The 137,243-nt window shown below is 47.3% G+C and overlaps 10 protein-coding genes and 1 long non-coding RNA gene across 22 annotated transcripts in view; 3 read left to right on the plus strand and 8 right to left on the minus strand.

The window, feature by feature from the left end:
* Positions 1-16,894: 16,894 nt before the first annotated feature.
* RPP25L (ribonuclease P/MRP subunit p25 like) lies at positions 16,895-19,470 on the minus strand. 4 transcript variants are annotated; one of them, XM_030293905.1, is made up of 3 exons: positions 19,388-19,404; positions 18,993-19,061; positions 16,895-17,722 (listed from the first exon to the last, which is right to left on the minus strand). In XM_030293905.1, the coding sequence occupies exon 3, from the start codon at positions 17,686-17,688 to the stop codon at positions 17,197-17,199; it is 492 nt and encodes a 163-aa protein (XP_030149765.1). In that variant the 5' UTR covers positions 17,689-17,722; positions 18,993-19,061; positions 19,388-19,404; the 3' UTR covers positions 16,895-17,196. The 4 variants fall into 4 exon arrangements, with proteins under 4 accessions (XP_030149765.1, XP_030149764.1, XP_030149763.1 ...); XM_030293904.1 differs by lacking the exon at positions 19,388-19,404 and adding an exon at positions 19,158-19,375; XM_030293903.1 differs by lacking the exon at positions 18,993-19,061 and having other exon boundaries at positions 19,388-19,470.
* A 1,465-nt stretch (positions 19,471-20,935) lies between these two features.
* DCTN3 (dynactin subunit 3) lies at positions 20,936-26,718 on the minus strand. Of its 4 annotated transcripts, none has more exons than XM_030293882.1 (8): positions 26,586-26,718; positions 25,030-25,114; positions 24,245-24,331; positions 23,170-23,253; positions 22,954-23,006; positions 22,125-22,183; positions 21,445-21,504; positions 20,936-21,255 (listed from the first exon to the last, which is right to left on the minus strand). In XM_030293882.1, exons 1-8 carry the CDS (start codon positions 26,679-26,681, stop codon positions 21,201-21,203), a joined length of 579 nt encoding a protein of 192 aa, XP_030149742.1. In that variant the 5' UTR covers positions 26,682-26,718; the 3' UTR covers positions 20,936-21,200. The 4 variants fall into 4 exon arrangements, with proteins under 4 accessions (XP_030149742.1, XP_030149741.1, XP_030149743.1 ...); XM_030293881.1 differs by having other exon boundaries at positions 23,158-23,253; XM_030293883.1 differs by lacking the exon at positions 22,954-23,006 and having other exon boundaries at positions 23,158-23,253; positions 26,586-26,717.
* A 600-nt stretch (positions 26,719-27,318) lies between these two features.
* On the minus strand, positions 27,319-34,059 carry ARID3C (AT-rich interaction domain 3C). 2 transcript variants are annotated; one of them, XM_030293948.1, is made up of 7 exons: positions 33,745-34,059; positions 31,815-31,887; positions 29,782-29,965; positions 29,353-29,636; positions 28,603-28,785; positions 28,282-28,371; positions 27,319-27,822 (listed from the first exon to the last, which is right to left on the minus strand). In XM_030293948.1, exons 1-7 carry the CDS (start codon positions 34,057-34,059, stop codon positions 27,722-27,724), a joined length of 1,230 nt encoding a protein of 409 aa, XP_030149808.1. In that variant the 3' UTR covers positions 27,319-27,721. The 2 variants fall into 2 exon arrangements, with proteins under 2 accessions (XP_030149808.1, XP_030149809.1); XM_030293949.1 differs by lacking the exon at positions 28,603-28,785.
* Positions 34,060-41,951: 7,892 nt separating this feature from the next.
* Positions 41,952-44,986, minus strand: SIGMAR1 (sigma non-opioid intracellular receptor 1). The gene is made up of 5 exons (XM_030294001.1): positions 44,868-44,986; positions 44,405-44,568; positions 44,060-44,260; positions 43,834-43,926; positions 41,952-43,017 (listed from the first exon to the last, which is right to left on the minus strand). Exons 2-5 carry the CDS (start codon positions 44,553-44,555, stop codon positions 42,791-42,793), a joined length of 672 nt encoding a protein of 223 aa, XP_030149861.1. The 5' UTR covers positions 44,556-44,568; positions 44,868-44,986; the 3' UTR covers positions 41,952-42,790.
* Positions 44,987-49,938: 4,952 nt separating this feature from the next.
* Positions 49,939-53,260, plus strand: GALT (galactose-1-phosphate uridylyltransferase). Of its 2 annotated transcripts, none has more exons than XM_030293811.1 (11): positions 49,939-50,059; positions 50,364-50,533; positions 50,764-50,839; positions 50,926-50,974; positions 51,095-51,224; positions 51,378-51,434; positions 51,593-51,715; positions 51,994-52,126; positions 52,230-52,313; positions 52,632-52,786; positions 53,082-53,260. In XM_030293811.1, the coding sequence occupies exons 1-11, from the start codon at positions 49,978-49,980 to the stop codon at positions 53,160-53,162; spliced, it is 1,140 nt and encodes a 379-aa protein (XP_030149671.1). In that variant the 5' UTR covers positions 49,939-49,977; the 3' UTR covers positions 53,163-53,260. The 2 variants fall into 2 exon arrangements, with proteins under 2 accessions (XP_030149671.1, XP_030149672.1); XM_030293812.1 differs by lacking the exon at positions 49,939-50,059 and adding an exon at positions 50,071-50,203.
* Positions 53,261-54,845: 1,585 nt separating this feature from the next.
* Positions 54,846-70,707, plus strand: IL11RA (interleukin 11 receptor subunit alpha). Of its 4 annotated transcripts, none has more exons than XM_030292986.1 (13): positions 54,847-54,923; positions 57,872-57,971; positions 58,276-58,336; positions 59,062-59,231; positions 59,368-59,482; positions 59,863-59,895; positions 59,980-60,146; positions 60,821-60,984; positions 61,780-61,921; positions 62,188-62,307; positions 62,420-62,516; positions 62,769-62,851; positions 70,599-70,707. In XM_030292986.1, the coding sequence occupies exons 2-13, from the start codon at positions 57,872-57,874 to the stop codon at positions 70,622-70,624; spliced, it is 1,278 nt and encodes a 425-aa protein (XP_030148846.1). In that variant the 5' UTR covers positions 54,847-54,923; the 3' UTR covers positions 70,625-70,707. The 4 variants fall into 4 exon arrangements, with proteins under 4 accessions (XP_030148849.1, XP_030148846.1, XP_030148848.1 ...); XM_030292988.1 differs by lacking the exon at positions 70,599-70,707 and adding an exon at positions 63,353-63,778; XM_030292987.1 differs by lacking the exon at positions 54,847-54,923 and adding an exon at positions 56,595-56,661.
* Positions 63,798-67,409, minus strand: CCL27 (C-C motif chemokine ligand 27). Its single transcript, XM_030292993.1, has 3 exons — positions 64,512-67,409; positions 64,237-64,369; positions 63,798-64,038 (listed from the first exon to the last, which is right to left on the minus strand). Exons 1-3 carry the CDS (start codon positions 64,588-64,590, stop codon positions 63,927-63,929), a joined length of 324 nt encoding a protein of 107 aa, XP_030148853.1. The 5' UTR covers positions 64,591-67,409; the 3' UTR covers positions 63,798-63,926.
* On the minus strand, positions 67,431-68,432 carry LOC115499230. Its single transcript, XM_030292996.1, has 4 exons — positions 68,369-68,432; positions 68,003-68,070; positions 67,714-67,773; positions 67,431-67,593 (listed from the first exon to the last, which is right to left on the minus strand). Exons 2-4 carry the CDS (start codon positions 68,047-68,049, stop codon positions 67,437-67,439), a joined length of 264 nt encoding a protein of 87 aa, XP_030148856.1. The 5' UTR covers positions 68,050-68,070; positions 68,369-68,432; the 3' UTR covers positions 67,431-67,436.
* A 21,354-nt stretch (positions 70,708-92,061) lies between the features above and the next one.
* On the minus strand, positions 92,062-93,354 carry CCL19 (C-C motif chemokine ligand 19). Its single transcript, XM_032595518.1, has 3 exons — positions 93,294-93,354; positions 92,455-92,581; positions 92,062-92,221 (listed from the first exon to the last, which is right to left on the minus strand). Exons 1-3 carry the CDS (start codon positions 93,352-93,354, stop codon positions 92,062-92,064), a joined length of 348 nt encoding a protein of 115 aa, XP_032451409.1.
* Positions 93,355-110,687: 17,333 nt separating this feature from the next.
* On the minus strand, positions 110,688-111,885 carry CCL21 (C-C motif chemokine ligand 21). Its single transcript, XM_030292992.1, has 4 exons — positions 111,685-111,885; positions 111,470-111,590; positions 111,199-111,381; positions 110,688-111,117 (listed from the first exon to the last, which is right to left on the minus strand). Exons 1-4 carry the CDS (start codon positions 111,749-111,751, stop codon positions 111,084-111,086), a joined length of 405 nt encoding a protein of 134 aa, XP_030148852.1. The 5' UTR covers positions 111,752-111,885; the 3' UTR covers positions 110,688-111,083.
* A 23,330-nt stretch (positions 111,886-135,215) lies between these two features.
* The window catches only part of LOC115499231, a 15,595-nt gene continuing 13,567 nt past the window's right edge, over positions 135,216-137,243 (plus strand). Inside the window, exon 1 of the long non-coding RNA XR_003964083.1 lies at positions 135,216-135,238. This is a non-coding gene — a long non-coding RNA (uncharacterized LOC115499231). The remainder of the gene's footprint in view (positions 135,239-137,243) is intronic.

Here is a 137,243-nt window from a genome sequence, read left to right on the forward strand (position 1 = left end):
AGGCTGCCCAAGCGCCGGGCCCTTTCCCAAGAAGTGCTTCAGGGACTCCCTTGTTCCCGCCATTGCCTGGGCTTTTCACTTTCACTTCCGTGGCTTCGGAATCCCCTCAGAGCAACCGGCAGGGGTCAGCCGGGGCTGAGGCTCAGAGAGGGCCAGCTGGGGCTTAAAGATACACAGCGAAATAGTGGCACTCAGCTGAGATCCCGCCCATCCCTACCCACAGTAAGGGTCCCTTATCCAGCCTTTCGGGCCCGCAGCCTCCAGATTCCCAGGCCACGGACGGGGACGGAATGGTGGACCCTGGGAAGGAGCGGGGCCGGCGGGACGAAATGGGGGGTGAGGGAGTCAGGAATTGCCCCTCACCCTGCGCAGCAACTAGGCCTGGATGAGGTTGGGTGCTCAGGGGGCCCCATACCCCTCGAGGGGCCGACTGGCGCCGAGATCGGCAGGTCATTGCTGGATTGACTTGACTTCCAGATCCTTCAGTGTCTTAGCTACTGCCTCCTGCCAGGTTGAGGGCAGTGGGGGGTTCCTCCCCGAACAACGTCCCCTTTCCACCTGGGGACTCGGGGGCTGTAGTCAGCAGTACCGAAGTCCGCGGGTGCCGGGGCAGAGTCTGCGCCAGGCAATCAGGAGCCGGGAGCCGGACATGTCGGTGTGTCCGAGGCTTAGCAAGGACAAGAGGCGCACGTCGGACTGGATCCCGGCGTCGGTAGATCCTCAGCAACTTCCAGGCGCAACACCCTGGCCGCGCCCTCTTCTCCGGTGTCGCAGCGACACCTGGCGGGCGATGAGGGACGCGCGTACCCCGCTAAGGCTGCGGCTCCAGCTCAGAGGCGGCGCCCACCTATGGAACAGACTGGGTGGGGCGCCTTCCCTTTGGCCGCCATAAGAACTGATTCTGCTCCCATCTGGATTGGGGCAACAGATTACTCGTGGGTTTCCGCTCCCACAGCTTTCAATGCCCTATCTGCCACGAGCTTCTGGGCTTCCTAAATCTTCGTGTTGAACCCTCCCATACCCCGGCGTGGGGGCAAAGCCAGGCTTCTTAGGTGGGGTTTCAAAGCCTTTGCAGGATCTGGCCCTGTGTCCTCTCAAGCTTTTAAAATTTAATTTTATTATTATTTTTTTAAAGAAATCTCTACTCCCAACGTGGGGCTGGAACTCCCAACCCTGAGATCAAGAGTCACATGCTCTAGGGACTGAGCCAGCTAGGCACCCCTATCTCCCATGGCCCCAGCTCCGCGCCAGCTCCCTTCTCTGTCATGCACTTACTCTTAAGCTAAACCAACTTCATGGACACTCTCCTCCCAGTCCCACCCTATCTTCACCGATCTCCAACATCTGCTTCTCCAGTGAGGGGCAGCAGGAAATAATGCCCTTAGTTCAGAGCCCTCTTGCCCTGCAAGTGATGTAGATTTCAGATTTGATAACCCCAGAAAGACTTGGGAAATTGAGGGAAATTCTTCTTGACTCTTGAGTCCTTGGAGTTTTACACTTGCCATGAAAGAGGGCTCTGTGGCAGGACTTTTGGCTCAACCCTCCTCCATCATGGATAGCAAGGACCCTTCTCCATTCCTACTGATGTGCCCTCAGGGAAGGAGGCTTCTATCCCACCTCCTATGGTCTACCTTTTCTAGTGCTCCTTTGGGAAATGATGCTCTTCTAACGTGCTGGTCCATCAGAAAGTTCCACTAGGGTCACACACTTGGCTATCCGAAGTTACAAACACACATAGGCTCTCTGTCTTGCCTACAAATGCCAAACACACAGTCATGTAAAGTAACATAGTTTCAAAGAGTCAAAAGTTTATATTCAACCTCGCCATGGCACACTGGGAGTCAGGGTCCTCTGCTTAGGACTGGCAGCTAGAGGTCCCAGAAGGGCAGGACCCCCCCGAATCGCACACTTATACACCATCTCCACACACAGACACGGTCACACACAGCCATGTACTCAGTCACACCGCATGTCACATAGGCACACACACTCAATCACACAAAGTCCCACACTGGGGTTTGGCAGTAGGGGCGGGCTCTGGGAGGCAGTTACGTAAAAGCCCTCATAGCTCCCCCCACTCCCCCCCCCTTGCTCCCCCTCACCGCGCCCCCCCCCCCCTGCTTCCTCTCCCAGTGCCAGCGCCCGGGGCGGCTTGGCCGGGGACCGGGAACAGCTCGGCCTCGCGGAGGCTCCAGGCGCCGAGAAACCCGATCCCCACACAGCCCCAGGACGAGCCAGGCAGGGGGGCCCCTTCAGCACCCACACACACACTCAGGGTCCAGCCTAGCACCCCAGGGAGGACTCACTTCTATCCTGGGACAGCACCTAGGACCCACTTACAACACCCCTATGCTGCAGAGCCTCTTCTGGAATCTTGTCATTTGGACCACTGCCTAAGAGTGCCCTGACCCTTCTAACCTTGGCACCAGGAAAGGGCAAAGATTCCCTAAAGGTAAAGAACAGGAAAGAGCTGAAACTATAATAGGGAAACCTAAATATTCAGCCTGGAATTGTCCTCAGCTCTCTGGAGCTATCTATGTACTTCCCTCCTCACTGGGGCCCTCTAAATCCACTCAGATAGAAAGAGGTGGTTTCATTCCTGCTCCTGGCCCCCCTCAGATTTGCTACCTACTGATCCCAACATATTCTACCAGAATTCTGAATTATTTGGATAGGTCCAAGGCCTCCCCTCCCTCTCTTTGATATCCTCCCTTCCTCCTTAGTTGGAAGTTCTAAGGCCAGTCTAACCCCAGTTCCTCCCGTTTTGCTATGAAGGAAGTTTTGTGGGCAACCTGAGACATTGGGAATGAAATCCCCGAAAGAAGGAAGGATTAAGGCTCAGGAAACCCCTGAAAGCCCGGAGTCTAAGAGAAGGGGAATAAACGTCTGTGTCCCCCCCCCCCACCCTGCTCTGCAGCCCAGACTCTATTTTTGACAATAGGTTTTGGGTATTCGCCTGGGCTGCCCAGGCCCAGGCAAAAAGGGAATTTCCCCCTATGTTTTCTGCTAATGAACAAAACATTTCATGCTGAAATTCCTCCTCTGCCCCCAGCCCAGTGTCTCTAGGGCCCCCCAGCCTGACCAAGCAGAGGGACCACTAGGAATGGAGTAACAGTAGGGGGAAGCCTCCAGGGGAAGCATAATTTACATTGGGTGGGGGGAACTTTTTTCATAAATAATTAGAGTGGCTTTTTTTTTTTCACTTTTGGCTAAAATTACCCACTCTGTGGCAGCTTCCCAGAAAGGGCGGCGGGAGGGCAGCCGGAGCTGTCCCAAGGCCCAGGACATGGCCCCCCTCCCCTGGGCGAGGAGCTTTCCCCAAGTTGTTTTCCTGGTCTCTTCCTTTTGGATGTTTTTTTGATCATTAATCACATTTTCCATCCACAGGCTCAGTCCAGACCCCCTCCCCCTGGGGTCAGGGCTGGACAGAGGAAGGAAGAACAGACTCCAGAAGGATGAGTTGGGGACAAGATGGGCAATGACCCCTGGTCTTGGCTGACCTGAAAGAGGCTGTCAGTGGTATGTCACAGATCACACCCTCACCATCCTGGTACATAGTAGGACCTTATAGACCCAAGTGGACTGAATGAATGAACAGGTGTCCAGCTCTCAGAGCATCTAGCTGGCACTGGAAGGTAAAGCCTCTACTGTCACTCCCCTTATGCTACAGACAAGGAAACAACTCAGAGAGGGGGAGTCACCTGCCCAGAGTCACACAGCAAGTTAGTGCCTGGGCCAGAGCAGGACCCCAGGAATGCAGATAGCTCCCCCATTCATAAGGCAATCAATAAGTATATATTGAGCATCTACTATGTACCAGACATTGATGTAAGTGATAGAATATAGCAATGAAGCAAACAGACAAAAAGCTCTGCCCTCTCAAGGACGTGGAGCAATTAGAACTCCACACACTACTGGTACGTGTATAAGTTAGTACAGCCACTTTGGAACGTTGTTTGGCAGGATCTACTAAGTTGAACATCTATGTACCTTATTACCTCACAAAGAATGTTCATAGCAGTTTTATTCATAATAGTCTCAAGCTGGAAACAACCCAAATAAATGAATAGATTATGATACAGTTACAGAAAAAAAAACAAAAACAAAACAACAGCTATAGCTACATACAACAAAAATGGATAAAGCTCACAGACAAAATGTCAATTGAAAAAAAAAAGAAACAGAAAAGAGTACAGCATATTGAATGATTTCATTTATGCAAAGCTCAAGAACAGGCAAAACTCATTTATGGTGATAGAAGTCGGAATTGTACTTACCTTTGTTGGGGGGGGGGGATGTTGGGTTCAAAAAGTGTAAACACATATGTCAAAATCTGATCCGAACCCTTAAGGTTTGTGTACTTTACTGTTTACTTTTTGTCTAAAAAAGTTTAAAAATCCCTTGTCCTCATGGGATTCCCATTCTAGTTAAGGAAGATGGATACTAAGCAAAATAGGCAAGTATACAATTTGTCCATGTGAGAGTGCTGTGTCTGAATCCATGGTCCTCTTAGGCGAGAGGTGACAGCCTAAATATCACCTAAAAGAAGCCTAGACTAAGCCCCTTTTTCTTCTCCCATAGTGCCATAGTCTTTTTCCTTATAGTAATTTGTGTGACGTTAAACTACCTAGTTACTTGTGTGGTGCCTGTGAGCTCTGTGAGGGCAGCCCTGTGACAACTAGAGCTGGGTCTGGCATAGAACAGGTACTCCTAACATTTGAACTAGATTTAAATAAATGTTGAATGAATGAATGAATGAATGTGGTAAGCAAGCAGGACAACATTGGCCCAGAGAAGAAAAGTCCCAGGGCACAGGAGAGGGAGGCTATCTGAATGGGTTACATCCTCAAGGGATGGCAAAGAGGACTTGGTGTCCAGTAAGGGATTAAGCAGTGACCCAGAAGGCAAAAGGCAGACTGAGATAGACTGAGTGGCTCAGAGACCACATCCTGAAGTGCTTTTAGTGCCAAGGCCATGCAAGTCTGGAAAGGCATAAAGTAGGTGAGGAACATAACCAGATCTACATTTTAGTGAGATCACTGAGGCTGCTGTACAGAGTAGTGAGAAAGGCTAAGGCTGAAGGTGGGGCAGCCAGGGAAGAGGTGTCTGCAGTTACCCATGGGAGGGAGACCTCCAATCTAACCCGGGGCAGGGCCCTGGGGCTGAAGAGAGAACAGGGCTTTGTCAGGGGAGGTGGGGGAGGGGAGGGCTCAGATTCATCTCCATCTGCTCCCTTCACAGAGGAACCCCTGTGTTGCCCTATACACAGAGAACAGACCCCTGGACACTTAGTCTAGAGTCTGCTCTTCCAAGGACCCTCCCCCAGTGATCCCAAGGTCTGGGATACGTTTGGAAAGAGTAGTAGATGGTCAGGGAAGGAATAGGGGAATCAGAGTGGATGGTGGGGAGAGAGACAAAAGAGGACAGAGAAGTCAGGATTAGGACACCAAGTGTGTTTGAAGGCTGGAGCAAGGACACAGACTTGCAAAATCACAGATGCCGTTTTTCTTCATGTTGTGTTGCAAAATTTTGCATGAAACTAATTCCCTGCTCAAAAACACAAAGAACTTACCCTTCCTCCCACTCCAGTGGGTCTTGATCCTTTTCTCCCCAATTCTTCATAGAAGGCATATGTCTTCAAAGGATTGTCTCCTTCCAGTGCCAGCCCAGAGTCTGACCTTGATCCTTGCTGCTGTAGAGCTGCTTCCCTATTTCCAAATAGAACTGAGGGCCACATGGCCCCAAGATTGGTTTCCTCCCTTCATCTCCCACAGCTCCATTTCCAGCGAGCCTGTGATTCCCTGGGGCAGGGACAGAGGGAAAAAAAGAAGCCCCAGCTTCTCCCTCAGAAACTCAATTGTAGTGATTGAAAAGACAGAGAAAAATTAGAGATTTAAAGATTGAATGCCAGAGACACCAAGTCCCAGGGAAACAGACAGAGGCAGATGGGAGTCCAAGAGAGAAAACTGAATTAAGCTCAGTTCAAGAGACATTTATTAGCACCTACTGTGTGCCAGGCCCAGAGGGAACATTGTGTATAAAAGCATAGATGACTCCCAGGTTTTTGGCATGAGTAACTGGGAGATGATGGTGCCATTCACTGAGCTGGAGAGAGTTGGGGCTTGACATATCCATGGAGTTGAAGGTCTGTGGGATGGTGACCAGCAGCGACAAGGATGGGAAGAACACAGAAGGTGAGAAAGAGCCACCTGGTTGGAAGTGTGCAGTCCCTGTTTGGCTTCTAATGCCCCCTGTAACTGGCTCTTGCTGGTTGTACGGGCATCCATCAAAGTCTTGGACTGATCTGGGCACTCTGAACGTGCTAGAAGATAACAAGATAGATCACAGGAGCAGGGAGAAAAAATGATGAGAGGCAGGAGGAGGGGAGGAGAGGATTGAAGCTGAAGCCCTAGGAACCATGATTAATAAACAGAGTGGGCAGAGGGGTACCTGGGTGGCTCAGTTGGGTAAGCAACTGACTTCAGTTCAGGTCATGATCTCCTGGTTTGTGAGTTCGGGCCCTTCGTCAGGCTCTTTGCTGACAGCTCAGAGCCTGGAGCCTGCTTCCGACTCTGTGTGTGTGTATGTGTGTGTGTGTGTCTCTCTCTGTCTCTCTGCCCCTCCCCTGCTTGCACTCTGTCTCTCAAAAAATAAAAAAATAAAAATAAAAACATAATTTTAAAAAACAGAGTGAGCAGGGAAGGTGTGGTTGCCCCAGAGGCAGAAGGAAAGCCAGGAGTCAGGGTTGTCACAAGACCAAAAAGGAGCCTGATGAGGCCAAGAAAGAGCTCTGGGCGTTAGCAGCCAGGATTGGGCTGAGGCCAATGGGACCAAACTGGTGCTAAGGAGCTGGCTGATGTAGACCCTCCATAGAAGCCTGTGAGCAGAGTGTAGGCCCCTCCTTCCCCAGCCTCCCTGCTGTCCCCAGAGTCCTGCTTGGTCTGGCGGCCTCTCTCAGCCAGACACATGGAAGAAGAGGATGGAAATTCTCCTCTGCCCCCAGACTCCTATCCCTGAGCCTCTAGTTTCTGGCATTCCCAGGAGAGTCCTGAGCCTCCCTCAAGCTTGGGAGCCCACAACCATCAGGGAAGCCTGGGGACCCCGGGGGTAATTGAAACCAGGGTTAAAACATTAGAAACCATAAAGCCAACTCCCTGGCTCCCTCAGGATAGTTTCTGGTTTTTTTTCTCAACCCTATCCTCCCTACTGCTGACAGCTCAGCTCTCTAGGCCCCACCAGCTGGGCCATGAGCCTCTTCTCCAAACCAACTAGAAGGGACCTCCAACCAGAAGGCACCCAAAGCCAGCCCTCAGGGGCCTCTTCTCTGTACTTGGTTAGAATAAGCCTCCATATCAAAGTGTCCCCAAATTCTAATCTTGATCCCTTATTGCAGAACCTATCCTAGGGGACTGAAGTTAGACAATGGGAAAGATTTCTCAATAGTGAAAGAGAAAGAGGTAGGAGATGTGGAGCAGGAGTGCCTCTCTACTAGTAGGTGCTCAATAAATTTGTGTGTGGGGAGGTGCCTGGGTGGCTCAGTTGGTTAAGCATCTGACTCTTGATCTTGGCTCAGATCATGATCTCATGGTTCATGAGTTCAAGCCCTGAGTTGGGCTTTGTGCTGACAGTGTAGAACCTGCTAGGGATTCAATCTCTCTTTCTCTCTCCACCCCCTCCCATGTGCTCTCTCTCAAAATAAATACATTAAATTTAAAATAAATAAATAAATTTGTAGGGAAGAAAAAGTGGATCTCAAAGCCTAGGCCCCACCAAAGCAAGGTGTCTGCTGGGCTAGATCTGACTCAGGGGCAGGACAGGCTGCACACCTGGCAGGAAGGAGGAAAGTCAGATAAGGAATTCTGTGGCACAGAGTTCCCCTTCCATCTCTCTCCCTGCTTTGATGTCTTTGTCTCTCTCTCTCTCTATGTCTCTCTCTGTCACAGTCCTGGACTCTGATAGAAAGGATAGGAAGCTGCATGTTCTTCGGCCTGTGGGAAGGCTTTCCCCTGAACAGCTGCCTGATGATTCCAGGAGTCCCAGATTTGCCATGAGTGGTGGTGTGAGAATTTGTCCCAACCTCTGTCTCTATGTCTGTCTGTCTTCTTGGTTCTTCAGTGAGACTGAAACGTTCAAATACCTACTCACCATTTAATGGCTTTGTGACCTCAGGGAAATGACTGAATGTCTCTATGCCTCAATTAACTCAGGAATAAAATGGGATCATAATAGTGCCTATTGCCTATGACTGTTGTGAAGATTCAATTAAATGAGATAATCCAGTCAAGTGTTCAGTGCCAGCCTGGTGGATACCAGAGCCCCCTTCATCTGCTGGCTTTGGTTTTCTACCCATCAATGTTTATGTCTCCTGTATCTTTCAGTCTTTCTCACTCTCCATCTTTCCCCTAATCCCTTTTTTTCTCTCCATGTGTGGCCTTGCCTAAAGCCCTCCAGACAGCCTTGTTTGACCCTGCTCCAACACCCATTGGCACAACTGGCCCAGGTGGGGTGGGGTAGGGTGTCCAGGGAGGTTTTTAATTCAAACATGGAATTCCTGACAGCATAATCACGCCTGGGCCTGAACATGGGTGAATCACAGTCAATGGGAAGAGTGATTATGTCTGTGTCCTTTCTGGCGAGACAGGAGAGCTGGGGGCTTAGCTTGGCAGTCTCTTGGAGGAGGGGGGCTTGCCCTGACTGCTCTGACTGCCCCCACACCTGGGCCCCAGCCAGATCCCCCATGTCTAGTGCTTCCCTAGAGGTTAAGGCATCCTGCCCAGGGCTGAAAGGGGAAGCTTCCACCTCTACATAGGGTGGCTTACCTGCCCTCAAAATACTCTGGCCCACCCTCACCCTCAGTCCTGCCCTAAATTTCCTATACCCCATCCCAAACCCTGTATGGAGACATATTGCCTCCATAGATCCAGTTACTCTTGTCTCTATCTCTGTGTCTCTGTTTCTCCTAACCTTGATCCATGACTTTTGCAGCTGCATATGCTTTATACCCACAAATGAGCCCACCAGGGATAGGAAGCTATGGGAGTTGAAGGGTTGTGTTCTTCCTTCCACCTGGACCAAAGAGACCCTTCTTGGGGGGGAGGGGGAAGATGCAAAAAGCCCAGATGACATTTCTCTATCACTGTGGACCTGTGAAGGCAGAAGCATGGCGTAGAATAGGTGTTCTATAAATGTAAGCCCAATCAATGGCAGAGGGGCAAACAAAGGACCCTGAACAGGTAATTGGATGTAAGTCTGCAACAGGCAGAAGCATGGATAGACTGTGGATAGGCTGCTGCTTGATTTTGTGGATCAGCAAGAAGTCTTCTCTGGGGGCCAGGATTGGTCTCAACTAGCCCTAGACACCCTCATACCTGGGCCCCAGCCAGACCCTTCACGTCAGCCCTTGGGCAGAGGGCCAGATGGGTGAACCACTAAGACTCACCTCTCACTTCTCTATTCTCTATACCTCATTGCCTCAAGATGCCCACCAGCTTCGAGAGGGATGGGACTACAGATCCAGAGAGAGAAACACTAGGCAGGGTCACACAGTAGGCAAAGGCTAGAACAGGAGCCCTGGTGTACTGGCAGCCAGCATAGGCCTGTCACAGGGGTCCAATGGCAACACTGACAGGGGCCAGACCTGCAACAGGATTTTATGTGGGGAGAGCACCTAGGAATCTTTGAACATGCGGGTGGCTGGGCCATCAGTCAAGAACAGATGTGCAGCTTCCTGTCCTTCCCATCAGAGACAAGCATTGGAATAAGAAGTTCAGAGAGACAGAATCAGAGTGAAAAGAGAAGGGAAAGAACTTGGAAGAAAGACCAAGAAATAGACACAATTAGAGAGAGTCAGACACAAAAATAGAGATGCAGAGAAAAAAAGATGTGAGTCAGAGACATGGAGACAGGGAAATGCAGGAGGGAGAGCCATGGAATTTAAGACACAAAGATAGGGGGAGACATGAAGTCACAGAGAAACATTGTCTCAGAGTCATAGAGCAACAGTGACATGCAGTCAAAGATATATACACATGGACAGACAGAAGCTCAGAGACTGACAGACAGAAACAAAAAAAACAGGAGGGATAAATAGAGATAGAGACAGAAAGATCAAGAGGGGCAAAGAGATGGAAAGAGAGAGTCCGGAGACAAAGAGTGAGGCAAAGAAAAAGATTAAAACAGAAGGAAAGGGAAAAGCAGGCAACAGAGGAGATCCTCCTGGTCTCCAGTCTCTCCAGTCTGGTCTCCCCAGGGTTTGGGCCCCCTTTTGCTCTTCTTTGGTTTCCATAGCAACAAGAAGGGCAGCAGAAAATTTGCATATACATTTACATCCTTTCAGTCTGCATAATTCAACAGGTTCTGTGCATATTCATGAGACTGAAGGAAGGTGACTCTCCCAATCTCTGCTCAAAACCTGGCTGTGGTGCCCCTTGCTTGCAGTACTTGGTCATGGCTCAGGGCCCAACCTTGAAGGCCCTGACCAGTCCCTTCCAGACCCTACTAACAACATTCCCCTCTGCTCCCCAAACACTCCCTTGTACTTTCCTACCTCCAGACATTTCCTCAGGTGACGCTCCTCTGCCTGCCAGGGATGCCCTTCCTTCAGCATCAGTCCTGTCAATGATACACGCATATGTGTATGCACACACATATGTTTGTATGAATGCTGTCTGGGGGCGGCGGGGGCGGCAATGGCAGAGAGTGACAGCCCTAGTGGAGGAGGCCCCTCAGTCACATATCTATCTGGTGTTTCTGTCAAAGAAGGATGTGCATGAAAGGATCACACTGAGGGAGGCTGGGATGTAGGTGTGCTGAAGGTTGACAGATCTCCCAAGAGAGTGGGACCTAAGGAAGTTGAGGGCCCCACATGGAAACTGACAGAAACACTGGTTCCAACCAGGATAACCAGGGGAACTAAGGTAGAGCCAAAAGAAACCTCAGAAACAGAAGGGCTGAGGTGGCTTAAATGGCAGGGAAGTGGGTGCCAAGGGCCAAGAACTCTTTCAAAGTGCCAGGCCATGAAAGCTCCTGTGAGCTAGGAGAGCTTCTCTAAGGCCTGCTCCAGCCATAATTTTGGCTTCACCATCTCCCCCTGGATCCCTACAGCAACCTCCTCACTGACTTTTCTGCCTGTGCTCCCAACCCATTTTCTACACTGTAGCAGCCAGAGCTCTCCCTAAAATACCAATCTGATAATGCCACATCATTTCCTCCTTAAAGGTTTCAGTGACTCTCCATCACCCTCAAGAAAAAGCCCAAGCTCCTTGGCCACTCAGGCCCTTCCAGTCTGGCTCCCACCCACCTTGGAGCTTGATTCCTCACACTCCCCACCTTGAACTTCATGCTCCAGTGATGATCTCTGTGCTTTTCTCACCTCTATACCTTAGTTCATGCCTGCCCTTTACCAAGAATATCCTTTTCACTTCTTGTGCTTCTTCAAGATTCTACACAAGCATAATGTCTTCTTCTTTGAAGCTTTGACTCTTCCTAAAGACTGGACGGAGGGCTCTGAACTCCTGAAGTCTAATGAACTTCCCTAATCTCTGTACTTATACCAATAGTGAAAATCCCTATATACGTGGCTATAGCTGGGGCTAGAGGTTCTGAAGCCAGTGACTATATTTGTCACATTATGGGTAATCACTAGCTGTTTGTGGAACAAATGAGAGATCTCTGAGCCCAGTGAGGCCAAATTTCAAGCCTAGACTAGTACCTTGGTCTTGAATCTCCTGGCAACCTCTGTACAAACCCTGCAAGAGGATGGGCTAGCCCTTTGTAAATGCTGCCACCTTGTGCCCATATTCAGAAGTGCAACCATACACCACCTTCCTAGTGCAATGACCAAAGTGGTAGCTGGAGGTACCTTACAGACTCAGGCCTTATCCCAAATTGAGAGGGGTTTGGGAGTGGAGAGATAGGTCCTCAGGAGCAAGCCCTCAGAGCTTATTACTAGTGTCCTTTGAACACTCTTGATGGGTGGCAAGCAGACAAATGGCAAGAGCAAAGGTTCAGAGGCAGAAATCTCATGCATGTCAGAAGAGTAAGATGTTAGTATGCCCAGAGCCCAGGTCCAAAGGGATTAGGCCAAAGATAGACTAAGCCATGGCAGTGACCAAGCAAGGAGGTCCTTTAAGACCATCCAACGAATTAATTTGGATTTTGTCCTCTAATCTGGACATGGGAAGGCTGAGGGAGAATGACAGGATCTGGGTATGGCCACACACTTGGAGGCTCAATAGCCATTCGTTCTTATATTAACCAGTCATCAATTCATCAAACACCTACTATATGCCAATAAGTGTTCAAGATCCTTAGGTTACATTAGTCAACAAAACAAAGATTCCTCACAGTTCTTTCTGCCTATGGGTTCTGTCCCCATGCTTTAATAAAATCACTTTTTTTTTGCACCAAAAAAAAAAAAAAAAAAAAAGATTCCTACCCTTTCCAAGCTTACGTTCTCATCAGGAGGAGACAGACAATAAACAAAACACTATTTTAAAAAAGTAAATTATATTTAGAAGGGGAAAAAAAGTGCTTGACTGCAGTCTTAAATGGATTGGGTCAGAATAGGCCTTTGCTGAGGTGACATTTGAGTGATGGCTTAAAGGAGGAAGGGAGATGGCCATGCAGGTATCTGTCAGAAGAGCATTCTAAACAAAGGAAAAAGTTAGTGGCTTGGTTTGAAGGAGAGCTCAGAAGGGAGTGAAGCAGGGAAACCAGTAAGGAGAATGTTACAAGATGCTGAGAGGCACAAAACAACAGAAGCTGTGGGAATGGAGACACCTAGGAAGTAAAATTGGCAGGATTTGGTGCCTGCTTGCATGTGGCAGGTATATAACCCCTCCAGTCATACTGTGGTCTTAAGTCCCCATTTCAAGGGGAACAAACTCACTATACACACCACCTCTAAGGCAAGCAGTGAGAATGCTCAGCACATTCCATCCTGGAGGACCCCATTGCCCACCTTGAAGCCCCCCTCCTGCCCCCAACACACACATCACCACCCTCCCTAGCCTCTTAATTCCTCAACCTTGTCTTCAGTGACTCTCTCTCCAGGCCACTCAGCTATCCACTCCCAGGCCCATAACCAAAACTCTCAAATCCACAACTCCTCCATCTCATCCTTTAACTACTATTGAATTATCTCTTTCCATAAAAGATATGTTTAAGTTCTAACCCCTAGTACCCCAAAAGGTGACTTTGTTTGTAAATGAGATCTTTACAGATGTAATCAAGTTAAAATGAGGTTATTAGGGTGGGCCCTAATCCAATATGACTGGTGTCCTTATTTATTTATTTGAGTTTTATTTTGAGAGAGAGCACTTGTGCACACGTGCGGAGGGGGAAGCAGAGAGAGGAAGAGAATCCCAGGCAGGCTCAGTTAGCCCAGGGCCTGATGTGGGGTGTGAGATCATGACCTGAGCCAAAACCAAGAGTCACTTAACTGACTGAGCCACCCAGGTGCCCTGACTGGTGTCCTTATAAAAAGAAAATTGGACATAGAAACAGACATAAGGGAAGGAAATGTGAAGATGAATGACGGGAGTGATACATCTAAAAGCCAAGAAAGCCAAAGACTGACAGCAAACTAGAAATTAGGACAAGTCAAGGAAGGATTCTCCTACAAGTTTCAGAAAGGGAAATGGCCCTGCTGACACCTTGACTTCAGACTTCTAGTCTCCCAACACCGTGAGACAGTAAATTTCTGTTGTTCTGAGCCACTCAATCTGTGATACTTTGGTACAACAGCCCTAGAAATGCGTAGTGACAATGCCTGTCCTAGTTCACTCAACTACTCCATTTCATCCCATCCCACCCCAGACATTTTCATGGGGATGTCCAGGACAGTGACCCCTACCCCTATCTTTACTTCTCTCCTGACCCACTTTGGATTCCTTGATTCTTCACTACATCTTGCTAGTCTCCTCACTATTCTTCTATCGTTTCTGCCTGTCTTAACCTTAGTCTGGAAGGATGCAACAGTGATTCCTGAGTCCTCACCTGTCCTATGGATGCTTCTGAAGCTCAAACACCCTGACTGATAACACTACAAGTTCATGGTCACCAGCCTTACCTGGGCTTTTAGCCCTGCCTGGTCATCCTCCTGTGACCCCCTGGTTATCTCTCCTGCAACAACGATCCCATACTTCCTTCCCACCAGCCTCCTCATTCCACTCTCAGCAGCAGAGCTGGATTCCCACATCAATAGGAACCTTCTGAACTTCCTCATGTCCCACCTTTGCCTCCACACCCACTCGTATGCACACCCATCTTCAACTTCTTCCCTGGGAATTTACAGGGAATCATCTCTCCTCTTCCCTTTGGAAGGCCCATACCTCCATGCTTCTGGATCCCATTCCCTTTTACCCCTTGCAGAGTCTCATTCTATGAGTTATCCAGAGTCTCTTGCCTCTTCAATCTCTTTTACTATTAGCTTCTTCCATTAACCTACAAATATGTTCAAATCTCTAACTCATTAAAATAGAAAACTCTGCATCCACATTCCTCTACAACTATTTATCACCTCTCTCCTCCCATTCACAATGCCACTTCTTGAAAGAGCTGTCTCCACTTCCTTACCTTTCATGCCAAGGCATAACCTTTTCCAACAAATTATGGAGGTAGAAGCCATACTGGAGTGAATTAAGGAGGAGATATTGAATGGGAAGACACTGAATCAGCAATTATATACAACTCTTATGCTCCCTCCTAAATTGGGTCAAGCTTTCTGACTCTAAAGGACTATCTTCTCTCGGGTTCCCTTCCTAAAATTCTTCCTGTGGCCTATTTCCTGATTCTCTGAGCTATCAAGAGATTTTGACCCCCTCCTCAGTTTCTTTCACACAAGCCCTGCCATCATCCTGGAGTTACTAGGTGGTGCCTTAATGAACTGCCCAAATGGGAACCCTTCCTAGGACCCCCAGAGCTTGTAATACCACCTTACTGAATCATCCCCTGAGCACAGGTCAGCATGCTTATTCCATGTGATTATTCCACCCTGGCCACAGCAGGGTGGATCAGGATGGGATGCTGAGCCACACATCAACAGTCTGCAAGTGGCCTAGCCCCAAAGCTCTGGGAAACAATGACGCTCAGACAGCTCTTTATGGTAGAAAACACACAAGTGGAGATACTTAGAGAAAAAGCAATACACAGAAGCTGGGAGGGAGCAAAAACCTGAGTTAGCCACAAAGAGAATGGGGAGAAGTCAGGAGTTGCTGGTAGCAAGACACCAGAATCCCTGCCACAGCCTCTAGGGGTGTATTTGATGCTCCTTGACCCTCTGTATTTGAGAGGCCTGACTGGGCAACAGTTCAGAGGGTTCCTGTCTCTAATATCCCCTGAATCTGCATCACCTGCCCTTCCCTCAAGGTCTTTCACATCACTCTGGTCAACCTATCTTGAAAAGCACAGAACATAGTGTTCAAGTTTTGACCATAGCCTTCTGGCCTTCTGGTCCCCTCATCCCTGCCCTAAGCCCTTATTGAGGCCTCCAATTGTTGGATTTCTCCCAACAATCCATCCCCTCCTGCCTAGACTCAGCCAAACATCAGTTCAACACTCTCAAATTGACGGGCTCATCCTGCCACAGTGTGAACCCAGAACAGCCCCAAGTTTATGCTTTCCTAGTGACTGGACACTCAGTCACTGGAAATATTGGGGAAGACATCAAAATCCAGTGGGAGACCCAACTGATTCAACTCTTCACTGAGTCTACCACTGCCCACAATCCTGCTCTGATCCCTGCAGATCCCTGGCTACCATTGCAATCTTTACCTCTCTTCTCATGCCCCTGACCTTACCAATGTAAGTCTGAGAGTCTAAGGCCAAGTTGAGACAGAAAAGGAGTAGCTAGGGGTAAAAAAGAAAGGATGAGGCCCGGAAGGGAGATATGAGACTGAGCTGGGGTTTTTTTGTTTGTTTGTTTTTTAGTTTATTTATTTAAGTAATCTCTACACACATGGGGCTCAAACTCACAACCCTGAGATCAAGAGCCATATGCTCTTCCAGCTGCACCAGCCAGATGCCCCATGAGCTATGTTTTTAAGATAGGAAAATACATGTTTGTAAATGGAGTCATTAATAATGATAGCAATTAACATTTATATAGTACTATATGCCCAGGTGGTATCTAAGAGTCATATGTGCATATTTCTACATCTAACCCTCATAGGGGCCCTCTGTCCTGATTGAGGGAGCTCAATCCTCTGGGTGGGTCTGTTAGTTAAGTGTCTGACTCTTGGTTTTGGCTCAGGTCATGATCTCACAGTATGTGAGATCGAGCCCTGCATCAGGGTCTGCGATGACAGTATGGAGCCTGCTTGGGATTCTCTCTCCCTGCCCCTCCCCTGCTCGTGCGCGCTCTCGCTCTCTCTCTCTCTAAATAAATAAATAAATAAATTTTTAAAAATCGTTGGGACGCCTGGGTGGCTAAGTCAGTTGAGCATGACTCTTGATTTCAGCTCAGGTCATGATCCCAGGGTCATGGGGTTCAGACCTGCAATGGGCTCTGAGCTGACTGCATGGAGCCTGCTTGGGATTCTTTCTCCCCCTCTCTGCCCCTTCCCCACTTGCTCTCTCAAAATAAATAAACATTAAAAAAAAAATCCTCATTAACAACCCTATGAGGTAAGCACTATATATATCCTGTTTTATGGATGGGAATACTAAGGCTCAGAGCAGTAACTTGCCCAAGGTCACAAAGCAGTAACTTACTAGCAAATGGCAGAGCCAGATTCAAATTCAGGCAGTCTGTTACCTGAGACCATGACCTTAACCACTATACTATAATAAATGCTGCAGAGAAAGAAAAATGTCCCTAAACCAGGGGCAGGGGGGTGCAGGGACTCCCCCTCCCTTAATCCCACTTCTACACAGGTCAAGCAGAGGCTCATCAGACAATTAGGCAGAACCTTTATTTCCTAACCACTCCCTGGATTTCTGTCAGAAGGACAGAAGCACAGTAGGGAGAAGGCTGAGTAAGCCCTTCTTAAGCAATCCAGAAGCCATCTAAGACTGCACACCTGTCACTGTAGCAGTCCCTTTTCACACACCAGAGAGAAGGGGAAGCAGGACAGGGAGGCTCCTTTCTGTAGATTCAAGTCTTGTTGGGGATGTTGAACAGTTACAGAGACTTCTCAGAGAAGGCAAAGCCATCATAGACATTCATGCCTGGGGAACAGCTTGCTCAGCAGATCTTCAGGACCAAGTGTCTCGAACCCTTCTTCGGGGTCGTGGGCCACAGCTGGAGCTTGATGTGGGGCCCAAGCCAGGGGGTGCTCCTGGAGGCTGGTAGCCACATTCATTAGGGTCCAGGGGGTCCCGGCTGAGCAGTACCCACACTGCAGGTACATGGCGGCGCACCGTGAGGGGATCTAGGCCTGTGTCAGGTGAGACTGGCACCCAGCTGTCCTCGGTCTGCAGGAAGCGCAATTTGGTAAGCTGATGGAGGCCTGGTACCCGCCGCTTGACAATCTCAGCACAGCTGACCGCCTTTCCTGCAGCCCTGCCAGAACCTGAGAACACCACATGCCGTGCACTACCACCCTCCAATCGACCCAGTGCCAGCCCCAGCAGGTTGCGGATTTTGCTGCCATCTCGGACCCGCATCTCCAGGGTATCAGGAGGTAGCTGGGGCATCGGAGAAGGTGCTGGGAGTTCCACAGAGCCAGCTTTCCGGTAGTGCTCCATCCCACTTGCTGTTGTGTCTGAATTTCACGGCCCACTGCAGGGAAGTGTCAGATGAATGCTGGGCAATGTGCCCCAGGACACCCCACAACCCCAGCTCTCCAGGATATGGTCCTATTTATCCCAGACTTCCCAGGAATAGGACCATATCCCCTCACCCCCGGCTTCTAAGAAAAGGTGCCATGCCTACTTTACCCTGGGAAGGGGCTGTATCCCACATACCCCATTCCTCTGGACAGGGCCATAACCCTGCCTCCACCCTGGAGTCCCTGAGACAGGACCAAATTCATCAAACACTGGGGTCTTTAGGATAGGGCCAAGCCCCCTCATCCCAAGAGCCATAGGACTGGGAATGAGCCTCTCTCATCTTGAGCTCCTTGGGACAGGGCATGAGCCTTAAACAAGGACTTCAAGAACCTCCATTTTTACCTCAATCTATACTTTCTAATTAATAAAGTTCTTTCCAGGGGCACCTGGGTGGCTCAGTTGGTTAAGCACTGACTTCAGCTCAGGTCATGATCTCATGGTTCGTGGGTTCGAGCCCCACATTGGGCTCTGTGCTGACAGCTCAGAGCCTGGAGCCTGTTTCGGATTCTGTGTGTGTGTGTGTGTGTGTGTGTGTGTGTGTGTGTGTGTGTGTCTCTCTCTCTCTCTCTCTGCCCCTCCCCCGCTTGCACTGTCTCCGCCTCTCTCAAAAGTAAATAAACATTAAAAAAATTTAAAAAAAAAGTTCTTTCCAGTTTATATTTTCCTCCCCACATTTTTTTATTTTTAAGTAAGCTCTACACCCAATGTGGGGCTCAAACTCACAACCCCAAAGATCAAGAACTGCATGTTCTACAGACCATCCAGGTGCCCCTCCAGCTTATCTTTTAACTCGGGGAAAACATCCTGCAGGCAAAGCATCCCTTGATGGGAACCAAAAATACCCCTCAAGCAATAACAGCTGCCCTAATGCCAGCAAGACCCCCTTGACTGGCCCCAAGACAATGATCAATCTGCCCATTACTGCGTCTTGCACCTACGGACCGACCTTTGTCTCACATTCTCCTTATATAAACCTAGAAGTATTTTCAGCACTTTGAAGACCGTCTTTGAGCCTAGTCCGCTGTCTTCCGGTGTTGGCCTCACTGAAATAAATTACTTTATTGTTTCACCACCACTTGGCTCTCTGCCTTCGGATTTTGTCAGCCAGGAGTGGCAGAACCTGGTCTGTTTGGGATCCCAAAGCCAGGTGCTCTTGCACTCCTGGGCTCCGGTTACACCCTTGCCCTAGACTTTCGAAAACCAGACTAAGCGCTCCTCACCTACAGCTCTCCAAGACCGGGACAAGGCCCCCTCACTCCGCTCGCAGAGGCTCCTATACTCCAAGCTCCCTGGAAAGAGCCAAGAACTCGTCCAGATGCTCCTCAAACAGAACTGAACTCCTCTCCCACTCCGGGATCCTTAGGATAGGGCCATGCACCCCTCACCTTGAGATTCCCAGTGTCAATGCCCTCAGCCCAGATCCCTCAGAAACGGCAGCAGAGGCTTGACGCGGAGGGCTGCCTGGGCTACTCATAGAGTGGAGTCCACAACCTGGCCGTCTCCACCGCCACGGGCGGACTCCAGAGCTCAGCAAGCCGCAGAGACCAAGGACCAGCCTCCCCTCTCTTCCCTCTACCTCCAGGGTCCCCCCACCCCACTGCGTTCTCGCTCTCACCGCCCTGGCCGCGCACGCCTCAAATTCGATCAGGAGCCAAGATGGCGCCCAAGCCGGGAGCGCGCCGAAGCCGCGGGGCCGCGCACGCCGTGTAGGGGCGGGACCTAAGGGGCCGTGCCTAGCGGTGCCTCAGCGGGAAAGCTGAGTTTCGCGGGGACTTCTAGGAGTCAGCTGAGCCAGAACATCCCGAGACCATGAACATGTAGACAGTCTCCGATGTTACATCCTGGAGCAAGGGCATCCCTACTGGGGTGGAGAGAGAGCCCTGCGGAGAGGAGCCACCATCAGAGACTCGTGTCCCAAAGTTGGGAAGGATCTGGCCCTGAGAAGATGGTTCCGCTGGCGTCACCAGCTGGGCGCACAGCAAGAACAAAGGCGAAGCATTGGGTTTTACTTTGGACAGAGGCAAGGGGTTCCGTTCGAAGTGACTGCTGCTGCGCGGGGGAGTCCCTTGGTCACCGAGTTCTGACATTGGACTTCATTCTGTGGGCATGGCAAGCCACGGAGGGTTTTCATCAGGGGGCATACCAATTTGTGAGCAAACCAATTTGTGCTGCCGCCAGAGGGGGTGGGGGTGGGGGAACTGGGCCTCGACCAACGGCCGCGGGGTCCCGGGGGCGTGTCCACTGAGACTCGTATGTTGCCTAGTGTATAATAGGCGCTCAAATAGTTGTTAAATGATTTGTGAGAATTAAGAGAAATGGCAGTGGGAATACAGAAAAGTAGATTAAGCTGGGAGACGTAGGTTTGGTGAAGAGTTGGTGACTGAACTGAGAAGGAAAGAGTCTAGGATGACTCCCAGTTTCAGACTTCTTTTCGACATGCTGAATTTGAGACGCTAGTGAAACCGTTGGGTGGCCAGCGGACTGTTAAAAAGGGATCTGGGACCACAGCACTCCCTGAGACCACAAGGGGGCAGCAAACACTTGGAGTGAAGCACCACTCTTCTCCACTCTTTATCCTCAGGTTCCCTCCCTCTCCACCCGGCAACAACCACCCCCCCCTGCCCCCCGCCCCCAACCCCAACCCAGAGCCCAAAGCCCTGCAACCAAACCTCTTCTGGGCTCCTCTTCCCGCTTAATAGCACCAAGTAAACTCCCATGAGAGAAACCTCAAGGTTCCTCTCTGCTTTGCACATGCTACTCCCTTGCTCTCAAACATCCTGCGTATCACCCTCCAGGACTGCCTCCCCCATTCCTTTTTGTTTTGTGCCCACTTGGTAGGACTGCTCTTTTCTTTGACTGTCTCCCCAGCTAGTCTGTGCAGAGCAGGGATCAAGTGGACCCTACCTGTGTCCTCCTCACCTACCATGGCACGTGACATTTAGAGGATACTTGGTAAATGTGGGATAAATGGATACACAAACAAATATTCCACTCATATCAATCAAATGAGAGCATTTGTCCTGAGAACTCTACATCTCCCAGAAAGCCAGATCAGGATGAGAATACCTCCTGGTCCAACCACTAGGAAGGTTGACAATTCTGCCTTCTACCACCCCCATCCTCACCACCACTCCCATCCTAGACCAGGAAGTTGGCACACTGCTCCAGTGATTTCTATAGTTTATTGTCACTGGAATAGGACACTGATGTGGGGAGTGGGTGCAAATAGCAAATCTCAAGTAGCCAGACCTCTGATCTCAGAGCCCCTGAATACAGACAAGTAGGCTGTGAATCCAATAAATACAGACCTGCCTCTGCCCTATTACAAAGGCAGGTTAACACAGGGCCCTGGAACCTGGCTGTCCTGGCCCACCCTGGGATGGGGAGCAACCATCACTCCTCTGCTGGCTTCACTTGCTTGGCGGCCTCTAGCTGGCAAAGTAGCTCATCCCACTGCACAAATTGTTTGGAGAGAAGAATTGTCTGGTGGCAGGTCAAGGTGAGAACAGGAGCCTGAGTGAGGGACTGGAGAGATTTTGCATTTGCCAAAGGGTAGGGGAGGAGGGAAACAGGTTGATTGGGATGGGATAAAAGAGACAGAGATGGAGATGGAACAAAAGGACAGGGCTTTGGACAACATTCCTCAGGGGCCTGGTTGAGCAGAAAGGATACAGTTTTGTTGTATTCCTCCAGGAGAGCCTTGGACTCCTCAGTGATCTCCACACACTGGTCCTACGGGGACAATGTATGGCAGAGAAAGGGGTTGGATAAAGCCCCCACTTCCCATTAACTTTCCTGCCTCGTCAGGGACCTTCACAGCCCATAAAGCCTAGAAAAAGTAGTGTTTCACCCCAGAGTCAAAAGGAGGAAATTTCTAATGGGGCTCCGGGATAGGTACCCTAACAGCAGTCCTAAGGGGGAGTGAACCACACATTAAGGAAACACTCCTGCTAGTATATGTGTCCTCCTCCCCTGCCCCCTATATTTGAACCCTCTTTAAACTTTGGGGCCTGGGAATGGCAAAACAAAATAAAACAAAACAAAACAAAAAACCAAAAAACAGCTCCTCCACCCATAGTCAAGGACACACCATCCCCAGAAATTCTTGGGTACTTCCCATCATCAATCTTCTGGTATCTCAGAATAGTCCTACTCAGAGAGTCAAGAGATCCTGATGTGGCCAAGCAAGTCCCTTTCCCTCTCTAAAGCCGAGGAAGATAAAAGGATAAACCCTCAGGTTTCCCCTGGAGCTGACATCAGGGTAGCCTGAGGCTGCTTGCCCAGGCGGCAGCGGTGGGGACTAGGAGCCTCACCACATCTACTTTCTCTTCCAGTCCTCTCCCCTCCCATACCTGCTGCTGGATGTGGATCTGGGCCAAGCGCTGCAGGCGGGTGGCATGCTCAGGAACGGCTGTAAAACACAACACACACTGCCCGATGATGCTTGTGCCTTCCCCCGGGACTGTTCAATAGTCTATTAGGTCTTCAGCAGGATTAGAGTATTGAGTGGAGAAGCTAAGCAAACGCCAGGCTTCATCGACCACTGCAGCTAAAGGTGGTGGTGTGGCTCCCTGCCCATCCCAGTTTTACTCTTGGACCCAAGGCGGGGGTGGGGGCTTGGGTGGGGATACAGGGCCCTAGGAGAAAATAAACCTTGGGGTCCCCAGAGTTTCCCCATACCCCCACCCCAATGCTGTAAGCAGGGTGAGGTAAAGAAAGCTTTGCCTGTTATGGGATCTGTTCCTTTGCTCTCAGTCCAGTGGGTCCAGGTCTGCCTAGAAGAGGGAGCCTGAAGGTGGGCTGAGGATGAATGCAAGGTTCCTAAGCTGGACACCTAGAATCCAACACCCAGAGCCCTGGCCACCATGCTGAGCCTATAGCTTAAGGTTGTCAAATGCTCAGCAGATAGCTGATCAGGGGTAGGGAGGGGGAACAGGAAAAAATACCTCCAGAGACAGACAAGATGGATATCTGGATTCAATTAAAGTCACTGTCTGTTTGTCAAAACTCAGGCCCAGGGACTGTTCTCAACAGTGCAGCAGGAAGAATTTATACACATTCACACACCTGGCAGGAACTCTTATAGTATAATCTGGGCTATATAGCAGCCTAAAGGACAGATGCTGAGGGGTGAGGTAGAAGGTAAAAGGAATACTCAGAGTTGGGAGCTGCTGGACTTACACTAGTGTCCTTAGGTCCAAACTGCCTGAGATTCTGAAAATGAATTCTCTGCTCTGGCAATTTTCATCCCAATGCAGATGACAGGTATCCCCAGGGTTGAGGTAAAGACAAGGAGCAGACTTAGCTTGAACCCAGGGAACCTGAAGCACAAGGAAGTCCTGTCCATCCACCCACCTCCCCAAGCAGAGTGGTAGAGCTGCAGACCTAAAGAGGTACCTTTGATGTGAGCGCTGTCCAGCATAGGCACCAAAGCCTCCACCTGTTCCAGGAGTGCAATCTGGGATAAGATAAACTGCTCCTCTGAGACATAAACAGACAAGATAGTGGCAGTGAGGCAAACCTGGGCACTGCTACTTCCATGCAAGGGACTGAGGACCTGACAGGGTAGATGGCTGAGTCCTGCAGCATGGGGCAGCTACTCTGCTCACTGCCCCCTTCTCTAGGTGCACAGTCCCCCATTCTGCTCCCACCTCTCCTAGATGCCTCTGGTATGACCCGTCTTGAATCCAAGGAGCCTCTAGGTTTCTCCAAATACCACCTTTCTTGAAGTTTTAACTCTAAGGCCTCTTCCTCTAGCCTGCTATAACAAACTCAGTGAATCCAGGCAGATAGTGGCCAGGGAGGGAAGGAAAGGCTGGACTCCAGAGTTAGTATAGGAAAAGATCTCCTGAACTTGGCACCTGAGCCGCGGCAATGGTTCAGGGGCATTCTGGTTCACCACTGTATGCCTCACACTGAGGATGGTCTGGATCACAGAAAATGATCATTAAACATCTTCTGAATGAATTTACTTGGCAAACCCTACCTCATGGAGTGATTGACTAAATTGAGCAGCAGACATTGCCAGGTGAATAGTTCCTGCCTAGAACTCTGAAACACCTGTGCCTTCTCACATGAAAGGAAAATGCTGGAACCCGTGCCAATATTCTCACCTCTCCCAAATGCAATGTTCTCTGCTCCCACCCTTTCCTAGAAGCTCCTTTATGTAGTGAGCAGAAGTGAGGAAGGTTCTGAAGGAAGATCCTAGAGGCAGACCACTGTTAGAAAACTGAAGTAGTTCCCACTGTTGCTGGCACCATGGCCTCAGCTGGCTCAGAAGTATACCACACCCAATGCTCACTAGAAGACCACAGGATGACCTCAGGCCTCAGCCAAGAGCCAGGCCAGAATTTCAGACTGCAGCTTCCAGTGCTGTATTCATGAGAGGACTGGCAGGGAAGCCATCTCCATGCCCAACTTCCCCCATAATCCATAATCCCCAGATGCATGTGCACAGATTGGCCAGCACTACCTGCTAAGATAAACTGCAGCTTAGAGGCATCAGGTATGGCAATGCGGTCAATGTACTCAGGATCCAGATATTTGATCAAGTCTTCAACTAGAAAAGAAGCAAGACAGAAAATGGCATAGGGGTGGGGTGTGGGAAATCTGTCTTATGAAGGATATTAGAAGGATATTAGTGATCAACTTTGGGGAGAGCCTTGAGTGAGGAGATGACACCCACAATATCTATCAGCAGGCCTCTACTGGGCCCCACCTCCCTGTCTCTCCCCTGTGAATACCTCCTGGCCAAACTCAGCCTTTACAGCTGGGAACACAATTGCCTCCACTATCCTGGAACCCTCAGCATTCCCACTGACCTATCTTCACCAAAGGTGGAAGGCCACTTGCTCCTCAGTGCCACCAAGACAAGTGAGAGCCTTTTCTGATTTCTAGGTTGCTGGCTCTGACATAATCAAAAAGGCATGGCTGAGCCAAGCCTGGGCTCTCAGTGCCTAATTTCCCTCCTGCCTCTGAACCTTGCCTGTGCAAAATACTATACCTCTCCTCCCTCCTTCACCAGAGGACTTTTGAGGCAGAGCCCTTATCCCATAACTTATGACACTGTCATGGGCTTGGAGTTTAACCACAAAGTAGAAATCACACCCCATGACACCACTTCAGCAGGGAAATATCTTCACATTCTGTCCCCATAGAGTGACTCCAATGACCTACTGGGCTGGAAGGCAAGGGCCAGGTCCCAGGAAGCATAGGCATGGGAAGGAGGGAAGGCAGGCACCCTATGGAATCACTTACTCTTTTTGTACAGAATCTTCACCCTCTCCCTCTTGCTGGCAATGTTCCCCAAAGCCACTTGTACCTTGACCAGGCCATCAGCCACCTGCAAGGGGACTGAAAATTAATTCCAAGTTTCGCTGCTTGACCAAGGCTTGAAAGAGGTAAAGAACCCCCATTCCTTGATCTCCCAAATCTCTTTATCCCAGCAAAATAGGTTCGCCCCTTTCTCTTGTTTTAAAGGAGATGCAACCCCACCTTCTGGGAATCCTCAGTGTGAAGGGGAAGATAGTCATGTAGTCTCTGGGAAGTTTCAAGTCTGATTGGGAAGGTAATTAACTATGTTAGAGTTTATAGGACATTAGCATAACCTGGTTCCTACCTCTCTGGCTGAACCTACCTAGGCTCTAGGGGTAGAAGGTAAGGAATTCCCATATTAAAGGATCAAATAGAGGGAGAGGCTATGAACGTGAATGATCTTACCCAGGTTTTAGAATATGGGGTGAAGAATGCTAATATTCAAGGGTCAAATATATGGGGAGGCAAATGGGACTAAGCAGCAACAGCCACAGAGGTAGAAGGAAAACAAGGAGGATTTTTGTCATGGATGTCAAAGGGAGAGAATGTTTTGAAAAATCAGTTCTCAAATGGGGCACAATCTGCTAGTGACAATTCCACAAGAAGTATACAAACAGACATCATTATCTCTGATGCATCTAACTCCAGGGTATGCCTGACACTCTTTTACCTTCAGTAAAAGGTCTTCCCATATTAAAAAAGGGGGGGGGGTAGGAGAACTAAGGTTCACGGTTGTCAAAATTCAGTCACTGGTGTGAAGGAGTGTTCCATCCATATCTAAACACCCGGTATTCTGGCCCCTGGTGGCTCGGTGGGTTAGGTGTGGGACTCTTGGTTTTGGTTCAGGTCATGATATGACCGTTGGTGGAATCCAGCCACCCCCCACCCCCACGCCTACAGCAGGGAGCCTGCTTGGGATTCTCTCATTCTCTCTCTCTCTCTGGCCCGCCCCCCCCCCCCCCCCGTCGCCTCTAAATAAATAAACTCAAACAAACAAACAAAAAAAAAACCCCACCCGGTATCCAATCCCTTCCCTCCTAATTCTGGCTCTCTCAGACCTCATCTCTCATTCCGGAAGCCTTCCTTATCCACCTTTGCTTTGCGCCCTCCAGTGTCCCACGGACCTCTTTCTGCACAATATTTAGCAATTGATTACGCAGGGTTCTATGCCAGCCCTTCCATTGTGGACTTCAGCTCTTACAGAAACTCTCGTTAGTCAGATTTTCAAGTGTGTTAGGTCTCCAGCCCGAGAGGACAGAGGCAGTCTTAGTCACAGTTTACAATGAGCCCATCGCAATCGGTCCTAATAACGCTGAGTGTCCTCCATGGAAATGGAGCCCGTGGGTCCGATAAGCTCCGAAAGGTTTCGAACCTTTGTTATTCCAAAGGTCCGGCTGCGGGCGACGAGGCCGGAGCGGTTGCACCTATCCCGAGGACCATGCCAGTAGGCCGCTCTTGCTCTGCCCCAGAAAGGCAGCACTGGATCCCAGATCACTCACCTTCCGCGAGCCGCGCGGCCCGCCAGACCCGTACACCCAGCGCTCCAGCTCCTCCACACGGGCCTGTAGCCGCTGCACGTCGCTGACAGCCGCCATAGCTACCTCGCCCCCGCCTCAGCCGAGGAACAGGCAGAGGGCGGGACGTCCGGCCAAATAGAGAAGGCTGGCTAATCAGAGCGCGGGGGCATCCCTCAATACAAGAAGTGACGTTACGACTCAGCCCTCGGGTGCCGGAAGTGACCGGCAGGGCCAGCGAAAGGTGTCAAAAGCTGTCTGGTTACCTAGGCAACGACTACCTATCAGGCTCTGTCCTAGTTTCCAGTTCCTGCTTGTCCAAACTTTTACTTTTCTTCTTCTAATTGAAGGGTACCAGAGACGTTTCCTACCCTATTCCCCGAGGTTGCCGATATAAATACACCTATTATTTCAGGATTGGTCTATTCCCATAGATCAGTAGGAGACTCCGTGAGATACCATGATCTTTAGGAGTCTTCTAAGGTTCAAGCGACTAATGCCTTGCCCAAGGCCACTCCGCACTATAGTAGCAGAATCAGGATTTGAATCCAGGCAGTCTGAATCATGAAACCCAGCCCCACTACTTTCACGGCCCTTTGCTATTCTGTCTTCCCCTCTTGAGAACCCCTGGCCCAAAAACAACCTGTGTATACCACATAATTCCTCCCAACCCCCAGACCCAAACAAGAAGAGGCACCGGAGAGAGAGGGACTGCAGCTTTATTATTCAGATGTGACCTGAGGGATATCTCCTTCACAACACCCCAACCTAACCCTTCACCTGGCTTCTGAGGAGAAGCAGGTCTGATTTGAAGAGGTGGGGTCCTAGAGATGACACTGACACAGGGAGGCACATGAGGAAATGATGGGGGTTAGGGAGGGCAGAACTCTTTGGTAGATGCTGCTGGAGTTGGTCAGGGAGGAGGTGCTCTCCCTTTACAATGAGGTAGATGTAACATCAAAAGAAAACTCTTTGGCTTCAAGTCCACAGGGCATGGATGGGTGGGGGTGGGGGTGTCATCTCCCAGGGCTGGGTCCTAGACTGGGTGCCCTAGAAGAATCAAGGTGAGGGAGGCCCCACTCAGCATTGGGGCTGGGACTCTTAATTCTGAGTGGGAGTTCTCAGGGTGAAGTGCTGGAAGGTGGCCCTGTAGGGAGTGGGGGTACAGGGTTGGTTGGGCCCTGGGAAGCTGGCACAGGCTGGCGGCGAGCAAAGAGGACACCTGATAAAGGGGTGAGGAGGTGGTGGAGGGAAAACACAGGCAGGAGGAGGTAGGCACAGAAACAGAAGAGGAAAACAAAAGTCAGTGTCCTGATTGTTACAACACCACACACATATCCCTGCCACAAACCAATGTGGACAAGCTCCTTAGGTCAGTTAGAGACTCCTATGGCAATATAGATACCCTCAAACAGGTAAACAAGAAATATTTACACTGATACATAGGTCCATGACAAGGCAGACATCCCATGGTATCCATGCCAGAGAGGTCATGCCTTAGACCCCATGCCATTGTAGACACCCTTAACCCATGCCATTGTAGCAATCCCATGAACCCCACATTACCCATGCAAGTTTGGATATCTCTGAACCTCATGCTAGCTGAGAAAATCTAAAATCCCCATGCCAGAGCAAATACCCCTGACCTCATGCCAGTGTAGACAGCCTGCAGTACCCATACCAGTGTAGACCACCCCGTTGATCTCTAGGGCCATGTTGATACTGCTGATACCACTGCCTGCCAGATTGAGAGGCCCATCCAGCCGCTCTTCTGTCCAGGAGGGACAGGGAAGTCACATTTTGGAGAATCAGACTTGAGACTTTCAAGCTCCCCCCTCCATCCTTACAGACAGCCCCCATTCCACTTCAGCCCCACACCTATAATCACACAGTTGTCTATTGAGGGATTTATCTGTCCCACCTCCAACACCTATTAGGTGATGGGTCTGTCCTCCCTCAGTGTATAGGCCCGAAGCCCTCTCAGCAACAAGCCCCTGCTCACCCCTCAGGGGAACCTTGCCACGGGGCAGGAAACTAGGGGGAGCTCCAGGTCGAGGTGGGTCCATGTGCCCCATCAGCACAGCCCTCTTCTCTGGGGGCTCCTCTGGTGCCAACTTCTCCCTTGCAGGTCCCAAAGCCAGGCCCACAGGCAGTGCCAGTCGAGGGGTTGGAATTCCGCTTTCCTCTGGAAGAACAGGTCAGTCAACTCCCATGGCCCAACCAACTCTGCCTCTGCATTTGGTTCTCCCCCTAGGGCTGGGGTGAAGGGAAGTCACCCAAGCTCAAGCACCAAGTTCAATTTTCCCTCCCATCCAGAGTCTCAGCCTGAGGCTCTGAAGCTGGAGAGCCCAAAGGGCCAATATATACATGTCTAGGTTGGTCCAAGACAATTAGGGCCTTTCCTTGTGCTCAGTTATTAAATAATACAGACCACAGGAGGCAAAAACTACATGCCAATAGGAGCCCTAGGTGGACAGATGTGGAATGGAGTTCCTCTAGATAAAGGACCTTTTCCCGAGCTTCAGGCCCACACCGCAGTAACCCGTACCCCAGACCTTCTACGGTTTCACTGACCCTCAAACCTGAGGACCCCTAAACCTTCGCGTGCAGCAAACCTCAGTGCCCTGTCAGTCCTTACTACAGACTTCAATGCCTCTCAGACTTCAGACTCCCCACACTTTAGTGTTCTCTGTATCTCAGCGCACCCCCAGGTCTCACAGACACCCAAATCTCAGACCCTGTCCCCTCACACCTTTCTTAATGGGGCTCGGGCTCAGCTGCGCGCAGGCGTGAGCAGGCAGGCCGGAGGCGGAGCCCTGGGCAGGGCGTGGGCTGGGTGTGGGCGGGGCGGGGCCAGGAACGGAGACTTGGCCGGGAGTACCCCGAGGTGTAGGCCCAGCTAAGCCGTAGAGCGGGGCGGCGGTGTAAGCCTGACGACGGCCCTCCCGCCGGTTGCTGTCGATGGCTGCCTGGAGCTCCCCTGGGGAGCTGAGCGCCCGCGTCTCGCACTCGTACGGGTACAGGTACTTCATGTACCTAGGGGCGGACGGACGAGGCGGGGTAGATGGGAGGCTGGATCCCACTGATCAAGTCCCACAATGAAACGCCCGCCCCTGGGCCCTCCACGTCCTGCGACCCCTTTCCCGCTCCTTGCCCCCTCCGCTCGCGCGCCTGGCCTCACTGGGTGCGTAGGGTGAAGGCTGCCGACGTGATGGTGGTGGGCAGGCTGAGGCCGCGCGTGACCTCCCGCCACACCTTGCGGTTGATGACTTCCACCAGGCCGCCTTTGGCTGTCACCAGGCGAAACAGCGCGTACAGGTCCAGCACCTGCTTCGCCATGATGGGCACGCGGTTCACTGGCGTCCCTGGTGAGAGGTAGGCAGAGAGTCAGAATACTAGGACTAAGAACCTGTCTGCGGACATCCTCAAGGACTGAAGGAGTCGGTTGCCTGGAGGCCAGTGTACAGGACGGGATCTCAGAGAAAAGGGAAGAGGGAGGGAGGGATAAGGGGGATTCCAGGCGGAGCCCACAGAGCTCCCAAGATCTGGCTTGTAGCAGGAAGGACAGGAAGCTAGATCAGGGGTCGGCAAACTTCTTCTGTTAAGGTCCAGACAGTAAATATTACAGATTTTGAGGGCCAAACCTCCCCTTCAGAACTACTCCACTCTGCCATTGTAGCTTGAAAGCAGCTATGGAGGATATTTAAAGGAATGGGCCCGGCTGTGTTCCAATAAAAACTTTATTTACAGCCTCTGAAATTCGAATTTCACACGTTCTGAAATTTTATTCGTCTTTTAATTTTTTTCACTATTTAAAAATGTAAAAACCATGCTTATCTCTCAGGCGGCTAGATTTGGCCAGCCGGCTTTAGTTTGCCAACCCCTAGGGTAGACCGTAGTAAGGACTTCCTGACAGTGCTGAAGAGCTGAACTCCCCTAAGCAGCGGCCCCGGGGTGGCTGCCAGAGACTGGGGGATGGCGGAAGTGGCGGATGGGAGAAGCAGCAGCCCCCGCCTCGGCTCGCCAACTCCGGCTCGCCAACTCCGTAGCTCGCGCCGCCCCCGCCGGCCAGTCCTGACAAAGGGGCCTGTCTGCTCTGAGCGATGGGCCCCAGTTAATTCTTTACCGATCCCGTCCCCTTCCGCCGCCTCCTTTGGACCCGAACAATTAGCTGCGGCCTGATTAATGTGGGGAAATTATCGGTCCCACGGGACCTCCTCCCCCCCGCCCCCCCCACACCCTCCCCCTCCCGCACAGGGAGCAGAGGGAGGCAAGGACCAGAGGGAGGCAGAGCTCCCATCCTGAGGGTGATGGAGGGAATGCTGGGATCTGCTCAGACCACTCTACCCCACTTTCCCCAGTGGAAGGGAGACCTCCCAGGGAGGGTCAGGGAGGGGACACTGGGGCCAGAATGACTGGGCCTCCCTGGGGACCAAAAAGACCTGGGACCCCACTGAGGGTCCCTGGTTAGAAAGGATCCCAAAAGGGGTGCTGGGCCTGTGGTGGGAGCTGAGGGACTTTGACCAGCAGCTGCACTAAGGGAGGGGGGTGCAGTGCAGCCAGTTAATTAGTGGCTTATCAGGCCAAGCTCCGAGTGAGTTAATTAGCTTTGTAGAGAGAGATAATGAGTCAGTCTTCGGACCCATGAATCTGGGGAGAAGCCTAAGTGATGGACTGCCGCCGACCCTGATCTCCTCCTGGACCCTTGCATTTTCTTCTATCTCTGAGATTCCTGGAAAGGAATTCCTCCTCCTCCACAACCCCAACTCACATGGCCCCCAGCCTACCGTTTAGAAGTCCTTCCTTCAGTCTAATCCCAGTCCTTTCTGCTGTAGAGCATATTGGATGTCCCCTGCCTGAAGCAAGGGGAAACTGAGGAGAGACAAGGCTGGACGAAGGGCCACTGAAAGAGGAACAAGGCATTCCCAACCCCCCAATCCTGGGAACCCCCCAGGCCAGCCCCCAACCATTTCCCCTCCCACCCTCCCAATTGATCCCACACTCATTAACCTGCCAGTGGGCTGGCCACTAATTAATCCCTGGGTGGAGGAGGGGGGCAGGGTCAGAGGTTAAAGACGCCATCGAGGGCCCAAAGGCTAGGTGTTGCCAAGCTCAGGCCTCTGCAGAGAGGAGCCAACCTGGGGACTAAACCCTGGGGTCTCCCTTCTTCAAAACTGGTAGGTGGGGGTCCTTCCCTTACATCATCCCACTCACCCCTCTTCTGCATGAAGCTAAACAGGTCATCCAGAAATTCCTTCCTCTTGGGGTCTGCATCAAGCTCGTACAGCTGGGGAAGGACTGAGGTCATTTTTCAGCTCCACTGACTTCCCCCCCTCCCCCTGGGACCCCAACTCAGGTTAAATCCTGAATAAGGGTTCTCAGCTAAAGGGGTGAGTAGGGTCTGAAATGTGGACTCCCTGGCATTAGACTCTCTCCCCCTGGGTGCAGGGAGGGGCACTTTTTCCTAACACACACAGAGACCGGAGATCCACTGGCCAGGGGTGCCCTGGGAAGCTCAAACCATCCCTCTGGGGAATAGTGGACTAAAGGTAGCTTAGGAGGCTTAGCCTGCCCTCCAGGGCATGCAAAGATCCCCAGGAAGGAAGTCAGGCTGGGACTGTGTTCTATACTGAGGAAGCTGACAGATGTCTCTGAGGTGCTTGCTCATTTACGCTTGTTTATTCTTGCAAGGGCTTCTTGCTTTTCACATCTCTGTGTGCCATGGCTGGGGATGAGGGACTGAGATGCCTCTAACCCATTGTTCAGGCAGAGTAGATGCTCGGAATCTCTTGGATTGACACCTGGGGCCCCTCAGCCCCACTTCTGGCCTGTTTCCAGGGGCAGTGACCTACCCACTACAGAAGCTGCCACAGAGGTAATGGCCCTACCCCACCCAGGACCTGCAGGGTCAGAACTTGAAAGACCCAGAGGTCATCCCAGTCACCTGGAGCCCCATCTCCAGTATCACCTCCCAAATACCACCCAGCAGAAACAAGCCCTGGAGTAACTAACAGTCATTTACCCAGAATAACAGTCCCTGAGTAATACCAATAGGTAACACTCCATTCCCCACTAAGAACTCTCAGAATTAAAAACAAACAAACAAAAAAACAAAACCCAGAGATCCACTTTAGACCTATACTCCCCAGAAGAACTAAGCCCAAAGTCTTAGATGGATCCCCAAAAATAATACATATGCTCTCCCAAGTAATAATCCCCAGAATTATACCCAAAAGAAACAGTCACTAGAGCAACAGAGCACCGAGTAACACTCCAAGTTTTACATTAATGCCACAGAGTACTAGCCGCAAATTAACACTTTTGGGAAAAGTCCCCAAGACCAACATCCTCAGAGTAACATCACCAGAATAGCACACCTGGAGTCAGAGCCCTTTATAACACATTCATAGTGACAGCCTGAAGTAGTGCCTTAGAATAACATCCAGATGGGTTCCACAGAGAGAAGAACCTCAAATTAAAACTCTCAGAGTAAGATCTTGTCACTCCCATCTGTACAGGAGCCCTTTAGTCACACTGCGGCTATAGTGTGGCCATCACAGGCTAGGAACTGTCACCCATAGAACTCAGGCCAGGGAGAGGATTTGGATGGGGGCAATGTGACAGGGAAGAGATGAGGGTATCAGCTTGCGAAAGGAGTGGCAACCTCCATTCTGCTTCCAGAGACAGAAATATGCAGCCCAGGAAACCCCCACTGGTTGCTGGAATATGACCTTGTGACTTGATGTGTGAGAAGGTAGGGTAAGATGGTGCTGGCACTGGAATCCCCATTCCCCAGATCCCATTCCCTGAAAAGAATTCTTGAAGCTCCTACACCGCCCCCCCCCCCCACTTTCCCTTCTAGCCTCACCAAAAGCCTCCAGTCTGTCATGCCTCCACATTTCTGGGCGTCTCCTACACCTTTCAGTGTGTGTCTATGCACTTCTTTCCATGTCTCTGGAGGTCTCTTTCTGCTTCCCTGTCACTATCTATCTTACAGTCCTCCCACTGTCTCTCTCCAGGTCTCCGTGTCTCTGTTTTTCCATCCTGCAGAGGGCAGTGGGGGTGGATGGGCTACGAATCACCTGGCTTTGCTTTTGCCCAGAGAGGAGGAAGGGGAGGGGGCCAGACATGTAGGGGGTCCTACCTGCTTGAACTGTTCCTCGTAGGTCCATTCATGGGGATGAGGTCCAGGGGGTTGACTTGAAGGTGAGCTGGGGCCCTGGGTCCCTGGACGGCTTTCCTCGGCTGCCTCCTCCTCTGCCCCGGCTTCCTCCCCTTCCTCATCCTCTTCTGCATCCTCCTCTTCTTCAGTCCCAACCTCCCCCAAGGCCCTTTCAGGGGCCTGCAGGGTCCGAGGGCCAGGCAAGGGAGGTAGTGGTGGTGGCAATGGGCGTTGAGGGGCCAATGGCCCCACCCCTTGGGCCAGTCGGGCTGCCTGCTGCCTCTGCAGGGCCTCCATTACAGCTTCCAGGCGCAGTCCCCCCGCTGGTGGGGGGGCTGGCACCAGGCGGGGCCCCGAGGAAAGGGCCGCCTGTGGGGGTGGGAATTATGAGTGTTGGGCCCTGCTGCCCCCACAACCCCCAGCACAAGAGGAGGTGGTTACTGATTCAAGGAAGTGCAGGGGGCCATAGGAAAAAAGGCAAAAAGATAGATTTCCCAGACATTGACAGAGACAGAGGTAGAAACAGCAGGAGAGACAAGAGACCAGACCCAAAGAAACAGAAATGGATATTGACAGAGGACAGGTAAAGACTGAGCAGATCAGAGAGGGTGACAAGGACCAAGAAACAGAGAGGACAGGAGAGGAGAGAGAGTGAGCAAGCGAGATCAGAAAGAGAGACAATGACAGGAGAGATACGGAAAGAGAAATGGAGATGGGACAGAGAGACAATGAGAGATAGGTGGGGACAGACAGAGATAATCAGGCAGAGATAAGAACAGAGAGACAGAGGTGGGGAGAGATGAGATTGATAGAGATATTGGGTAGATAGGGAAGGTAAGAGACAGAGAGAGGAGTAAGAGATAAATATCAAGACCTGAGTGACAGGTAGTCCAGAGAGAGAGACAGGGACAGAGATGGAGAGAGACAAACAGACAGTGGTTCAGAGAGAGAGGGAAAGACCGACGCAGCAGGAGACAGAGACTGAAGAGAGAAGAGAGATTAGAAAGAAACAAGGCGAGACAGCAAATAGAGGGAGTCAGAGACTGAGGCAGGGAAAAACAGACGGAGAGACGGGGCAGAGAACGCAGAGGGCTAGCACTGAGGGGCAGCGAGGACGGAGGGTGGCGAGGGGCAGAGCCCCGGACCGGGCGGGCTGAGGACCGCTGGGTCTCGACACCCGCTCACTGGCTCCCCACGGCCCGCGGCCGCACTCACCAGCCTGGCGCGCCCCGGTGCCCCCGGCGTCTCCACGGCGTTCCCTCTGCTCTGCCCGCCTCTCGGGCAGCCCCTACCTCGGCTCTGCTCCCTGCGCGGGGTCCCCAGCCGTGCGCTCCCGCAGCGGTGCGCCCTTCTGGCCGCGGTGCGCTCACGCGCCGCTCTGCTGGCGGCGGCCGCGGGGGCGGGACCGGAGAGGGGCAGGGCGGGCGTGGGCGCGGGGGGAGAGGCCCCCCGGGGCTCTGCCGCTCCCAGCCCCCCAACAGGTGTTCCCCCTCCACACTGCCAGAACGGGAGGAGGGGGCGCTGGAGAGCTGCCAGGAATCGTTCGAAGGAGAGTGAGGAGTCTAACACCGTTGGACTCTGGACCAGGGCCCCGCCACACCCACAAGTCGTGCCCCCCACATCCACACTCAGTGCCTGGCATTCACACACGAACAGCCGTGTTCACACACCAACACATACTGTCACAAGTTCGGGCACACAGCTGCCCTGTCTCACATACTTGGTAACATAGACACTACAGCGCCAATGGCCTCGGCAGGTTGTGATCATGAAAGGGGAATCACTCTGCAAGATACTGAGATGAATATGGAGGGTCTGCACAGAGCAAATGCTTCTCCCCCTGCCCTGCACAAGTGCTGTCCCCAACCGCAGGGAGGTTGCACTTTGTGCAATACGTGCCCATGGTGGTGGACTCCCATGTCTGCACTCTGGCACTCAGAGGTCTCTGAACTGAGTCCACATCCATGGCAGGGTACACACATACCACATGCAGATACATAGTCACACTTTTTTCTTTTTAATCTCTTGTGACCTTCTATTATGGAAATTTTCAAACATATACACAAGAATGGTGAATAGTATTATGAACCTCTGGTACTCATACCACATTTCAACAGTGATTAGAATTTTGCACATCCTCAACCCTGTGTGTGTGACTCCAGTCTGTATCTCTAGACCACTCAGCCAACTACTCCAGGTCCACCCTAACTCTAGTTATCCCCCAGATGCATATTTCTTATTTCTTATTTTCTTTTGCCACTGTCCTGAGTAGCAGGCCACAATTTCTTCTCTCAGCAGCCTGGACCCCATTCCTCATAGGAACCCTCATACATTCCTCAGTTGCTTCCTGTGCCCAAGGGGGTGGACCTACCAAATGAATGAACAAAACAACCCGTATCTGTCGGGGTGACACCTGGCATGAGTATGAAACTTGGCTATATCACACCCAGTACCAGGGGCCATCTCTTGACCTCATACTTAGTGAGGTGCACTGTTCCCAGGGCCAAGATTCCTCTAGGAGGCAGAAATTCAGGTGTGACTTTTGCCTACTTTCTCCTCCCCCAGTCAGTCCCCTCCTCTCAGACCCAGCTTGCCCCGGTCTGGACCACTAGCTCTTCTCACCAGATTCTTGTGGTAGGTGACACCCCTCTGCTCTTTTTTTTTTTAAGTTAAAAAAAATTTTTTTTGTTTTAAGTTTATTTTTATTCATTTTGAGAGGAAGAGAGAGAGCGAGAGAGCAGGGGAGGGGCAGAGAGAGGGGAGAGAAAGAATCCCAAGCAGGCTCTGCACTGTCAGCGCAGAGCCCAACTTGGGGCTCGATCCCACAAACCTTGAGATCATGACCTGAGCCAAAATCAAGGGTCAGACGCTAAACCAACTGAACCACCCAGGAGCCCCACCCCTCTGCGTTCCTTGTCTCTATCCTCCACACTTGTCCCTGACCCACATTCCACTGTGGCACTAAGTCCTTGTTCTCTTTGGCCCACCTCTGGCCATACTGAAGCTCAGTACTGCTCATAACTTTGGCTCACTCCAGTGTTCTGCTCAGATTTCAGACCTGACAGCCAGTCAGACCCCAATCCCCCAAGAAGCCTTGGTCATCCAACTGTCCTCAGTACTGATGCTCCCTCTCCAGTGGCTTTGGGTGGTGTGAATACTCCTGGAAAGCATCAAGCCCCTTCCTCTGGGCCTAGAGGGGAGAATCTGAATACGCCATGGCAAACATGCCCTAGGGGCTCCTGGCAGAGGGTAGAGCTCTGCAGAACTCATATGGCCAGCTTGCTCCCCATACACCCATTTCCCCTTCAGTGCTCAGAGAACAGGAGGTGCCTGGAGAGAGATAGATGGTAAGATTCTTCTTGGAAAGGTAGGAACTGGCTTGGAGAAATTCTAGTTCTGGGAGTTTTGGAGATTGCTTCACAAGGGGCAGAGGAGGAGAGGGGTAAGGGACTGAGCAGCTTCACCCAAAGAAAGGAATCAATCATTAATCAAGCATAGTAAACCTATCTTGGGGGTCCAGACCAGGAGGGTTACAACTGGGAAGGGTTGAGGGGAAGCAAGAAGCTTGACTGGACCTGGTTTATCTCTCTCTTCATCTGTGAAGAAGAAAGGATGTCTCTCATACCCTCACTTAGCTCCCATCTGATTCTATACCTCACAGAGACAAAGACAGATCTAGATCTCCATTGATCCAACATATATTTACCAAGCAGCTACTTTGTGCAAGACATTGTTGGAAATAGGAGTAAATAAAACAAAGTCTTTATTATAATGGTATAATTCCAGTGGGGAAATACATAATGTATCAGATGGTGATAATTAAAATGGGGAAAAATAAATCTGGGTTGAGGGGAATAGAAAGAGATGGATGGATGTTATGTATTCATAGTAAATTACACTCAAACTTAGCAAGCTTAAAACAACATTTATTTTCTCACAATTCTGTGGATCAGGAATTTGATAGTGGCTTAGTTGGATGGTTCTGGCTCACTGCCTCTCATGAGGTTGTAGTATAAATGTTGGCTGTAGCTACAGTCACATGAAGGCTTGACTGGGACTGGAGGATCCACTTCCAAGATGACTCACTCACATGGCTGTTGGTAGGAGGCTGTTCTCCCCAGGTGGACCTCTCCATAGGAAAGGATCTCCTGCCTGAGGGTCCTCCCTACATGGCAGTTGGTTTCTCCCAGAGAGAGTGACCCAAGAGAGACCAAAGGAGGCAGCAATGCTTTTTTGGTCTAGTCTTAGAAATTACATAGTCACTTCTGCCATGTATTTGTTAAAATTACATGAATATCCAACCCACATTCAAGGGGAAGGGAATTAGTCTTCACTTCTTAAGGGAGATATATACTTTTTTTTTTAATTTTAAAAAATGTTTATTTATTTATTTAGAGAGAGAGCAAGTGAGGGGAGGGGCAGAGACAGAGGGAGAGAGGGAATCCCAAGTGGGCTCTGCGCTGTTAGGTCACGAGATCATGACCTGAGCCCTTATCAAGAGCTGGACACTTAACTGACTGGGCCACCCAAGCATCCCAAGGATTATCAAAAATTTTATGGAGTTACTTTAAAACCACCACAGAAGGAGGGGGTGTGGCTGGCTGGTTCAGTTGGTAGAGCATGTGACTCTTGATCTCAGGGTTGTGAATTTGATCCCCACATTGGGCATGGAACCTACCTAAACACACACACACACACACACACACACACACACACAGAGAGAGAGAGAGAGAGAGAGAGAGAGAGAGAGAGAGAGAAAGAGAGGGAGGGAGGCTGCTATTACAGAAATGTTAGGGGAAGAAGCAAGAATTGAAGGAGGGGAGGAAGAGAGCCATAGGAATACCTAGGGAAGAGCTCTGCAGCCAGAATAGCAGGTACGAACATCCTGAGATGGAAGTTTGCTTGATGTGTCAGAAGGAAAGCAAGGAAGCCACTGAGCTAAATTGGGGTGGCTGGGGTAAATGGTTGGATGTTTGGTCCATAGGTAACAAGGGCCTTGGGAGTAGGTTCCTGGAGGCAGTGAAAGGACTAAATGAGATGGAAACCATTGAAAACGTCTGAGCAAAGGAAACAAAACAAAACAAAACAACAAAGAAATGTCTGAGCAGAAAGTAGAAGTCTTGACTCTGGCTACTGTGTAGAGAATACTCCACACAGGATATAAGCATGAAGATCAATTAGGAGGCTATTGCAGTAATCCAGGCAAGTGATGATGGCTTGGACCAGGTGGTAGCAATGGAAGTGTTAAGACATAGGTAGATTCTGGATATGTTTTTAAGATAAAACTGACAGGATCTGTTGATGGCTTGGATTCTCATTCTCATTCTCTCGATGTGAGAATGAAAGATATCCAAGATGGGGAGCCTGGCTGGTGTACTTTTACTTAAAAATAAAATCTCAAAAAAAGAAAGGTATCTATGATGACTCCAAGGTTTTTGGCAGCTGAGTAAATGTAGGTACCTTTAACTCAGACAGTAAAGACTGTAAGATGTGTTGGTTTGGGAGAGAAATCAGTTTGCATGGCCATTTTAAGTTTGAGATGCCAATTAGACAGGGGAGAGGGAGGCAGTCAGATATCTGAATCTGGTGCTGAAAGGTTTAGGCTAAGATAAAAAACTAGGAGTCAAGGGGTGCCTGGGTGGCTCAGTCGGTTGAGTGTCCGACTTTGGCTCAGGTCATGATCTCACAGTTTGTGAGTTTGAGCCCCACATCGGGCCCTGTACTGACAGCTCAGAGCCTGAAGCCTGCTTCAGATTCTGTGTCTCCCTTTCTTTCTGCCCCTCCCCTGCTCGCTGTGTGTCTCTCTCTCAAAATAAATAAACATTAAAAAGCTAAAAAAACCCAAACAAACTAGGATTCAAGATGTACAGATGGTCCTTGAGGTCCATCCATGTTGTTGTAAGTGGTAGGGTTTCCTTTTTTATGGTTGCATGATATCCCAGCACATGTATGTATGTACTTTTTTAATCCATTCATCCTTGTGGGCATTATGCTAAGTGAAGCAAGTCAAGATGAAGACAAAATACTGTATGTTCTCACTTATATGTGAAATCTAAAAAAAACCCAAACTCATAGAAATAGAGAACAGATTAAGAGTTGCCAGAGGCAGGGGGTATGGGCAGGTAGAGGTGGAATGGAGGAATGAGAAAGGTGGCCAAGGGGCATAAACTTCCAGTTATAAATAAGTCCTGGGGATGTAATGTGAAGCTTAGTGCTCTTATACTACATTAGTAGTATATTAGTACATTAAATACTATATTGTACATTGGAAAGTTGTTGAGAGATCTTTAAAGTTCTCATCTCAAGAAAAAAAGAATCTGTAACTGTGAGGTGATGGATGTTAACTTATTGTGGTAATCATTTCACCATACATAGATCAAATCATTATATTGTACACCTTTAAGTAATTTATGTTATACTAACTATATTTCAATAAAACTTTTTTATTATTGAGGGACAGAGAAAGACAGAGCATGAGCAGGGGAGGGGCAGAAAAATAGGGAGACTCAGAATCCAGGCTCCAGGCTGACAGTAGAGAGCCGGATGTGAGGCTCGAACCCATGAACTGTTGAGATCATGACCCGAGCTGAAGTCAGATGCTAACCAACTGAGCCACCCAGGTACCCCTCAATAAAACTATTTTCAAAAAAGGCACATAGATGGTATTTAAAGTCATGAATGGCTAAGAACTCCTGGGAAGGGTATAGACAGAGAAGTTTGAGAATTAAATCTTGGGAAGTCAAAGGCTGGAGATAAGAAAGATCAAGCAAAGGAGGCAATTTTAGGAAGAGTAGTGTCCTAGAAGCCAAGAGTGTTTTAAGAGTGTTTCAAATGAAAGTTAAGAAATAGCCACTGGACCTAGTAGCTGAGACAGGGAGGAGCCTGGAAGCAGAGTCTTATGTGGAAGGGAAGGGGGAGATTATAAGGGAAGCTTCCAGGGCATTTCTTTTTTTTTTTTTTTTTTTCAATTTTTTTTTATTTATTTTTGAGACAGAGAGCATGAAAGGGGGGAGGGTCAGAGAGAGAGGGAGACACAGAATCTAAGCAGGCTCCAGGCTCCAAGCTGTCAGCACAGAGCCCGATGCGGGGCTCGAACTCACAAACTGTGAGATCATGACCTGAGCCGAAGTCAGACGCTTAACCGACTGAGCCACCCAGGCGCCCCTGGGCATTTCTGATAGATGTGGGCTCTGAGCATAGAGGGAGAACTGGGTTACAGGGTGGGAGAAATCCTTGGAGGTTTGGCTTTGCATTGTTGTCAATGAGGCCTCGGCCAAATTCTGTCATGGCCAACATGATGGTGCGAATGGGGTGTTGGAATGGTCATCTTGCCTGGGCCTCACATTCACTCAGAGTAAGAAATTTATAAACTTAAAAACAATTTTTTTTAACGTTTATTTATTTTCGAGACAATGCAAGAGACAGACTGCAAGCAACGGAGGGGCAGACAGAGGGAAACACAGAATCCGAAGCAGAATCTAGGTTCTGGGCGATCAGCCCAGAGCCTGATGTGGGGCTCGAACTCACGAACTGTGAGATCGTGACCTGAGCTGAAGTCAGACACTCAACCCTCAACTGACTGAGCCACTCAGGCACCCCAGAAATTTATAAACTTTTGATGTTGTTTCCAAATGGCCATACATGTAGTCTTCTGTATTTTGTTCACTAGAAATTTGAGTTTTTAGAATCTACAATTCTTATAACCATGTTCCTTCCACTTTTGATATATCAGGAGGCCTAAGAAGTGAGAGTGGCCTGGATCTTACTCAACCTCAGAGAAGGTGAGGTAGGTGAGGTGTCAAGGCGCAAAATTTAAGAAGGCAAATGCAGAGTCCCTGGGACGAGTGTACCTTACACACCTCTTTTGCCTCACCCACCTCAGACACGACCAGGGGGTATGTCTGCTCTCTACCCCTGGGGGCCTCTACAAGTCAGGTGTCCTGGAGAAGTTAAGACTTTCTACTCTGGGTGGGGGTGGACAGGATATACTGGAAAGACAAAAATGATTATCGTGCCTCCATACCCAAAAGTGGGTATACACTGCCACCCCGTGGCCACCCAGGATCGGACTCCAGGACTATTTTCAGAATGGCACCAGCAGAAGGCAAGACCAAGACACACACCATTTTACCCACCCCTGCATTTCTTCAAGTTAGCAGGTTTTCCTGCTGTTCAGACACACAAAGAAATGACTGTTCAACAAGTCTTTATTAACAGAGACAGGTGGACAGACATCAAGGGCAGTATGTGGAAGCTGTGATGAGGGTGTATGTGTGCAGAAAAGGCCTTTGTAGGCCAGGGATGGCCCCCTGGACCTAGGCTAACTTCTCTAGGTCCTCTGCCCAGCAGTGGGCCCTGAGCTGAGGCCAGCCTCCCCCAATCACACTCCTAAGGGACGAATGGGGGAAAGGCATGGGGGTCTTTCAGGATAGAAGGACCCTGACCTCAGCATTCTCCATTCTTACGGTTCTCCCAGCTGACTTAGTTGCTAAGAGTGGGGACAGGCCATGAGAGCACTTGCATAGTAAGGGGAACAGAATGAGGTAAGGCATATGGTGAGGATGGGGAGATGAGGGGGGCCTCCACAGGCAACCCTTCATCTCCCTCCCACCTCAGCTGCTGTTGGGTTGAAGGGTCAGGCCCAGACAGAGTATAATACCTACACCCATCACCAACTCCAGAGCCTTGACTGGTGGCAGGAAAGCTCTGGAAAAGGCTTGAGTTAGTGATTCAAGCTTGTGGTATGTCTGAATATGACTGGCCCCCTTGGTACATGTGGGGTTCCCTCTCTGGATGGTTGTGAACGTATGATGCTGCCGTACACATGGGATTGTATCTGCATGTATGTCCCATATGTTCCCACGAGTCTCTGTATTTGGTTACATAAGCATGTGTGTCCCTGCTCGTACATCAGGAACTTAGTAGTTGCATGTTGTGTCCCTGTCTTTTCACATGGGCTCCAGAAAGTGGATGTATGCAGGCCTGCCTGCTCCTGTCCATCCACAGGTCCTCGTTCAGGCCTGGCTGGTCAGGGGTCCTGGCCAAAGAGGTAGGTGGTGAGCTCAAGCCGGAGGCCCCGGGCATAGGCGCGAAGAGTATAGAAGAGCGTGAGGAAGTCCTGGGTGCTGAAGATTGTGTCAGCCAGCGCGAAGGCCAAGGTAGATGGGATGACACCCCGACCATACTCCACCATCCATGTATTTGGCCCCCATTCCACAGCTGTTGCCTCACCAGGCCCGTGGACCACGGTCTCCCCTAGAGGACAGGGAGCACCCACATAAGGAGCCTAGCCCTTCCATTGCTGCCACCTCCCTAGCCCGTGGGCTGTCTAGGGGCAAGAAACAGAGCAGGAGCATCAGGAAAGGAAAAAGCCTTACCTCACTGGCCTGGTCGCCCATCTGGAAGAGTAAGAAGCCAAGATGGCCACTCCTAAGTTTTCCTCTGTGGCATCACCTGGCTCATGTCCTCTTTGGGGGTAAGCCAAGGAGGGCCACCTCACATGGCCAGGGGCCACTGTATGGGAGTCCTGGAAGTCTGCATTCCCAAGCCTCACTCATGTCAGGCAGAAATTTAGCTAAACTTGGGCTGGGCCTGTTAGATAGGGAGGGGTGGTTATAAGACTTGTGTGGCTGTCTGAGAAATGTTCAATTATAATGCCTGTCATGCCTATAACTTATCAATCTGAAACTTATGTGGAAATCCATAGCTCTACTTTTTATGTAAAACAATGTTTCACTATAGAAAAAATGAAGACAACTGTCTGTCTTGTCTTTGGGGGTATGACAGCATATCTGATTACCCAACTGTCTCTCCAACAACTGCTGGAATATTGGATGAATAAAACAGTGTCTTGGTATATAAAAATCGGACATGGTTAACAGGAAGTGGTTAAGTTTTGTTTCCTTTTGATAGAAGAAGTCCTTGGACAGGGGCCCTTGGACCTGCTTCAACCAATAATGACCTGTGGCTTATCTGAGGGGTAAGGGAACCGAGGGGAGAGCCCCCAACATACCCCCTTTCCATGCCATGACCCTCCTCCAATTATGGGCACCCCAGAATGAAGGGACCCACCTGGGTAGAAGACCTCACTTTTGGTAGTGCCCTCTCTCCACTGGTGGAAGGTGCCAGAGATGATGGTGTCGGAAATCTCAGCCCAGTAGCGCCCTGAGGGACAATCAGATGGACACCGAATATCAGGGTATCAGCACCAATATATGTCTTGGCCAAACATCAGAAAGGAGGGCATGGACCCTTGTACAGCCCCAGCCTCCCAGTTCGGCCCGCTGCCAGCACTGACCCGAGTGGCCGCCAGAGCCCAGGGCGGTGCCGAAGAGCAGCACGTACTCGGACAGCGAGGCGTGCAGAAGGCACATGGCGCCCATCCAGCCGCCCGCGTTCACAAACACCCACTGCAGCTCCTCGTCGGGCAGCACGTGGCCTGGGTGCAGCCGCCGTAATTCCACGATCAGCCGAGAGAACGCCAGCTCGTGGTCCAACCCTGGCGGAGGCAGAGGAACAACAGAATCTAAGCTAGAATCACTCGGAACTCGGGAAAGACGTCTCTGAAACTCCCAACTAAGCTTGGGCCTCCCCAGACCCCTGCCCTCCACCCGTTCGTTCCCCCGGTGACCCGTCGGCTCACCCGCATACTGCCGGGCCAGCTGCGCGATCTCTTCGTGCTGGAAGACGAAGCTTTGCGTGCCCAGCCAGAGCCAGACCACCTGGGCCAGCACAGCAGCGGCAGCCAGGAGCAGCGCGGCCCACACCCACCGCCGGCCCACGGCCCACTGCATCCCGGCAGGCGTCCTAGCAGGGAGAAGTGAAGGAACAAACCGGGGCCTGGAGCTGTGACTTTTACAGCCTCAAAACCTGCGGCGCGCAGTTCACAACCGTACCCCCGCCACAGTCGTGGTACGGCTCGCCCTGGCCAATCAGAACAGTCCGAGCACCCGGGCACCACCCCTTGGGTTGAACCATTTCCTCGCGGGGAGTGTGGAGCGCCGAGGAGTGGGGTGGAGCTGCGCGCGTGACGCGATGGGACGCGCCTAAACCCTCCTAGCTGTCAGTGTTAGGGCCTAAGAGCAAGGTCTTTCCGAGTTCCTTACCGCGTGTGGGTGGTGGTCGGGGTAGGTAGCGGTGACAAGCAGAGTGGATTGGCCCCCTTCTCAAATTTGCAGCAGGCGATCGACTTGTGATTGTGATCTTTGCTAGCACAAAAAGTGGGAGGAGGCGCTTCTACCTAGGAAAAGTACGGAAGGCTTTCTGGAGGCGGTGACGCCTCTAAATGGTGTTTAGAAAAATGGGGAGGGGCATTCAGCGAATGAGACGTACTCTAAGAACAAAAGCACTATGAAGAGACAGCAAGGAGTCTTTTGGGGCCTTTTGGGGCCTACGATTCATTCTTTGTTTTGGAGCACAAAATGTGAGAGGAGAGCATTGTACACCAACAGGGTTATGGGGAGGGAATGATAAAGGAAGAGAAGCAAAAGAGAAAAGCGGCAGCAGGGTGCAGTGATTAAGAAAGAAACGCTGGAACTGGATTGGTTGTTAAAAGACTGGCTCCTGCCAACCTACCAGTTGTGTGATCTTGGGTAAGCTACTTAAGCCCTGTGACTCGGTTTTCTCATCTGGAAAGTGGGATGAATAAAAGTGTCTACCTCATAGTACATACCTTAATTGTGATGAAGGTTAAATGAGTTAATATTTATAAAGTGCCTGGCAAGTGGTGTCATATGTGTTAGTTACATAAATAAAACACAAAGGAGAAAAGAACTAGAAGGACACAGTATCACACATGATAGTGATGGAATGAAGGGTCAACACAGTCAAATGTAATTAAGAGGTCTGATAAAATGATGGGAAATGGTCATTGGGTTTCTCAGTAAGGGCATGCAGCAGAGATGATGCTATACAAATCTATTTCTTTTTGCTCTTGGGCAGCCATATTACATTCCACAGTATACTCTGTAGCAGATGAAGCCATATGATTGTGTTCTGGCCAATGAAGTATAGGCAGGAATGAGGTATGCCACTTCCAGGTCTGGCTCCCAACATCCTCTGAAATTCTTTACATTCTTACTCTTCCCCCATCTAATATCTTAGTAATAGGGAATTAAGTAGTGGAGAATTCTGAATGCTGCTTCGCCTCTCCCCCCACAATACACTTGCTAAGCCACTGAGTTTGCGGGGGGGGGGGGGGGGGGGGGGGGGGGGGGGGGGGGGGGAAGGGTGTTGTTTGCTACAGTAACTAAGTTTACTTAACCTATTACAGGCTGCTAGACATATTACAGTGTATCATGTAGGTAAGAGTAGAGGCTGGGAAGCTGGACTATTTTCTGAGAAACTTGGCCAAGAAGGGAAAGATAAAGAAGGGATTATCTAGAGGGGAATGCATGGTGGAGGGAACATGTTTTTGTATTGGCTCTGGCTTCTGTGATGCTTCTGAGCTGACCATCCTCTTAAGAACCTTGAGACTGAGGGGCTAACCTCAAAATCTGGTCTCTGCACCCCTGTTCCAGGCAAAGCCCTCTGGGACTGTCTAGGCCTGTGGCTTCCTTGGTCTTTCACAAGGATAGCACACAATGCTTTAAAAAAAATGGTCACAGCCATATTCTCCAGATGTTGTTAAGAAATAAAATTCAACCGGGGGGCGCCTGGGTGGCTCAGGCGGTTAAGCATCTGACTTCAGCTCAGGTCATGATCTCACAGTCTGAGTTTGAGTCCTGCATCCAGCCCTGTGCTGACAGCTCACAGCTCGGATTCTGTGTCTCCCACTCTCTCTGCCCCTTCCCTGCTTGCATTCTGTCTCTCTCAAAAATAAATAAACATTAAAAATTAAAAAATAAAATAAAATTCAACCAAGTAAATTTGAAGATATAATTGGCCTTATTAAACAATTCATGAATCAGGCAGCACCCCATCTAGCAAGTAGAAAGGACCTCCAAGCAAGAGATACACAAAATGTAAGATTTTTATAGGAAGAAGTCTGGAAAAAAAAGTTTTTAGCAAAAGAAAAGGATTGTTCCAGGCAAGTTTCTTTTCTGTTAGGGGGAAGAGCAGGGGATCTTACCATACAGATTACCTTATCTTCCTCTGGGGGAAGGAAAGGGCCCCATTGGTGCTAATTAGAAAATTCCTAACTGACCAGTTAAGACTACATCTCTAGGAAGGTTGAAACTGATGGGGTTTTATAGTGATGAGGGTTTGGAGCTGACAGCCAAGAGAGAATTTTCTTGAGACGTCTTTGGTGCAAAAGTGATTTTATTAAAGCACAGGAACAAGACTTGTGGGCAGAAAGAGCTGCACTGGGGTTGTGCAGAGTGACTGGTTACCTACTATGGAGTTGAGGGAGGTAAAGGCAAAAGGGAGACCTACAGGAGGACTTTGATATGCTAAAGAAGACTTATACAAAAGATGCCTGCGACCTTGCTATTGCCAAGCTAAGGTTGTTTTCCCTCTAGTAAGGCATTAACATTAAAACAGTAGGAGGTTCCTGGAGAAAAGTTACACTCTATTTTTACCTCAAGTATTTGTCAATGGGCTGCAGGTTATGAAGAAATTTAATTTTACCCGCCATTTCCTTCTTCCCTTTGTACCCTGTATCACCATGGAGGGGAGGGTGATACTAGGCGTTCCAGGAAACTGGGTCTGTAGGTTTCTGGAGATTAGGCTATTGATAAGATTGCCTTTTTCTTGTAATTTACTAAGATATTTGTAAACCGATGGAGACTCATGTCCTGTATGACTGTGATATCTGTCAGTTGGCCATTTGTTTTCTTTCCTTTCCTTTGCTCTTGGGCAGCCCAGGAATGCCTGAGGAATATCACACATATCCTACCTGGTGTGTGTGTGTGTACACACGCTTTGCCCTCAGCTTGCCTTTTGCTCCCTCATCAACACCACAATTAGTTTAGGCATTAAGCCCCAGTTTGGAGACTCCACTTAAGTGATGCCCGTTTGGGCCTGTGGTTTTCTTTTTAACAATGTTGCAGAAGAGATCACTCCTCTGGGATTTTGTAGGCAGAGAGCTCCATAGGCCCCATCTCACCCATTTTACTCTTCCCCCAAAAAGTGATCTTGGGGAGACAGAGGGGAGGTTTGGAAATGTTCCTGAAGAGATGTTTCTGAAAGGGATTAGGAATTAGTTGGTATGATCCAACAAGTGGCACCAAAGCATTGGTGTTCTTGGAAAAATAGAGCTGCCTCCAAAATCCAGTGACCCCAACAACAAAGATAGCTGGGAGAGAAAGGAAAGCAAATCTTGTATCCCAGCTCCACCCCCAAGGATGAAAAGCCAGTGGTATGTGTAAAATCCTCGTTTCTCAGTTCCCTGCTCCCTGCCCCCTACCTAGTGGCCTCTTCAGATTCCAGTCTGAGGACCTAGGGCAGAGATTAGGTAAATGAACTGTGACCCAGTTTTTGCATTTGAGCTGCAAAACACCTGGGTTGACCTGGCCTGGGTTGGGGGAAGGGGCCCTCCTGCTACTGCCAAGCTCTGTCCTGAGTCTCACTGAAATCTCAGAGCCATTTTAGAGCAGTAAGAAGAATCTGGAAATTGGGTTCAAATTTTAGCTTGGCCAGTCATCCTCTGGGTGAACTTGAAGCTTCTGTTCCTCACTGTGGAATGAGGAGGAGGTTCAAACAATATTTAGACATCTCTCTAAAATTGCTAGGGGAGAGGGCACCTGGGTAACTCGGTTGAGTGTCCAACTTCGACTCAGGTCATGATCTCACAGTTTGTGAGTTCAAGCCCCATATCAGGCTTGCTGCTGTTAGCATAGAAGCCCACTTCAGATACTCTGTCCTCCTCTCTCTGTCCCTCCCCCACGTCCCCGCGTGCGCTCTCTTAAAAATAAATAAAACATTAAAAAAAAAAAAGTGCTAGGGGAAGGGCATTGGGTGGCTCAGTCAGTTGAACTTCTGATTCTTGATTTCGGCTCAGGTCATGATCTCAGGAGTTGGTGAGATCGAGCCCTGCATCAAGATTGAGTCCTGCTCTGCCCTATCAGTGTGGGGGCCTGCTTCGGATAGTCTCTGTCTCTCTCTCTACCCCACCCCCCACCCTTACCCTGCTTGTGCTCTCTCTCTAAAAGAATAAACATTAAAAAAAAAGGAGTCTACAACTCTTTTAATGTTTATTTATTTTTGAGAGAGAGAGAGAGATACAGAGCACAAGTAGGGGAGGGGCAGAGTCGGATGTTTAACCGATTGAGCCACCCAGGCACCCCAAGAAGAGTTTACAACTCTTGATCTCGGGGTCATGAGTTTGAGCCCCACGTTTGGTGTAGTAATTACTTAAAATAAAATCTTAAAATAATAAATCAATGTGCCAGCAGAGGGATTGGTTTGAATTTTATCCTAGTATTAGCCAATTGGTTTGATCCAAGGAAACATTGGGAGAAGGGAAAGGGGTATGTAAAGGAAACACCCCTGATCCCACCTAGATGGTGGCTGGAGCTACTGACAGTCAAGCCCTCTCCCCACTTTCAGGTTTCTTGTAGCCCTCTCACACTGCCCACTTCTTGTGCTTTAGGCATGAGCATATAAGAGAGAGAATATGGTTACTTAGCCTTTTTTCCCCCCAAACCTGTTCTCCTGCCTGGAGGGGATGGGGTATGATTTTGGTAAAGTAGTTACTCCTCCATGTAACAGCTGAGGCCAGGGGTACAGCGGAAGCAGATCAATCCCACCCTCACCGCGATGCTAGTTTGCCTCTTCTACACCATAGGCATTGAGCAAGTAAGTGAGGTGATTGTGGATCCAGGGTTATATCCTTACTTGGCCGTAGAACTTAAGCCGCGGGAAGGCCGAGGCCATGCCTGACTTGTGTAGGGGATCCCTTTGTCCAAGTGGAGCCTAGGTGCCTGGCACACAGTAAATATTCATAGATATTCAGTAAATATTTGCTAAACAAATGACCTCGAATAGAGCAAAGAAATCTAAGCACCTTGGAGCTGAGGAATCTGCCATAAGCAGCTTTTACAGAGATTCTTCTAGGGTAGTAACTTAGCCCTGGGGTGTACGGGGAGGACCAAAGTCACCCCCCCAAAATACCAGGCTTTCCAGAGTCCCGCCCGCGGTTGAGCGGGCGGTCCCTTACGCAGTCACGTGCAGGTATATGGCCAATCACCGGGGGAGAGGCGGGGCATACCCAGAGGGTGGGAAGAGTCCGCGCTGCTGACTTTTCAGACGAATTCCACACCCGCAAGTGGTCTGATGTCGCGCAGCGGATCAGTTCCTGAGCAGCGCCAGCAGGCGTCGGAGGCGGACGCCACGGCCACAGCCTTCCGGGCGAGCGGTAACCACAGGGCTTCTGGGACTCGCTGGGACGCGGAACCGAGCCCTCCCTTTCCTTAGGAAGTTATCGTCCCTACCCCCAGGTCCGCGCGCCCACCCGGGCAGGCCTGCGAGACGAAGGGACACGCCTGAGTTGGGGCCGCAGGTTAATTGGAGCTGGAAAAGCTCAAGCCCCGGCCTTTAGCTCCTTCCTGAACGGGACAGGGCCAAGAGGGTGCTTCCGAACTTGGGCCTGCTAGTGAGTGAGACCTAGGACAGAGGTGGTCTGAGAGTTTGGCTGACTGATCGTGCCTCTCTGTCCCCAGAACATCAGCATATCCGCTATAACCCACTACAAGATGAGTGGGTGCTGGTGTCAGCTCACCGCATGAAGCGGCCCTGGCAGGGGCAAGTAGAGCCCCCGCTCTTGAAGACAGTTCCCCGCCATGACCCCCACAACCCTCTGTGTCCCGGGGCCACACGGGCCAATGGAGAGGTAAGACTTTAGAACCTACATGTGCAGCTGGGCCAGGAGTAGTAGCTTCCCCTTAGAGCTGCCCCTCACCCACAAGGAAGTGGACCTCCTTCTGGGTCATGTCGCACCAAGTCTTTCTGATCCCACAGCAGGCCTTCCACACTCCCTTGTAACCTGTCCAGTCCCTGAAGCCTGCCAGATGACAGGTGGGTATGAAGCAGCAAATGCTTCTAGCCCATTCTTGTCAGTAGGTGAATCCCTACTATGACGGCACCTTCCTGTTTGACAACGACTTCCCAGCTCTGCAGCCTGATGCCCCCAGTCCAGGTAACCTGGCTCTAGATGCTGTTGGAAAGAGAGGCTGGACCTCTTGTGGGACTTCTGCTGCAGAGAGTGATACCCCTCTTTCTCAGGACCCAGTGATCATCCCCTTTTCCAAGCAGAGGCTGCTCGAGGAGTTTGGTAACTATGGATTTCCTCACTTACCTTCAACCCAGGGCTTGGACTGAGCACGGGAATTGGACCCTGCCCCTAGCACAGCCAAGCCCTATATCTGTCATCTCTCCCTCCATCACCACCTAGTAAGGTCATGTGCTTCCACCCCTGGTCGGATGTAACGCTGCCACTCATGTCAGTCCCTGAGATCCGCACTGTCGTCGATGCCTGGGCCTCAGTGACAGAGGAGCTGGGTGCCCAGTACCCTTGGGTGCAGGTCTGTGAGGTCGCACCTTTCCCCGAATGGGCAGAGAGGGGGTGGTGCAGCTTTCGTTCTGGGAAGTGGTATTTCTGTTTTCACAGGGTGTGGTCTGGAGGGGCTGATTTGGTGTCTCTTTGGCTACTAAAGCTCCCTACCCCTATTTGATAGATCTTTGAAAACAAAGGGGCCATGATGGGCTGTTCCAACCCCCACCCCCACTGTCAGGTAAGTAAGTGAGTCAGGGGCTCCAGGGGATTTCTGGGGTGAGTCCAAGACAGTCCTGTGGGGAAGGGAACTAGAGGGACAGAGTAAGTATGCTTGTAATGTGGAGGCTTGGGGGTGAAGGATCTATCTGCCTATTCTCTCCTCCTGCCCCTTGATAGGTGTGGGCCAGTAGTTTCCTGCCAGATATTGCCCAGCGTGAGGAGCGATCTCAGAGGGCCTATCAAAGTCAGCATGGAGAGCCCCTGCTAATGGAGTATGGCCACCAGGAGCTGCTCAGAAGGGTAGGAGAAAGCCAGACCCTGTTTCCCCAAGGAGCCCCTAACCTCACCCCAAAAGAGAAAGGTGTGTGAAGGATGATAGAAGGAAAATAGCAGAGAGGCTTGATGGGAAGCCACAGCAGTAATCTAAAGGAAAGATGATGGTGGGTTAGATTAGAATGGTAGTGGTGGAGGTGGTAAGAAGCCATTAGATTCTGGGTATATTTTTTCTTCTCCTGCCTATCTGCTGACAACCCCCACCCCTCCACCTTGATGACTTCATTTCCAATTGGTCTGGCCAGGAACGTCTGGTCTTAACCAGTGAGCACTGGTTAGTATTGGTCCCCTTTTGGGCAGTGTGGCCCTTCCAGACACTGCTGCTGCCCCGTAGGCATGTACGGCGTCTGCCTGAGCTGACCCCTGCTGAGCGTGATGGTGAGTGTCCCAACTGGGACCCTGGGGCCAGGCACTGGGTACAGATGGCTCTGGTAGGGCCAGCATCTGCGCCTCAGGCTGAGAGTCAGACTCTTGATTCCAGATCTAGCCTCCATCATGAAGAAGCTCTTAACCAAGTATGACAACCTATTTGAGACATCCTTTCCCTACTCCATGGGCTGGCACGGTAAGGCTTTTTGAGCCCCACCCATGTCTAGCCCCAACACCATTTCTGAGGTCCTGAGACCTAGCTCAGTGGACTGCAACCCCCAGTGGGCTTTGAAATACTTGCTGAGGGAAGTGTCCAGAGCAGGGATGCTGGGACTGAAGGTGGAACTGCAAACTTGGTGCAACTATGTCTCCCAGTGTTTTCCAGTGTCTGGCCTACTCACTGGCAGGGAATGCTGGGAGATGTAGTTTTCATGTACCTAGCCTGGTTTGGGTATCGGGGCTAGTCTATAGAACTAAAAAATGGCCCTCCCCAGTTATCTCTTTTTCCTGTCAGGTGCTCCCACAGGATCAGAGGCTGGAGCCAATTGGGACCATTGGCAGTTGCATGCTCATTACTACCCTCCACTCCTGCGCTCTGCCACCATCCGGAAATTCATGGTTGGCTATGAAATGCTTGCCCAGGCACAGAGGGACCTCACCCCTGAGCAGGTCAGGTTTCAGAGCACCCTGGTTCCTTGGGTTCCCTTTTCTCTCCCATTTCCCCAAAGGAGCCCAGTGATCATGACCCTGAGAACCTGTATAACATAGGCATTCCTGAGGACTCAGGAGCTGCTCAGCTCTAGCCTCTGGTTATTCTGGCAGTCCTTATCCTCAGCCTTCTGGTCCTACAAGCCTTCCCTCCGCTGTCTTCTAGGCACTCATTACCACTGTTCTACTCATACCACTTCATACCACCATTCTGGGCAGCCCTTATCCTCCCTCATTTCCCCCTGTTCCCTTTCAGGCTGCAGAGAGACTAAGGATGCTTCCTGAGGTTCATTACTGCTTGGGGCAGAAGGACAGGGAGACAGCAACCATCGCCTGACCACGCTGACCACAGGGCCTTCTGCTTGAGGGATCCAGGGCCTAGGGTTTGGGAAGATGTGGGATCAATAAAACTAAACTGTGTTTCTCAAACTTTAATCACATAGTCTAATGCCAGAGGATTATGAACTATAACCCTTGGGGATCTGGGTTAAAGGCACAGTGCCAGCCACAACTTTCCTTTGTCTACAGATGTGCAAAAACTTAGAGTACAAATATTCCACCCCAAATCTCTGAACAAAATTAATACTTAATGTTATGTCTGGCCTATAGATTCTTTTACTCCTGGAGTAAACAAAGGCATCACAGTTTAAGAAACTTTTAAAATCTTGTGTTTTTGTCTGTGGCTAAGGGTTTGGGAAAGCCAAAGCACCCTTTACTGCCACCCCTAGGGTGTCAGCTCATCAAGCCTGGGCCTGAGGGTTTGGTGGGGAGCTGGTGAGCAAGATCCTGGTACCGGTGGTCAGTGGCCAGACACTGGGCTGCTGGCCAGAACCTTAGCTTTGTGAGAGACTGCAGCTTGGCTCTGCTCCAGCCCACAGGGGCTGAAGGGGCGGGTAGGGAGTGTACATGGCTTTGTATCCTTCTCTAGACTCTCACGTGCAGTATATATGTGCAGACTCTGCACACTTGTGTTCCCCATATGCCCCAGTCATTGCAGGGGAAGAAAGGAAAAAAACAGCTCTGGCAGGGAAGGGGCTATCAGAGTTAGGAGCCGCAGCACCTAGAAGGAGGGAGTGGTTTTTGGAGGGACCCTGGGTTCTACTCCCTCTCCTCTGGATGGTTTCCTTGGCAAGAATGTATACTGTAACAGTAACGGGGCATGCAACCCGGGAGACCTGATGCCACCTAGTATCCTCCAAACTTTTAGGTGAGGATAGGGCTTGTGAGCAATGCAAGGATGGCCAGAGGCTTTTTATCTTCATCTTCTCTCAAGGGACCTGAGTTTGGCAGGGGCTATCATGCCAAGACTAGACAGTGATGACTTGGCCCAGGAGAACCTTGGCTGCCTGCCTTCCAGTCCAGGGTTTTTTCTTGAGACCCTGAACAGGTAGGGTCTGGGACTTGGAGTCTCTGGAAGGAGCTCAGAAAGACATGGTACACATCTTCCTTGAGGTCCCAGTGACTGGGGAGTGGATGTGAACCCTGGGTGATTGGCTGGTTTCTTAAGGCATACACCTACACAAACACCGGACCCCACACTCGATTTGGCTGCCTTCTGGAATCATTTGGGAAATTTAAACTCTGATGCCAAGGCCAGTTTCCAGAGATTCGGATTTAATTGGTTTGGAGTGTGGCTTGGCAATTTTAAAACCACAGTGTTCGGCAAAGTTTCAGAACCATCGCACCACACAAGTCCTTATCTGGAGTCAGGGGTACCACAGCTCCTCCAGTCACCTGCCCAATGGCTCCTGAACCACTGAACTTGAGGTTTTGTTTTTGGACTGATGGAAGGAAGAGGGGCCTGAAAACTTCCAGTCCTGCGGTCCCAGGACAGGACTCTAGGCAAGGACCTAGGAATCTAACTCCAGACTCCGTCTCTCTCAGTCCCGGACGGGACAGGAAGTGTCCGGCAGAGGTGGGGTGGCGGTGATTGGCAGTTGGAGGCTCCAATGGGCCCAGACCCTCCCCCTTTTCACCCTTGTCCTTCCATTGGTGCCTGGGTGGAGCCGCCCCCACTGCGGGGGCCCCGGGGCGAGAGGGAGTAGAGGCCGGGGCAGAGGGCGAGGGCGGAGGGCGCTGGCGGCGGAGGCCGCAGAAGGTGAGGCCTGGTGGGGCCGGCGGGAGTATTGGAGGAAGCCTTGCCAGGAGAGGGCGGGGCAGGGTAGTGTACGATCTGAAGGGCCTGGAGTGATTGACCGACTGTCAGAGTGTGTGTGTGTGTGTGTGTGTGTGTGTGTGTGTGTCTCGATGTCAGTGTGTGGACCTGTAACTGAGTGTCACTTGGTGCAACTGGCAGTTAATATGACTGCGTGTGTCAGTGTGCGTGTGGTTGAGTCTGCATGTGGCTGTGCAAGTGTGGGATTATGTGTTCTGTCAATGTGCAGTTTTTGGGTTGTGTGTTTGTGTGAGAGGGCCTGTGACCACATGGGGAATGTATTTTGGGAAGGTCTCTGTGGGATTTAAGACTGTCTGCCAGTGTGAGAGTCGGGGGCTGGGTTTGTGTGTACCATTGTGTGACTTCAGCAGTAGCAGAGCAAGAGTGAGAGTTGTACTATGTGTGTGTCCTGTGTCCTGTGTTAGACTAGAAGTGGAGCTGTGTTGTACTTGGGGACCAACTTCAATAGTCAGTGGGACTGACCTTTCTATTTTAATGTCCAGAAAAGACAGACTCACCCCAACACACTTGGCTTCCCTTCCTTTCTGTGCTCTAGAGTCCCTGTCATTGGTTTACTGCTCCTTATTTTCTGTTTCCCTCAGTTTCCTTATATGTCTTTTTCTCTCCCTACTACTGCTTTCCTAGAGCTGTCATTTTCTGTGTCTCCTCACAGTTTTGTCTCCCCTGGTATCTCTGTGTATCTGCTTTTTAGTTCTGCTTCTCATGTCCTGTGCATCTCTGTGCCCCTATGCCTGACTTCCCTGTTCACCTTTGTCTTTTTGGCTACGTGGGGGCCTGGGGCAGTGATGAGATGTGGGATTTGCCATACTAAGAGCTCCCTAGAAGAGGGGACTCAAACCATGATGAAGATTTGCTTTTAGGGAGTGCTGTGACCCCATTGCAGGGGCAGAGTGCTAAGTATCTATGTATCTATGTGAGGGTATGAGTCTGAGTGACAATGAGTGTATCCATGTGACTGTGAGTGGCTGTATCTGAGAGTGTGTGTCTGAGGGTAAGTGTGGGTCTTATGTATCTGGCACCAAGGGACCAAAGGCATTTCCTGGTGCTGGGGCCCAAAGAGTGGAGGGGGAGGTGAGAAATGGCTGGAACGTCACGGGGCGGAGGAACTGGACTCTGGATTTTCTTTATATCCCCCAACCTGGGGCCTCCTTTCCCCTCAAAAAACAGCTAACTATGCCCTAAGGAAATATTTACTGGGGAGTGAAAAGAGTGGGGCATGAATCTCTGATTTTTCATTTGGTTATGTCCACATGTGTTCAAGGGAGTGTCTTTTTATTGATTGTGTCTATTAAGTCCACACATGAATGTGGCTGGGTGAAAACATAGGGAATCTCTCCCTGACAGGGATATAAGCAGCCCTCCTTTCCCTCTTGCTGGCCCTGGCTGTGCCTGTGGCTTCATTTCCAGACTGGGGGGAGGCCTCTTCCCTTCCCAGGGCCTCGGGTGGGAGGGGGGTGAAAGGAGAGGAGGGAGGAGGAGAGAGGGAGGTGGGGGCCTAGCTCAGGGCGGCTGAGCTCTAGGGCCCAGAGGGGCGGGGGGAGGGAAAGGGAAGGAGGGGATGATTCTGGGGTCCCAGAACTGAGTGGAGCTGAGACGGGTGCTGTAGCTGGTGGGAGGAAGTCCTGGAGGCCATGGACACTCAACCACTGGGATCACCGAGGTAGGGCGGGGCTGCGTAGGGTAAATGTTCTCTGGGTGGGGGGTGGGGGAGTGGGTAGGGGTGAGCCACTAGACACATTCAGACAGACACATGGAGGCCCTTACTCTGCTCTACTTGAGAGGGATCTGTGCTCTTCCTCTCCTAGAGCCCTTGCCTGCCTGGGCCCTCTCTGTTTCTGCTTCTTCTCCTGTCCGCATGGCCACTTCCCCACTGCTTTTCTCATCCTGCCCTTCTCCCATCCAGAATCCCTCTCTCCTAGCACCCCCACCTCCATATACACATGGTTGCTTACTCCCTCTGCCCTTCTACTTCCCTGCTGCCCAAGCCCATCCCTTGCCTCACTGAGCCCCTACCATCTCCCAGTCCTGATTTCTGAGCATCTCCTGGTTCTGTAGCCTCCACTCCAGGCCCCTTTCCCTGCAGGCTCCTAGCTCCTCTCAGCCTCCTCTCCCCTCCCCGACACCCTGTCTCCATCTCCTGGCTCTTCGCCCGCCCCCAGCCTCTGGCAGCAGCCAAGGCATCTGGATCTGCTTAACTCTGCAGTCTCAGCCTGCACCCTCGCCCCATCCAGCCTCACAGGCTCAAGACCAACAAGATTCCAGAGTCAGGCCCAGATGAGTGGTCCAAGGAGCCAGGCCCAGGAGAGAAGAGGCCTGGCAGCCAGAGCAGGGCTAGGCCTCATGGTAGGAGTACAGAGTGGACTCAGACCTACCATGACAGCCCTCCACCCAAGGGTGATGAAGGCTGTCTCAGGTCAGTCAGAGGCAAAGACTAGTCCTGGGCCAGGTGGGGGTAGACACTGGAATTCCCAACAGCTGGGTTGGAGGAGTTAATGGGAGTGACTGCGCTGGTGCCAGCACTTGGTGCCAGGGGTGGGTGCCAAGAGTGGTGTGTGTGTGGGGGGACTGCTGGCACAGTCTGTCGCCTCCGGCTTTTGTTCTGGGCCCTAGGCCCAGCACTGAGATGGAGGGTGTGAGGGTGTGTGTGTGTGTGTGTGTGTGTGTGTGTGTGTGTGCATGCATGCACACGCAGCACTGGGTATATGGTGGAAAGGAGACTTAGATCAGATCCCCTAATGTTTTCTGATATCCTTACCCAATTTGGTACCTTAGTTTTCTTCCTAGAACATCACAGTTTAGAAGAGGAAGAGGCAGGCTTTAGCCTCCAATCTGGGAATGGGGGATTGCTGACCCTACCTCTCTCCCCATAGATGAGCAGCAGCTGCTCAGGGCTGAGCAGGGTCCTGGTGGCCGTGGCTATAGCCCTGGTGTCCACCTCCTCCCCCTGCCCCCAGGCCTGGGGCCCCCCAGGTGAGAAGAATCCTGCTATATGACTCTAACTCTGACTTGTGACTTGCCACCCTCACTGTGGGCCCTTTCCATGCTTAGTCTATGACTCCCCAACCCCTGACATGAAACCTGGCAACATTCCCTCTCTACCCTGTCTTCTGACATCTGTCTCCAGATTATAACATGATGCTTTGACCCAATGACCACCCCCCCCCCACAGGGCTTAAAAGTCTGCCCCCTTACCCCATTGTGCTCACTGAGTGGGGGCTGGGATGGGAGAGAGGGAAAGGAAGAAAGAGCCTCTCCTCAGATGTGCCCTCCACAGGGGTCCAGTATGGGCAGCCTGGCAGGTCCATGACACTGTGTTGCCCTGGAGTGACTTCTGGGTAAGTGCCCCATCTGCCTATTGGGCTGATACTCATGACCCTTTCTTACTCTGTCCAGTCCTCATGTCCCTCCCATCCTTGCCCCCTGTGTCTATAATTCTCACCTCTCTAGCTATCCTAATCCTCAAACCATCCTTATTCAACAGAAAATTTCAACCAACATGTGTTGAGCACCTGCCAAGTCCCTGGTCTATTTTAGGCTCTGGGATCCAGCAGAGCACAAGCCTGGCAAGAAGCCTGCCCTTGCAGAGGTTACATTCTAGTAGGGCAGATGGACAATAAGCAAATAAGTATGGTACTTGCCAGGTACTAGTACCTGCAGGGCAGAAAATCAAAAGAAAGTGATGTGGAAGAGATAACTGATAACTGATTGGTTACTTTTTATTGGTAATCAGGGAAGGCTACTCTGAGGACGTAATATTGAAGCTAATTTCTGAAGGTCAGGAAAGAGGCAGAGGGAACAGCTAGTGCAAATGCCCTGAGGTGTGAATGAGTTCAATACTCTTGAACAGAAAGAACACAAGTGTGACTGGATTGTGGTGGGTGAAGGGGAGAGAGAGAGGAGCTGAAGAAGGAAAGGAAGGCAAGGGCTAGATCACCAGGGGCTTTGTAAGTCAGCAAAAGGACTCTGGTTTTTATTGCAAGCACAGTGAGAAGCCGATGGAGAGCTGTGGCTTGGCTTACACTTTAAATCTTCCCTCTATCATACGTCATCTCACCCCCAGGGCCCCGGTGTCCTGGTTTCGGGATGGGGAGACAAGGCTGCTCCAAGGACCTGACTCTGGGCTAGGGCATGAACTGGTCTTGGCCCGGGCAGACAGCACTGATGAAGGCACCTACATCTGCCGGACCCTGGATGGTGCACTTAAGGGCATTGTGACCCTACAGCTGGGCTGTGAGTTGGGGAGAGAGTATTGGGTGGCAGTGATGAGATAAGGGGCTCTTGGAGGGAGTCCAGGACCTGAGTAAGCCCTTTGGGATGGGGAGGACCTGGGGACTTCTCAGATTCTGGTTGTACCCTCTGCCTCTAGACCCCCCAGCCCGCCCTGTTGTCTCCTGCCAAGCAGCTGACTATGAGAACTTCTCCTGCACTTGGAGCCCCAGTCAGGTCAGCGGTTTACCCACCCGCTACCTCTCCTCCTACAGGTGTGTGCATGATTGGGTGTGTGTGCCTATACATTTTTTTTTAATGTTTATTTTGAGAGAGAGAGAGAGAGAGAGAGAGAGAGAGAGAGCATGCACATAAGTGGGAAAGGAGCAGAGGGGGAGAGAGAGAGAGAGAATCTCACTGTCAGTGTGGAGCCAGACATGGGTCTTGATCTCATGACTGTGAGATCATGACTTGCGCTGAAATCAAGAGTCAGATGCTTAAATGACTGAGCCACAAGCGCCCCTGTGCCTATACATTTGGGCGTGCAGGCACAACGTGGGTATGGGGGGCAGTGAGGGAGATCTTGAGGAAGGCCTTAGAGAGAGGGAGGATCCTCTTTTCCTTCCTGAACTCAGATGGCACCCTTCCCTGCCAGGAAGAAGACAGTACCAGGAGCTGATGGCCAGAGGTAGGACATAACAGAGAGGCTGGGGGCTCCAGCTAGGTCCCGCAGTGAGCCTTTCCAAGCTCAAGATCACATCCTCCCTCCTAGGATGAGTCCATCCACAGGGCCCTGGCCATGCCCACAGGATCCCCCAGGGGCTTCCCGCTGTGTAGTCCATGGGGCAGAATTCTGGAGCCAGTACCGAATCAATGTGACTGAGGTGAACCCCCTAGGGGCCAGTACACGCCTGCTGGATGTGAGCTTGCAGAGCATCTGTGAGTACTCATTCCTACTGCTTCCTCAGATCCCCACCTCAGAGACCCCAAATGGACTCCAGAGTACAGATAGTCCAACACAGAACCTCCCACTGTCAGAGTACCCAAATACTTCCTTCCTGACATAGACCCCATTTTAACATACAGATAGCCCCCATGGAGACTAAAAAGCCAAAGAGATCAGAGCCCAGCAGGCAGAGTTACTTCAGTCTCTAGAGGCTGCTGCCACTATCCCTCCTGGCTTCCTAGCCCCAGAGTTGCCTCTTTGCTTCTAGCCCTGTGTTGAAGGCCACCATGTCTCATGTCCTCCCTGCCTGGTGTAAGCCCTTGCTGGTCTCTCTTTCCTATTGATCTGTATGTGGGAGGGGGGAACTAAAGCTCTAGCTGAAATTTAGGCTAATTAATTTTCTTCCTTGAATAGAAAGCAAAATCACTCTTTAATTCACTAAACAAACACTTCAAAAACCTGTCCCTAGATCTCAGCTCATTTTATAATAGGGATGACAGACAAGTCCTGAGCCCAATGGATGGTCAAGCTTAAGATTTCCCCATACCCCTTGGAAGTGCCTCCCTCAGGTACCTTTAGGCATGCACCCACCTTCCCTTCGGAGGTAGTGGGGAGAAGGGACGGGTACCTGCTGCCTGTCCTGACTTTGTGTCTCCACTCCCCTCAGTGCGCCCTGACCCACCTCAGGGGCTTCGAGTAGAGTCGGTACCTGGCTACCCCCGCCGCCTGCGTGCCAGCTGGACATACCCGGCCTCCTGGCCCCGCCAGCCCCACTTTCTGCTCAAGTTCCGACTGCAGTACCGTCCAGCGCAGCATCCAGCCTGGTCCACGGTGAGACCTGGAGTATGTCCCAATCTGGGGCTATAGGTTCTGCCTCTGGTTTCATGTTCCTGGTTATTCTTCATTACTTTCTGGCACACTAGCAGGTCACTGAAGTCCTGTAACCTCCCCCCATACAGTGCTGTCCATGGGCCAGCCTTTGTGCTGGGTGCTTGGGTTGGAGCAGGGCCTGACAGGCCTAGCCTCTGCCCTGGGGGGCTGTAACTCTAACATAAACCCATCCGTGGGAAGACAGGAGTGGCTTTTTACAAATAACTTTTCTAGGAAAAGGAGTGCCTTTCACCCAGAGGCACAACCTCATACAAACCTTCATACACCCAGATGAAGATAATAGTGAATTCCCACCTCTGGAGATGTTAAAGATTGGCTAGCATCAAGTCAGGGGAGCAGCTGCCTCAGATAATAACCAATATTTATGGAGCACTGTCTGCTCGCCAGGCGCCATACTACACATTTTACATGCATTATCTTGTTCAGGTATATTCACCTCTACTTTACAAATGAAGAAACCGAGGCACAGAGCAGCCCAAGTGATATAGCAAAGATTTGAAACCTGGCAGTCTGATGACACAGCCTGTCTACATAACCACTATGTACTTTTGTCTTTCAAACACTAGGTGTAGACCTGACACCACCAGCCACCCCACATGAGGCCAGATGGCTCCAGCAGTCTGACAGGGACAGGACTGGGAGGAAGGGGTGCTGTTTGCTAACTGAGTCTGGAAGGCAGGTAGTCTTGGCACTTACAACCTGGATAAAGGGCCAAGGAACCATCTTCATTCCCAGGTGGAGCCAGCTGGATTGGAGGAAGTGATCACGGATGCTGTGGCTGGGCTGCCCCATGCTGTACGAGTCAGTGCCCGGGACTTTCTGGATGCTGGCACCTGGAGTGCCTGGAGCCCCGAGGCCTGGGGGACTCCAAGCATTGGTGAGAGACTGAGCCCCCGAGCCCAGGGCATGGGCGGAGAGCCAGCCCCACAGTCTCTGTCATCTGGACGGGTTTTCGGGTCTATGGTCTTCTTCGCTTCAGCTTGGGTTGCCTGCAGCCCCGCCCTCGCTTAAGCTCTGCCCCTCAGCTTCCACCTCTGTTAGGTCCCCAGAAGCTGGCTCTCCCCTTTCAGCTTCCACCTCCTGGGTACCCTCCCCCGCTCTTCCTCGTGTGGGCAATTCTTCTCAGGTCTCCCCTCCCTTCAGGGCCCCTGCCAAAGGAGATACCAGCTGGGGGCCACCCACACAAGCAGCTGGAGGAGGAGCCTCAGGCAGACTGCCTCGCTTCCCCCAGGCCCTCCCTCTTGCCAGATCCACGGCCACTTGGTGAGCTTGGGCAGGTGAACCAAGGTTGTAGAGGACAGGAAAGCCCCAGAGAGAAAGGATTTGGTTAGGCAGCCTCACTCTCACAGTGGCATGTGACCCTCCCCTCCCCCAGACCACAGGGACCCCCTGGAGCAGGTAGCGGTGCTGGCATCTTTGGGAATATTCTCTTTCCTCGGACTGGCAGCTGGGGCCCTGGCACTGGGGCTCTGGTAAGTAACTGCCATTGGCTCTCAAATTCTGATCCCACACAGATGCTTTAATACCCACAGACCAAACCCATTCCCACCCTTCATGATTTCCCACTGAAAAATTTATGATTCTGGAATGATTCCCCTACTCCCTCCAACCCCCAACTTCATTATTTTCACTGATTTTTCTCCTGACCCTTTACTAATACACTGTTTTGGAGGAGACAGATCCCCCACCATTGTCAGGGAGACAGCTGCCTTTTTATGCTCTAGGCTGAGACTGAGACCAGGTGGTAAGGATGGACCCCAAAAGCCTGGGTTCTTGGCTCCAGTGATTCCAGTGGACAAACTTCCAGGTGAGTAGGACCTCTAGGAGGTTTGGACCTGGAGATGTGTGCCCTCATTTTGAGTGTCTGGATTAAGAGCCAGATGCTCTAGTCATTGTAAGAGTGTTGGAAATCAGAGTTGGGTCACTTCATTCTTCTGAGCTCAGGAATGGAACTTTCATTCTTGAGTCCTTGGGCTCAGAATGCAGTCTCTTCCTTCTCTTACACAGTATTGGGGATCCTAGATGGGCCCCTTATTTTCAGGGTGTTAAGCTCAGAGTTGGACATCTATCCTGATTCTTGGGGTATCTTGGATCAGAGCTGGGTCCTCTCCCTTATTCTTAATGTACCTGGGCCTAGAACTAGTTATACTCCCTCATCTTTAGGGTATTGGGGTTCAATCAGAGCTGGGCACCCCTATTCATTCTTGAAGTGTTGGGCTCAGAGCTGGGTCCCTTCCTTCATTCTCAGGGTGTCTGGGCCAAGATCCAGTCCTATTATCTCCCTTGATTTGCCTCCTGCTTCTTCTAGGAGCCCCAAACCTGTAGATGACCCAGGAGGGCTTCAGCTGATTCCACCTATAACTCTGTCTTGCTGGTGTGGATGGACAGACAGATAAAACCCAGGCAGGATAGATCCCCATGGAGGCAGGGGGGCAGGGAGTGGCCTCAGCTGGAAGTTCTGTTTGGAGCCCATTTCTATGAGACCCTGTGTTCCCAACCTGCCAGCTGGAAGTGTCCAGACGTCTGATTTCATCTCAGAGTTGGAGGTCTACCAGAGTAATGTGTGTAGATGAGTACGTTTGTGTCCATGTGTGCCCATGTGTATGTGAGGTAGGGAATGTGTGTTCTCTAAATATATGCATGTAGGTGCCTGGGGAGTATGTGTGGGTCCTTGGCTCTTGACCTTGCCCCTGGAGGGGTTTGTGAAGATGTGAATAAAGAGAATGAAGAGGTTCTTCTGTTTATTGACATGTCACCCAGCTTCAGATTCAGGGCTCACAGGAGAACGCATAGAACTTGGAGACCACAGTCAGAGACTATTATCCAATGATGCTTTATTATTTTGGCTATTAGGGCCCCTGGTCCATTTTCCCTATCAGCTCCTAATTCAGGTTAGGCAGAATACCCTGGAATCTCCTCCCTTGGCGCTCAAACCACCGAGCCAGGCTGCGGTTCTGAGGATGGATGCAGACACTGCGTCGAGACAAGTGAAGCCTGGGAAAGGAAAGGTGCAAAGCCATAGTCATAGCTTGGAGATGACATTAGGGTCCAGGGGTTAGGGCAAAGGCTAAATGAAAACCTGAGTCAGCATCAGAATTAGCAACTGGGGCTGGGGCTGGGGTTGGGGTCAGCATCAGGTTGGGACTGAGGTCAGAGTCAGGGGTCAATATGAGGGGCAGGGTCAGAGCTCACACGAAGGCCTGGAGGTGACAGTCCCCATCAGCTTCCTGCAGTTCCACCCGGATGACTTTCCTTAGTAGCTTGTTCGAGAGTGGCTGGCGGTAGAGCTGAGTACAGCAGGTAATGCTGGGTGACAGCAGCAGTGCTAGGGGACAATGGGGCCATGTGTTCAGAGGACTCCTGACCCCAAACCCTTCTATCAGACAGCTGGAGGATGGACTTCCTGGGTCCCTTTCCCTCCACCGATTTACCCAAATCCCTGGCCTTCTAGACCCCCAAGCACTCACCTGCTCCAGGGTCTGGGGTCAGCAGCAGCAGTAGCAGAAGGAGGCTGCTTGTGGGTGAGGGCCCCTTCATGCTGCTCATCTTGGATACTTCTCTCTTCTCCTCCTCCCCTACCTTTTATCTGGGTGCCTTTTACCTGGGGCACCAGGTGAGTCAGAGGCAGGTGAAGATGTATTGCTCATCCTGTGACATTCCTGAGCCCTAATTGCCACAGACCCCTTCCTCTTCTAGGGCTGCCATTTCCCATGGCTTCTAAGCCCTGGACAGAGAAGCTGGAGAGAGGGGTACTGCATGATGTGAAGGCTGATGACACAGTGGCCAAGTAAGGGCAGCTAAGGATCCACGGTGGTATCCAATGATGGACATTCATACTCATATACCCATAGTCACATTCATAGTCACACCTCAATCACTCAGTCAACCTCACATGGTCAGACAACCAAGGACAGAATCATATAGCCCCAGTTGGCCTCAAAGTCCCACTCCCACACAGTTGTGTCTTCACAATCATCCAGTCACACAATCATATGAACACACACAAATTCTGATAGGGGAATTTTGGGTGGGGTGGGAGCAGAGGGCAGGCCAGCACCAACTTGCCTTCATCTTCCCCTCTATATACTTCCTGTCCTAGCCTGCCTGTCTTATCAGGAGAAATTGATGAGAATGGGTCCCTAAAGCAAGTCCTTCTGGCTGAGGATGAGTCTTGGCTGGAACAGTTACATCCAGAGTGAGAAGCCGGGACAAGGCCCTTTTTGGTACTGGGGTACCTTGGGGATGATGAAGTAGGGGCTGCTTTTCCCAGGGAGATGAGACAGGGAGGAAGGATGGGGTGGAAAGATGAAAGAAGGTAAAGTTCTTTGGTGCCAGGTTGCTGATGTCAAACAGGGAAAAGACCCAAGAAATCTTACCTTCCTGTTTTTGCCTAGTCCTATCCCAGAAATGCCAGCCTCTTGCCAGGAGGGGTGCCTGGGGTTTCCAGAATCAGTCTCTGGTTTATGCAGACATCAGACTCAAGAGCTCAATGAGCTTTCTTTTGTTCTATTCAAATTCCAGCCAGGCCCTGCTCCCCAGCCAGGTCCTGTAATACCACCCCTGCCCCAACCCAGGCCCCAACCCTTACTCTCTGCATCCCATCCTCTTGCTAAAGCCCCAACCTCTCATCTCCTCCCTGTCTCTTCTCTCCTATCCTATAACCAGCCCTAATTCCCTTTTTCCCCTCACCCTCTAAAACAAAAGTTCTCCTCCTCTTCTTGTGCTTTCAAGGAAGCTGGGAACTGCCTATGGTGGGGGCAAGTTGCTAAGTTTAGTGCCCCTGGCACCTTGAAGAATTTCCCACTCCTGGTCTGGGGATTTCAACCCTCAAGTCTTGCTCTGTATTCGAAACATAAACTGAGTCATAACCCAGTAATCCAGACTTTATCTGGTTGTTGCAGGGGTGCCTTGTGCAGCCTTCTGCTCTGTGGCCAGCTATCCTCTATGGGGCAGGCCTTCTCTTGGGATAGGGACCCAAACCTGTCCTGGGCATCTTTCTGCTGCAGGGTTGCTGAAACAATCAGGAGGGACCATCAGTTCCAAGAGTAGGAACTAGTCCCCCTCCCATGCTGAACAATTCGTTTCTCCTCTCTTCTGTCCAGGGTGAGGCTTGAAGGTCTTTCCCTGGAGTTTGTCTTGTGAATACTCAGGAATTCTGATAGTGTCCTGGTGAGGTGTAGGCCCTGGGCTTGACAGGGTACTCCACTTTTGACAGGGTTCTTGATGTAGACATTGTGAGGAAATGGCTCAAGAGTCTGGGTCTGTTCTTGAAGGTGGCCACAACCCAGAGGTCACTCATCTTGAACTGATAGTACCAGAGGCCTTAGGGTCTCTCTCCCACCCTCCAGTCCGGACATGTACCCCAGAGCTCAGGTGCAGCTCTTGAGGTGCCATTGTTTTATTACAGATCTCCATCAGCTGGCTGTCTGCCATATACTTTGTGGTCTTTTCTGGACCAATCGGTCCAGACACCTGGGAAGGCAAGAAATGAGTTCTTTTGGGTATGTACCCATTTCTCCCCTTTGGCTTCTCCAAAGATAGGGCCAAGTGGTTTCCCCAGCCACAAGCTGCTGTGGCAGGGGCAGCCCCAGGCTAAAAGTTAGCTTTGTCCTCATCCATACACTGGGCTGTCTCTTTAACTTCATCTTCTGGTACCTTTTCTGATGCTGGAACCAGTCCCTAACAGAAGCAGGCCCACCAGGAGGCCCTCACCCTCAGCACTTTAGGACCTAGAGGGTCTCAGGTTAACTAGATGACAAGATAGAAAGGGGTGGCAAGGGGCAGTGGCCTTTGAGTTCTAGGGACACAGCAAGAACTGTTAGGTAAGCTGATGCCAGGTATCTTTAAACCCGAGAAAAGACCGGAGGAGCCAAAAGTTGGGTTATTAACTGTAAGAAAGATCTCCAACAGTCCCAAGTAATTCCCCTGTGGCAGGTTGAGGGAGTCAGCCTCTAAGAAACTTCCCCTCCCCTCCCTGCCTACTTCCTACAACACTGGGCTTAAAATATTTTAGATTCACTCTCAGACAAAGAAGATGCTTCAGACACCTGGCAAAGTCCTTTCTAGGAGGGAAGTGGAACACATCTATGTGGGGATACGGGTGGAAGAAAAGACCAGGACAGGACTATTTAGTTCTCTGCATATAGGCTACTTACAGGGAGGGGTGGGGGGTGGGGGGTGGGGAGGTTAGGTGGCAGAGGGCAGTTAAAGACAGTAATGGGAGGCCTGATACTGATGAGGGATCCTTAGGAATAACGGGGGCCTGGATATGGAAGGGCACCCAATCAGGGAGGGAGGCCCTGTCAGTAACGAGAAGCAGGCGTGTAGAGGGGCTCCCAGACCGAATGGCGGCAGCGGCGGCAGAGTCAGGAGGGCAGCACGGTGACTTCGGTTTAAATCTTTAATGCACCGGCTGGCTGGGCAGTGGCGGCGGGGGTGCGGCGAGGGAGGCCGCGACCTGAGCGCTGGGGGGCAGGGCCCAGTCCGCTTGACAGACAGCTCATCAGGCCTCGCAGAGGCTCCAACTTCTGCTCCCGCGGATGCGCCGAGCTGCAGGGCAACCCGACACTGGCATAAGGCAAGGAGGGGACTCCCAGATTACCCCCATCCGTCCCCCGAGGCTGAGCCTCGTATGCCCCGGGCGGGTCCGCGGCGTCGCAGCCCCCTCACCTCCTGTCCCTCCGCCACATGCGCAGCCAGGGGAAAAAGTAGAAGCAACCCCAGTAGATCCTGCGGAGAGAAGGCAGAGCCGGCCGGGTGGGCGGGGCTGACCCCACAGACTCTGCGGTTTAGACGCCTCGCCCCTCTCTAGGAAGGCTCCGCCCCGCCCTTTAGAGGCGGTTCCCTTCGCAGCCCACGCCCCTTGAGGGGCCCCACGCCTCCCGCCCGCAGAGAACTCGCGCCCTCCCCCACCCCGGAGCGGCTAGGTTCCTCCTCCGCAGAACCCGCCTCCACTCACTCCTCCTCCGCCTCCAGCGCCACCTCGTATCTCCTCAATCCCGACATGTCCTGGGCTCCGAACGTCTCCTGGGGAGCAGCATGATTGGGTCAAGGATTCTCCAACCCCATGTCCCCCTCTCTGTCATTCTCAGGACCCGTCTGACCTGTTCTCAGGTAATCTGAGGCAGGTGCCCCCCGGAAGCCTCAATTGCCACATCGGGATAGGGTGGGGGATTGAAAAATTGGGAGGCACCAGACGTTAAAGAATTAGGAGGTCGGTCACCTCGGGGATCTGGGACATTTAGGGGATCAGGGAGAAAGGCTTTGCGGTCATGGACCTGGGATATTCGGGGCCCTGGGTGAGGATTTCGGGGGTGGGGATCACCTGGAGGGGGGCTGAGGGGTCGGCGCAGCCTAAACTCCCGCCCTCCTTGGCTCCACCCCGGAAACAGACCGTTACCGTTACGTCATAGGGACTCCGTCGCGCACCAGGGGTGGGGCTTGCCTATTACCCGGAAGGAGCGAAGTCAGGGCATTCCTTCAACGGAGGCGGAGTCAAAGTGACACACTGGAGGTGGAGCCAGGGTCTATCTATCCTAAGGGGGCGGAGTCGGGCCTTATTACTAGGATGTGGAGCACAGGACATTCTTTTACAGGGATAGAGTCAGATTCTGTAGCTCTCTCCCTGGAGACCAGGGAGCAAGAAAAGAGCTTTGGGACGCAATCCAGTACTGTTTTCCCAATCCTCTCTCCCCTTTCTTTGGCTTCTGCCCTGCCACTTGTCTTTCTTGTCTGCCTTATTCCACTTGTATGACCCGGGTCTGAGGAGGAATAGGTCTCCAGAGAGGGCCCAGCCTAGATGGAGCAGGCTGCGGGAGTACTTGTGTGAGTGGCCTCGTTAATGGTCAGAAGGTTACAACCCTTCCTCTCTGAGCTGAAAGCTATCTTCCTGTGATTTTTGTTCCTACTGTCATTCAATTCAGCAAATTTATCATGCTATGAATGGGTATACAGCAGTAGAGAATACAGATTATTACAGTACACAGCACACTGGATGGAGGCAACAGAGGGTGCTGCAGTAGAGTCCAGAAAGAGCAATTAACCCATTATGAAACGTTGGACATAGCTGCCCCAGTTGGTCTGGGGATGGAGGAAGGGAGCCTTCTAGCTGGACTGTAAGGGAGAGAGTGACCAGAAATAAGTGAAGTGAAAGTTCCCTCAGGCTGAAGTGTGGAGAATGGAGACAACTACTCTCTCCCCTCATCCCACCTTCTTTCTCCCTGTCTCATACCTCTTTTCCTATGCTTGGGCCACAAGATGGCAGACAGATCCATGGGTACTAGTTGGGCTTTATTGGAAACATTACAGTCTGGGTGTGGAGGAGAAGCTGTGCTCCTGCCACACTCATCCCTGCTTACACTTAGACTCACATTCACACTGCAGGCCCTGTCCCGGCAGGGTCAGGTCTGGTGCAGAGTTGCCAGAAGGCTGGTCCTCTCTTCTGGTCCTTTGTTCCTCAGAGCCTCGATGATTCACGGGGCTCCCTCTGAGACTGTCATGGGTTAATGACTGTGGTACTTGTTCTAGGGGAAAGAGAGGCAGGGTCACGGGTGTCTTGGGCAGGGGCTCTGAGGGAGAAGGCAGGGCTAAGGGAGAGCTGGGCTTGCCTTTGCAGAGTTCTGCGAGTTCCAGATGATGTGGTCCATCGAGGGCTGTTCTGGGGTGTACAGAGCTGGTGACCTCTCAGCACAGTGAACCTGGAATCAGAAGGAATGGAACAGCCCTGAAACCCAGCTTCCTGGCAGGCCCTGGTGTGAGGGGCAGAAACTGAGGACCATATCTAGGAACCTGTTTCAGGGGCTTCCTTGTGGGGAGGAGCTTGGCAAGGAGAAGGGGAGTAAGATGGTGAGTGGAGGCCCAGGTGATGGAGCAAGTGATTGGGAGAAGTAGAGACTGGTTACTCTTCACCCCCCACCCACAAGACAACAGCACCTTGTAGCCATTGTTGAGGAGGAGGTAGCAGCAAAAAGGCACCAAAAATGTTCCTGGGAATTGGTGTTGGTTCACCAAGAGAGTCCTCAGAGTTGTTGGCATCATTCAGAGCTGGGTGGGTGGGTGGGTGTAGGGGTTAGGGCTTGAGGGGCTTTAAGGTGGGAAGACCATAGTCCTGACTAGAATTCAGGATGCCTGTGTCCAGGGTCATAGCTTTAATGTTCCTCTCTTTCCCATCCATGTGCACTGTCCTTTTCTTCCTCTGGAAACCTAGGCTAAAGGAGATAGAGCCTCTAGAGAGAAGGGCAGCCAGAGTACTGACCCATGTAGGAATACTGGGGACACAGGCACATCTATATCACACAGGTACACACATGGGACACAGGAACACCCACACTACACACGCCCATGTATAGATTGCACAGGAATATACACAATGCACAGGTAAACCCACAGTACACAAGGACACATAATCACAAGGACACACCCATTTGGCACATGTACACTGTCAGGTTCACAGACACACTTGGACCTGGGTGTTGACCTGAACTCACAGTCTCTTTCACAGATTCCCTGATCCCTCCTCTGCCCCTCATCTTACCATTTGCTTACTTACTTTCCAGGGGAGACCAAGAAATCAGTATGCTGAGAAGAGGAGAGGTGCTGTGCGGGGGGCCATGGAAGATGGATAGAGATGGACAAATGGGTAGAATTTTTGGGAGCAGCAAATGTGTGGCTTGCAGGAATCCTTCTGCTTTGTGTGGAGTCTGTGTGAGACTGTGAGACTGGGTGGAAGAGAGTGAGTGGAAGAGTGAGAGTGAAGGTAAGGGAATCCACGGTGGTCCCGTGATGTATGCGTGAGCCTGTGTGAGACTATAGTTATCTCTGGTTTATGGCCTCCTGAAGCTTTCTTTTTTTACATCCAGAAATTTTTTCCTTTCTGTTGTGTAATAAAGAATTTTGACTGCTCTTTGTTCCTGATTTCTGAAAGTTAGTCTTTAAATCTTTGAATTTCCCAAGTAATAGGAGTGTCTTTGTTATTTATGAGTCCTGCTGATTGTCACACCTGAGTTTATGCTAAGAGATGAGATGACTTAGGATCATCTGGGAGCTGGTCACCAGGAAGACTAACCATGTCACTGGAGAGCTGGAGCTTTGAGCCTGCACAACCTCTGGGAAGGGGAGGTGCGCTGGAGATTGAGTTCAGCCAACAATGCAGTCATGCTTACGTAATGAAATCTCAGTAAAAATTCTGGACACCAGGGGTTCCTGGGTGACTCGGTTGGGCACCTGACTCTTGATTTTGGCTCAGGTCATGATCTTGCGGTTTGTGAGGTCAAGCCCTGTGTTGGGCTCTATGTGGATGGTGCAGAGCCTGCTTGGGATTCTTTCTCTCCTCTCTCTCTGTCCCTCCCCTGCTCTTACCTACGTGAGCTCTCTCTCCCAAAATAAATGAATAAACACTTAAAAAACAACAAAACTCTGGACAGCAAAGCTCATAGAACTTCCTGGTTGGTGAACACACTAATATGCCAGGAGGGTGATGTGCCTTATGTGTCTTAGTGGGATTAGAGCATGAAGTTCTGCATTTGAGACCCTCTCAGACTGCCCTGTGTGTCTTTTCATTTGTCTGTTCCTGATTCATATCTTTTATAAAAACTAATTGTAAGTATAGCATGCCTGACTGTTATGAGTCATTCTAAGGAATTATTGAACCTGAGGGGTTATGGGAACTACCTGGGCTTGTAGCCAGTTGGTCAGAAATGCAATTGGCCTGAGGACCTACAAGTGGGGGCACAGATGTTGGGGACTGTGCCCTGAAACTTGTGGAATCTGACACAACCTCTGAGTGGTTAGTGTCTGAATTGAATTGGAATATATGAGTTGGTAAGATAACTTTATGCTACATATTTTATCCACTGTCTATCTGGAAGAACCTTTTTCCCTTTCATAACTCCTCAGTAGCCTCCTGGTCCCCATTTTCCATTCTTTATCTTTAGGTCTGAGAATCTTAGCAATCATCAGATTGGACAAGGCAAGGTGTGTGTGGGGTGTTTCACTGTCACTCTTTAGGGGAAGGTTTACAGTGTAATTTCCTTGGAGGCATTTGAACAATGAGTCTCAAGACTAGGAGTCAAGGCTTGGTTCCAGATTAGAGGTCAGAGTAAGGAGTGCCTCCTTCTTTCCCAGGCTTCTCCTCCTCCCCGCAGCTCTTTGTGGTTGTATACCTGGGGGTGGGAGGAGTGGGAAAAGTGGGACCCACCTGGTTCTTCATATTCCCCAGAACAATGATAAATGGCAGGGAAAGCTGGAGAAGGTCCCTTTCTGGGTTCACCAAGTCTCCCCGGGGCCCATCACAGTGCATATGCAGCTGTCATCTGAGACCTGGTCTTCCCTTGGACAAGCTTTGCTAATGCGAGAGATTTTTGGAAGCAGGTCTAATTCCTGTATCTCACATCTAAGGACTCTAGGGCTTCACTCTCCTGGCCCAGCCAACACTGACCCTTTCCCCAGTTGACCCATTTTCCTATGCGCCAAGCTGAGTCAGAGGAATAGCATGAGTGAAACCTGGCCTAGAATATCCACTTCTACCACGCCTTCCCTATCCTGGGAATTGAGAGAATTTCTGAGGAAAAGAGCTGGTCAGCTCACAGAGACAAGGAAACTAGAAATGAGGGAGAGGAGCAAGTGCTTTCCCCATCTGATGAGAGGCCCCAGAGACAGAGACCAAAGGGGGAGACCTCTCCTAAGAGACTAATTGTGGAGTGCTATTCTGTTTCCTTTTCCAGCCCTAGAGCATATGATGTAACAAACTTAACTGTGGGTACAATTTTTTATGCCTTCTCTATTATCCATCCATGTGTCCATATGTTCACCTATATTTGTCTCTTTATCAGTTTATTCTTCCTTCTTCCATCTTTCATTTATCTTTTTATATCTTCATTTCTATTCCCTCATGCCTGTGTTCAACCATTATAATTCAATCATCATTAATGCATCTATTCACCCATCTATTATGCTAATAATTCATATTTGTTGACACTGGAGTGCCAGGCACCATGCCAATTGTTTCATGACAAATCGATGAAGTAGAGTACTATGGGCTATGCTTTTGTTCATGTAGACACTTTTTATACTCTTTTCTTCTTTTTCTTTCTTTTTTTTTCAAAGTAGGCTTTACACCCAGAGCAAAGCCCAGTGCAAGGCCTAATAACTCACAACCGTGAGATCAAGACCTGAGCTGATATCAAGAGTCAGATGCTCAACCAACTGAGGCACCCAGGCTCCCTGCTATACTCTTTTTTTATGTTTTCTTTAAGGAACTCCTCTCCCATCTCATGTGGTTTTGGTGGGTCTGTCAACCACAGTGCTCTGATCAGAGTACTCCACTTTCTGGCCACTCTAATATATTGAAGAACTGAGTATGTGTTATAACCACAGTTAGTTGGAGCTTTTCATGAGATTTGCTATCAGGAGAAAGAGGGCCTCTGTTTATTTATTTTTGTATTTTTAAGATTTAAAAGCAAAAATTTTTAAAAATTTACATCCAAATTAGTTAGCATACAGTGCAACAATGATTTCAGGGGTAGAGTATGATTTCAGGGGTAGCCCATCCCCCCTCCCACAATCCCTCCAGTAACCCTCAGTTTATTCTCCATATTTAAGAGTCTCATGTTTTGTCCCCTCCCTCTTTTTTATTATTTTTGCTTCCCTTCCCTTGTGTTCATCTGTTCTGTGTCTTAAAGTCCTCATATGAGTGAAGTCATATGCTATTTGTGTTTCTCTGACTAATTTCATTTAGCATAATACCCTCTAGTTCCACCCATGTAGTTTCAAATGGCAAGATTTCATTCTTTTTGGTTGCTGAGTAATAATCCAGTGTGTGTGTGTGTGTGTGTGTGTGTGTGTGTGTGTGTGTGTGTATACCACATCTTCTTTATATATTCATCCATCAATGGACATTTGGGCTCTTTCCATACTTTGGCTATTGTTGATAGTGCTGCTATAAACATTGGCGTGCATGTGCCCCTTCGAAACAACATCCCTGTATCCCGTGGATAAATGCCTAGTAGTGCAATTGCGGGGTTGTAGGGTAGTTCGATTTTTAATTTTTTGAGGCACCTCCATACTGTTTTCCAAAGTGGCTGCCCCGGTTTGCATTCCCACCAGCAATGCAAAAGAGATTCTCTTTCTCCGCATCCTTGCCAACATCTGTTGTTGCCTGAGTTGTTAATGTTAGCCCTTCTGACAGGTGTAAGGTGGTATCTCATTGTGGTTTTGATTTGTATTTCCCTGATGATGAGTGATGTTGAGCATTTTTTCATGTGTCGGTTGGCCATCTGGATGTCTTCTTTGGAGAAGTGTCTATTCATGTCTTTTGCCCATTTCTTCACTGGATTATTTGTTTTTTGGGTGTTGAGTTTGAAAAGTTCTTTATAGATTTTGGATACGAAACCTTTATTTGATATGTCATTTGCAAGTATCTTCTCCCATTCCGTCGGTTTCCTTTTAGTTTTGCTGATTGTTTCCTTCGCTGTGCAGAAGCTTTTTATTTTGATGAGGTCCTAATAGTTCATTTTTGCTTTTGTTTCCTTGCCTCTGGAGACGTGTTAAGTAAGAAGTTGCTGCAGCCAAGGTCAAAGGGGTTTTTGCCTGCTTTCTCCTTGAGGATTTTGATGGCTTCCTATCTTACATTTAGGAATTATCTTTCATCCATTTTGAGTTTATTTTTGTGTGTGGTGTCAGAAAGTGGTCCAGGTTTTTTGCATGTCGCTGTCTAGTTTTCCCAGCACCACTTGCTGAAGAGAGACTGTCTTTATTCCATTGGATACTCTTTCCTGCTTTGTCAAAGATTAGTTGGCCATACGTTTGTGGGTCCATTTTTGGGTTCTCTATTCTGTTCCATTGATATGAGTGTCTGTTTTTGTGCCAGTACCATACTGTCTTGATGATTACAGCTTTGTAATACAGCTTGAAGTCTGGGATTGTGTTGCCTCCTGCTTTGGTTTTCTTTTTCCAGATTGCTTTGGCTATTCGGGGTCTTTTCTGGTTCCATACAAATTTTAGGATTGTTTGTTCTAGCTCTGTGAAGAATGCTGGTGCTTTTTGATAGGGATTGCACTGAATGTGTAGATTGCTTTGGATAGTCTTGACGTTTTAACAATAATTGTTCTTCCTATCCAGGAGCATGGAATATTTTTCCATTTTTTTGTGTGTGTGTGTGTCTTCTTCAATTTCTTTCATAAGCTTTCTATAGTTTCCAGTGTATAGATTTTTCACCTCTGGTTAGATTTATTCCTAGGTATTTTACGGTTTTTGGTGCACTTGTAAATGGGATCAATTCCTTGATTTCTCATTCTGTTGCTTTTTTGTTGCGGTATAGGAATGCAACTGATTTCTGTGCATTGATTTTGTATCCTGCAACTTTGCTGAGTTAATGGATCAGTTCTAGCAGTTTTTTGGTGGAATCTTTTGGGTTTACCATATGGAGTATTATGTTATCTGAGAAGAGTGAAAGTTTGACCTCCTCCCGGCTGATTTGGATGCCTTTTATTTCTTTGTGTTGCTGATTGCTGAGGCAAGACTTCCAATGCTATGTTGAATAACAGTGGTGAGAGTGGACATCCCTGTCTTGTTCCTGACCTTAGGGGGAAAGCGCTCAGTTTTCCCCATTGAGGATGATATTAACGTTGGGCTTTTCACATATGGCTTTTATGATCTTGAGGTATGCTCCTTCTATCCCTACTTTCTTGAGGGTTTTTATCAAGAAATGATGGTGTATTTTGTCAAATGCTTTCTCTGCATCTATTGAGAGGGTCACATGGTTCGTGTCCTTTCTTTTATTGATGTGATGAATCACATTGATTGTTTCATGGATATTGAACCAGCCATGCATCCCAGGTATAAATCCCACTTGGTCATGGTGAATAATTTTTTTAATGTGTTGCTGGATCTGGCTGGCTAATATCTTGTTGAGGATCTTTGCATCCATGTTCATCAGAGAAATTGGTCTATAGTTCTCCTTTTTAGTGGGGTCTTTGTCTGGTTTTGGAATCAAGGTAATGCTGGCTTCATAGAAAGAGTTTGGAAGTTTTCCTTTCATTTCTATTTTTTGAAACAGCTCCAAGAGAATAGGTGTTACCTCTTCCTTAAATGTTTGGTAGAGTTCCCCTGGAAAGCCATCTGGTCCTGGACTCTTGTTTTTTGGGAGATTTTTGATTACTAATTCAATTTCTTTACTGATTATGAGTCCGTTCAAGTTTTCTATTTCTTCCCGTTTCAGTTTTGGTAGTGTATATGTTTCTAGGAATTTGTCCATTTCTTCCAGGTTGCCCATTTTATTGGCATACAATTACTCATAATATTCTCTTATTGTTTTTATTTCTGCTGTGTTGGTTGTGATCTCTCCTCTTTCATTCTTGATTTTATTTATTTGGGTCCTTTCCTTTTTCTTTTCTTTTTTTTTTAATATAATTTATTGTCAAATTGGTTTCCATACAACACCCAGTGCTCATCCCAACAAGTGCCCTCCTCCCTGCCCAACATTCACTTTCTCCTTTTTTCTTTGTGATCAAATTGGTTAGTGGTTTATCAATTTTGTTAATTCTTTCAAAGAGCTAGTTTCTAGTTTCTGGTTTCATTGATCTGTTCTACTGGTTTGTTTTTTTTTTTTTGGTTTCGATAGCATTGATTTCTGCTCTAATCTTTATTAATTCCTGTCTTCTGCTGGTTTTGGGTTTTATTTGCTGTTCTTTTTCCATCTCTTTAAGGTGTAAGGTTAGGTTGTGTATCTGAGACCTTTCTTTCTCCTTTAGTAAGGCCTGGATTGCTATATACTTTCCTTTTATGACTGCCTTTGCTGTGTCCCAGAGGTTTTGGGTTGTGGTATTATCATTTTCATTGGCTTCCATGTATTTTTTAATTTCCTCTTTAACTTCTTGGTTAGCCCATTCATTCTTTAGTAGGATGTTCTTTCGTCTCCAAGTATTTGTTACCTTTCCACATTTTTTCTTGTGGTTGATTTTGAGTTTCATAGCATTGTGGTCTGAAAATATGCACAGTATATGATCTTGATCTTTTTGTACTTGTTGAGGGGCTGATTTGTGTCCCAGTATGTGGTCTATTCTGGAAAACGTTCCATGGGCACTGGAGAGGAATGTATATTCCACTGCTTTAGGATGAAATGTTCTGAATATGTCTGTTAAGTCCATCTGGTCCCGTGTGTCATTCAAAGCCATTAATTTCTTGATTGTCTGTTTAGACGATCTGTCCATTGTTGTAAGTGGAGTGTTGAAGTCCCCTACCATTATGGTACTAGTATCAATGAGTTTCTTTTTGTTTGTGATTAATTGATTTATATATTTGGGTACTTCCACATTTGGAGCATAAATGTTTATGCCTTCTTGGTGGATAGACCCCTTCATTATGATATAATGCCCTTCTTCATCTCTTGTTACAATCTTTGTTTTGAAGTCTAGATTGTCTGATAGAAGTATGACTACTCTGGCTTTCTTTTGTTGACCATTAGCATCATAGATGGTTCTCCATCCCCTCACTTTTAATCTGAAGGTGTCTTTAGGTCTAAAGTGGGTCTCTTGTAAACAGCATATAGATGGATCTTGTTTTCTTATCTATTCTGTTACCCTATGTCTTTTGATTGGAGCATTTAGTCCACTGATGTTTAGAGTAAGTGCTGAAAGATATGAATTTATTGCCACTATGTTACTTGTAGAGTTGGAGTTTCTGGTGGTGTTCTCTGATCCTTTCTTGTTTCTTGCTTTTGGTATGTATGTATGTATGTATGTATGTATGTATGTATGTATGTCTTTTCTCCCCTCAGAGAGTCCCCCTTAAAATTTCTTGCAGGGCTGGTTTAGTGGTCATGAACTCCTTTATTTTTTGTTTGTCTGGGAAACTTTTTATCTCTCCTATTTTGAATGACAGCCTTGTGGGATAAAGAATTCTTGGCTGCATATTTTTCTGATTCAGCACATTGAATATATCCTGCCACTCCTTTCTGGCCTTCCACGTTTCTGTGGATAGGTCTGCTGCAAACCTGATCTGTCTTCCCCTGTAGGTTAAGGACTTTTTTCCCTTGCTGCTTTCATGATTCTCTCCTTGCCTGAGTATTTTGTAAATTTGACCATGATATGCCTTGTTGATGGCTGGTTTTTGATGAATCTAATGGGAGTCCTCTGTGCTTCCTGGATTTTGATGTCTGTGTCTTTCCCCAGGTTAGGAAAGTTTTCCACTATGATTTGCTCACATAACCCTTCTACCCTCTTTTCTCTCTCTTCCTCTTGATTCCCTATGATTCTGATGTTGTTCCTTTTTAATGAGTCACTAATTTCTCTAATTCTTAAACTGTGCTCTTTGCCTTAGTCTCCCTCTTTTCTTTTGCTTCATTATTCTCCATAAGTTTGTTCTCTATATTACTTATTTTCTGCTCTTCATCATCCATCCTCCGCCATAGCATCCATTCAAGATTGCAGCTCAGTTATAGCATTTTTTCAGTTCATTCTGGCTAGCTTTTACTTCTTTTGTCTCTGCAGAAAGGGATTCTAATCTATTTTTGACTCCAGCTAGTATTATTATCGTGATTCTAAATTCTTGTTCAGACATCTTGCTTGTATCTGTGTTAGTTAAGTGCCTGGTTGCCATTTCTCCCTTCTCTTTCTTTTGGGGTGAATTCCTTCGTTTCATCATTTTGAAGGGAGAAAAGCAATTAATGAGGTAAAAAAATAAAAAAAATTAAACTTAAAAAATTAAAAATTTAAAAACAACAAACACACACATAAAAAAGAAATAAATGATGCTAGAGCCTAGGTGTGTTGTGGTCTGGGTGTTTAAAGGGGCTTAACAGTTTAGAGAAAAAAGGGGAAAGAAAAAAAGGAAATCGTTTGAAAATTTGAAAAAAAAACCCTGAAATAAAATGAAGTGATGGAAGTAAAATAGAATTTGAAAATATTTACACAAAAGTAAAAAATATAGTAGAAAAAATAAAGAAAAATATTTTCAATAAAAATTGAAAATAAAAATAAAATTTTCTCTTTCTCTATTCAAGAAAAAGAAAAGAAATGAAAAAGAACAAAAGCAAGGAAAAAAAAGAAAATTGAATAAATGGACCAGCGAACAGATTGAAATACGATTGAAATTACTTCATTTTCCCCTAGAAGTCAAACTATGAAGTGCTTTATAGTCTGTAAACTAAGCAGGCAGAGAGACTTGTGTTCCTGAAGAGCGGGGTTAGCCCATTGTGGTGGGGCTTAGTGAAATGGCTCCGATCTCCACTAGATGGTGCTGCTTAGCCTACTGGTGTGGATTGTTTTGGCGCTTGGAGGTGTGTATGTGCGTGCATGGGAGCAGTGAAAATGGCGTCACCTAGCTATCCAGCCTGTAGTATTGGAACTCTGTTCTCCTAGGTCAACAATTGCGCCCCCATCCTTTGTCTTCGGCTTCTGCCTGCTCCTCACTTTTACACTGTCTGTGACCAAGCCCCAGGCAGCACCTCCCTCCTGAGTTTTATTTCAGATGTGGCTGTGTTTCCTGACCCCTTACTTCTGAGGGACTTTGGCTTTGACCCGGCCTACCCTTCTGTGGAAGGTTCTCACCCAGCAATGGCCAGGTGCCGGCTACACCCAGGAACATTTGCGGTACTGTGCTGCTGCCGATGGCCCCAGAGACTGCTGTGGGTCCCAGTCCACCACAGAATAAGTTCACGTGATTGTATGGCAGCAGTGTTTCAGGGATTATGGCCAATCACAGCACACATCTGACACCAGTCTTCACCCCCAGCGACCTTGTTCCAGCACCAGTGAATGTGGTTGTTCTCCGGGGCCCACTGGAGCCTTTGCCTTTGGGGGAACCACAGAGCCTCTACCAGATGTCTTCCCAGCAGGGGAACCACCTCTCCTGTTGTGGCCTGAAGACCCTAAACTTCACTCTGCTCCTGGGGATTCACCCTTCCCACCAGAGCACCACCAGGTATCGAGCTGTGGAGTTTCAGACTCTGCACTCCCCCTCTTTATTTAGTCTTAGTGGAATTTAAACCCTCTCCTTTCTCCTTTCTCCCTTTTTAGTGCAGTCCCTGTAGCTGTTTCCACTTTTCCACTTTCTCTCCTGCTGCTTTATTTGGGGGGGGTTGCTTTTCCTGTACTCTCCCCCTGTCTCTGTCTTCTCTCCACAAGCAAAAACAGCTCCCTGCCCTCCGCTGCTTCTTTCTCCTCCAGTTCACCTCTCTGCACCACATACCTGCTGAGTTCTGTGGTTCAGGTTGTGCAGATTGTTGTGTTAATCCTCAAATCAGTTTTTTAGGTGTGCAGGATAGTTTAGTGTTGATCTGGCTGTATTTCATGGATGTGAGATGCAAAAAAACTTCCATGCTTCCACCATCTTGGCTTCTCCCCCTCTTTTTAAAATTTTTTTTGTTTTTTTATTTTATTTTGAGAGAGACAGAATGCAGGAGAGGCAGAGAGTAAAAGACAGAGACAGAATCCCAAGCAGGCTCTGCACTGTCAATGCAGAGCCTGATGTGGGGCTCGAATCCACAAACCATGAGATCATGACCTGGGCTGAAACCAAGAGCTGGATGCTCAACCGACTGAACCACCCAGGTGCTCCACAAAACCTCTTTTCTAGGAGAAAAGATTATGTTCTCTTTTTTTTTTAATTTTTTTTAATGTTTATTTATTTTTGAGACAGAGAGACAGAGCATGAAGGGGGGAGGGTCAGAGAGAGAGAGGGAGACACAGAATCTGAAACAGGCTCCAGGCTCTGAGCTGTCAGCACAGAGCCTGACGCGGGGCTTGAACTCACGAACTGCGAGATCATGACCTGAGCCGAAGTTGGACGCTTAACCGACTGAGCCACTCAGGCGCCCCAAAAAGATTATGTTCATGTGTGTTTGTGTGTTTGTGTGTCTGTGACTATGTGTGTGAATTGTGTGTGTCTGATACACCTCTGTGTCCATATTGTGATTATAAGATTAAATGTCTATGGTGTGTCCTCTGATGCATATGAGTGATTGACTAGGTGCCTGTGTATGTGGGTATGGACATATGTGGGTGGGGGAGGGTGTTGGCACTTGTTTGTGTGTGGCTGTGTATTCTGGCTGCTTCAGTCTATCCATTTGTGGTTTCCAACCTCACAGGGCCTGCAGGGAGCATCTATTGCATAGGGTAAAGGGGTTAGGAGGCCCCTGGCCTGGGCTCTAAACCCCAAAGGGCCTCTAGAGGGCGTCTAGTGTATACAGAAAGTGAAAATGTGTGTCTCCTGGCCTGAGGAGCCTGGGCTGTCTTGTTCCAGAAAGGAGCTGGAATTGAGCAAGAAACCAAATGACTCAGCCCCTGAAAGTCCCTGATCCTTGGGAAGGGGTCTGCTTCACACCCCATCCTTATTCAAACCTTCTGTCGTATCCAGAGGGTCCTGGCCCAGCCAGAGGGTCAGAGCTTAGCCCTTCAGTCTCAGAGTGTGGGTAGAATGTTGCACAGGACTTCCAGAGGTGACAGGACATCAGACTGGGGAGAAGTCTTGAGCAATAGTACACCCCCCTTTCCTACCTTCTGTGCTCTGGAGCTTGAAGTAACAACATTGCCAGGGGTTCCTGAGCACCTCCTCTCCTTAATTTCCTGCACTTTGGGCTAATCCTGGCCCCAGGGTTCCTGAGCCTGGGCTGAGCTTGCTTGGGGGAAGTATAGGAAACAAGGGCTCCTGAACCCAGAGCAGAAAGTGATTTTTGTGGCTGGAGATGAAGAGCCCTGAGGCCCCAGAGAGAATGCAGAGGAGGCTGCATGAAGGAGGGATCTCTGCAGAGCCTTGAGGATGGGTGAGGCTGGAGGGAGGATATTCCAGGTAGAATAAATAACAAGTACAAAGGCTCAGAGGAGAGACAGGGTTTGGGATTAATCCCAATGTGGGTGAGGAAGGGAAAGGGTACATGGTGACAGAGGCTATATGTGTGTGGATAATACCTGGGGTACTTGGGGCGCTTTCTCCTGGTGATGCCATGCCTAGTGGTCAAAGTTAATGGAAGTCCCATGTGACTTTAATCAGGCAGGACTACTAGGGGCTTGTCTTCCTTGGGCATGAAGGTTTGGGTCCCTTAGCAGTCATAGAATGTCAACCAAGTGAACTACCAGTTGGAGGTAGAGAGGGAATGAATCACAGAAGAAGTGTGGTGAACATAGTTCTAAAATTCCTGCCCCTGGTGTGTATGCTCCTTGCTTTGAGGAGATCCCCTTGACCTCTAGACCTGTATATGTTAGGTTATGATATATGGCAAAATGGAAGGATTTTGCAGATGTAATTAAGGTCCCTAATCAGTTGACTTTGAGTTCATTGAAAGGGAGATTACCCTGGATAGGCCCGACCTAATCAGGTGATCCCTTTAAGAAAGTGTCTAGGGGCACCTGGGTGGCTCAGTCGGTTGAGTGTTGGACTCTTGATTTCAGCTCAGGTTATGATCTCACAGTTCCTGAGACTGAGTCCTGCATCAAGCTCCACGCTGATAGCTGATAGTGCGGACCCTGCTTGGGATTCTCTCTCTCCTCTCTCTCTGCCCCTCCCCCTGCTCATGCTCTCTTTCTCTCTCTCAAAATAAATAAATAAACATTTAAAAAAAAATGTCTAGAGGTAAGAAAAAAGCAGCAGCCTAAAGTTTTTTTTTTTTTAATGTTTATTTATTTTTGAGACAGAGAGAGACAGAGTGTGAGCAGGGGAGGGGCAGAGAGACACACACACAGAATCTGAAGCAGGCTCCAGGCTCCGAGCTGTCAGCACAGAGCCTGATGCAGGGCTCGAACCCACGGACCATGAGATCATGACCTGAGCTGAAGTCGGATCCTTAACCAACTGAGTCACCCGGGTGCCCCAGCCTTAAAATTTTTTTTAAAAGGTGTGCCTGGCTGGCTCAGTTGGTAGAGCATGTGATTCTTTTTTTTTTTTTTTTTTTAATTTTTTTTTTCAACGTTTATTTATTTTTGGGACAGAGAGAGACAGAGCATGAACGGGGGAGGGGCAGAGAGAGAGGGAGACACAGAATCAGAAACAGGCTCCGAGCCATCAGCCCAGAGCCTGACGCGGGGCTCGAACTCACGGAGTGCGAGATCGTGACCTGGCTGAAGTCGGACGCTTAACCAACTGCGCCACCCAGGCGCCCCGAGCATGTGATTCTTGATCTCAGGGTCATGAGATCAAGCCCCACATGTAGCATAGAGTTTACTTTAAAAAAGAAAAAAAATAAGCATCAGCAAATGCTCTCGTATTGGCTTTGAAGAAGCAAACTACAATGTTGTAGACAGAGCCATGTGGCAGGCAGCTATAGGAACTCAGGGCCTCAGTTCTACAAGCACAACTGCCAATATTTTTTGAGTTTGAAAGAGGACTCTGAATCTGAAATGAATTTGCAGCCCTGGCTGACACCTAAGTTCAGTCTGGTGAGACCCTGAGCAGAAGACCCAGTCAACATTTACCTGAACTATTGATCCCCAGAAACGGTGAGATAAGAAATTTGGATTTGCTAAATTTGTGGTGATTTGTCACACAGCAATAGAAAACTAGTATGAGAAGGAAGTACATAATAAATGCTAATTAAGCCTCAGGGCTAGCTTCAGAACTACTGACTATAGCATTTAACCATATTTTTCTCCTGGTTTTGAAATGTCCCCATTTCTTTAACTGACTCCCCTTTTCTTTCATCCTCATTTAATCCATTCTTTTTAAAAAAAATTTTTTTCCAACGTTTTTTATTTATTTTTGGGACAGAGAGAGACAGAGCATGAACGGGGGAGGGGCAGAGAGAGAGGGAGACACAGAATCGGAAACAGGCTCCAGGCTCCGAGCCATCAGCCCAGAGCCTGACGCGGGGCTCGAACTCCCGGACTGCGAGATCGTGACCTGGCTGAAGTCGGACGCTTAACCGACTGCGCCACCCAGGCGCCCCCTCATTTAATCCATTCTTGAAGATAGATTGTTGTGGTGATATTATTATTACTCACAAAGACGGTGATTTATTTCTCTTCCTGGCAGTTGCTCCCTTAAAGTTAAGCATGGTTGTATGACCCACTTTGGCCAATGAAATGTGTATAGAAATGGCATGTGTCATTTGTAGATAGAAGTGTTTAAACAAGAGTTCCCCTGACTGTTTTTCCTGGCTGCAGTGATCATGGAAACATGTGTTGAGATGGAGAAGCATGCTGAGAGATCAAGGCAGTCTGGAATGTTGAGTTACCACATGGAACACAGCTGTGCTAAAGTCCCGCCTAGACCCACAGCAGGCTTGATGTGCATGGGGAATAGAATTTTGTTGTGTTAAGGTACTCAGATTTGGTGTCATTTGTTATTTCAGCATAACCCAGCCTATCCTTGACCAATCAGGTGTGTTGGTGGTGGTTACAAGGTTTTGTAGAATAGAGATGATATAATAACAAACTAGAAGAAGAATGGATGTCACCCTGAGATCTTGGATTTAGAATTGGATTTTTGCTATGGGCTGAATTGTATCCCCTGAAAATTCATATGTTGAAGCCCTAGCCCTCATTGTAGCTATATCTGGAGATAGAGTCTTTAGGAAGTAATTTAAGTTAAATGAGGTCAAAGGGTAGGACCTTAATCTGATAGGACTTTGGCCTTATAAGAAGAGAAAGAGAGGGGCACCTGGCTGGCTCAGTTGGTTGGGCGTCTGACTCTTGATTTCAGCTCAGGTCATGATCTCATGGTTTGTGGGTTTGAGCCCTGTGACAGTGTGGAGCCTGCTCGGAATTTTCTACCCACCCCGCATCTCCCCCATGCACACACACACACTCTCTCAAAGTGTATAAGTAAGCTTTAAAAAAATTAAAAAAAAAAGAGAAGAAAAAGAGAGATCTCTTTGTCATGGGACATAGTGAGAAGGTAGTCATCTGCAAGATAAGTAGAGAGGTCTCACCAGCTCTCAACAGAAATTGACTATGCTGGCACCTTGATCTTGAACTTGTAACCTATAGAACTATGAGAAAATAAATGTCAACTGATTAAGCCACCCAGACTATGATATTTTATTATATAAGACCAAGCTAAATAAGACAGATGTGGTAATTGCTAAAGCTCTAAACAGTGTCTCTTTGGAGAGGGGTGAAGTTTTTTGGTTGTGTGAGCAAAAGAGATATTATATTAGATGATACCCTTAAATTTTTAAGAAGGCTAGGGTTTTGGACAAATGGTGTATGTTGATGTTGGATAGCCAGAGGATAGACTATAGAGGTATTTATCATTGTTTTCACTGCCCACAACCTTAACTCCTTCCTATATGTGAGGAATTTCCCATTGTATTAGTCTTAGTTAACCAATAGTTACTTTCCATCATATAATACCCAAAGGTCACATTCTAATTCTTCTAGCCCCCTTGGGCACATGACTTAGGCTTAGCCAATTAGAAAAACCTTACTAAGATTGTGAATAGGAAGATAGTAGTGATGCAAAGGAGCAGGAGTAGTAGAGAATATATTTTGATAGTGGTAGGAATGGTGGCAGAGGTGACGTGTGTTTTCCAGGGGCACTGTAGCTATGTTTCCAGATGTAGAACCTGGCAAGCTGATCACTAGATACTTGTGGGGCTTGAAGTAACAGTACAAATGAAGGCCAACATACCATGTATCTAAATATTTAAAAGTTATAAATCAAATAAAAATATACCTTTCTTACTGCCTTGAAAAATATGCTTTTAGAGCATCTTGAAGGTCAGGTTCAAATTTAGAATTCTTAGACTCCTTGGAGTTCCATGATGGAATGAGGTGGTAAGGGGAGCTGACTTCAGTGCTCTACTTGTCCTCCTCCTTTTCCTACCCTCAGTTATATCCTGTACCACGAAGAGTCATGTGCCTGGTGTAGACATTCTAGCCCCATACATACAAGCTCCTTCCATGTTCCCTGGAAATAGCTACCTCTTGGCAACTCTCTGGATGCAGAGAGTGATGCAGTCCATTCTAGGAAGGATGGCTCTGTGGAAGAGGACTGCCTGACTCTGGAAGCTGCTTGGGACTACCTGGGCAGGGAATTCTCTAGTTTTCAGTTCTTGAAATGTGATCTAGAAGGAGAAGCACAAGCTACAGGTCAGCATGTCTCCTTATTCCTGTGTCCTCTGTGTCCTGTGTCCAGAGATATGACTGGAGGAGAGCCAGAGTAGAGCCCTCTGAAACATGGAATGCAGGGCAGGGGCTCCAGTTGTCTGGACATAAGGGTGGTACTGGAATTTGGTATCCCCTTCTGGGGATGCTGTCCTGGAGGGATGTCTGGACTATCCTGGTTCTATTGCAAGCTTTGCAAATGGTTCTGGCTGCTCAGCCTCCCTTAGTCATCTATTTTCTACAACTTCCTATGGTCTTTTCAATAAATTACTTTTCTGTTTAAATCAGCTAGTGAGTTTCAATAGCTTGCAAGTAAGAATCTTTATTAATACATTTGTATATTTGCCTTTTTTGGTGTGGTGTGCGGTACTGTAACCTTTGTTAGAGGATTTCTTCAGCTTCATGAAGCCCAAGACCATATCTGTCTTGTTCACCTAGAACGGTGCCTGTTAAGAATAAATGTTCTGGGTTCCAGTGATGTAGCATCACTTTAGACACAATGATTTGCCAAGCTAGGACCCTATGTCATGGTAGCCCTTAAACTATGGGGGGTCCTACACTAACAGATATTTTGACACTTAGGGCTGCCATGCCAAGAGGTTCCATTTACTTAGACTACAGGGAAAATGGTGTCCCTGGAGTTGTACAATGTGGATGTCCTGCACTGTACATCCTGAACACCAGGCCTGGTCTTCCTGACAGTGATAGACTTCCCTGAGAGGAATAGTGACCTTATAGTAATGGGGGACTTTGACATTCATGGGGGTTCTGTCAGCAATGGGGACATTATTAGGTATTGAGATGTCCTGTCAGTAGGTGTTCTTGGATTGATGGAAGGCTTTTAAAGTGTTGGGCCCCTGGAAGGAAGGGGTGGTTTCTTCTTGGAGGATGCTCCTTGAAATGATGATCTGACAGGTATGAGGTCAGCAAGATGATTGAGGTTTTGATGGTGATGGGTCCAGATTTCCAGGGACTGTGATTCTGAGAACCAGAGCCCTGGGGGATCCGGTTGTCCTGGTAGGGCATTGTGGAAACTGCTGGGGTTCAAACCATCCCACTTCTGCTGTGTTGGAGCCCAGGAAATCTCACATCTTGTGCCTCCCCACAGGAGCCATGGAAGACTAGAAGGTCCTAGGAACAGGAGTAGGGCCTCCTCCCCTGTCCTGCCTGATCCTGGCCCCTCAGAAGATGGACATGACCCTTAGATGCCAGTCCTTCTGGAATCTGATCCCACCCCTGTGGTCCCCAGATGCTCTGCTCTGTGGAGGTTCCCTCCAGAACCTGGCTGGCTCAGAAGCCTGGCCCCGCCCCTTCCAGGAGCCTTGCCCACAGCACCCCAATGTCTGGCCCCTACTTTTTGGGATCCCAGGTCCTACCCTTCTATTCCTCTTTTCCTTTTAACATCACCTGGTCTTGGCCTCTGATACTCCCCTGGGAATGGAGTTAAGAATGTGGGCATATTTGTAGCCTGATCCCCATCTCCACTGCTCCACTTTGGGAAAACTGAGGCTTGAATAGACCTGGAGAGCTGTGCTTATTACCTCCTGGAAGCTTTGGGGAAGCTAACTTCCCCTTAGCTGGAGAGCCCAGGAGGCTAGAAGCCCTCCAGGCGGCATCTCTGTGTCTGGGCTCAAGCACTAATGTCCTGTCTGAGCCTCCAGCTTCTCCTCTGTTTTTTTCCTAGCTTTTCCTAGCAAGCCAAGCCTTTCTACCCCAACTGAACATCTCAGCCCTCAGCCCTCAGCCCAAGTGCTACCCCTCAAGCAGTCTTGGGGTGCAATCTCAGCTCTGTCACTTACTAGTTGAGTGAACTTGGTAGTTTACACTACCTCTCTAGGCCTCAATTTCTTCATATATAAAATGGGACTAGTGATCTCCATCTCATAGGGTTGCTGGAGGATGCAATGATATAATGCACATAAAGGACTCAGCTTGGAGCCTGGCATGTGATTAGCACCCCAAAGTAATGACTTTCCCTGTTCCCTGAGGGTCACTTCCTCAGACCTGGCCTTGCTGTATTGTTTCCCACTTTTATTTAGGAAATGGGTCAACTCAGAGAGGTGGTATGTGTTGTAGCTAAGAGTACAGATTCTGGAGCCAAACTGCCCAGCTAAGACCCCCACCCCCCCACCACTTCACTATCTGTCCAGCCTGGGCAAGCTACTTAACTTCTGCACCTCAGTTTCCTCAGCTGTAACATAAGAATGATACTAGTACTTAAAGCAGTGCCCAGCACTAGTGGTGAAATAGCTGGTATTACAGAGCCATGTCCTTCCATGTGGACAAGTCTCAGGGACCACTGAGGAAGTTCTCTGATCAGAGAAATGCTGGCTTATTCTTACAGAGGGGTTCTTCGAGGAAATTCCCCCACTTGGGAGTCCTGCTCCTTTGTGAGACTGTGATTTCCAAGATTTTCTGGCTGGTTCAAAGTTTCCCGGAGACCAGAAAAGGGGGGGGGGGTTGGGGGTGGGGGCTTACCAAGAAATTGAACATGAGCTGATGAAAGTATGATCAAAACCGTATGGGGCTGGCTCTTACCAAACACTTACCCATGCAACAGAGACAACCCCCATGTCTTGAGAACTGGATGTGCTCCAGGTATGAGTGGGATGGGGTATTGTGGGAAAGGGCCATTTTCAGTTACATTTTTTGTTAATCAAAAGAGTACTGGGCCTTGTTCTGTGCCAGCCCCTGAGCAGAACAATATTGACAGTTGAGATCAACAGGTCCAATCCCTTTCCCTGGGAACTCTATCAATAGACAGGACAGAGAGCTTTTTGTCCATCATGTAGTTGGGAGCTGGGGAGCTCTCTGAGCAGGGATGTCAGGTCCCTTTAGGGAGATGTTTGCTAGGGCCATAGGCCTTCAGGGTAGGGGGCTTTCACTCAGCTGCTGACCTTAAACCTGTAGCAGGTGCCATGGGTCCTAGACAGGAGGGTGTCTACCTAGAGCCAGGCAGTAAGGCCCCTATCTTCTGGTTGAGGAGCTGGAAGTCCATACTATCCCTTGGAGAAGCTAGAAGCCTCATCATTGTCAGGTAGGCTTCTGGCCTGCCATAACTTGGCAAAATGACGTAACACTTGTGGGTAAATCATAGTGAAACAGGGAGCAGGTGTGAACAGATAAAGTCACAATGCTGAGAATATTTGAGTGGGGAAGGACAAGTCTCAGATTGCTGGGCTAAGAGCAATCTCCTGTATCTGGCAGGAGATAAGAGGATAAGACTGAGTGCCCGGGAGGGGCTGGTGGCTGGGGAAGAGAAGGCATTGGCTGGAGAAGGGTTGGGGAGGGCTGCATCCCTGCTCCCTGTGGTACTCTAGTGTTCACCCCCTCAGACTTCCTTGAAATTCCTCATTCACCAGGCCTCCAGGGTGTGGCAAAAGGCTGTTCAATCTAAGCTCCTTCACTAGCTCCTGAATTATTTTCTCTCTTCCTGAATCTCAGCTTCTTCTTTGTTCCCAGAGGGTATCCCTTGGGACCCAAGAAGTAGGGACATTTCTGAATGTGCATGACTTTGCGGGGGGAGGCTATGTGAATGCTGCGGTTTTAGCATTCACCCAAAAGATGACCCAAAGATGCACGAGTCAAATCTTTGGAGGGACTCTTAAAAATTAGGTTCCCCTCCTTGTACACCTGACTTATGGGGGAACTAAGGTGTTGGAGATGGGGAGTAAGGAAGGGACTTGATTGGAGTGGTACAATGAAGTGCAGAAGTAGGATTGGGGGCTGGGCACTGAGTTCAGGACTTGTTCCTGTCCCCCTCCGTCCATCTCCCAGTGGCAGTATCAGGGAGGTAGTGTTCAAGGGCCTCTGTAATTGTAGCATTTCCCTCAGGGCTCTCTCCCTCACTTCCCCTCCTTTATCTGGGTTTCTCTCCCGAGAGTCCAGAGGGAGGTTTTGTGTCTGCCTCTGTGGCAGGCTGACCTCCACTTGGCTTCACTGGAAACTGAGAAGGATTTGAGGCAATGTGCTCCCTTCACACCTGTGTTTGTCCTTTGCCTGCTGGAGAGCAGGGCACAGGGTTCAAAAGGTGTCTATAGCTGGGACCTCTGGAGCTCCATGGTTGACTGCCTTAATGAATGGATGGGTAGATGGGTTGATGGATGGATGGCAGTCTAATGGATGCAGAGACAGCTAAATGGATGGATGCATGGGTGCATGGATTGGATGAGTAATTTCTTCCAGGCATCACAGCCAAATTTCCCAGCCATAGCAGTTGTTTTTGCAAATTATCCCCATCCCACCCATTCCTTGTGACTCTAAGACCTGGGATATCTGAGGTTTTGAATACCTACTTCTGGAAGCAGAGGGCAGGAAGAAGCTGCTATGATTTCAGCTCAGTGTGGAGGGGCTGGCACAATCCCCTCACCACTGCTCCCCTTTCCAGGCTGCCCAGGCCTGGTTTTGTTGCCAGATGAGGAATATCTGGTACAGTGATGACCCTTCTTCTCGGGTGATGATGCTCAGTCCATTGTCATAGCTACCGTCCAACCTCAGCATCACAGACTTGCTGCTCTCAGTGGGACAGTCCCTTAGAGGCCATAGTTGGAGACCAGCAGCTTCCTCAGGGGACATCGCAAGCATAGGGGTTCATTCCTCCCAGAGCAGCCCTGTAGTATGCTCCAAGAGTCACAGGGCTTTCATCTCTCAAAGAGGAGACTCCTTTATAACTCCCTGGTCTTAGTGTTGCCTTGGACCTGGTGCCCACATGGGCTGCAGAGGTAGTGGTGGATTCCTCCATGCTGAATCTCCCTAGCTCCCTGGCTACTCCTTCTTCCACTTGCTGGGCCCTTTCCCATTCTGACTTCTGGCTCCCAGGTCTATCTATCCCACACTACCAGATAAGTGTGGCCCCAGGATTGCTCAAATGGGGCTGGTCCTGGCCCAGCCTGACTGAGTGAGAGAGGAAGGCTGGCCTGAAAGTCAGATTCTGTATGGGCATATGGACACTCACTGCTGGCTGTTGAGCCTTTCCTCACATATTTATTCATTTTATAGACAAATATTTATTGAGCGACTATTTTGTGCCAGGCAGTATACTGGACACCAGGGAGACAGTGGAAACCAAAATAGGCATCATCCCTATCCAGGAAGGCTGACAAACTATCAGTTATAACTCAGTGTGATGAGTACTGCAAGGGGAGAGGAGCAGGGCTCTCTGAAGACTTGGGATGAAGGGAGGCTACCCAACCCAGCCTAGAGTCAAGGAAGGCCTCATGGAGAAAGAGTCATTAAGAACCAGATGGGAAGATAGGTGAGCCAATGAGAGAGAAGAGTGTTCCTGACAGAGGGAATGGCATGGCTGTTTGGGTACTTTCCCCCCAGATAGTAGAGCTGGGCCTCTTCCTGCCCCTGGCCATGAGAACTGGTTCTTGATAAGCCCCTTCCCGCCCTGGTGAAACCTGATCCCTGAGACATCTGGATACTTTGCCTTGGAGAGCAAAGACTGGGAGGCGTGAAAGAGTTTGGCTCAATCATTGAACAGACACAAGTTTGAGTGTCACAGTGCTGTGAAGAGACATGAGGTGGGGGCCCTGATTGTGGGAGTTGATCCTGAAAACCCAAGGTATTAAGTAGGAGTCCATGAGAAGATTGCTTAGGTTGCAGAGTGAAAATTAGATCTTGCCATTCCATCTCCCTATTTCCTATCCTGGTCCTCTTGGACAGAAAACAAACAGCAAACAGACAGATCCATGGGTACCAGTTGGGCTTTATTGGAAGCATTGCAGTCTGGGTGTGGAGGAGAAGCTGTGCTCCTGCCACACTCATGCCTGCTCACACTCACACTCACATTGACACTGCAGGCCCTGTCCCAGCTGGGTCAGGTCTGGTACAGAGTTGCTGGAGGCCTGATCCTCCCTTTTGGTCCTTGGTTCCCCAGGGCTGCAGTGATTCATATCCCCTCACTCAGACACAGGGCTCCCTCTGGGGCTGTCATGGGTTAACTGCTGTGGCGCTTATTCTAGGGGAGGAAGAAGAGTCAAGGTCATGGTCTGGGGTCTTGGGCAAGGACTCTGAGGGAGGAGGCAGGGCTGGGGAGGGCTGGGCTTGCCTTTGCAGTGTTCTTCTGCAGTCTCCGGATGATGCGGTCCACCCAGGGCTGGTCTGGGGGTGCACAGAGCTGGTGACCTCTCAGTGTGGTGAACCTAGAGTCACAGGTCAGTTATCAGAAACAGTGGAGCCCTGGAACCCAGATCTCTGGTAGGCCCTGGTGTGAGGGGCAGGAAGATGTGGGGACCACATCTGGGAACCAGTTTCAGGCGCTTACTTGAAGAGGTTGGGCTTGGCAAGGAGAAGAGAGACAAGATGGTGGGGGTATCACCAATGGCTGATGGGGGAGAGGAGGCTGAGGCTAGACAAGTCCCTCCCCACAACTCACACGACAGCAGGCACTCTACAGCCATCCTTGATGAGGAGGTAATGAAAGGCCCGCACGATATTCCCAGGGATGGGGCGCTGGGTTACAGACAGGCAGCAGTCTTCAGCATCGTTGGCACCACCCAGAGCTGGGATATGGGAAAGAAAGTAGTGTCAGGGCATAGGGACCCTGAGGAAGGGAGGACGTAGATAGCCCTAACTGAGGTTAAGGACACACGTCTGTGTGTGTAGGCAGCTAAATCAGTTATTCAGCTGGTATATATCAATATGGCCCTAGTGGTTGCTAAATATATTGAAGTACTTCTAAGCTGTTTGGTAAACAACCACTGCCCTAGGCCTCATAAATGCCTTTCTGCTGCCCTGATCATCCCAACTTCTCTCCCAGGACCTCTCAACTGCTGCATCAATGAAGAGTTGATACTGTTCACAGCACGGGGGTGGGGAGGGGAGGTGGGGAGTCGGGGGTGGGGAGTAGCAGGAGGCTGGGGTTAGAGGACTTTTGAATTGTTAAATATTTTGACTACTAGCCCTGTCTCCCATTCTCTCTCCTGTAAGCAAATATATACTGTTTTCTCCTGTCTGGGAAACTGAGGCAACAGGAAACAGGCTGCAGAGAGAAGGTAGCCATAGGCTTTGGGATACACCAAGAGACGGACAAACATTGGAATTCAGGGGCCCAGGCACTCACAGACACACACACAGGCACACACACAGTCACACACACAGTGTTCAAGGAACCTCCCGATTCACCCAAACATGGAGACCTAATTCAGTGTCCCCACATCCAGCATCAAATAGTCTGACATTTAGACACCCCCACCCCCTGTCCCCAGGGCTTACCAGGAGAGGTCCAGAGAATCAGCAGGCTGAGGGTCAGTAGTGCAGCTGCAGGGGATGCCATGGAGGGTGAACAGAGGCAGACCAGCAGTGAGCGGGAGTACGGGTGAATCTCTGGGTGTGTGCAAGAGTCTGTGTGACACTGAAAGTTGGCTGGGAGTGGGAGGGAGCAATGGGAAGTGCACAGGAGTCCTTCTGGGATGTGAGGGGGTCTGGGAATGTGAGTGCGAAAGCCTGTGTGAGGCTGCGACTGCCTCCTATTTATGGCTTGGAACTTTCACTTTCCCTGCTCAGAAATTCCCCTCCACATCCATTCCGTGGATTCCCCTCTGCCCCCCTTTTTCTGACGGAACCTGACCCTGCCCTCCCTTTTCCCGCCTCAGTAGCTTCCCTGCTCTTCTGCTTTCTTTGGCTTCATCTCGGAGAAACTAAGCAGTCTGCCGTCTCGCCAAGAGAAGGGACCTTGCAATGTCATCTCCAGATAGAGGTTCTCCATTATTGCATCAGTGGCATTTGCATCATTAACCATGGTTTTCAGTGGTGATAGTCAGGATTGGGGTGGGGTGCAGAGTGAGGAGTTGCATACCCTTCCCTAGCCTTATCCCTCATTTTCACTCTTGTCTCTGTGGTTATTCTCTCTGGTATGGGTGGTGGTGAGGAATGCTTCTCTGGTGCTCTCAGAACAACCATGGAGCCTGGGGTAGCCTCCTAGTGCCTGCCCATCCATTATCTGGGAACCAGTCCCTTCCTTGGGACAAGTATAGTTGAAAGAGAATTTCCTTGGGAGGATGCCCAGCACCTATCCCACATCTCAGGCCTCTGGGATTCAACTTCCTGGCTCAGCCAGCACTGCCCTTTTCTCTTTTACCATGTTCAGATGTTTAACACTTGGGTCAACAGAACAGCTGGAGGGATCCTGGCCTGGAATAGCCCCCTTCATCTTTCCCCTCCTCTCAATCCTGGGAACCAAGAGGGGATTTTTAGGGAGAGGTACTGGTCAGCTCATATTCAGACAATCCCCAAATTTCAAGGAATCAACAGATGGAGCAGGGGACAAGTGATTTCCCATCTTTATGAGAAAGGCCAGAGATAGATGAGAAGAGAAGGACTCAAAAGGGAAATTAATATGGGAACACCCATTCAAAGATCCCACTGAAGTTTTAGACCCTCTTTTGGATTGGGGAGGTGTTTTCCTCATAAGTTTCTAACTTATCTTTCTTTCCATCCATTAGTAATAATAATAATAGTAACAGTATTTCTAATTGTTTACTACACGCTAGGCTTCAATCAAGGATTTGATTTTACTAGCTTCCCCAACAAAAACTGTGAAGTAATTTTTATTATTATCATATTATTATTCTGTTTTACACATAAAGAAAATGAGGCTCAGAGCACAAGGTCACATGGCAAGTAGGTGTCTTGTACTTATGGGTCTTTTGCTCTAAGGTTTACACTCTTTACCACTATCGCACACTGCCTGTCTGCCAACTGTCCGTTGATCATAGAACAGTACAGATGAGTGAGACTCTACAGATAGAATGCTTTGGCTGGGACTCAAATTCCATCACTTGCTAGCTGTGTCACCAAGTGCAAGTTCTCCTGTTCTTGTGTCTTTTATTTTTTTGAAGTCAGCGTTTTCATTTTTATTCTCAAATTTTTATTTAAATTCTAGTTAACATATAATATAATGTTGGTTTCAGGAGTAGAATTCAGTGATTCATCACTTACATATTAACACCTAGTGCTCATCGTAACAAGTGCCCTCCTTAATACCCATCACCCATTTAGTCCATCACTCCACCCACCTCTCTCCATCAACCCTCAGTTTGTTCTCTATTGTTAAGAGTCTCTTGTGGTTTGTTACCATCTCTCTCTCTCCCACCCCATATGCTCATCTGTTTTGTTTCTTAAATTCCACATATGAGTGAAATCATATGGTATTTGTCTTTCTCTGATTGACTTACTTCGCTTAGCATAATACACTCTAGCTCCACCCACACCATTGCAAATGGTAAGATTTCATTCTTTTTGATGGCTAAGTAATATTCCATTGTATATATATTCCACATCTTCTTTATCCATTCGTCAATCAGTGGACATTTGAGCTCTTTCGATAGTTTGGCTATTGTTGGTAATGCTGCTATAAACATCAGTGTGCAGGTACCCCTTCAAATCTGTATTTTTGTATCTTTTTGGTAAATACCTAGTAGTGCAATTGCTGGATCATAGGGTAGTTCTATTTTTAGTTTTTTGAGGAACCTCTCTACGGTTTTCCAGAGTGGTTGGCTGCACCAGTTTGCATTCTCACCAACAGTGTAAGATGGTTCTCCTTTCTCCACATCCTGGCCAACATCTGTTGTTTCCTGAGTTGCTAATTTTAGCCATTCCTTTAGGTGTGAGATGGTATCTCACCATGGTTTTGATTTGTATTTCCCTGATGATGAATGATGTTGAGCATCTTTTCATGTGTCTGTTAGCCATCTGGATGTCTTCTTTGGAAAAATGTCTATTCATGTCTTCTGCCCATTTCTTAACTGGATTATTTGCTTTTGGGTGTTGAGTTTGATAAGTTCTTTACAGATTTAAATACTAACCCTTTATCAGATGTGTCATTTGCAAATATCTTTTCCCATTCTGTAGACTGCCTTTTAGTTCTGTTGATTGTTTCCTTTACTATGCAGAAGCTTTTTATCTTGATGAAGTCGCAAAGGTAATTTTTGCTTTTGTTTCCCTTTCCTCCAGCAATGTGTCTAGTAAGAAGCTGCAATGACTGAGGTGAAAGAAGTTGCTGCTTGTGTTCTCTTATAGGATTTTAATGGTTTCCTGTCTCACATTTAGGTCTTTAATCCATTTTGAATTTATTTTTGTGTATGGTGTAAGAAAGTGGTCCAGTTTCATTCTTCTGCATGTTGCTGTCCTGTTTGGGAAACTGTTTGTTGAAGAGTCTTTTTTTTTTTTTTCCATTGGATATTCTTTCCTGCTTTGTCAAAGCTTAGTTGACCATGTAGTTGTTCCTCCATAGGTGTTCCTGTGTCTTAATATCCTTCTGTGTAAAATAGGAATGGTGCTAGATCTACTCCTTAGGGCTAAGTGAGGTAATGCAAATAATGTCCTTAGTTTAGAGGCTGGCTCGTAATAAACACTCATCAACTGTTAACTATTGTTATTATTCTATCCTTCATTCAGATGTATGTCAGTTCATCTATCTATTCATTTTCCATCGATGTATGCATTCTTTTGCTTATGGTGGTTCGGATTATGCTCTGTCGTCCCACCCTCATCCACTCTCCACTCTTCTCTACCCTGCTCTGTTCTCTGGAAGGCTGACCTGTATAGACTGAATTGCCCTCCAGCTTCTGTTTTAGTTTGGTCCACAGGAGGCAGCAGCAGGAGATCAGTGGGTGGTAGGAGAGAGAGGTTAATTCCCTAGATCCTTCATTTTGCTGCAGTCCTGGCAGTGAATAATTTTCTTTCTGGTAGTTGTTCTCAAAGAGTGGTCTTCAGACAGCAGCATCAGCCTCACCTGGGGGCTTGTTAGAAATGCAAATTCTGAAGTTCTATTCCAGACCTACTGGAATAATCTGTATTTTAACACACCTGTAGGTGACTGATACATGCTGGAGTCTGAAAACCACTGATCTATAGTTATAGACCCTTTGGGGCTCCCTCCTCTCTATGGGTCTCTCTGTAAGGCTCCTGAAACACTGTTCCCTCTTCTTGCCCCTTCAGGCTTTGGTATGGTAATGGTTTCCCACTATTGCTAAACCCTGGGTGCCTCACTGTCCCATGTTGGTTTCTTAATCTCACCTCACCCCTTAAATAGCTCCTTTATTAAAGTCTTTCTGGTTAAAATTTTTTGAGTGTGCCACCTGCCAGGATCCTGATTGATACAGTAAATGGTACCAGAAGAGATCCAAGGAAATAGATTCCCACAATGGGATTCTAGGATTGGGCCACTCAAATGTTTGATGAGTCACAGATAATCCCTTTACATGGGTAAAGAAGACACTAAGTAATCTGAAGCACGAAGAAACATCACAGTCACTTGGATTATCACCACTGAAGTATAGGGTGTAATGTTGGTGGAGGGCAAGGCATTAGGAGATAAAAATGACAGAGGTACTTAATTACTATGGCCACAAATGGGATTTCAAATGGTGATTACATATATAGTTGAATGGGCTGCCTGTTTGTGATAATGCTAGCAAAATTATATTAAAAAAAAAAAGGTGAGGGATGCCTGGGTGGTTTGGTTGGTTGAGCATCCAATTCTTCATTTGGGCTCAGGTCATGATTTCACAGTTCGTGAGATTGAGCCCTGTGTTAGGGATTCTCTCTCTCCCTCTTTCTCTGCCCCTCCCCTATTCTTGCACCCCACCCCTACCAAATAAATAAATAAACATTTTAAAAAAGGGTGAAAAGATACCATGAACTTCTTTTTTTTTCTTTTTAACTTATTTTCTTTTTTATTATAATTTTTAAAATTTACATCCAAATTAGCATATAGTGCAACAATGATTTCAGGAGTAGATTCCTTAGTGCCCCTTACCCATTTAGCCCATCCCCCCTCCCACAACGCCTCCCGTAACCCTCAGTTTGTTCTCCATATTTATGAGTCTCTTCTGTTTTGTCCCCCTCCCTGTTTTTATATTATTTTTGTTTCCCTTCCCTTAAGTTCATCTGTTTTGTCTCTTAAAGTCCTCACATGAGTGAAGTCATATGATTTTTGTCTTTCTCTGACTGACTACTTTCACTTAGCATAATACCTTCCAGTTCCATCCACATAGTTGCAAATAACAAGATTTCATTCTTTTTGATTGCCGAGTAATACTCCATTGCATATATATACACCACATCTTCTTTATCCATTCATCCGTTGATGGACATTTGGGCTCTTTCCATACTTTGGCTATTGTTGATAGTGCTGCTATAAACATGGGGGTGCATGTGTCCCTTCAAAACAGCACACCTGTATCCCATGGTTAAATTCCTAGTAGTGCAATTGCTGGGTCGTAGGGTAGTTCTATTTTTAATTTTTTGAAGAACCTCCATACTGTTTTCCAGAGTGGCTGCACCAGCTTGCATTCCCAGATACCATGAACTTCTAACTCAAAGTATGGGTGGAGATCCGGATAAACTCTATGGAATTCTTAAGAAATATTTATTGTATGTGATCACATGACAGATGTGGCTGAGGATCAAGCCCAAGACCTGATTGTATGGGTTGTAGAGTTGTAACACCAGGTAAATGCACAACCTCACCATACCTGATGCTAGGGTGCTGTTGGAAAGGAGCAGGATTCTGAGACTTGTGATGAGGATGTTTGGACAGAGATGAACAGAGCTGATAATGTTTTTTGTTTTTTAAAAAAAAATTATAATATTTTAATATTTTTTTAAAGTAAGCTTCATGCCCAGCACAGAGCCTAATGCAGAGCTTGAATTCATGATCCTGAGATCAAAACCTGAGCTGAGATCAAGAGTCAGACACTTAACTGACTGAGCCAACCCAGCTCCCCTAATTTAAAAAAATTTTTAAACGTAATCTCTATGCCCAACATGGGGCTCCAATTTACAACCTTGAGATCAAGAGTCACATGCTCTACCAACTGAGCTAGCCAAGTGCCCCTAAAGCTGATAATTTAATATCTTCAAATTCCTTTGAACATTTCTTGCTGGTAGAAGAACACTCTTCCTCCTCCTGCAAACCATGAATGACCTGGCCTTTATTCCATTAAAAACATGTTTTTAATAACTCCTAGGGCATGCATTTTTTTCTTCAAGACTTACCCTGACAACTCCTCATAGTCTCCAGGCCTACAGGGATATATAAGATGTGCTCTAAGAACAACAGCATGTATGCTGAAGGATTTGCAGGAACTTGAAACTCTATTGGGAGAATCTTGGGGACCAGTGAGGACAAATTTGTTGACATGGTGCCCTCACCCAAGAATTGTATTAGTTCAGCACCTGGGAGTGATATTAATAGTCTGTTGGGTTGGTTACTGGAAGTGTGGACTCAACAGTGGCCTTTGATCAATAAAGTCGAGATGTTAGAACCTCACTGACATAAAACTTTGATGTGCATGTGATTTACATGGGAGTCTTATTAAACAGTAGATTCTGATTAAGTAGGTTTGGGATGAAACCCAAGATGCTGCATTTCTTTTTTATTTTATTTTTATTTTTGAGAGAGAGAGAGAGAAAGAGTGCACGCACAAGCAGGGGAGGGGTGGGGAGGTGGGGACAGAGGATCCGGAGTGGGTTCCGAGCTGATAGCAGTGACCCCGATGCAGGACTCACACTCATGAACCATGAGGTCATGGCTTAAGCCAAGTTGGATGCTTAACTGACTGAGCCACCCAGGCACCCCCAAGATGCTGCATTTATAACAAACTTCTAAGTGATGCTGATGCTACTGGTCCATAGACTATACTTTGAGGGGCAAAGTAGAGGAAGGACCGCAAAATTTGAGAGAGATGGGAATGTTGGAGTGCACTTGTTATGTACAACCACCAACTGTACACCTCTGAAGGGCTCCAAAAGATACTTCCTTCTCCAAGGCAATAAGAAAAGCTTAATGAAGGGAACAGTAACTTCTCTGAAAAGTACTATAGTGGCTTCTTTAGCAGGAAAGAGATGAGGATAGAAGATGCCTTCTTGGGACTGGAAAATCTTATTTCAAGGGGAATAATGGAATCCTTAAGTGGTAGAGGTCAGATGTGGGCACCTAACCATAAGCAATAAGGTAAATGAAATTACATATAAACTGTAAGGACAAGTTGGTAATTTATGTGCTTTGCCCACAGGGATCTGTGGTGCTAGCTAATTGATTATAGCATTCCTAGGGATGAAATAGATGGACAGCTTATTGATGTGCTACTTGACCTGTCTAAATGGAAACATCTAAGTGGGCAAAAATTTGATCCAAATTGTACTGGGGATTTACAACCTTTTGCCTAGTTCCTCTACTTAAGTCAGTTTCCTAAACCAGAAGCCCTTTGATCGAGTGGGAGGTGGGAGGGCTTGAGTCTCTTTCACAGGTAGATTCTATACATCTTTCTCCTAGTTAGTGGTTCTCAAAGTGTGGTCCCTGGACCAACAGCATCTGCATCACCTGAGAACTTGCCAGAAATGCAAATTATTGGGCTCTGCCCCAACTTCATTGGATCAGCAAGTCTGCAAATGGTTCAGCAGTCTGTACTTTAACAAGCCTTTCTTGTAATTCTGATGTATGCTAAAATTTGAGAGTCACTGCTCTAAGCCTTCTCTATAGAGAGATCTGTAGCCATTTTGCTAGGGTGAGTCTGAATGTAGAGTAGGACATACTCAGACCTTTGGGGCATTATTAGATACTGTCTCAAGTTAATGCTAGTCTTAGGGACCCAAAATCCTACTGTGGTCTGCCAGCTGGAGTGAAGGTTTATAGAGGTCAAGTTACAGGAGGATCTTAATACAGGTCTGTCTCACAGAGGGTCTCTAACACCTGTCCACATTATTTCCCTAGGTTTAGAATGTATAGTGGGAATAGGTATACTTAGTAATTATCCAAATGTCCACACTGATTCCTGTGTGAATAAGGAAAATTATAGTAGGAAAGACCAAGTGGAAGTCCTTTAAACTATACCTGCCCTATCACATTTCCCACTAAATAGTAAACTTAAAGTAATGCTACATTCCTAGAGAAATTGCATAAATTAGAGCACCTTCAAAGACCTAAGAGATGCCATAATGCCTGGCACAGAATATTACAGCTAATAATCTAGCACATGCCTTTTTTTCTATACCAGTCAATTAAAGACCATTGAAATCAGCTTCTTTTCTTAAAATATTTTTAATGTTTATTTATTTTTGAGAGACAGAGAGAGACAGAGAGAGAGAGAGAGTGGGGGAGGGGCAGAGAGAGAGGGAGACACAGAATCTGAAGCAGGCTCCAAGCTCCGAGCTGTCGGCACAGAGCCCACCATGGGGCTCAAACCCACAAACTGTGAGATCATGACCTGAGCCGAAGTTGGATGCTTAACCGACTGAGCCACCCAGGCACCCTGAAATCAGTTTCTTTTCAACTGGAATGACAGGACTACACCATCACTGTCTTACCCCAGGGATGTATCAGCATTCCTGCTCTTTGTTGTAAGAGCAGGACATCCCATAGAATATCAACTGTCATAATCTTGACATCCCATAGAATATCAACTGATGACATTATGCTTACTGTCTCTGGTGCACAAGAAATAGCAGTCCCCTTACATGCCTTAGTTAAGACCCATATGTGCCAGAGAGAGAGAAAGAAATCTTACAAAAATTCAGGATCCTGCCATATAGGTGAAGTCTCTCGGCTACTGTGGGTGGAGAGAAGCTGAAAAACGGTGGTCTGTGGTGTGGTGTAGCTTCACCATGAAGAAAGAGACACAATACTTAAAGGGAAGTTTAGATTTTGGAGGCAACATATGCTATATTTAGGTGTACTGCTGTAAAATATTTACTGGATATGACATAAAGCTGATGATTTTGAATGAAGCCCAGAGCAAGGAGGGCTCAGCAGCAGGTCCAGTTTCCAGGAAAGTTGCGCTGCTACTTGGGTGTTATGACTCATAAATCCAATGAACTTCAGATTTTCTGTGGCAGAAAAAGGGTGCTGTAGGAGCTCCAATAGGAGAATTACAGCAAAGACCCTTAGGGTGTTGGAGTAAAGCCACACCTCTTTTGCTAATGATTATTTTCTATTTGAAAAGCAGTTCCTGATTTGCCACTGGGCCTGGGTGAACACTCAGGCTCTAGTTCACTCGGTGACAATGTGGCCTAAGGGTGTTATCTATAGCAAATCATATAGTTGGATGTGCACAGCAGCATCCTTCCATTGTTAAATGGCCATTGTACATATGAGATCAGGCCTTACAAATTTCAGAAGGCAAGAGTAAAAGCATGGGTAGGTGGCTCAGATTCCTACTTGTATTGTTTCTTCTTCTGATTACACTTATACCTTCAAGGAGAAGTTTTCTACAGTTAACAGAGGGAAAAAAGGCATGGTCTTGATGTTTAGATGGGTCTCTAAGGTATGCTGGCATGCGTCAGAAGTAGACAGTTGCTTACATTCAGAGGTGGCCTTCAAAGACAGTGGTGAAGGGAATTCCTCTCAGTGGGCAGAATTTCAGGCAGTACTTTGAATGTCAACATTGTTGGGAAGTAGAGACAGCCTGAGGTTTGGAGGTATACTAATTCACATGCAGTGGCTGCCTACAATAACCCTGCCCTCACCTTTGTGAATGGTTCCTTCACTAAAATTTTTTTCCATTAAACCTTTCTGGGCATGCCATTTGTTTCCCGCCAAGATCCTGAATGATACAAGAGTATAGTGCAGAGGGAGCATAATAGGGTTCAATTAAATTTCATTACTGTCTGCCTGGAATGCCTGTTGAGAAAGACCTTGAGAATCAGCAGGAAAGAGTAAAATAACACAATAATAATAAACAAGGGATTTGTAACACATTCATTCAATAAATATTTATTGAGGGCCCCCTATGTTCCAGACACTGTTCTTGGCACTGGGATATGGCAGTAAACAAAACAGATGGATGTTTCTGCTCTTGCAGAGTTTTTATTCTAATGAAGGAGACAGGGAATAAGAAAACACGAAAAATGTATATACTTCAGAGGACAGTAAGTGCTATGAAGAAAAATAAAGAAGGCCAGAGGGATAGGGAGTATTGGGGAGTGTGGTCAGGGAAAACTTTGGTGACAACATTTGAACAGAAAGCTGATGTGAAGAAGGTGAGGGAGAGAGCCATTCAGAGATCTGGGGAAGATGTTCTAGGCAAAGAAAATAGCAAGTGTGAAGATTTTGAGGTGAGAGTATGTTTGAGGAATAGAAAGGAGGCCAATGTTATGGGAGGGAAGTGAGCAAAGAGTGGTGGGAGATATAGTCAGATATTAATATGGGCCAAATAATTAAGGCTTTGTAGGCCATTGTAGGGTTTATGTTTTATTTTGAGTGAGATGGGGAACGATTGGAGGGTTTTAAATGGAGGTGTGACATGATCTGATATGTTTTAAAGTCTCCTTCTGGCTGTCGGATCAAAGTAGTGCAAGAATGGAAGCAGGGAGACCAGGTCAGAGGCTATTGCAATAATTGAGGAGGACACAACGTTATTGGGAGTTGGTGAGAAGTGATTAGATTCTGGAAATATTTTGAAGGTAAAGTCATGGGCTTTGGTGCGGGGTTCAGCATACAATGTGAGAGGAAAGAAGAGGCAAGAATACTGCAATATTTTTGGCTTGAGCAATGTGATGGATGGAGTTGCATTTACCAAGATGTGGATGACTACAGAGGAGTGGGTGTGTGGGAAGATCAGGGGCCTGGTTTGACTTGTTAGGATGAAGCAGCATTTTGGATATATAAGTGGAGATGTTAAGTAGGCAGCTGGTAATGTGAGTTTGAAGTTCAGGGGAGAAATTTTAGCTGAAAATACAAATTTGGGAGCATATGGATGGTATGTAAGGCCATAAGACATTGAGATCTCCAAGGGAGTGAGTGTAGGTAGAAGAGGTTCATGTTCCAAGTCCTGAAGCTCCCCAACATCGACAGATCAGGGATATGAAGAGGAATCAGGGAAGGAGGGGTGCTGTCAGGGTGTTACGATGGTACCCACTTTCATGGCAAACAGGGAAAGGACACAGGGTCCGTGGGTGGAAGGCTTAAGCACCAACTCCCTAGCCCGTTGGTTTAGATGATCCAATGGGGGTGGAAGTGGGGGATTGGATGCCAAGCAGGTGGGTTTAAAACAGTTCCTGATCACATACACAGAACTCTAAGTGGGCTACATGCTTCACCTAGTTCACCCACTTCCCAGCCAGGTTGCTTTTGTGTGAGCCCTGGACAAATCTTACAGCTCAGGGCATCTTTTTCTAGCCTATACCCACACTCCTCCAAGGAGCCCACACGGACTTCATGCTTCCTGGTTTGACCATATCCACACCTCAGGAATCACAGACCTTGGATAGTGGGTCATAGCTGTTGGGACAGGGAAGGGAGCAGCTGTGCCTGGGAAGTCAACCAAGTCCATGGTAGGGGAGTTAATGATTGTGGGGAGAGGACCTCGACTAGATGCTTAGTGTTTGTTGAATGAATGAATGTGTGTATCCCAAGCTGTGTCCCTGGAGCTGTGCTTGACTGATGTGCTTGTCGTGTGTGTGTGTGTGTCTGTGTGTGTGTGTGTATGTATGTGTGTACCTGAGGTGCCCATCCTGTGTGTGGGCCTCCCCACGCCTACCTCGCGCAGTTAGTGGTGTATGTGGCTGTGTGTCTCCTCTCCCAGGCCTGCAGAGGGCGCCCCAGCCTGGGAAGGGAGGCTCTCGAGTGGGGCGGGGCTCTGGAGGAGAGGTGTAGGGAAGCTGTGGTTGGCTAGGGGTATTATAGCAGGGGCGGGGGCGGGGAGGCGGGGAGGCCCTGACCCAGGGGGCTCCTCAGAGAGTCCGGGAAGGGCGTTGGGCCTAAAGTTCCTGGGCCGGGGCCGACTTCTGGTGCTCTCCTTGCTCCAGGCACCCGTGGGCCCCCGAAGCCGGAGGTCCCGGAAAACGGGCCGGATACGCGGAGGGGAGACTTGGACTGTAAGTGGGACCACACCCCCGGGGGCCTGGGGCCAGCGTGGGCCTCAGATGCCCCCCCGGGTGGCCATTACCCCAGGTTTAGAACAACGGCCCTCCCCCCAAATCCCCGCCACTCAGGCCCCCGAACTCGTCTGTACACAGCTCGCTGGCAGAGACGCGTGGGCGGGCGAAGGCCTGTGTTTGTCTACAAATATTTATCTCCCTCACTCCCACTCCAACATACCCTGAGTCCAAGGCACTAACGTAGAAGACGAAATAATGTTTGTCTTAAAGGCTAAAGGAAGTTCACATCACCTCTGGCACTTCCTTCACAGAATAACCTGCACCCGATTGATTCCTTACACCGCATAATTACGGTGCTAACCCTAAAAAAGGGTTTCTTTGTTCAGTGAAGGTTTATTGAGAGCCTAACTGTGCCGGCGTGAGGCTCGGCGCCAGAGGATGAAGGCCTTTAACATGGATATGAGCGGAAAAGGAATTTATACTATTCGTCATTGGACACAGGAAAACGCCAGACCTCTGGCCTATCATGAGACACATTTGAGGACAAGTAATAAAAAAAAAATCTTTCTGGTCCCAGAAAGATAAAGGAAATGAAAACAAAATTCAACCCACAAACCTGCTGTTTGCATGTAGCCGACCGAGGACCGCGGTGACGATGCTGCCTCCTGGTGGCGGAACGGGGCAACGCAGTTGTCACAGTCAAGTGGAGTTTCACAGGGTGGGAGTGGTGGTGGCAGTGACGGCGTGGATTCTGAACCGAAATTGGCTCTGGCTGCCCAGGTGGTCAATAGTGGAGTTTCGTTCTCTTAATATTAGATTGAAATTTATTATGACCACAGTTCCATAGCTCTAAAGCGAAAGTCTTCAAGAACATGGCATCAGAGTTTCCCTGGGGTGTTTTGGTTTGTCACCACCGAGAAAGGGATGTCCTGAAGAAAACAAAGTCTTCAGCTTCTTTTCATAGCTAATACATTCTCTGCAGGTGGAACTGTAAACACCAATAGAAGAATTAAAAATATAGGTGTTAGAAAAAGACGCTTGGCAACTTAAGCGTTTATGAAAATGGTAGCTCATTGGTCAAGACTGATGCCAAAGGATAGAAGCATTGATGAATTTCATAAAACAACACAGCATCATTTTGACCCAAAATACAAGGAAAAATAGCACCTGGATGTGGGAAAGAGAAAGAACTTCACAAAAGAGGCCAGTGAAGCTGAAGGCGTTTTCACAGGTAAATGCTTAAAGCCAGGAAACAAATTAATTTTGAGTTTCATAAATAGTAAGTGTGGGCCCAGTCCCTCTGACCTTCCTGTACCCTAATGCAAGGTACAGATGCCAAGTGTGTTAGTGGTGCTGTGCTGGTAGCTCTATATTGTTCCATTTTTAATTTTTGAAAGGAATATATCAAAAGAAAGGCTCTGTCATTGGTGATCATGACCCTCTAAAGGCTTGGGTTGATGAGGAAAGAATGAAATAGTGGCTAGCCAGAGTATGGCCCAAGTATTGTGGGAGGTGTGGTTGAGAAATCTGATTGCTTAGTTTGGAATTAGTTTCAGGTTCATATTACTGAGCTTAAGATGTTTTTAGGAGGTCTCACTAGCTCTGGACAGGGTTAAGGATATGGGATACAAACCCCTTACATTTGAATTTTTTTTTAACGTTTATTTATTTTTGAGACAGAGAGACAGAGCATGAACGGGGGAGGGTCAGAGAGAGGGAGACACAGAATCTGAAACAGGCTCCAGGCTCTGAGCGGTCAGCACAGAGTCCAACGCGGGGCTCGAACTCACTGACCGCGAGATCATGACCTGAGCCGAAGTCAGCCGCTCAAACGACTGAACCACCCAGGCGCCCCCAAACCCCTTAACATTTGTATCAAAGTGGTCCTTAAAGAAAGGAGGGCCAGGGGAAATGGGAGGCTTCTAATTCCCAGGCAACTCTGACAAGAAGGAGCTGGCCCATCATTTCATAAGTGTGTGTGTTATTTCATGGGAGAGATAGTGACAAGATCATTTAAAAACATGGTATTAGTAATTTTCTGAATGGTCCTGAGGATGACTTATTGTTAGCAGAAAGTTTTAAAGCAATAGACCCATTTAAAAATATATATATATTTTTAACGTTTATTCACTTTTTGAGAGACAGAGACAGAGTGTGAGCAGGGCAGGGGCAGAGAAAGAGGGAGACACACAATCCAAAGCAGGCTCCAGGCTCTGAGCTGTCAGCACAGAGCCCGATGTAGGGCTTGAACTCATGAACTGGGAGATCATGACCTGAGCTGAAGTTGGACACTTAACTGACTGAGCCTCCCAGGTGCCCCGCAATAGACCCAGTTTTAAAGCAATGAAATGTTTTAGTGCTTTAGTGTTAAAGGAAAACTCTGGATTCCAGGGATTACAGTGGCTTTTCATGATTGAGGGGATGATGATTTTGTAAATTTGGGGGATGTTTGCTCTTTAGAATTTTTTTTCTTCTTTTACATTCCTAGTAGAAGCCATTGTCTCCCTATTGAACACAGGTATACTACTATTCAGTAAAATATTTATTTTTACATATGCATGAGCAAGGCATTGGAAGTCCTTCAAATTTATAATTTTATTGTATTCTTTGTACTTGTTTTTATGGAAATATTTCCTTGTCTAAGCAGCAGTCTTTTGGAAATTTACCTTCATCTCCTCTCCCATTTCTGTCCTTTACACACATACACACACCAAAAACATTTACTGTAGTTTTAGTTGGGGCTCAAGAAGAAGTACAAATAAATGCATGTGTTTAATTTGCCATCTTTACCCTGAACTCCTACTAGTCTTTGAATTTAATGCTGTTGATCTTTTCCTTTATGGTTTGTGTTTTATGGTTTTAATCTTTTTGTCTTGGTTTGGTTTTGGTTTTACATCTTAAGCTCTTTCTATCTCAAGGTTATAAACACACGTATCTATAGTTTCCTCTATTACATATATTTTAAACATTGGGTCTTTCATTCATCTCATATGATGAAACATTGAAAAGTATTGAGTTTATGATAGTGACAAGATAGAGGTGTTTTAAAAATGGAAAAGAAATTAGAACTTAGAAAAAACCCCAAAAGGCAAGTGGCAAAGGAAAAGTAAGCCAAGTACACTACTGTGCTATGCAGTGAACAATTACATGGTGATAATAATGTAAACTCTGATCATGACCTAAATATAGTGGTATGACTATATTTAGAGGACAGGGTGACAGAAGAGGAGGGTTGGTAAGAGTTAATTCCCCATTTTTTGTAATAGGAAGCCAATTGGCAACGTTTAAATAGATAAACCGAGAAACAGAAGTGTGAACAAAGTATTTAGATGTATGGCACTAACTCCTAGAAGAAGTAGCTTAAGAGTTAAAATTTGCAGGAAGTGGGGCACCTGGGTGGCTCAGTCCGTTGAGCATCTGACTTCAGCTCAGGTCATGATCTTGTGGTTCAAGAGTTTGAGCCCTGCATTGGGCCCACTGCTATCAGCTCAGAGCCCGCTTTGAATCCTCTGTCCACCCCCACCTCTCTGCCCTGCCTCTGCTCATTCTCTCTCTCTCAAAAATGAATAAAAACATTTAAAAAATTTGTAGGAAATGGTTTTCAAAAGTTTTTTGATATTTTGAAAAGCCATGACTATTACTTAATTTTTTTTTTAAATTATGCATCTTAAGAAAAAAGAAAGAACAAGATAACGTCAAAGATGAAGGCAGATAAGGAGAGTGGCCACTCGTTTTCTGATGGAATAAGGAATATATTGCATGCCTGCTCAGGGCAGGGTTTGAGGCACAGATGAGGCATAGATAATTAGCAGGGTAATTTAGCGAAATATGAAGTTCTGCTTATGTGTTTCCTTTCACTCCGGAGCAACCTCGAGTTTTGGCATGGCTAAGAATAGAGGCATCCTGATGTCAAAGGCCCTTCTGCTTTTGTAAAAGTCGGAAGCACACCTGGGAAGAGATTATGCCCGGAGGGACTGGGGAGAGGAAGGATTTTGAAGAAAGGTCTTTCTGACTGGGAGGGAATTGGTGTGCACGTCCAGCAATGGGCTGTAATCCCTGGCTGTGTTGAAGCAAGTGTCAGCATCTGAGTGAATGGCTCTGTGGGGGTGTCATGGGAAGCCAGGTTCAAGCCCAGAGGCTTTTATAGCTGAGTTCCCGTGTCTCTAATGTGGCACAGAGCTAAGAGTTTGAGAAGCCAGCACCTGAAGAGTCATACCTGCTAGTACCACAAGGGCCTTAGCATTTACTGGTAAGACTGATGTCCAGTGATGGGATGGTGTGGGGAGCAGATAGGAAGCCTCTTCTGTGCCTTGATGTTTCTATGACCTTTGCACAGCCCTTGGCAAGTGGGATCTCCAGACTTCCTGATGTTGAATTCCTCATTAGCACTCCAGTGCAGGGGCTTGGAGTAGGATTAAGTTCATTGAAAGAACATTTTAAAATGCAATAATTCTTGTGGCACCTGGGTGGCTCAGTTGGTTGAGTGTCCGACTTCAGCTCAGGTCATGATCTCATGATTTGTGGGTTCGAGCCCCACACTGCGGTTCTGACTACGCAGAGCCTGCTTCGGATCCTCTGTCTCCATCTCTCTCTGCCCCTCCCCTGGTCATGTTCTCTCAAAAATAATTAAAACACACACACACACACACACACACACACAAATGCAGTAATTCTTATATATCTGAATTTTCAGACTAAGATCACACCTGCTGCACGAGGATAGGTAGGAAGAGCCCCCATCTTCGCCCGTTGCAGGAGGACCAGACAGCACTTACTTTAATGACTTTATGATAAGTAGTAAATGATGTGGTGTGCTCAGGCTCTCACGGAAGGAAAAGGTGGTGGGGCAGTCACCTCTAGCTTCTCGCCCCTCACCCAGGATCTATTCCCTTCTTTCCCACATGGCCTGGCTCCCCAGTGGTTTTCCCTCTCCCTATATATGGGGATAAAAGAGGCAATGAGGGGATCTCTGCTCTGGGGAGGAAGAGGTAGAGAAGAGCCAGGCCAGAGTCTTCTTAGAGAGGACACTGATTTGCATTTGAATTCTGGGGTTCTAAATACCTGCCACAGGAGACTTAGTCCTTGGTCTCAGAGGTTAAAGGGGCTAAAGTACCCTAGGGAAGAAAGGGAAGGAGAGAAGGCTTTCCCACCTGGGAGGGAGCTTAGGGAGTCAAGAAGCCCAGATAGGAATAGAGAAGCACACAGCTCCATTAAACAAAGAGAGACCCAGCTTCACTGATGAGGGCAGGAGTGTGTGGGTATTTGGGAAGGGATGGGGGCTCTGAAGGGGTCCCAGGGCCGGAACTGTGCATAGGGTAGGTTTTAGTAGAACTTGTGTTTGCCTGTGTTACAGGCAGGCCCAGGTTCCATTCTCCCTTCTGGGGACCCTCCCAAAGAAGTCCTTGGACCTTTGTATTCAGAGGACCCCAGGGAAAGTGGTGGCAGTCCCAGGCAGAGCTAGGAAAAGATCTGGAGGTCACTCCTGAAGTGATAGCATGCTGGACATAACCAGGGAAGGGCCCTCTTCAAGGTCTCAGAGGCCTGCAGAGCTTTTGGCGATGTGTGCTCTTGGTCCACCATCTCTCACTGATAGGGATTTCTCAGAGACCGGGAGCAGCCCAGATCCCTTTACTGCCAGGGTAACTGGGAGGCAAGAAAACTCTTGGGATAGGTGAGAAAATAGAATTTTCCAGGTCAAGTTCTTGGCTGGGACCAGAGTGTGTGACCCCACCCTGTAGTGACACTGGCTTCCCCATTGACGCAAACACACAGGAACAGATACTTGGGTGGGAGGCTGGAACAGGTTTTTATTGTTAGGTATAAATTGTATTTACAAGAAAGCAGTAGGGTGCAGTGGGAGTAGGGTCAGGTCCAGTATCCTGGGTGACCTTTTCTCAGAGGGGACAGTCCTGCTGCCTCCTCTCACACTTCCTGGGAGACTCTCCCTCCTCTGCCTTTCTGGGTCTGGCCTGGTGTGGGCAACGTAGCCATGCAGGGTAGGGCTGGGTATACAGATGGGATGGTTGAAGCAGGAGAAGGGGTGAGGCAAGGCCAGCATGAGGTGGCTGCTCTGCGGCCCCTGAGTCTACCCCCTCTCCTAGCCCACTTCTTGCTCCTTGGATTGGGGCTCCAAGCCCCAGTGAGGCTGGTGGGGGCCTCCTGGGCTCCAGGCTGGTCACTGGGCTATGACCCTTTTGGGGTCTGTGGCTGTTCAGTCCTGGGAGGGCAGAAGAGGGGTTTGAGGGGCTGATCAGGGCTCCCCTTCACTTCCCTCCCACTGTCCCTCTAGCTTCCTCACCTCTTACAGCCTTTGGAGCCCTTTCCCTTCTTGCCAGACTTGGGGGCTCCTTTGTCCCTCTTACAGCTCTGGCCTTGTTTCCGTGGGGCTGGTGGCTTGTCCAGACGTTGCATCAGCTGCTGCACCCAGGTCTCTTTAGGGTCTGCGCATAGCTCTGGCTGAGAGCGCTTCCGAGGTGAGAACCTGGGGGTTGGGCATTAGCAAGCCTGTCCTAGTTTTGCCCGCCATGCCCTCCCCACTCAGCTGCACCCACCTTCTTGCACCCACTCACAGGATAGCTGAGATGGGGCAGCCCCTGCTTGGCTCCTGCTTCCGGTAGCTGCGGACAACCTGGGCGGGAATCTTCCTTAGGCTGTACTTGAGGCAACAATCCTGCGCTCCTCCATCACTGCCTGCAGGGTGGGGTTTACAGGGAGCCGGGGCTCCTGGTAGGCTCCCACCCGCGCCTCCCCTTCTCCCCATCCTAGGCAACTCCCTCTTTGATACCTTGGGTCCAGGGGATGCAGAAGGCCAGGACCAGGACAAGGAGGCTCAGAGCCAATGACTGAGCCATGGCTGTGGTAGAAGGTGAGTGTGAGGCCAGAGCGGTAGGCGAGGTGGACAGCTGCAAGTTGGGGGTCCGTGTGTCAGCTAGGACTGGTCTGCTGCCTATTTATGCAGGCAGACACTTTCACTTCCTCCATCCCCAGCCACTCTGTCCATGCAAGAATAGGGATCTCCCTCCTTTTCCTTCCTGAAAGGCTGCCTCACTAGTATGCGGAAACGAAAACTTCACACAGCCCATCGGATCCCAAGCCTCCTGAGTCTATCTCCTCAATATCAATTGAATCTGTCCAGCCCTTTTTCTACCTTTGGCCACTGTTTTGGTCCAGGCTTCACTGTGTCTCTCCTGGAACACTATGATTGCCTCTTCACTGCATTTTAGGTTCCATATTCTCCCCATTCTTCCACAGGCTGAGGACTGTTGCTTCCTAAAATGTGCATTTGATTTTTGGATTGTAAGAGTTCTTTTTTTTTTTTTTTTTAAAGTAGGCTTGATGCTTAGTGTGGAGCCCAATGTGGGACTTGAACTCACAACCCTGAGATCAAGACCTGAGCTGAGATTGAGAATCGGACGCTTAACTGACTGAGCCACCCCAAAGATATTTCTTTTAAGTATTATTTATTTAAGTAATCTCTACACCAAGTGTGGGGCTTGGACTCATGATCCCGAGGTCACGAGTCACACGCATGCTCTTTGGACTGAGCTAGCCAGACGCCTCTGGATTTTGAAAGTTCTTTATGCATTCTGGATAATAGACCCTTATCAGATATATGATTTGCAAATATATCCTCCTATTCTGTGGATTTTCACTATCTTGATAGTGTCCTTTGATACATAGAATTTTAAAATTTTGATGAAGTCCTACTTATCTATTTATTTTTCTGTTACCTGTGCTTTTAGTGTCATATTTAAGAAACCTATGCCAAATCTAAGGCCATGAAGATTTCTCCTTGTTTTTCCCCTCAACTTTATTGAGGTATAATTGACAAAATTGTATGTATTTAAAGTGTACAACATGATGACTTCATACAGGTATACATTATGAAATAATTACCATAATCAAGTTAATTAATACCTCTGTCACTTCTCATGTTACCTTTTCACATAGTTTCTCCTTTTTTGTGGTGAGAATGCTTAAGATCTACTTTCTTACCAATTTCAAGTATACAATATAGTATTATTAACTACAGTCACCATGCTGTACATTCACTCCTTAGAACTTATTCATCTTATAACTGAAAGTTTGTACCTTTGACCAACATCTCCCCATGCTCCCCCTGCCCCCAACTCCTGGCAGCCACCACTCTGTTTCTATGTGTTTGAATTTTTTTTTTTTTGATTCCACATATAAGTGATACAATATACTATTTGTGTTTCTCTGTCTGGCTTATTTCACTTAATAAAAAAGGCTTTCCAGGTTCATCCATGTTGTCATGATGGCAGTTTCCTTCTTTTTTATGGCTGAATAATATTCCATTGTATGTATGTATGTATTAGATCTTCTTTATCCATTCATCCATCAGTAGACACTTAGGTTGTTTCCATGTCTTGGCCATTGTGAATAATGATAACAATGAATAAGGGAGGACAAATATCACTTTGAGGTAGTGGTTTCATTTCCTTTGGATATATACCCAGAAGTGGGGTTGCTAGACCATATGTAGTTCTGTTTTTAATTATTTGAGGAAATCCATATTGTTTTTCATAATGTATGTACCAATTTACATTCTTATCAACAATGTAGAGGGGTCCCTTTTCTCCACATCCTCTTCAACATTTGTTATCTCTTGTCTTTTTGATAATAACCATTCTAACAGGTATGAGGTGATATATCCTTGTGGTTTTTGGTTTGCATTTCCCTGATGATTAGTGATGTTGAGCATATTTTTATATACCTGTTAGGCATTTGTATATTCTTTGGAAAACTGTCTACTCAGGTCCTTTGTCCATTTTTAAATCATATTTTGTTTGTTTATTTTGCTATTGAGCTTATGAGTTGCTTATATATTTTAGGTATTACCCCTTATCAGATAATTTGTAAATATTTTCTCCCATTCCCTAAGTTACATTTTCATTTTGCTGATGGCTTCCTTTTCTGTGCAGAAGCTTTTTAGTTTGATGTAGTCCCACTTGTTTATTTTGCTTTTGGTGTCATACCCCCCTAAAGTAATTGCCAAGACCAATATCAAGTAGTTTTTCCTTTTCTAGGAGTTTTACAGTTATAGGTCTTACATTTAAGTCTTTATCCATTTTGAGCTAATTTTTGTGTGTGGTGTAAGATACGGGTCCAGTTTCATTCCTGTATATGTGGCCATCCAGTTTTACCAACATTGTTGTTCTTGGTGCCATTGTCAAAGATTAGTTGACCACATACGCATGGGTTTATTTCTGTGCTCTTTATTCTCTTCCATTGGTCTATGTATCTGTTTTCATGCTAGTACCATACTGTTTTAATAACTATAGCATTTTAATATAGTTTGAAATTATGAAGTATGATGCTTCCAGCTTTGTTTTTCTTCTTCATGATTCTGGTTGTTTGGAGTCTTTTGTAGTTCTTTTTTTTTTAATTTTTTTTAATGTTTATTTATTTTTGAGACAGAGAGAGACAGAGCATGAACGGGGGAGGGTCAGAGAGAGGGAGAGACAGAATCTGAAACAGGCTCCAGGCTCTGAGCTGTCAGCACAGAGCCCGACACGGGGCTTGAACTCAATGACCGCGAGATCATGACCTGAGCCGAAGTCGGCTGCTCAACCGACTGAGCCACCCAGGCACTCCGAGTCTTTTGTGGTTCTATATGAATTTTAGGTTGCCTTTTTTTCTATTTATGTAAAAAATGCCATTGGAATTTTGACAGAGATTTCATTGAATCTTTTTAAAAATTTAAATATAATTTATTGTCAAATTGACTTACATACAATACCCAGTGCTCATCCTGCATTGAATCTTTAGCTCACTTTGGGTAGTATGGACATTTTAACAATATTAATATTACAATCCAAGAACACAGGATATCTTTCCATTTATTTGTGTCCTCCTCAGTTTCTTTCATCAGTGTCTTATATTTTTCAGTGTATGGTTCTTTCACTTCCTTGGTTAAATTAGCCCTAAGTATTTTATTGCTTTTGATGATATTATAAATGGGATTTAAAAAAAATTTCTCTTCTAGATAGTTTGTTGTTAGTATATAGAAATATCGCTAATTTTTGTGTGTTGATTTTGTATCCTGAAACTTTACTGAATTTGTTTATTAGTTTTTTGGGTTTGTGTGTGTGTGTGTGTGTGTGTGTGTGTGTGTGTGTGTGTGTGTGTGTGTGTGTGTGTGTGTGTGTGTGTGTGTGTGTGTGTGTGTTTTGGTGGAGTCCTTGGGATTTTCTATATATAAGATCATGACATCTGCAAACAAATGACAATTTTACAAGCAATGTACAAGCAAACGATCTGGATGCTTTTCATTTCTTTTTCTTGCCTAATTGCTCTGGCTAGGACTTTGAGTACTGAGTTGAATAGAAGTGTTGATAGTAAGCACCCTTGTTGTTCCTAATCTCCCCCAGCGTGGGGCTTGAACTCACAACCCTGAGATCAAGAATCACATGCTCTACCATCTGTGCCAGCCAGGCATCCCAAACATTTTTTAAAAATAAAGTCTATGCCCAACGTGGGGCTTGAACTCAGACCCCCTAGATCAAGAGTCACAAGCTCTACTGATCGAACCAGCCAGGTGCCCCAGTTTTGTTCCTGATCATACAGAAAAAGCTTTCGACCTTTCACTCTTGAAATATTGTCATATATGAAATATATAGCTGAAATATTGTCATATATGACTTTACTTATGTTGAGGTACATTCCTTCTATACCTAATGTATTGAGAGTTTTTATCATGAAAGAATGTTGAATTTTGTCAAATGCTTTTTATTGCATCTGTTGAGATGATCCTATAATTTTTATCCTTCATTATATTAATGTGTTTCACATTTGTTGATTTGAATATATGAACCACCCTTGCATCTCAGGGATAAATCCCACTTGATCATGGTGTATGACTCTCAATGTGCTGCCAAATATGGTTTGTAAGTATTTTGTTGAGGATTTTTGCATGTATGTTAATCAGGGATCTTGGCCTGTAGTTTTCTTTTCTTGAAGTGTCCTTGTCTGGTTTTAGTATCAGGGTAAGGCTGGCCTCATAAAATGAGTTTGGGAGTGTTCCTTCATCTTCAATTTTTTGGAAGAGTTTGATTGGTATTAATTCTTTTTTAAATGTTTGGTAGAATTTACCAGTGAAGGATTCACCTGGTAGAATTTACCAGGTCCATCTGGTCCTGGGCTTTTCTCCATTGGGAGATTTTTTATTCTTGATTTAGTGTCCTAACTAGTTATGGGTCTATTCATATTTTCTATTTCTTCATGATTCAATCTTGGTAGGTTGTATGTTTCTAGGAATTTGTCCATATTTTCTAGGATATCCAATTTGTTGGTTATATATATTATGAATATTGGTTATATATATAATTGTTCATAGTGGTCTCTTATGATCCTTTGTATTTGTGTGGTATCAGTTGTAATGCCTCCTTTTTCATTTCTGATTTTATTTTCCAGTAAAAATCTCTAACTGCTTCCATTGCTGCACAAATTCACATCTCCACCAACAGTGTACTATGGTTCCCTTTTCTCCATATCCTTACCAGCACTTGTTATTTTTTTTCTTTTTCATAATAGCCAATCTGACAGGTATGAGTTGATATCTCATTGTTGTTTTGATTTGCAGTTCCCTGATGGATTAGTGATGTTAAGCATCTTTTCATGTGCCTGTTGGCCATTTGTGTGTTTTCTTTGGAAAAATGTCTACTCAAATCCTCTACTTATTTTTTTCTTGTTTTTAAAAATTTTTATTTATTTATTTTGAGAGAGAGAGAGAAAGTGGGAGAGGGGCAGAGAGAGAGAGAGAGAGAGAGAGAGGAGAGAGGGGGAGAGGGGGAGAGAGAATCCCGAGAGAGAGAGGGAGAGAGGAGAGAGAGAGAGAGAGAGAGAGGAAGGAGAGAGAGAGAGAGAGGAGAGAGAGGGAGAGGGGAGAGGGGAAGAGAGAGGAGAGGAGAGAGGGGGAGAGGGGGAGAGGGGGGGAGAGAGAAGAGAGAGAGAGAGAGAGAGAGAGAGAGAGAGAGAGAGGAAGAGAGAGAGAGAGAGAGAGGAGAGAGGGGGAGAGGGGGAGAGAGAATCCCAAGCAGGCTTTGTACTCTCAGCACGGAGATGGACATGGGGTTTGATCTCATGAACTGTGAGATCATGGCCTGAGTGGAAATCAAGTCAGATGCTTAACTGACTGAGCCACCCAGCTTCCCCTCCTTTACTTATTAAAAAATTGTTTTTATATTAAGTTGTATGAATTCTTTATATATTTCGGATTTTAGCCTCTTATTGGATATGTGATTTGCAAATACCTTCTCTGATTCAGTAGGCCTTTCATTTTGTTAATGGTTTCCTACATTGTACATGTAGTTTGATGTAATCCCGTTTATTTATTTTAGCTATTGTTGTCCTTGTATAAGGAGATTGATCCAAAAAAATTTGCTAAGACTGACGTCAAAGAACTTATTACTATGTTTGCTTCCAGGAGTTTTATGGTTTCAGGTCTTATATTCAAGTTAGACTGAGTCATTTCAATTGCATTATATTCAAGTATGCTGATCCTTCCTTCCACCTTCTCAAGTTTGTTGTTGAATTCCCCCAGTTATTTTTTTTTTCATTTAAGTTATTGTATTTTTGGCTCTAGAATTTTTGTTTGGCTCATTTTAAATAATTTGTACCTCTTTATTGATCGTCTTATTTTGCTCAGACATTGTTTTTTGAGATTTCCCTTAGTTCTTTGCCCATGGTCTCCTTCAGCTCTTTGAACAGATGTTTTGACTTTTCCAAACAATTTTTGCTAGGTATGCATTCTTTGTTGTGTGTGGTCCCTGAAGTTTCTGTTCTGTTATCTATGCAGTTAGCCAGTGACCTGACAAAAGTTTCTCTACCCACTTCCCACTAAAAGGGTTCTGTCCCTTTTAACGTTTTGATTTATGCCCCTGTGGAAGCTGCTGCAGCCCAAGAGGGCTGCAACCAAGGCAAGCATCTCACCTGTCCCTAAGGGAACCACCAGACTGACCAAAATGCACAATCCCCAATTTTTGGAGGATGAGATTCTCTTCCACCAGCCAGAAACTCCAGGAATGTGTGCCACTGTCTCCACAGTGTTAGCTAGTAGCTAGTTGATGCATGATGGTCTCTTATGAAAGATCAAGCATCCTCTCCTTTAATCAAGCACTCCCCTGATTGTTGTAAGCGTCTGATAAATTTCCAGAGTTCTGAAATAGGTACTTTCAATTGCTCTTTCCAGCTTAGTGGTTGCTTTAGTGGAGGGACCAACCCCTAGAGTTTCCTACTCTGCCATTTTGCATGCTGTCATTCCTGTAGTTTAGTTTTTAATGTTTTAAATCTTTTCTCTGTTTGGAATTTATGCTGGTGTATGGTGTGTGTATTATTGGGTCATGACTTAGAACCTATATTTAAATCCAGATTGGGACTTCAGAGTTGTAATCATCAGGTTAGGACTCGAAAAGCCATCTAGTTCTCAGAGTGCTAAACCCAGCACCAGGCTCCCTCATACCCAGGCTTATCCCACGTTTCTGAAGAACAACTTGTATGGGGATAGAGAGACCATAGGGAGATGTGGAGAGGGTAAGAAATGGGAGGAATAAAGTCAGGACAGGGTTGGCAAAGTACAAGATAGTGACAGAAAGATTATGCCTATGATAAGGGTGTTGTTATAGGATACAGAAAGGCTGGGGATTGGAGTTGGGGATATTGTTGGATGGGGATATGGACATGGTGTTTTATCTCAAGGCCCACTGAGGAGAGGGGCTGGAATCTGAGTGAATAAAAGGAGAGATAATTGAGCTCTTGCGTCTGAGGTTTTACAAAGAGTTTTACTTTAGGCAAGGCAGGGAGTACCTCGGCTGGCAAGAGGCTGGCATTCTTGGGACAGGACTGGGCAAAAACAAAGAGATAAGATTTCTTGGGTCTTTTACCTGTCTGATGGTAAATCCTGGCACTGGAAAGCTTTTAATTCCCATATCTTCAATCTCTCCTTCCCCTCCTACCCCCCTACCTTCTGTGGAAGTGATTAAGTAAGTAGTGAGCAGCCTGTTTCTCAACGTTTTTTTTTTTTTTTTAATTAATTTATTTATTTTTGGGACAGAGAGAGACAGAGCATGAACGGGGGAGGGGCAGAGAGAGAGGGAGACACAGAATCGGAAACAGGCTCCAGGCTCTGAGCCATCAGCCCAGAGCCCGACGCGGGGCTCGAACTCACGGGCCGCGAGATCGTGACCTGGCTGAAGTCGGACGCTTAACCGACTGCGCCACCCAGGCGCCCCATGAGCAGCCTGTTTCTGAAGAGTTCCCAGAGAGGTAGGATAGCACGAGTGCTGGGAGTATGTATGTATGTATGTAGATGATTCCATAGTCATATCATATTAGATTGTTTCCACTGTTTCCAAACTTGGCTGCACTTCGGAATTATATGAGGAGCTCATTAAAAATACAGAATTAGAGTTACCACCACAGACCATCTTAAATAGAATCTCAGATTAGAGTAAAAGGATCTGTATTTTTTTTTCTTTTTAAGTTCTCCAGGTACATTCCAAACATGTGCCCAGATGGGCACAGAGCCTGTGGTTGGTAACAAAGATGGTCTGGGGGATGAGGTAGCTCGGGTGATATACCCCCAACCTTCCTGAAGGAGGGGACTTTCTGGCCTGACACAGCTTGTAGGAAAAGGTAGAGCATGGCTGGGAAGAGTTGAGGACTGTGCTACTTCCTCTACTAAAATCCCAGGTTCCCTGTCTTTCCTAAGACATCCTGTCCCCTTCCCCTTGTTTATGCCATTATGTGGGGAGGGGGGAGCTCTTGTGTGTCAGGTGGTGTTCACAGTCCCCTAGGTTCCATCCTTGACTGCCTTTCCTCAACTCAGGAGGATTTTCCTAGGATCTACTATAAGTCCTCACCTTTGAACTTGAGTTTGTAGTGTTAGACCAGCTATAGGGAGATATTTCATCTTGCAGGTATTGGAGCCTCCATGCTTATTCCTGGGACTTAAAACCTAAGTTAAGGGCCCTGAGAGAAGGAAGGTAAGGAGTTGAAGCTTTGCTGGAGGTAGATACTTGGCTGGACAGAAAGCCAGGACTGGAAAGAACTACTCTCAGAGCAGGAAAATGACTGCCACACACTGGGCTGCAGATGACTGAGCCTATGAGGTGGAGGTAGGGGCATGGAAGGGAGGCAGTGAGGGAATCTGGTAGGTAGTGGAACCCAGGTATAGACATAGTCCACAGGAGAGGGGTTGAGACAGTGAAGGGAGTTGCTATCCTTCTCTGGGAACTCAAGTCTGCCACATAGCCATTCCTCTGCATTCAACTGCTGGCCTGGGCTCATCCCACCTATAATTTATTGGAACCCTAAGCTTGGTGTGGGGGTTTGGAACTTGCAGCCCTGAACCAAGTCCTTCTTTTGGTTCTTAGTACAGGCTGAATGTAGACATTGGGGAAAGGGACACAGAGATTCGGATGGCTATACATCTGAGATGTGTGTCCACCTAAAAGTTGCAGTCTGTTGAGTGAAGATTTTGGCTTGGTGAGCTTCTGACAGAGCCTAAGTAGTGTTTGACAATCTCTAGGGTGGCCAGGGTGCAGGGGAGTCCTATACCTAAAGGTCTTGGTTCCTGGGGGTGAGAGATGAGGGGTTAGGGGATGAGGAAGGTACACATGGCTGACTTCAGCTTTACCTCTGCTGATGAATTGTGAATACATTCATTGTGAATACACTCTTTCACCAGAGTAAGATCCTTAATAGGGGGAGAAGTGGTGTGCTAATTCACCCCTACTCTCCCCAGTGTCAGCAGGCCCACTACCTATTTAGGACAGGCACCTGGGCCAGGCTCTGGGGTAGAGGTCCTAGGTATGGGTGTTGCAAGAGCCTGGAAATCCCCACATCCCTTCAGACCCATGTCTCAGGCACATTTGCTCCCTCCTGGTATGGTGTTCCAGGGCAACAGATACTCCCAGCTTGGCAGGCAGGAGCCAGGGAGGGGTATGGTGGGAATTTAAGCCGAGAGGCTAGGCTAATCTCAGAACAAGGCTTGGGATGAGTTGGGTCCCTGTAGTTTTTCTGCCTAAGAAGGGTCAAAGGGCCTGAGCACCTTGGTGCTCCTGGGTTCCAGCTGAACACTGAGCCTTTCAGGGTCATCCTACCCTGATGACTCTGCAGGTGTTACTGAAGGAGCTACTGAGTTCTTGGAGTGCAGATGATCTATACTGTCATAAGTATGTGATATTTGTGGGCCTAGTATAGGTGCAGACATTACTCAGTGTGTAGCTTTCTATGGTTAAGGTTAGTGTTAGGTAACTGTGCTTAGACTAGCACTGATATAGTGGTTACAGATTGGAGGTAGACAGTGGTAAGCATAAGGCAAGGTAAAGATTTTGGGAGGTAATACCCACCAACATTACTTTGAAAGGATGTGTCTGTCTGCTTTATTCTTCCCTTAGAGTCTATGTCTGCTTAAAGGCTGGGGGTCAGGACCTGCAGTAAACTGGAAACACTGCTAGGGATAGGGATGGGTGTGTAGGTGAGCAATGGGGCTGCCGAGGAGGGCAGTGGACTCACTTGCTGACCTTGCCATTTCTTTGAAAGCACACAGCCAAGTTGTTGAGACCAGAGGTATGCATGTGAATCCAAGACTATCTTTAGTAAAGGACAAGGAATGGCATAGAAATTGCAAAGCAGAGCTTAGAGGAGGGAGAGACAGACCCGGTTTGAGGTGGCATAGGAGGCTTTATGGTGGAGAGAAACTTTGAAGGATGGATTTGGACTGCATTTGTGTTTGTAGGTCTGCAAGATGGTCTGTGTCTGTTTACGTGTGTGAAGCCTGTCTCTGTGTCTGCATGTGTGCTTGTGCTAGTGTCTGTCTGCTCCCACATGTCTGACTCAAGGTGTTCTTGAGTCTATGTAGGTGTGTTTCCTGGACCTGTCTCTGGGTACTCTGAATTAGTTTTGGAGTGGCATCATTGAATTTGTGTGCTTGTGTTTGTTTGTGTCTCTTTGTGGCTGATGTCTGTGTCCTGTGTCTTTGACTATGTGTGAGATTCTGCTCTGGACTCTCGCTTTACCCCTCCCCTCTCTCCTGACACTCCCCAGCTGCCAGCACCATTTACCGCAAGGAATGGCTTCTGTTCCCTTCCCACCATCTGGATTCCCACGAGTCCAGCTGCCTGTCCAGGGTCCTGCCCCTGCAGCTTCTGTAGCAGGCTTGACCTTGGAAGTGATACATTCTGGAAAGCCCCCAGTGTGCTCCTTGCCTGGCCATGGATCCAGAGGAGTTGCAGTGGAGAAGAGGGGCAAGGGAGAAAAGGGGGGCAGTTGGCAGGGCCCACCCCTCCTTCTGGAAACAGAGATCTCCCTCTGGCCCCTTCCCAGGCCCCCTTTCCCTCCTCATGCTCTCATCCAGACCAAGTATTCAGGGTCCTGGCCTCACTGTCTCTGGGGATGGATGGGAATGAACAGTCCTCGGCAAGCCCAGCCAGACCTATCAGGGATCTGGTCCTCTGTGTCCCCTAGCACCTTACATGCCTACATTGTGCTCATTGCTCATATCCCCACCTGAAGTCCAGGCTGTCTTCCCTTCTTTCTTCTCCCTACATGGGACACAGGAATCATTCTTGTTCTTCATTCTGTGACAGATGGGCCCCTGAGCCCAGGTGGAGCATTAGGCTTTGGATGGCTGGTAAAGAGCAGAAGCCCAGCCCCCTCTTACATGGTGCAGAGAGTAGCATCTGTGGGGTTTATTCCTGTTCTCATTCTGTGTTCACTGCTCTCCCAGGATGGGCTATGGTAAGCAGGTACAAAAATGAAGCAGTCATGGTCTCTATCTTCTAGGACTCTGTGTTTTGACAGGAGAAGTGATTTTGTGGAGAAGCCACTCTCCTCCACTGCACGTGGTCACTTGCCTGAAATTCTCTCCATAGACTTCTCAGGTGCCCTCTGCAGAGATCAAGGAAAGGGCTCCAGAAGGTCAGGACCTTTCACCATGACATGTTACCTCAGAGGGCCAGAGGTGAACTCCAGAGTTCCCTAGCAAGCACTCATTTATTCCTAGCATCTACCACCAATTCTGGAGTAGTAGATGCTTGAGTTTGTGTCCTCCATGAGGCCTTTTATGCTGGATTTACTCTTAAGCTAGAGAGTGAGGTTTGTGCTAGGGTTATGAGATGGGATGAGCAAGGCTTCATTCCTTAACGTCCTGCGTGAGTCACAGGCTCTGACCCTGTCTTCGCTTAGCTCTTGACTTTGCTGAAAACTGAGAATCCTGAAGGTGTGGGTTACAGCTCATCTTTATGTGCTCAACCCTTTGTTGTAGGACTTTGGTCAGCACTGTGAACTCATAGGGGCTCTTATGGGGCCATGGGAAGGACCTAAGTCAGGATGTGTGCACATTAACCTTGGCTTCCCACATGATGCTGCTGTGACCTTTCTGGGTCATTCCTTTCACTTTGGGTCCCCCTCTTGTCTTCTTGCTGTGTGGCTCTCTGCCCAACTCCCCCAGGCAGGGAGGATGTGGCTGTCACAAGACCTCCTGTGATCTTTGGAGTGCTTTAGGGTAACACCTGGGGGGTGCTGGCTCAGCAGGCCTAGGCCTTGTGCCTTGTCACCCCAAGGGCCACAACAGGGGCCGGGTTCCCATCCCTGACAGAGTCACCATTCAGAGGAGGGACACATTCATACTTCTTCCTGTCCTGTATTTTCTGCATCCTGCTAGCAGTGGACACATTGTGCTAAGTGCTGGGGTCCTATCAGAGGAAGAGAGTCCTGACACCACCTCCTGGTTTGATGGGATGTTGAGTCATCCTGGATTTCTTTAGAAATCAGTGAGGCAGGGGCATCCCACAGTCCCCCATACCACAACATAGGGAAACTACAGCATTCCTGCACTTCCTTTAGCTCTTGGCTCCTGTATGGTAGGTCAGAAGGTGGGAATGCAGAGATGCCACCTTCTGAGAGATAGGAAGTGTCCAAAACAGAGATCTATCCCATCCACTCAGGGCATACTCTTTGTCTTTTTGCCTTCCAGTTCTCTCCTCCCACCTCCAAATCACCCTAGTCCCTGGGTGAACACTAGGACACCATACCTGCTCTGTTTCTTTTTCTCAAGGTCCCTCCTCCTCCTTATGCACCATGCATATAGAGCTTTCTCTGCCATCTCTCCTATTATGTTCCAAGAGCAACTATTTCACACATGTGATCACCAACTTCAGCCAATTTTTCTGCCCACCCTGGCTCACATGCTGCTACTGACTTCTTAGTCCCTAGAAATAACTCGCTATGGTAATTTCTAGAATTCTGCTCCACCTCTGGCTTTGGCTTTCCATTTTGTCCCTCCTCCCCACTTGCCACGATCCTTTCCCAGCTCCTCTTTCTCCCCTCTAGATCTTTTTCACCACTCTCTTAGTTGTGGGGAAACTTTGCTTCTTTTGGTATACAAAGTCCTCCATCATTTAAACATTTTTTTATTTTAATTTTTTAAAGTATATTTATTTTTTAGAGAGAGAGAGCATGAGTGAGCGAGGGGCAGACAGAGAACAGAGCCCGAAGTGGGGCTGGAGTTTACCTGACGTGGAGCTTCAGCTCAGGAACTGTGAGATCATGACCTGAGCCAAAGTTGGATGCTTAACTGACTGAGCCAAAGTCTTCCCTCATTAATGTCACCTTCTCTTTACACCAGTGCAGTGTCTGTGCTTAGTCAAGGCCAACCCCTCTTCTTAGGGACTCACTCATATTCTGTTACTTTGCTCTCCTGCATCATCAACTTATTTCCCTCCACTGGATCTTTTCCATCAATATCCAACATGCTGTGTCTCCCACCTTAAATACCCTGCTCTGTTCTGTCCTCATTTCCTGCACGTCTGTGGAATGAAACTTCTTGAGACAGTTGATTATATTTGTTATCACCAATTGCTCTTTCATTCTTTCTCGAATTCACTCCAGTCACACCTTTACCTCCACTACTCACCTGAGTCTATTGTTCTCAAGGCCATAAACAATGACTATGTTACTAAACCTAACAATCATCTCTGCATCCTCATCTTACTTGGCTGACTGGCAAATTTTCATGCAGTTGCTCACTTTATTCTTGCAATAATCTTCTTTCTTGGCTCCCAGTATTTTACACTCTTCTGCTTTTCTTCCTACCTCATTGGCTACTACTTTGCAGTCTCTGCTTTTTAGTTCCTATATCCCCCACCCCCCTAATTTGTTAATGTTAGAGTACTCCAGAACCTAGTTCTTAGATTTCTCCTTCATTAACACTCATTTCTTTGGTGATCCTATCCAATCTCATGGTTTTACATCTATATATGTTTTATCTATCTATCTTTTAAAAAAATATTTATTTTGAGAGAGACAGACAGAGAGAGAGAGAGGGAGGGAGGAAGGGAGGGACACACAGAGAGAGAAACAGAGAATCCCAAGCAGGCTCCACACTGCTGACAGAGCCTGGTGAGGGGCTTGAATGCACGAACTGTGAGATCATGACTTGAGCTGAAACCAAGTCAGATGCCCAGCTGACTGAGCCATCCAGCCACCTCTATCTATCTATCTATCTATCTATCTATCTATCTAATCATCCACAGCTAGGACCCTCCCTGAGGACCATCAGGCTTCTGTGTTGAGAACAGACTGTTGGACGTATAGTCTCAGGAAGAAGCTGGGAGATGCTACTGCAATATTCATAGCAGCTGAGGGAGTGAGACATGGTCATGTTCTGAATTCATTTTATAGGTAGAGACAACAGGGTTTACTGATGGATTGAATATGGACTATTAGGAAAAAAAGTCAAAGATGACACCAATATTTTTGTCCTGAGAAAATGGTAAGATAGAGTTGTCATTAACTGATAGGGTGAATACTGTGACGAAAGCATGTTTTGTATATGTGATTGGGCGAAGGTGATGGGTAGGGTATCAGGAGTTCACTTTTCTATACTTTGAGATGAATATTGGACATCCAAGTATATCTTTCTATAAATAAATAAATATATATATATGTATATATACATTTATACACACATATATTTTTTTAATTAAAAATTTTTTGGTAATGTTTATTTTTGAGAGAGAGACAGAGTGTGAGCAGGGGAGGGGCAGAGAGAGAGGGAGAAACAGAATCCAAAGCAGGCTCCAGGCTCTGAGCTGTCAGCACAGAGTCAGACGTGAGGCTCAAACCCACAAACCATGAGATCATGACCTGAGCTGAAGTCAGCTGCTTAACCAACTGAGCCACCCAGGCATCCCCAAGTATATATTTTGATTAGACAGTTTTGGTATGTAAGACTGTCTGTCCCATGAGATCATGAGCTCCATTGTGTAAATCCTCTGTCTTCTTCATTATTGTGTTTGCTATAGAACCTTGCATATAGTAAGTGATCAAATACTTTTATTGTTGAATGTAAGACACTTCTCAAAGTCATTCTTATTGTGATCCTTCTGGGGTCCCCATTAGCTGAGTACTTCCTCCTGTGACAGGATTCCCCCATTCCATAGGACTCATCACACTAATATAGTGATTTGTCTGCTCCTCAGCTCAGAATTTTGTTTCAAGTGCTATTAAGGAATTACTGTACACCAGCCACTATTCTAAGCCCCGGGGATATGAGCCACTATTTAAATTATTCAGGCAAGAATGGATGAGAAACTGAATACAAACAGAAGCAGTTAAAAATAGAGGAAAGGGGGCAAAGTTGAGAGATATCAAGATTAGAACTCAGTGACTGACTTCATATTTGGGCTAAGCAAAAAACGTACTTCTAGTTACACCATTACCAGACATTGGATCACAGTTTGGGAGAGTAGAGGGTGAGTGTTCTGATTTAGAATTAATTTGCATTGCCTTTGGACAACAAGGTTTAGCCCATTGCTCTTTATCACACTTTGAGCAAGCAGATTGAAGCTCAGATTTACTCACCTACTTCCCCCAAGAGCACTTAAACCATGGGTTGACTTCCTGGCTCCAGGCTGTTTTGAGTGGAAAGCAAATTGGCTTTTCTCTCTTATCATATCCTGGTCAGGAACATGTCAGCTTCTGTCCCAGGTACTCAGGCCTCCATCTACATGCTCCCCCTCCCTGATTGTCTCCCTGCCAGCCCTTGGGAGCGGGAGACAAGCCCCTCTTCAAGTCCTACTGTGATCTTCATTCCAGGAGTCACTAATTCCATGCAGCTAACAGGCAGTGGAGGTGGTATATAGGTAAGAGAGCTGCAGCAGCTTCTGAGATGAGTTCTCCAGAAAGATCTTACCAATAACCAACAGGGAGCAGAGGAGGGGAGATTCTATCATTTGCTTTTCATATCTTGTCATATTAGTTATGTGCTTTTGATAAACACAAGGTACCTCCTCAAGGTTGGAGCATGGTGGTGCTCCTCTGAAAACCTGCCATTGAGACTGTGGGGATATATAGAAGTCATCAGTGAATTCTGCCTGTGGGATTCCTGGCCACTCCTTCATGTCACTACTATCCTCAGGTCCATATTGCTCCTCTGGCTCAAGCATATCATGGGAAGCCATGATAGAATTCAGACCTGGTCTTTATTTAACTTACCTTCCTTTTCTGCTCAAGTCCATTTATCCATAGTCCAGGGTGGGCTGGGAAGAGTTGTATGGAATGCTGACCCAGCTTAAGTGTGGGTTAAAGCTCCTTCTCTGGGGCACCTGGGTGACTCAGTCGGTTAAGCATCCGACATCAGCTCAGGTCATGATCTCATGGTTTGTGAGTTTGAGCCCTGGGTTGGGCTCTGGGCTGACAGCTTGGAGCTGATTCTGATTCTGATTCTGATTCTGATTCTGATTCTGTTCCTGATTCTGTTTGTGTGTGTCTCTCTCTCTGCCCCTCCCCAACTCATGCTCTGTCTCTCTCTTTCTCAAAAATAAATAGACATTAAGAAAAATTAAAAATAAAGCTCCTTCTCTAGATGGGTAGAACATTTTAGCCTCCCCTCATGCCTTCCCTTAACTTAGAGATATAGAGTGTATATCTCCTTTGCTTAGAGATATAGAGTATATTTCAGTGGTGCTCTGCCCCACCTGCACATTAATGCACATTAATGAAAATGACAGTAGCAGTCTTCTTCAAGGGATGCAGACATTTGATTGTGTTGGGTCTTCTTGAACAGACCAACTCTCTAAGATGAGAGTTGAGACCTAGGGCAGGTTCCCTGGTTGGGTAGCAAAAGCCACTCTAGGACAGTGCCGAGGGCAGTGGCGGGGGTGGCCCAGGACTGAGGCAGAGTGGAGTTGCTGGGAGTGGGAGTGGTGCTGGAGCTTACTTTAGTTTTAAATATGTGGTAAAAGGAAGCCTTCATTCTGTAATGGGAAGAGATTATGAACACTACCTTCCATGAAGGCACATAAATTTGACTCACTTCTGGAGCATCATCCTTTTGTGTTCCAGAGATGTCGCTATCCATGTGATAGCCTTCTGCTTGCTACAGGAGATGACTTCATATAGACATGAGTGGCTACTTCCAAGTAGGGGTCACAAACTAATTCTTGTTCATGGACCTACTTATCTACTCTAGATATATGTTTACCTGAGGAGTTTTTTATTTTTGTTTTTTTCCTTTAACTTAAATTATGGTAACTTTTAGACAGGACAGGTGTTTTCCAATCAGCTTCAGGACCGATCAGTCCTATACCTTGACTATTGATTTACTCCTTATGTTACCTTCTTGGCCTCTGTGGGTATTGTGTTATGACTCCAATATCCCAGGATTTCTGAATTTCTTTGAGACTGTATTGCTCTGGTGACAGTGGTCTCCTAACCAAAAATCCTTGAGCTCAAAATCTCTGAAGAGGCTATTTTGGCCCTTCTTCCAGTATCCAGTCTGCCCTTCACCCTGAGGCATGAGCATCCCTAAACTGAGCAATGTCAAGGGTACAGAGAAATTTGAGTTGTATTGCTTTCCTGCTCTCGAGATACTTAACTATCTGGCTTCCAAGATAAGATTAATTCACACAAAGTAAAATCCAATAATCTAAAACAAATAGAATTATATACTCATTTGTAAGTGTCAGGTCACAAACTTTCCATTCTGGAGGAGAGAAAACATAATGAGGATCTGGGTAGTCAAAGAGGGTTCCTGGGTAGAGTGACATAGGAGTTGGCTCCTAAAGTGTAGGCTGTTGGGGAAAGAACCATGTTCATGTGGAGAGAAACTTATGAACAAAAGGCAACACAGAGCAAAGGGCCACAGAATGCATTTGGCAGTATGAAATGCAGTCTATCTCTAATGGAGGTATAGATGGGTGGATTGGAGAGGCTTTGTGGCAAAAGATTGGAGTATCAGGGATGAGGTCTCTTGATGGAGGTATTTATTTTATTCAATAACTAAAATTATTATTTTTTAAGTAGGTATACATATACATGTACAAGATTCAAAAGGCAAAAGAAGGTGTATATACTGTGTCTCTTTCCTACCTTTGTGTCCTCTTTTTCTTCCCTGTGTAGCATTCAGAATTTTCTTCCCTATGGATCTTTCAGAATTAATTTAGTATAGGAAACATAAATAAACTAATATATTTTTCTTTACAAATGGAAACATATGATACATTGTTTTCCTTCTTTCTTGTTTTATTTCATAGTATGAATATATCTTGTTTATATAATTTTCTTTGATGATTAAACAGTCTTCTCTGGTACAAATACAGCTCAGCTTATCTTCAGTCCCACATTCATGGATATTTAGTTATTTACAGTCTTTTGCTCTGAATAATAATGCTAACACAAACCTTAAGTGTATAAGTCCTTACATAGGTATGAATATATAGGAGAAATTCCTAAGAGTTGAATTGATGGATGAAAGGTTGTATTTTATTTTATTTTTTAACTTGTTTTATTTTTTATTTTTTTAAATTTACATCCAAATTAGTTAGCATATAGTGCAACAATGATTTCAGGAGTAGATTCCTTAGTGCCCCTTACCCATTTAGCCCATCCCCCCTCCCACAATCCCTCCTGTAACCCTCAGTTTGTTCTCCATATTATGAGTCTCTTCTGTTTTGTCCCCCTCCCTGTTTTATATTATTTTTGTTTCCCTTCCATTATGTTAATCTGTTTTGTCTCTTAAAGTCCTCATATGAGTGAAATCATATGATTTTTGTCTTTCTCTGACTAATTGCACTTAGCATAATACCCTCCAGTTCCATCCATGTAGTTGCAAATGGCAAGATTTCATTCTTTTTGATTGCCAGGTAATACTCCATTGTATATACATTTATATATATATACCACATCTTCTTTATCCACTCATCCATTGATGGACATTTGGGCTCTTTCCATACTTTGGCTATTGTTGATAGTGCTGCTATAAACATGGGGGTGCATGTGTCCCTTTGAAACAGCACACCTGTATCCCATAGAAAGATGCCTAGTAGTGCAATTGCTGGGTCGTAGGGTAGTTCTATTTTTAATTTTTTGAGGAACCTCCATACTGTTTTCCAGAGTGGCTGCACCAGCTTGCATTCCCAGAAGGGAATTTTTATATTTTAAATACTGATACTGTGTAATTGCCACACCAACTGTACAGAATTGTACCCCACCCAAACTGTAAAGGTGCCTCTCTTCACATGCTATTGATTGATGAACAATTGTTGATTCAGGATTATCAAAGCTTTAAAAAAAAATTTTTTTACATGTATTTATTTTTGAGAGACAGAGAGTCAGAGCACAAGTGGGGAGGGGCAGAGAGAGAAGGGGACAAAATCCAAAGCAGGCTCCCAGCTCTGAGCTGGCAGCACAGAGCCTGACACAGGTCTCTAACTCACAAACCGTGAGATTATGACATGAGCTGAAGTAGGATGCTTAACCTACTGAGCTACCCAGGCGCCCCAGCATTATCAAATCTTTTATCTCAGTCAACCTGAGAAATGATAAATTGTATCTTGTTTGTTTACAAATTTGTTTTAAGGTAGGTTAATCACATTTTGCATGTTTACTTTCTTTTCTTCTAAATATCTATTCCTATTCTTTGCCCACAAATTATTGATCTTTACTTATTGATTTATAAATGCTTTTTAATATTAAGAAAATTATCCCTTTGCATATTTATTGCAAATATTTTTTCTCAGTTTGTTATTTGATATTTATAATGACTTTTTGCAGGGCACCTGGGTGGTTCAGTTAAGCATCTGACATTGACTCAGGTCATGATCTCACAGTTTGTGGGTTCAAGCCCACATTGGATCCTCATGCTCTCTCTCTCTCAAAAATAAATAAACATTTAAAATAAAATAAAAGTTATACATATAATAACTATTATATATATATATATATATATATATATAACATATATATAATGACTTTTTGCCACGTAGAAATATTTCATTTTATGAATTTATTAGTCCTATTATTAGTCTTTTATTTTATGGCTTCCGTATTTTTTTTTTTTTTATTTTTAAAAAAAAATTTTTTTTTTCCAACGTTTATTTATTTTTGGGACAGAGAGAGAGACAGAGCATGAACGGGGGAGGGGCAGAGAGAGAGAGGGAGACACAGAACCGGAAACAGGCTCCAGGCTCTGAGCCATCAGCCCAGAGCCCGACGCGGGGCTCGAACTCACGGGCCGCGAGATCGTGACCTGGCTGAAGTCGGACGCTTAACCGACTGCGCCACCCAGGCGCCCCATGGCTTCCGTATTTTAAGAAAACTGAAAAATGTTTTTCTCTTTCTGAAGTTAAAAGGTTACCCCCTATTTCTTCAGGTACTCATGGTTTCATATTTTATGCTTACACCTTTGCTCCATTTAGAATGTAGTTTTGAGTAATGAATGCATTTGGTACTTGCATTAGTTAAGGATTGCATTCAAGTACATAGAACAGGTTTAACTACAAAACAGAGTTTCTCAGGGGCTTTTGGAGTCTGCTTAGGAAAAAGTAAAGGTAGAAATAGCATCACTTTTACTATTAGAACACAAGAAATCAAAACACAAGAATCTGCAAATTCACAGCTTTTAAAAAATTTATCAGAAAGCTGAGGTTCCAGGACAACCTAATTAATCTTAATCTAAGGAAAGATGGACACAGCCAAGGAGATATAGCACAGGTACTCTTGCTCATTTGAGGCTGACTCTCCCTCTGAACACCATCAAGCTGGTAGGAATTCAGGTATAAATTTTAAGGAATTATTGAAGGTCAAATGTAGGCCAGCATGAGAATACAGAAGCCACAAGTACAGGGTAATTCACATTGACTTGCAAGCTCTTCTCCATGGACCTTATTATGTGTTCACGAGAAAGACTGGGGGCAGCATGCGAATCCTGAGAAGGTTTTCCTTTGATACAAGCCTGGGGGAAAGGAAGAGCTGCCACTGTGGGGAAAGGCACCAAACCCTACCCGGATACTTCTTCCCTATCTTTCCCATAGAACAAAAGCCTTAAACCACTGGGTGAAGGACAGTAAATCCTGTCATTAGCCAGTAAATTCTGTATTGGCAAAGAGCCATTGCAGCCAGAGAAAGAGAAAAGAGAAAAAACCAAACCAAACCAAACCAAACCCCTCTACCTCTATGGGCTCCAGATCATTAGAAATGTTCCAGGAGTAGGTGGGGTAGCTTCATAGAGAAGGCCTACCCCTAAGACGTAGGGGTACAGAGCCTATCTAACACTGATGCTGAATCAGAAAAAACAGGGAATGCCTCCTTCACTCCCCACCCCTCAAACATCAAACAGGCTAATAAGCCTCAAGTAACAAGTAATAGCCACTTACTGCTAAATAGCATCAAGATCAGGGAAGAGATATTATCTGAGGAGCAGGCACAAGGGGAAGATGTAAAATTTTTTTTTTTCAACGTTTATTTATTTTTGGGACAGAGAGAGACAGAGCATGAACGGGGGAGGGGCAGAGAGAGAGGGAGACATAGAATCGGAAACAGGCTCCAGGCTCTGAGCCATCAGCCCAGAGCCCGACGCGGGGCTCGAACTCACGGACCGCGAGATCGTGACCTGGCTGAAGTCGGACGCTTAACCGACTGCGCCACCCAGGCGCCCCAGGGAAGATGTAAAATTGAGGGAGGAGCAGAAGTTGATAAACCCTCTGGCAAACCAGCCTCAACCTTAAACAGAGGTAATGTTAGGGAAACTTGAAGCTTGTTGTACACGCCAATATCCATAGCAAAAACAAAACCCAAAAGCAGGTCAGCTCCTAAGTTCACTGACTCAATCTCTTGCACTAAAGTCCTAGCAGAAGGAAAGGTATGCCCATTTACAGGCATGAAAACTATTTACTTCAGTGTTTACTGCCTTATAATTGTCCAGCTTTTGACAAAATATTTTTACAGGCACACAAGGAAGGAAGAGAAAAATGACACGCTATTAAGAGACAAAGCAGTTAACAGAACCAGACTCATATATGATACAGATATTGGAATTATCATATGGGGATATTAAAGGAACTATGATTAATGTTAAAGGATCTAGTAGAAAAGGTGAACAGCTTTCATGATAGAATGGGTAATTTCAGCAGGGAGATGGAAACTCTAAAGAATCAAATGGAAATGCTAGAAATAGAAAACACGGTAACACAGATAAAGATTTCTTTTGTCTGGCTCATCAGTAGTCTTGACCCAGAGGAGGAAAGAATCTGTGAAAGATAATTATCTGTGAAGATAATTCAATAGAAATATCCAAACTTAAACACAAAGAAAAAAGTGGGAAAGAAACCCCACAATAGAAAAGAGCGTCCAAGATCTGTGGGACAACATCAAACAACCTAACATATGTACAAGAAGAGAGAGAAATGGGACAGAAGAAATATTTTAAGAAATAATGGCCAAGAATTTTTCAAAATTAATAACATACCAAGTCACAAATCTGGGAAGATCAGAGAATACTAATCAGGATAAACATCTAGGAACTCATCTAGACGTATCATACATGAGCTTCTAAGAACGAAAGACAAAGAGAAGATCTTGAAAAGAGAAACATTACATAAAGAGGAACAAAGATAAGAAAATCACAGACTACTAACCAAAAACTATGTCAGCTAGAAGATAGTGAAGTGACATCTTCAAAATGCTGGAAGAAAAAAAAAAAAAGTCAACACCAAGCAAGCAAGCAAGCAAAAAAAACGAAAACAGAAACAAAAACAAAAAACCTACACGAAGCATTTTTCAAAAGTGAACAGAAATACAGACTTTTCAAAATTTTTTATTATTTTATTTTATTTTTTATGAATATAATTTATTGTCAAATTGGCTTACATACAACACCCAGTGCTCATCCCAACAAGTGCCCCCCTCAATGCCCATCACCCATTTTCCCTCTCTCCCACCCCCCCATCCATCCTTAGTTTGTTCTCTGTATGAGAAATACAGACTTTAAAACAGACCAATAGGGTTTCTCTTGTAAAACAGGAAATTGACTGCCAACCAGTAATTCTCCCATTTCTTCCTAGCTAACTGAACCCTAATTAAAAAAAAAAACTGATGTAAAATTAATACAACATAAATTAACCATTAAAAATATACAATTCAGTAACATTTAGTACATGCACAACATTGTACAACCATTGTCAATAATTGCAGAACATTTTCATCACCCCCAAAATAAACCCTGTACTATTTGATCCTTCCCCCAGTCCATGGAAATCACTAATCTGCTTTCTGTATGTGTAGAATTTCCTATTCTGAACATTTAATATAAATGGAATCATACAATATGTGGCCTCTTTCACTTAGCATAATGTTTTCAAGGTTCATTTATGTTGGAGAATGTATCAGTACTTCATTCATTTTTATGGCTGAATAATATTCCATTGTATGAATATACCACATTTTGTTTATTCATTTATCATTTGATGGACATTTGGGTTGTTTTCATTTTTGGCCTATTATAAATAATGCAGTTATGAATATTATTAGGGGCTGAACACCTGTTTTTAATTTACTTGGGTATCTATGTAGGAGTGAAATTTCTGGGTAATTCTATGTTTAACTTTTTGAGGAACCACTGAACTGTTTTCCATAGTGACTGCACCATTTTATATTCCTGCCAGCAATGTATGATTGATCATAATTTTTATTTGGGGCTGCAAAATGTCTAGTTCTTTAGGATGAATCATGATTGGTAAAAGCCAACTGAGGGCCATTATATTTCCCAAAAAAGGCCACAACTATATTTCCAGTCTGACATGCTTTTCCTTAAACTTATCACTTTACCATTGAGATGAAGTATGTTTCATTTTCCCCTTGAAACTTGTCAGGCTTTTGTGACTCATTTAATAAATAGAAGATGGAGCAAGTAATGTTCTGTGATTTCTTTGTTTATTTATTTATTTTGAGAGAGAGAGATAGCACACACATGTGCATCCGAATGGGGGAGGGACAGAGAGAAGGGGAGAGAAAGAATCCCAAGCAGGCTCTGCACTGTCAGCACAGATCCTGTCTGGGACTCAATCCCATGAACTGTGAGTCCATGACCTGAGCCAGAATCAAGAGTCAGACGCTTAACTAACTGAGCCACCCAGGTGCCCCAATGTTCTGTGATTTCTAATGTAATTTCATAAAAGACACTATGGCTTCTGCCTAGCTCTTTGAATCCATAGGCAGCCATGTAGCAAGTTCAGAAAATCATGAGGAGAAACTATACAGAAATAGAGTAAGATGCCAAAGGAACCCCAGTTGCTCTAGCCTCAGCTGATTATCTTCTTAATCCAAACACCAGATGTCTGGATTAGTAAATCTTCTGATGATTCCAGTACCAGCATTGTCTGTCTGACTGCAAAAAAAACATATTCCAAACAAAACTGCCTAGCTGACCTCAGTTAACCATCCAACCAATGAGAGATAGTAATAAAATATTGTAATTGTCTTTTAAGCCATTCACTTTGGGGGTGGTTTATTAATCAACACTACATGTCAAAGCAATTGATCTCCTTTGCCAGATCCCCAATTTCTAGATTACTTTGCACCTAAAGATGGCCATATGGACCAGTTCTGATTAATAAGATATATGAGGAAATTTGCTGGGGGGCTTCTGGGGAAGAATTTGCTTTCTGATTAAAGAGACAGGATATGAAAACTGGCTTCTAGCTCTCCAACCCATGACTCCTTGCTTCCTGCCTTGAATAAGAAGTGCAGGTATAATGTTTACATCTAGAGCCACCTTGTGATCCTGAGGTGACATGTCAGAGGATGAAATATCAGCATCTGAGTATGATGGAGAAGACTGGAAAGTGGTTGGATGTTTGATGGCATCAATAAACCCCCAAAGGAACCCTGGAACCTCCTGGGTTTGACTATATTTTCTGAGCCAGAGCATTTACATTTCTTCCAACTACCTTTCATTTTCATGTACCATAGTTATGGGTGATAGCAAGCTATGTCCTAGTTTAATCTAAGATACCGTTTTTAATTCCATTTTCTTAGTTTTGAGATGATTTTCTAGAAGAAAATCTTTCTCAGATTGACAAAAAATGTTTTATTATAAAATATGTTAGTAAAGATGTGGGAAAAAGTCTTTATTACATACTTCTGGTTGGAACATAAAAAGGAACAAACTTTTGGAGTGCAGTTTAGGGATAGGAAATATAAAATGCACATAGCCCTTGACCTCGCATTTTCTGTTTTAGGAATTTAATAGATAAATTCACAAAGACTTATGTGCAAGGATTATAACTGCATCATTATTTGTAATAGTGAAAGAGTGGAAACAACTTAAACACAAGACTGGTTAAATAAATTATGATTTAGCCACACAATGGAATACTATGCAGCCATCATCTCAAAAAGGATGAGATAGAACAATGTGTTCTTGCATATAATTGAAACAAGTGTATATAGTTTCCTCTCATTTTCATAAAAAAAGTATGAGGAACACACAAATATTTATTTATATTATATATACGATGGGATTGTTAAGGACCAACTTGGAGGCTGGGTACCAGACAGGCAGATGAAATCTCTCTCTATTCTTCAATAGATTGTTACAAGTCACACTGTTTCTCTATTCCCTGTCCAGAGATGTCCTGCATGGCTAAATGACAGTCGGGCTGGCACTGTAGTGTACCACCTATATTTGCTTTTTCCATCTTTTCCTACCTTCCTTTTCCCTCCATTCTGTCTATAAATAATTAGTACTTAAGCTTTCCTTGGGCTCTTTTTTCCAGCAAACTGGAGCTAAGACAAAGAGGATAGCTTAAATATTTCATAAGAATTTTAAATGGGGGAGGGAAGGGAACAGAAAGTTCTCTTAAGATATGCAGGGCTTACTGTGTTGCATCCATGTATTTTCCTGAAAAAACTTTAGAAAGTCAGCAAAGAGAAGTCATGGTATAAAAGAACTGCCAATGTAGGGCGCCTGGGTAGCTTAGTCGGTTGGGCATCGAACTCTTGATTTCAGCGCAGGTCGTGATCCCAGAGTTGTGGGATTAA

The sequence above is a fragment of the Lynx canadensis genome, chromosome D4, assembly GCF_007474595.2.
Source record: "Lynx canadensis isolate LIC74 chromosome D4, mLynCan4.pri.v2, whole genome shotgun sequence".
Taxonomy (NCBI): domain Eukaryota; kingdom Metazoa; phylum Chordata; class Mammalia; order Carnivora; family Felidae; genus Lynx; species Lynx canadensis.

What these genes read in the sequence shown, in the direction of transcription:
- RPP25L (XM_030293903.1), bottom strand. Translation starts at nt 17,688, where the DNA reads ATGGAGCACTACCGGAAAGCTGGCTCTGTGGAACTCCCAGCACCTTCT.
- DCTN3 (XM_030293881.1), bottom strand. Translation starts at nt 26,681, where the DNA reads ATGGCGGCTGTCAGCGACGTGCAGCGGCTACAGGCCCGTGTGGAGGAG. An exon ending in GAAGATTCTGTACAAAAAGA is followed by an intron (nt 24,332 to 25,029) that starts GTAAGTGATTCC and finishes CTTCTTTTCTAG; the next exon opens with TTGAAGACTTGATCAAATAT. An exon ending in CATCAAAGGTACCTCTTTAG is followed by an intron (nt 23,007 to 23,157) that starts GTCTGCAGCTCT and finishes GAAAATTGCCAG; the next exon opens with AGCAGAGAATTCATTTTCAG.
- ARID3C (XM_030293948.1), bottom strand. Translation starts at nt 34,059, where the DNA reads ATGGAGGCCCTGCAGAGGCAGCAGGCAGCCCGACTGGCCCAAGGGGTG. An exon ending in GCCTTCACCCTACGCACCCA is followed by an intron (nt 29,637 to 29,781) that starts GTGAGGCCAGGC and finishes GTCCGCCCCTAG; the next exon opens with GTACATGAAGTACCTGTACC. An exon ending in TGGCAAGGTTCCCCTGAGGG is followed by an intron (nt 28,372 to 28,602) that starts GTGAGCAGGGGC and finishes CCTCCTGGACAG; the next exon opens with AAGAGCGGCTGGATGGGCCT.
- SIGMAR1 (XM_030294001.1), bottom strand. Translation starts at nt 44,555, where the DNA reads ATGCAGTGGGCCGTGGGCCGGCGGTGGGTGTGGGCCGCGCTGCTCCTG. An exon ending in GGGCTCTGGCGGCCACTCGG is followed by an intron (nt 43,927 to 44,059) that starts GTCAGTGCTGGC and finishes ATTGTCCCTCAG; the next exon opens with GGCGCTACTGGGCTGAGATT. An exon ending in AAGTGAGGTCTTCTACCCAG is followed by an intron (nt 43,018 to 43,833) that starts GTGGGTCCCTTC and finishes CCTGTCCTCTAG; the next exon opens with GGGAGACCGTGGTCCACGGG.
- GALT (XM_030293811.1), top strand. Translation starts at nt 49,978, where the DNA reads ATGTCGCGCAGCGGATCAGTTCCTGAGCAGCGCCAGCAGGCGTCGGAG. An exon ending in CACAGCCTTCCGGGCGAGCG is followed by an intron (nt 50,060 to 50,363) that starts GTAACCACAGGG and finishes CTCTGTCCCCAG; the next exon opens with AACATCAGCATATCCGCTAT. An exon ending in CCCAGTACCCTTGGGTGCAG is followed by an intron (nt 51,225 to 51,377) that starts GTCTGTGAGGTC and finishes CCTATTTGATAG; the next exon opens with ATCTTTGAAAACAAAGGGGC.
- IL11RA (XM_030292986.1), top strand. Translation starts at nt 57,872, where the DNA reads ATGAGCAGCAGCTGCTCAGGGCTGAGCAGGGTCCTGGTGGCCGTGGCT. An exon ending in TGCCCTGGAGTGACTTCTGG is followed by an intron (nt 58,337 to 59,061) that starts GTAAGTGCCCCA and finishes TCTCACCCCCAG; the next exon opens with GGCCCCGGTGTCCTGGTTTC. An exon ending in CCAGGAGCTGATGGCCAGAG is followed by an intron (nt 59,896 to 59,979) that starts GTAGGACATAAC and finishes CCTCCCTCCTAG; the next exon opens with GATGAGTCCATCCACAGGGC.
- CCL27 (XM_030292993.1), bottom strand. Translation starts at nt 64,590, where the DNA reads ATGAGCAGCATGAAGGGGCCCTCACCCACAAGCAGCCTCCTTCTGCTA. An exon ending in GACCCCAGACCCTGGAGCAG is followed by an intron (nt 64,370 to 64,511) that starts GTGAGTGCTTGG and finishes ATTGTCCCCTAG; the next exon opens with CACTGCTGCTGTCACCCAGC. An exon ending in TGTCACCTCCAGGCCTTCGT is followed by an intron (nt 64,039 to 64,236) that starts GTGAGCTCTGAC and finishes TTCCTTTCCCAG; the next exon opens with GCTTCACTTGTCTCGACGCA.
- LOC115499230 (XM_030292996.1), bottom strand. Translation starts at nt 68,049, where the DNA reads ATGTCGGGATTGAGGAGATACGAGGTGGCGCTGGAGGCGGAGGAGGA. An exon ending in GCGCTGGAGGCGGAGGAGGA is followed by an intron (nt 67,774 to 68,002) that starts GTGAGTGGAGGC and finishes TTCTCTCCGCAG; the next exon opens with GATCTACTGGGGTTGCTTCT. An exon ending in ATGTGGCGGAGGGACAGGAG is followed by an intron (nt 67,594 to 67,713) that starts GTGAGGGGGCTG and finishes GTTGCCCTGCAG; the next exon opens with CTCGGCGCATCCGCGGGAGC.
- CCL19 (XM_032595518.1), bottom strand. Translation starts at nt 93,354, where the DNA reads ATGGCATCCCCTGCAGCTGCACTACTGACCCTCAGCCTGCTGATTCTC. An exon ending in GATTCTCTGGACCTCTCCTG is followed by an intron (nt 92,582 to 93,293) that starts GTAAGCCCTGGG and finishes CCCATATCCCAG; the next exon opens with CTCTGGGTGGTGCCAACGAT. An exon ending in TGTAGAGTGCCTGCTGTCGT is followed by an intron (nt 92,222 to 92,454) that starts GTGAGTTGTGGG and finishes CTGTGACTCTAG; the next exon opens with GTTCACCACACTGAGAGGTC.
- CCL21 (XM_030292992.1), bottom strand. Translation starts at nt 111,751, where the DNA reads ATGGCTCAGTCATTGGCTCTGAGCCTCCTTGTCCTGGTCCTGGCCTTC. An exon ending in CTGCATCCCCTGGACCCAAG is followed by an intron (nt 111,591 to 111,684) that starts GTATCAAAGAGG and finishes CCCACCCTGCAG; the next exon opens with GCAGTGATGGAGGAGCGCAG. An exon ending in GGCTCCAAAGGCTGTAAGAG is followed by an intron (nt 111,118 to 111,198) that starts GTGAGGAAGCTA and finishes CTGCCCTCCCAG; the next exon opens with GACTGAACAGCCACAGACCC.